The following is a 137006-nucleotide window of genomic DNA, read 5'->3' on the forward strand; positions in this document are numbered from 1 at the left end:
CCCCCAAATCCCTAACTTACACTTACTGTAACTTAATTAAGGCAGTTGATAAAATTATGTTTTTACCCTCTCAGTTGATTCCATATATAAGTATATTAAATTTTTACTTTTAAAAATCAGATAAGATATAAAATCTCGTATTCCTTTTAATTAATTATCATTTGAATTATCTCCCTGATACATCTACTTTTGTGTTGTGTTTCAGCTACTGATCTTCTACTTAACCTGTGTGGAAATGGCATATCTATATCTGTATCTGTATCTATTTCTACATATCTATCTCGTTCTAGAATTCCAGAACCCTGGAGTACCTCATTCCTTTAAAGGACAAGATGAGCTTAGTTAGGACTCTTCAGTCACTATTAAGAGCAAAGAAATACACATGTGCCCTACTGATTCTTTGGTTTCCTTACTGTTTTCATTTCTGGCTGCTTGCTCATCTTACCCTAACCCTAGCCCTGAGCCCCACCTTTTCCCACCATATTTGCTTATCCTGTCTACTCCCATATCTCTGGTGTCTCATCTCTTCTGCCCCTGGATTCTTAAATTATAGACTCTGCTTTTCCTACAGCTTGCTGCTTTGGAATTCCTTTCTTCTTTGAAATCTTGATTCAGGAGGGTAGGATGACAACCCATCCCAGGTATCAGGATGCTTTGGTTAAGTGTTAGTCCTTTATCTCCTAACTAGCGCAGTGCCTTCAGAATTGGTGGGTTCTACAATAGCTATGCCCTCTGTTTTCTTCAGGTAAATTTGTTGAATGCTCTCTTCTGCAATTTATCAACTCCGGTCTCTCATCTTTCAGGCAGCACCTTGAATCATGGAATCACACACTCTCTGTTCCAGCCAAACCTGCCTATTTACTATTTCCTAGCACTCCGCATTCCATGTCCTGCTTTTTCATGTCCTGGCCACAGTTTTCCCTCTTGCTAGTGATTTTCCACCTCTTTTCAGCCTCTGAGAATCCCTCGCTTCCTCCACATCCTACATCCTATGACAAGCCTTTATTCCCCATAATTGTTAATGCTCTCTCCTTTCTCGAATTATGATGTAGAGGCTTATCTGAATCTCCCCGCCCTGCCCCGCCCCCAGTAGAATATAAAGAAACTGTTTTTCATTTTGTCTTTGAATCTTAATTTGCCTAGTGCAATGTCTGGCACATAATATGTGTGTGTTGGATTGGATTAGAATCACGGGCTTATATCATACCCATCCTGTAGAATCATAGACTATAAGAAATGAAAAGTACTTTAAAGAAGAGATCATCTAGTCCAGCCCCTTTGTTTACAAATGAGAAAACTGAGTCCAGAGAAGTTAAGTGACTTGCCTAAGGTCACACAGTAAGAGTTTCAAGTTTAGAATTCAGGTCCCCATGACTCTTGATGCAGTCCCAATTCACTAAGTCCTCTTACTTCAACCTGTTCTTTGTTCAATCTAGGCATAAATAATTGAGAGGAATGACTTTTGTTGTGATTATATCAGATGGTATATTAATTTTTGTTATTAGGGTGCCATTTAATTCTCTAGTGCTAATGACTGGTCCCCAAAGGTCCATTTATCCCCAGAATCACAGATTTTTAGAGTTGGAAGGAACCTCAGAAGCCACTTAATCATAACCACATGTGAAAAGGAATCACCGCTATAATGTAGGTGTAGTCCTAATTCATGTTAGCTTTTCTGAGATATCATATCATACTACTAATTCATATTGAGCTTGAAGTCCACTAAAACCCCCAGATCTTTTTCAGAACTACTACTGCTGAACTTGGTCTCCCCATCCTGTACTTGTGATATTCTTAAGTGTAAAACATTACATTTGCCCCTATTAAATTTCATCTTATGAAATGTTCTGGCATGCAATAATTTTGGAAGGGTTTATCCAGTGTGTTAGCTATCCTTCACAAATAAAAACAGTTTATTTCCCGCTTCTTGATCAGATGGGGCCTAATTCATATGATAATTTATTTTCTTTTTAAGGACTGAAAAACTCAGGACATACTTGTAGGCATGGTAACTACAACATGATGGCTCTTTATAACCCACTTTGTCTCATGTGAGATCTCATTATTAAATTTATGTACTTTTCAATATTGGAGAGAATTGGACAAATTAACGTGAACCATATGATTTGTTGTTCATAAACTTGCTAAGTTTTTTAAAAGCAGCTATTCTATATCAGTGAATATTTTAAAACATCTTTAAATGTCTTTCTGCATCCCTCCCCTCTCCAAGCAAAACTATTTTAAACGACTATTAACTGATGATAACTACAACCTCCCCTTTGCTATCTAATGTATGTACAATGTTAGAGGTGGAAAGGACTTTAGCAATTATATAGTTGGACTATATAATTTTACAGATGAGAAGAGTTTGGCATGACTAACCCAAGATCATGTAACAGGTGGATCTTTGACAAGAAGCCAAGTCCCTAGGCTTTCAGGCAAGTGACAGAAACACTTCACTTGGAGTCTGATGGCCTTGGTTAAAAATCCAGCTCCCCTGATTCACTAGCTGTGTGACATTGGTCAAGGTCTCTGAACCTCATTTTACTCATTCATAAAATGAGTGCTAGAATAGTACCTACGTCCAAATGTTTTTGGGAGGAAAGTAGGCCAGAAACTCAGGCCTTTTCTGACTCCAACCCCACCACTACCCCTCAGTCTCATTACAGTGTACTACTACTAACTAATGTTTTAAAGATAGTATAATAATGGAAGGCTTAGTCTTTTAGAGGGAAGGAGAAGAGAAAGGGAGAGGAGGGAAGAGGTCTTTATAATATAAAGACAAAAAGCATCAATATGAAAGTATTTTAAAAATAGACTTAGGTGGCAATCCTATTTCTAGTACTAGGATGACTATAATAGTTAGGAGGTAAAAGAAGGCCTTATTTCTTTATAAAATGCCAAAAATCAATCAAAAAGAAATATAATTATATTCTACAAAGCATGTGTTTGTGGATAAATGTAAGGTGATGTCCAACAAATTTCCCATCAAAGTGTTGATCATCTGTTACAGCTATAAAAACTGTAGCAGTGTTTCTAAAACTGATTATGTTTTTCCATGGCTAGGTAGGATAGATCTGAAGAGGAGTTCTGGGTCTAGTTTGGATTAAAAAGCCATCCTTGTAATTTAATTCATTCTTTTAAATCATGGAAAGCCTCCTCAATATCTGAAAGAAAAAAAAAGTTAAAAGAAAATAAATATAGAAGAAAGAGTTCAAGGCTTTTAATTTATTTGGCATGCCAATAAATAGCTGAATGGATAGGTTTCACATACACAGATAAATGAAAGAATTTGTGAACGGAAAGGATCTCACCTTTTAGAAAATGATGCTGATTCTAAACAATAGGAATAGACCAAGGCTTAAAGGTCTTTGCATCATCTGTTGGTATCTAAGAAAGAGAACATGTAGCATCATTTATTAATACTGTAGTGATATTACATGGACAGTAACTCACCATGAAAAGAATGTCCATATATCTTTAAGTTTAAAAAAGATTTACCTTAGACCTTGGGAGAAGGGGCAGCTTAATTAAGAGAGCAATTCTTTTTATGCTTATCACAAAAGGCCAGTTGCTTGGCTCTGGTTGAGCGCTTCTTCCAGCCATCACATTTGGCTTTTATGCAGGTGGTATGATACTCCAAGGAGGTTGACTTTGCCCATCTGGGAGGTACATAGGTTGTAATAGAAACTTTGTAGTAGAAAATGTGACTCTACAATTCTGATGGTGAGCTACCAGAGTGGTACCATGAGTGTTTGATAAGAGTGGAGGTACTGGGGCAAAGTGTGGAGATAGTTTTCATGGCAGCTATTAGAGTTGGCTTTGTTGAGAACTGTTCATTTTTATGGTAGCACCAGGTATTATCTTCCCCAGGATAGTGGTGGGTACCATAGAGGGAGGCATCATAGTGTAGTGAATTGAGTTCTGGACTTAGAGACCATTTAAAATCCTGTCTCTGCACTTACTACTTATGAGACCATGGGCAAGTCACCATTACCCTATAAGCCTTGATTTTCTTCTCTGGAAAATGAAGATAGTAAAGATTGTAGTACTTGCCTCACAAGGGTTGTTGGGAGGTTCAAATGAGATAATTTATGTAAAGTGCCTTCAGTCTCTAAAACACCATGTAAATGTCAGTTCTCTTTATTTAAAATTTCAGTGAGTTAGGCATTGGATGGAACATTTATCCATATTATCCTAAGATCCTTTTTGCTGTCACTCTCCCTTCTTTCCCAAGAAGTGGAGAACCTGGCCCACAGTCTTCTTCTCTGCTTTGTCTCCTCTTCTCATCCTTGGTACTGCAATATGAACATTGCTATTCCTTCAAACATCTCCCATCACCTACACTGTATTCTACTTCAGCCACCCAAAACTTTAACCTAACCCATGAATTCAAGGGGTTGTTCACACCTGTCTGCACAGTCCTTCCTACATATTCGAAGACTTGTCTGGACAATGGCCTCAGCCGTTTAACCTCATCAAGTTGAACAGGTCTGTAGGATCAATCCTCTGCACCGTGTTGTTGTTTGGTACTGTCCAACTCTTTGGGAGTCTTTTTGGGCTTTTCTTGGCAAAGATACGGGAGTGGTTTGCCATTTCCTTCTCCAGTTCATTTTACAGATGAAGAAACTGAGGCAAAGAGAGTTAAGTGGCTTGTCCAGGGTCACGCAGCTGCTAATTTGTCTGAGGCTGGGTTTGAACTCAGGAAGAAGAGTCTTCCTGACCCCAGGCCCAGCACTTTATGCACTATGGCGCCACCTAGCTGCGCCTTTCTACACTAGTGGTATCAAACTCAAATGGAAAGTGGTGGGGGGTGGGGGGAGGTGAGAGGGGGTGGGGGGGAAGGTGAAGGGGGATTGGGGAGGAAAAGATGGTGGCATTAAACCTTATATATAAGGATCCCTGCTGGTGCATATTGACATAGAACACTACATATTAATATTACCTATCATATTAGTTTCTGTTTTTAAAAAATTAGTTTCTGTTTTTGAAAAATATTGCTCAATTACATTTTAATCTAGTTCAGCTGCACTAGGGAGTGTTATATTGTTTTACACATCTGCTTTATGCATTCTAATCTCTCAACTGGGCTCTCACTGTCTCACGGCAATCCTTTTATTCATCACTATTTGACCCTACATCTTATTCCCTGTCACTTTTGTGGCGAGAGGAGATGTAGATGGGGAAAGAGAAAAAAGCACCTACTATGTGCCAAGCACTGTGCTAAGCTCTTTACAAATACTAGTGCATGCCATTCCAACATGTCTCCTTGGGAAGAGGAGGAAAGCCATTCCAGTCTCCTGCCTTTGAAGTAAGGGGAGAAGACAGAAGATGCCACTCCATCCCACCAATCTCCCACCTTTGTAGTGAGGGATGAGGGTGCTGTTTCATCATACCACATCTCCTGTGTGGTTTTCAGTCTCTTTCAGAAAGAGGAGAAGCACCTTTCCATCAAGAACCAGACTCCTTCCAGAGAAGAGGAGAAAGGCCATTCCACCAAGTCTCCAGACTGGTTTTTGGCCTTGGGGGAAGGAGACTAGCACTTCAAATACTCGTCCCCTAGCCTGAATTGCCTAAATCCCAGATACGACTCTTTGTTGTTGTTCAGTCATGTCCAACTCTTCAGTGACCCCATTTGGAGTTTTCTTGGCAAAGAAACCACTGGAGTGGTTTGCCATTTGCTTCTCCAGCCCATTTTACAGATGAGGAAACTGAGGGAAACAGGGTTAAATGACATTCTCAGAGTCACACAGCTAGTGTCTGAAACTAGATTTGAACTTAGGAAGATGAGTCTTCCTGACTTCAAGCCTAGTGCTCTATCTATTATGTCACCTAGTTGCCCTGAGAGGACTCTACCCTGAGGCTGAAGCCCTGACAATGAAAATCTATCCAAACTTAATGATGACCAAACTCCTCTCTAGTCATACTCTCCTCATCCAGTAATTCTGAACCCCATTCCTGAGTCCCACTACCTGACCTTTATTCCCATTCTCCTCAACACTAGTCCCACCACTCCCCTCATCCCACTCTACAGCTACCCACCTCTTCCCTTGTGTTCTCTGGCATATCTGCTCCATAGGCAACAAACTTGCTTTCCTCTTAAATCTTTTCCTTTCCCACTTCTTCCATCTACTGGCTCTCACTGAGACCTGGTCCTCTCTTGATCACACATCCTCCCAGGCTGCCTTTTCCAGAGATGGCTATAATATCACTCATTCCTCTGGTGAAGGTGGGGCAGTTGAATAAATACTCCTTGCTCTCTCATTGCCACTTCCAAGTTCTCCTTTGACCACTATCACTTGGTAAGTTTCCTTCTTTGAGATTCACTCAATACATATCTATCACCTAATCACAATTTTGGTAGCTATTTATTGTCTATTGCCCTCCAGGACACACCCCTGCTTTCCTCTAAGAGTTCAGTGCCTGGCTTGTCTTTCTCTTCTTCCCAACTCCTGCTGTCATACTAGGGGACTTCAGCACAGGTATTAATGCTCCCTCAAGCCCCCTGACCTCACCTTTTCAACTTACTAATTTCACATGACGTATTCCTCTACCACACACAAAGATATTCATACCTTGATCTTTCCATCACCCACAAATGCTCCATTTGCATGTTCATGAACTCTGAAATTTGCTTATCTGACAATTTATTGACATTCTACCTCTTCTGCCTTGCAACCCTAAACTCTATTCTTTGTCCACACCATGACTTCCAGTGCTTTGATCCCTCAGTTCTCTTCCAGGTCATCACCCCTGTACTAGCCACACTCTCCTCCATTCCCCATATTGACTGCATGGTGAACCAGTTCAGCTCAACACTGTCCTCTACTCTTGAGTCCTTTGCCCTCTTATCCTTACTGCCAATTTTACCTGCCAAGTGTTGAAGTTAGATCACTCCAACATGTGCTGCCTTCACTCCTAAACACATACTGATGAACATAGAGAAAATAATGAAACCATGCTTACTGAGTCTAATACAAATTTATGTCACATCACTTCGACTGGGCCCTCACTGCTGCTAGACTATCCTACCATATCTTCCTAATTAACTCACTATCTCCCTCACCACTGGCTCTTTCACGGAGACATTGATATAGAGAGAAAAGAACAAGAAGAATAATTTATACTAACATCAATATTATAAAAATGAACAATTTCGAAGACATATAAACTGATGAAGAATGGAATGGGTAGGACCAGGAGAACAATTTATACAATAACAACAATGCTGTAAAAACAAATGATTTTGCAAGCTCTAAAATCTCTGATCAATGAATGATCGTTCAAGCTTGCAGAGGACCTCTGATGAAGCCTTCTATCCGGCTCCTGACAGAGAGGCAATGGATTCGAGGCACAGAATGAAAAATATTTTTTGAATGCAGAAAATGAGGAAATTTGTTTTGCTTGACTATGCCTATTTGTTACAAAGGGTAGGGGGTGGGAGAGAGAGAAAACAGATTTCTGTTAATTAATAAAAACAAAATTTAATTTTAAAAAAGACAGCTCAATCCTATCTTCTACAGGAGGTCTTTCCTGATCCAGTCGCTAGTCCACTTGCCTGATACTGCTTCTGAGACTACCTTGTATATATTACGCATGTACATATAAGAACAAGGATCCTTCATAAATTTGACATGTAAATTAGTTGTATAAGACCCATTTCTGGGGAAAAGAGTTGTGAAAAGCTTAAGCTGAGTCTGGACCTCTGTGGTAGAGTTTACATATTAATGTAACATGTGTAACATAATATGTGTAACATAAAAAAATTGTCATTTTGGGGTGGTAAATTGGGGTTAGTATTTCTTGACTTGTTTTGATTAGAGTCCTCAAGGGCCATAATTTAATTTTTCATCCCCTTGGAATGTGAAGACTTAAAAAAAATAGTCCCGAGACCTAATAAGCCAAACACCCATATTTAATTATATATTCTGTTTCGAAATCCAGAGTGTGTCTAAACATGTCAATATATTATTCTTCATCTTCTCTAAGCACTCACAATGACTCATGTTATTTGAGGACCACAGAATTAGTGCATATCATATGATCCATATGTTCTGGGTTGGCTCATTGCATCACTATCCATAATCTGCTGTGGTCAGATTTCACCAGACTGTGGGAAGAAAAATGTGTGGCCCTAACATATGGTAGTTCCAGGACAGTCTGTAAGACATGAACTGATGTCTTTTAGGGCTGACAAAAGATTCCTCACAGCCAAGAAAAGTTCAAGACTGTGAACTGCTGACACCGCTGAATGAGCTCTGATTGTATAGTTATGGCCTTTGGTTTTGGAGCAGATGAGCAAGACTTGAGTATCATGGCAGACCAGGCCATGTGCCATATGTACTCAGTTTGGTTGACAGACCTGAAATGGGGTGTACTCAAGTTTCTCAATCACTTTTGCAGGACCTTTCCTTCAGATAACAGTAAAAAATACATAAGGGACGGTCACTGTTCATTCTGCTACCATTCTCCAATGTTTTTGGATCCACACATATAGAATCAAGGAGAGAAAATATAGGTTCTGGGCATTGACCTAAAGCTGTGAATGGCCACAATGAGATTAATGGTTGCATATATCCAGTGCCTGGCACATAGTAGTTACTTAATAAATCTTTGTTGATTGATATATACTCTGATAAGTTATTTTTTTTTACTCCAAGAACTTACTAAGAGTAAGTTAGAAAATCATGTTCTATTTAAATTTTTTGATGGAGATAGGCAGACAAGACCAGATTAGGAAGGACTGGAGGGAGCCAGAGGAGAAACAGTGCGAAGATCTGATCAGGTTGAAACTAACAGCTCCCATTCGTGAAGGGAACAAGCATTTATCAAGTGCCTACTATGTGCCAGGCACTATGAGAAGTTCATTACAAATACTATGTCAATAACAAAAGATAGAGAACAGAATGAGATGTAAAATGGATGATTTTGATTACTTAAATTAAAAAGGGTTGGTACAAATAAAACAGATGTAGCCAAGATCAGAAGGAAAGCAGAAAATTGAGAAAAAAATCTTATAGTTTCTCAGATAAAGGTTTCATATCTCAAACATATAAAGAACTTTGTCAAATCTATAAGAATATGAGTCATTCCTCAATTGATAAATGGTCAAAGAATATGAACAGAAAATTTTCCAAGGAAGAAATAAAAACAATTTATAGTCATATGAAAAATGCTCTAAATCACTACTGATTAGAGAAATTCAAATTAGAACAACTATTTGAGATATCATTTTACACCTATCAGATTGGTTAAAATGATTGAAGGAGAAAGGAACAAATGTTGGAGGGGATGTGGAAAAATCGAGATGCTGATTCACTGTTTGTGGAACTGTGAACTGATCTTGGTCATGGCAAAGAACTGGAAATTTTGGGGATGCCCATCAATTGGGTAATGGCTAAACAAATTATGGTATATGATCATGATGGAATACTACTGTGCTCTAAGAAATAATGAGCTCATCGATTTTAGAAAAACATGGATAGACTTGCATGAAATAATGAAGAATGAAACGAGCAGAACCAAGGGAACGTTGTATACAGTAACAGCAATATTGTTTTAAGAACAACTTTCAGTGATTCAGTTATTTTGACTAATAAATACTCAAATTAACTACAAAGGACATATGAAGGAAGATGCTATCTGCATGCAGAGAAAGAACTGATAAATAGAAGTATGTGTAGAATAATTATGTATATATATATATATGTATACATATATGTATATATACACATATTTTTGTCTAATGGTAGCTACCTCTAGGCTGGGGTGGGAAGGAGGGAAGAAAGAAAAAGAAATTTACATGATAACTTTATTATATTATTTTATATATTATTATTATATATATTATAATATATAATTATATTATATATTATATATAATATATAATATATTATATATAATAATTATAATATATTATATATTATATTATTTAAAAGGAATAGCAAATTGTACATAATAGATTTGCAATTTGAGGTGCAATCATCTTTTTTTATTCTACTGTGTTATGGAAATTTTGTTTTATTTCACAAGTTAAAAATTAATTAAATTAAAAAAACAAATATTATGTCATCTGATCCTTACAACAACGCTGGGAAGTAGGTGCTATTCTTATCCCTATTTTGCAGTGGAGGAAACTGAAGCAGACAGAAGTTAAGTGACTTTTCCAGGGACACAAAGCCAGAAAGCTTCTTAGGCCATATTTGAACTCGGGTCTCCCTGACTCCTAGCCAGGCACTCTATCATGCCACCTAACGCCTAGCACTTAAAATGCTTGCTCTCTTCCCCTCTCACCAGTGGGAGCTGTTAGTTTCACCCTGGTTTACCTTGCCTGGTGAGAGCAAGTAGAATTCCAGTCCATAGCTTCTTTCCTCCTCTGACTTCCTCAAAGAGCTTTCTTGTGGAAGGTCCTGCTAATTTTAAACTCTGAATAATTTTTTTCCCCTTCCATTTTCCTTAGATTAGCTGGGAAGGGTGGAAATCAACCTGCTGTTTGAAGCATTGTTTTTATTATCTGTGTTTCTTTTATACGGTCTGGTTGTGTTAATAAGTCATGGCCATTCATGTCATTCATAAGTCAATGAATAATTCAATGAATAATTTGGGAGGCTGCGATTGAGGAGGGTAAAGCTAACCCTTGGGAGGAAAATGGGGGTCAAGCTAGAAGTGGTCAGAATTACCGCTAAGTGAATCTCTTTAGCATCATGTCTGGCACCACTGACCATATATACCTTCTTAAGTTTATAAATTATGCATACAGGTCTTTATTTAATAAAATTCTACTTTTGTAGAGGAAGCAATTTAACGTCAAAGAATGTTAACTTTGCTCAGTTATTCACATCAGTGGGAAACAGTATAGTGCAGGAGGAAAATACTGTATTTGGAGTCAGGGGAACTGGGTTTGAATTCTGATCTATTACTTACTATCCCTATTACCTTGGGCAAAACCCTAATCGTCTCTGGATCTGTTTCCTAATCTATTAACCAAGACTAAATGACCTCTGAAGTCCTTTCCAGTTTAAATTCTATAACCTTTGATACTATAAAGCCTAATAGTTTGTACCTTAGACATTACCTAGGTACAACTTCCAACAGGTAGTAGCTACGTGAATTGGAGGCCTAGAGAGAAAGGAATATACAATCATGGCTCCTATCTTGCAACACCACTGACCCAGCTTCTGTGGTAGCTGCCGGATATTCCATTGTCTGGGATGCTTTCTTTAGCTGGTTATTGAATTTGGGATCAAAGGAATTTATAGGACAGCTAGAAGCTCAATGTGTACCACAGTAAGTGGATTTTTAACCTCTAGAAAATAAGGAGCTGCTAGGTTCTCTTTGTTGATATGTCTATTTTGGGTTTATACTCCCACCTACCCATAAAAGGGTTTGAGGAAACATATACAGTACTTGTTAAGAATAAAACCAGAACAAAGACCCAACAGAAGGAACAGAGGAATGGATCTTACCAGGAATCATGTGAGATGGGCTAATTACTATAGCTGGTCATTGAAGTTAGCTCTAAAATTCCTAGCAGCTAAGGCAAAGAGGGAAACAATTAGATTCCATGGCTCTCTCGTCTAACAAGAGAAAGTAAACAAATGTGTCTGTGAAGACTTTTTCGTAGAGCACTAAATCAGTTTTGACATTTACTAGTGGTGTGACACTGAAACGGTTACTTAATTCTCTGAAGCTTAGTTTTTTTCTGTACAATGAGATTTTCTTTATCTGTCTGTCTCTAAGGATCATCAGGAAGAAAGTACTTTGTAAAACTGAAAGCACTTCATAAGTGCGACATTATTGTTTATTATATGCATCCTTACATGAAGAATGTTAATTCATAGTGGGCAGTGTGAACTAATCACAGACCATTACAATTGGAAAGGACCTCAGAGCTCAGCTCCGTCTCAGACTTTATGAAGAGGCTTAGTAAAAGAACCCACGATCAGACTTTATGAAGAGGCTTAGTAAAAGAACCCACGATCTCCTGAGGCAACTCGTTCCACTTTTGAACAGTTCTAATAATTAGACAGTTTTTCCTTACATTGAGCCAAAATTATGTCTCTGTTACTTCCACCCATTGTTTCTAATCCTGCCCTCAGGGGCCAAGCAAAATAAATTTGCACCAAATTTAATCCTTTTTCTGAGTGGCAGCCCTTCAGATTCTAAAACACAGCTATCTATGATGTCTCCTCTAAGTCTATTCTTCTTCAGGCTAAACATCCCAATTTTCCTTAATGTATTCTCCTATGGTCCATCTCACACTTTTCACCTATTCTGGACATGATCTGCTCATCAATGTCCTTCCTGAAAGGTGATATCTAGAACTGAACACAATACTGAAAATGGGGTTTGGTTAGAGCAACATGCACCAAAACTATCACCTCCCTCTATCCTAGACATTGGGCCTCTCTTTGTGTAGTTTAAGATTGTCTGAGCTTTTATTTGCCAACCAAATGAAATTATTGATTCATATGGAGCTTGCAATCCACACAGATAAACTATTGACTAGTATTGCCTCCCCATCTTGTACTAATGAGGCTGATTTTTTTGAGCCCAAGTGAATGACTTTACATTTTATTATGTGATGTCATCAATTCAGGGAATGCTTGGTGTGGAAACTCCTTATGCCAATGCCGATTAGAAAAGTCTGTAACTTATAACCTTAGAGTTGGTTGGACCACCGAGGCGTTAAATGACTCACATAGCTAGCAGTTATCAGAGGCAATTTGAACCCAAGTCTTTCTGACTCTTTAGGCCTATACTCTGCTACTCTATGCTGCCTATTTATCCATATTAATGTCATCTTATTAGATTTAGCCCAATATTCTACCCTACAATCTTTTTGGATCCTGATTCTGCCACTCAGTGTATTTAGCTATCTCTCTCAGTTCTGTGTCATCTGAAAATTTGATAAACAAGCTATTTATGCTTTTATCTAAGTCATGGATAAAAATGTTGAACAACTCAGAGCCAAGTCAGATCCCTGGGGGCACTATACTGGATGTGTTCCATTGTTGAACCATTAATGTCTACTAATTGGGTCAAGTCATTCAACCAGTTGGAAATCTATCTATTTTGTCTGACCCACATCTTTGTCTTTTTCACAAGAATAAGAAGAGAGACTTTGCTAAATGGTTTGCTCAAATCTAGGCAAACCCTATAGTTTGCTCCATCCTTGAAGGAAATTAGGTTAGCCTGGCATGACCACGTTCTTCATGAAATATCCCAGTTCTTTGTGATCACCACTTTCTTTTCTAGATATTCACTAACTGCTCCTTTAGTAATGTATTGAATCTTGCCAGTAATTGAATCAACCTTCAAAGCCTATAATTTGCAGACTTCTTTCTTTTCCCTTCTCTCATCCTGCAACACCTTTCTCACAATCCATGATCATTCAAAGTTCTATAACAGTGGCTGATCACATCTGCCAGTATTTTTTTTTAGTACCCAAGGATGTAAATCACCTGGGTCTGGTGCCTTGAATGCATCAAGGGCAGCTACATATTCTCTTCCTATTTCCTTACTTGTTTTGAGTCTCAGATCCCTTATAAACATTTTTTTCTTGTCTTTTCCTTCCAAGACCACTCTTTGTGGCAGAGAAAACAGTACAAGTAGAGGTGGGTACAAGTCTCATCCTTTCCCCATGTTGAGTTTTCACCATCTCACCCATTCTGATCAATGAGTGGGTTCTATCATTCTTTTGGTATGCCTCTTTTTCATATAGCTAAATAACAACAACAAAAACCAGACCCTTTCGAGTAGTCTATTTAAGTCTTCAGTTAAAGTGTTGTAAAAGTTACAGAGCACATTTCTTGTATCAGTTCCTTATATGGGTGAGTGTATAACATGAAAACATAATTCAGTATTGCATCATATGAAATGACAAATATGAGGAATTCAGAGAACATGGTAAAGTTTGTAAAAACTGATGTGGGATGATGAAAGCAGAACCAGAAAAACAGCATGTATAATCCTGGTAGCTGTTGTCAACAGACCCCAGGTCACTCCCCTTACTTCCTCAGTGAGTTTGCTACATGACTCACAATCTTTCTCCCCTCCCCAACCCTTGCCCCTATATTACCAGATTTTAGCATACATACTGACTCTCCCTCAAACACCATGAGCACTCAGTTCCTCAAACCTTTTCAATCCTCCTGGCTTATACCTCTACCCCACCTTCACCACCACACACAAAGATGGTCAAATACTTGACCTTGTCATCACCCACAATTGTACCATCTCCTTTTCAAGAATTCCCAAATCCCCTTATGACTTTTCACCTTTTCTTCTACCTTCCCTTATCAAACACTACTCTTTATCTACATTGTGACCTCCAACTCCTTGATGCCTCAGTTCTCTCCCAGGGCACCTTCTCTGCACTAACTACTCTCTCCTTTTTTTTCCCATCTTGATCCCTTGGTAAGCCAATTCAATTCTACACTGTCTTTCTCTTAAATTCCCTAGCCCCCTTATCATTTCACCATTTGTGCCTTGCTAAGCCTTGGCCTTAGATCTCCCACCATTTGTTGCTTTTGCTCCTACACATGCGTTGCTGAACAAAAGTGGAGAAAATCATGTAACCATTTTGACAGGTCCACTACAAATTTATGTTACACAATCTCACCGGTAATAGACAATACTACTATACCTCCCTTATCAACATATTCTCCACAGTGGCTCTTCCAAATCTTTTTGTCCCTCTTTGAATCTTCCATGGCTCCCCTCCCCATCCTCTCTTAGCTAAGAAATTTGCCACGTATTTTGTAGGAAAATTGAGGCTATTTGCCATGAACTCCCTCTTCTACCCTCTTCCTTATCTCACATCACTCATATGCCTTTTACCACTATCTTCTTCACCTCTGTCTCACATGATGAAGTGACTTTACTCCTTACCAATGTTAACCCCTCTACCTGCTCACAAGCACTCCCATTTCATCCCTTCTCCTTCAACAAATTTATCTTTCTATCATCCCTGCACTTTTACTTATTTTCAATCTCTCCCATCTATTGGCTCCTTCCCTACTGCCTACAAACATGCCCATGTCTCCCCCATCCTGAAAATACCCTCACTGCATCCATCTTTCCCCACTATCATCCTATCTTCTCTTCTGCCCTTTGTGGCTAAACTCCTCAAAGAGACTTTTTAAAATAGGTGCCTTCATTCTCTCTTTTCTCTGTCTCTTCTTAACCCTTTATAATCTGGCTTCTAAATTTATCATTTCACTGAAACTGCTCTATCCAAAGTTATTAATAATCTCTTAGTTGACAACACCAATGGCCTTTTCTCAATCCTCATTCTCCTTGACTTCTCTGCAGCCTTTGACACTGTTGAGCACTCTCTCCTCTGATATTCTACTCTCTCTCTCTCTCTCTCTCTCTCTCTCTCTCTCTCTCTCTCTCTCTCTCTTTCTCTCTCTGTGTATGTGTGTGTGTGTGTGTTCTTCTTCTACCTCTCTGACTATTCCTTGTCTGTTGTCTGTTTCTTTTTCTGGAGCTTCATCCAAATCATGCCCTCTTCTCTTTTTACTCTATACTACTTCACTTGCTGATCTCATTAGCTCCCATGGATTTAATTACCATCTCTATGCTGATAATTCTCAAATTTACCTATCCTGTCCCACCTTCCTTGCAGACCTCTAATCTGGCATCTCCAACTGCCTTTCAGACATCTTGAACTGGATGACCAGTAGACATCTTAAACTCAACATCTCCAAAATGGGACTCATTATTTTTCCCTCTAAATCTTTCCTGTCCCATATTTTCCCTATTACTATTGAGGGCAACATCTTTCTGGTCCCTCAGGCTCATAACATAGGTGTTAACCTTGATTCTTCATTATCTACCCCTCTCCACTCCTCCATAGCCAATGTGTTTCAAAGACCTGTTGATTGCACCTTTGCAACATCTGTCAAATATTCCCCATTCTCTCCTCAGACATTGCCACCACTCTGGCGCAGATCTTCATCACCTCACACCTGTACTATTGCAATAGCCCATTGGTGGGTCTGCCTGCCTCAGATCTCCCCATTCTAATCTATTCTCCCTTCAGCCACCAAAGGGGTTTTCCTAAATTGTGGTCTGACAATGTCACTGTCCTCTCAAAAGATTTCAGTGGCTTCCTATAGCCTCCAGGATCAAGTATAAAATGCTCTGTTTGGGATTCAAAGCCCTTCAGAATCTAACCCCTCCTATCTTTCTAGTCTTCTTATACCTTACTCCCCAATACATACTCTTCAATCCAGTCACACTAGCCTCCTGACTGTTGCACTTAATAAGACATTCCATCTCTCAGTTCTGGACATTTTCTCTGGCTTTCCCCCATGCCTGGAACATCCTCCCTCTTCATCTCCTCTTACCAGATTCCTTTAAGTTCCAACTAAAATCCCACCTTTTACAGGAAGCCTTTCCCAACTACGGTTACCCCTTCCACATCTCAACTTTCCCAACAAGGTTTCGATACATCGTTGGTTGGCATAAAAATTAAATGGGGAATTTTGGGGGAGTTTGTGAGGGCTGCAAATGACACTTGAAGGCCAGTAGATGACACAGAAAAAGTTTAGAAATTCAGAAATGCATAAAATATATTACATAATATCAACCCAAATTTTACAATAAGGTTACTGTAAACATCCCATAAAAGAAAATGAAATAAATTCAGACTTCCTCACTGGCACAAAAGGAGGGCCAAAAAGTTTTATGCAGATTTTCCAGATTGCAGAGCACCACGCCCTTAACCCCTGTGATGTAGAAGGGATAACTGTACTCTTAATTCTAGTAACTTCCCTCGGTCGATTATTTCCAATGTATCCTGCATGTAGCTTGTTTGTACATATCTCTTTGCTTGTTGTCTTCCTCTTTAGATTATGAGGTCCTTGAAGGCAAGGGCTGTCTTTTGCCTCTTTTTGCGTTCCCAGTGCTTAGCACAGTGCCTGGCACATAGTAGGTGCTTAATAAAAATGTTTATTGACTGACGTAATGAAAACACTAAAAGGAAGATGAATTCAGATGAAATGTGATAATCACTTTTGGTTATAGAGAACAGATGATTAAACACTCTTCTTATGGGGTTGGGGAAAATATGAGTGCTGAATTCTGCACATGCTGTCCGGAGCAGTCATTTGTTGGTTGGTTTTACTTAATTGTTTTTCTTTGGTATAAGGGAGTTATCATTTTGGGGGAGGGAGTATATTAAGAAATTACTGTGGTCCAAAAAAAAATAAAATGAATCAATAAAACGCTTAAAAAATTTAATTCAGTCAAGACACTTCTTCAGGAGTCTAGGTCGAGGACTCTAGGTAACATCATTTATGTCCTTTGGTTCTTGATCTAACTTAATAGAAAGATAGAATCTGGACATTCTTGAACAACATGTTTTAATGCATATCTTCAGCTCTGCTAAACTCCAGATGTCTTGAGTGAGCCTTTGGCTGGTACTAACTTACATTTTACTCATGATTGGATTCACTAACGACCTGCAGTGCAGATTATCTGTATTGTTTGTAAAAGTGAAAACCACAGACTTTAAATGCCAGATGTGGAGGAGATAAAGCTATCATTCAACTGTGAAAGTGTAAGAGCCTGATTTGTTTACTCACCCACACAGATGGCTAACTGATTTCATCATGGAGGTGGGCAACAGGTTTATATGCAGGGGGAGGCCAATTTTTTCCTCAGAAAAAAGAACTCCAAATCTGCTTAAGCTTTTGTGTATATACTTGGAAAAGGCCTTGGAGTTCTATGCCATTTATTATGGGGGGAGAGTTGGCTGTAGCATGAAAGAATTTTAGGGAAGTTTCTACTATCAAATCCCCTCATCCATAAAAGAACCTGTAGACTATATGATTCTATGTGGCCTTAGGAAAGTGACTTCACCTCTCTAGTCCTCAAACAGATGACTTTCCTTATCCATAAAATGGAAGGGTTCTCCTCTGTATTGTAACATATTCACAGCAGTGCTTTTTATGGTAGCAGAGAACTGGAAATAAAATGGACACCCATTGTGTGTGGAGTGGTTGAACAAACTGTGGTAGATGAATGCAATGGAATACTAAGGTACAGCAAGAAATGATCATTATGAGAAATTGAGAAAAACATGAAAAGACTTGCATAAATGAAAGCAGAGTGAACTAAGCAAGATGAGAACATTATACACAATGACTACAATGCAAATGAAAAGAATACTCAAAGGAAGCTGAACCTTGATTAATTGTCATGCTCAATTTTGGTCCCAGGGAACAGACAACCAAACCTACTTCTTCCTGGTGGGGTGGAGAGTGTTGCACCTACTATCAGATGTGGTTTACAGAGTCCATGGTTAGTTGGTTGGTTTTGTTTAACTGTTTTAATTCGTTAAAAGGAAGAGTTCAATACAGGGGTAGAGGTGGGGATAGATTGTATCTGGGAATGATAGTAATATAAAAATAAACACTATCAATAAAACTACTTCTTTTTAAATAGAAGTGTTGGACTAGACTATTTCTAAGGGTCCTTTTAGTTCTAACATCCTAGAATCTAACTTCTGTACCTGCTAGGGTGAGTAAGATACATTGACTTTTTAAAGATGGGACTATTTAAGATTATACTCTTAAATGCTGGGAAATGCATATAAAATATGGTCATTTTAGTTTCAGTGAGATAGATGTTGAGCTGTTCCTTCTGACAGTAACTAACTAGCTAACAAGTCCAAGTGAGTCCTAAGACAGCTCCCAGGGATAATGTCAGAATCAAGAAAGTGAACTTTATTTACTTTTTTATGCACTTGTCACATTCTGATTTGTAATATATTTATTTATGTACGTGTTGTATTACTTGCTGCTACATTATAGGATCCTTGACAGTAGCAACCCATATTGAAAGTAGGTGCTCATTAAATACTTTTTGAGCAAACAAATAAGTTTTGTTTTCTCTATTAGGATGTGAACACATTTCACCTAGTAGAAGCACCAAGTTGGTTGAGATATAAATCAAGAAGATGGGCATAGTCCTGTGTGACAACATTAAAGATTGGGATTCCATGTGTCATGAGACCATTCCTCCCAACTCTTAGTTTCTTAACAGTCCAGTTTTGTGGTCTATATACTAGTTATACGGTTTGGTCTACAGATAATTCTTGTCTGTTTAGTCCAAATCTTATGACCGAGTGTTGGATCCTGCGGATAACACGTAATAATCTTAATTAAGTTCTCAGTTACTTAGTCAACATGTCTCACTCTCTCCTCCAGAGTCATCAAAGTCCAGTGGCAAGACAAAGTCAAGACAACATACAAGATACAGAATAGGTGGAAGATATTCTTAGAGGGAGAGGGACTAGAAACTGAGGTGACTGGAAAAGGCCTCTAATAGGAAGTGGCATTTGAGCTTAACCTCAGAAGCCAGGGATTTTAAGAGTCAGAGATGAGAAGGAAGAACATTCTAGGCGTAGAAGACAGACAAAGGCATGGATGTGGGAGATGAAGCATGATATGTGAAGAAGAACAACTAAGTAGGTGTGGCTGGAGAAAGTAAGCAGGTAATGCATGGAGAAGATTAATATGTTAAAGACTGAAAGAACAGTAAAGTTGTGAAGAGATTGAAATGCCAAACAAGAATTTATTTCTGATTTTGGAGGTAATAGGTAACTATTGGAGTTCATTGAATAAGGGGAGATAGGGTTGAGGAGGGGGAGAGATATTCTTAGATTTATGCTTTGGGAAAACCATTTTGTGGGCTTTGAGGAGGATGGATTGGAATGGGGAGAGATTTGAGGCAGAGAGAACAATTAGAAGGCTTTTGCAATAGTTCAGGCAAGATTAAGACTTGAAGGAGGATGGTGGCTGTGTGAGTAGAGAGAAGGAAAATGTTTAAGAGATGTTGCAGAGCTAAGGAAATCACAAGATTGGCCACTGATTGGGTATGTGGGGTGAGGAAGATTAAGGAATTGAGTGTAACTCTGAGGCAGTGAATGTAGGTGATCTGATGACTGTGCTTCAATCCTGCCTGCTCCTCGTACCATGTATTAGTTTAGAAAACTGAATCCTGCCATTTGTTGAAAAGATTGTAGACACAGAGTTTTGACAGAATGTTCAACATACTGATCAGTGCATAATATGGGGGGAGATAAAGGATTTTCCTTGTCAAACATGGGGTATACCACAATTTGGTCTCACTTTGAGGGAACTCTAACTGTGGAGGTAATTAGGATTAAATGGTTTGGCAAGAGTTGAGGCATATAAACTAAACAATTCTGATAACAAGAGATCTCCCTGGGAACTTTAAAAATTTTAAGTATTTGATCATAAACGTTTAGATAGGGCTACTGGATTCTGGCAGGGAAACTGAACTGTAGTCTACAAAATATGGAAAGACTATCCCAAGAAATCATTCAAGAAAACTTTTCAGAATGAACAAAAAGAGATAATGTCTAAAAAGAAGGAGCTTACAGGACCCTAACATGGAAACATGAAAAATTCAAGTCTTCTAGATACCTCCCCTTGTGATATCATTGGTCCTCTTTGAGAAAGAAGGCTGAATAGCAACAAGAAGTCCCAACAACTCTACAAGGAATAAATCTAGGAAACTTTATAAAAACAGTCATGATATATATACACCAAGGGACATTAATGAGGACTACAGTAGATTTCTTGAGGAAGATTAGGAATGATTGGAGAAAAAAGAATATAACAGATATAATATTAATAAGCATTAGCACCAAATCTATACTTATCTCTCCAGCAAAATTTAGCTTGCCACATGAAAACAAGAGGAGGTCATTTATGAAACATTTAGACTTCAAAAAACTCATAGAGAGGCATTTGCATTTCAAAGGAATTTTGAACACAGGGCTTCTAGCCCCCAAGATAAGAACTTAAAATGATTCACACTTTTCAAATCAAGATTAAGCAATAACTAATTAAATACAGAAACCTTCAGGATATTATATTGCCTAAATCACTAAAAATTTCAAATACATTTAAAATAAAGCTATTTTTTTGATAAAGAGGATGGCAACAATTAAAGAAATCTATGTAGTATAATGCATGGGAATTTAGTTTCAGTTTGTTAATAGTAATAATATTATAATGATAAATATAATAGTGCAGAATGGGAGAAGAAAATATTACTAAATAATAGCAATGCTACTTGGTCTAACATCTTAAATGAAAGAAAAACCTTACAGAATGGATTAAAAGGCAAAACCCAACTTGTTATTTAGATGAAAACATTTACTGAAGACTTACTTACAGAAAATATTTAACCCTTTGAATTTAGATAACTTTAAAACTAAGTCAGTTTAACCTAGTGGCAGAAGGTCAGCTTTGATGTTAGGAAGAGCTGAGTTTAACTCCCGACTCTGACATATGCTGTCTGCCTGACTCTGGACAAGTCATCTAAACTCTCAATGCCCCTGCATCACAAAGAAGATCCAGGTAAATTTAAAAAAGCAGAACTTCTGTATACTACATTTATGAGTCATAATGAAATAAAGTTAGTCATAGTCACTCAACCTATCTTAGCTTCAGTATTCTTATTAGTAAAATGGAGATATAATAATAGCCCCTACCTCACAGAGTTGTTGAGAACATCAGATGAAATGAAGGTATGTAAAATGTTTTGTAAATCTTAAAGCAAGTTATTATTATTGTGGTAAGCAACAATACAGTGAATAAAAGGTGAGTAAATTCACATGGAAAGCAAAAAGTGATCTACTAAGTAATGCATGAAGGAGAAAGGAAATTATAAAACTAATAGAATATCAAAGACAATGATTCTACATTTTAAAATCTATGGGATGCAGCCAAAACCATACTTAGAGGCAAATTCATGGTGCTAAATGCTTGTATTAATAAGAAAGAGGAACTTAGCAAAAGAAATTTGCACTGGAATTAAAAGATGCTAAAAACAGATTGGAGAAATAATGATTCATAGTGTTGAATGCCTATATTAATAAGAAAGAAAACTTAGCAAGATAAGTGTGCGCTAGAATGAAACAATGCTAAAAATAAATTGTGGAAGTAAAGGTAGAAAAGGAACAGAGCCTTACGCCAATGGAAGGCAGAGATAAATAACCAAAATGCTGAAATTAACATAATGGAAGATGAGAGAAACAATTGAAATGACATAAGATCTGTTCTTTGAAAAGACCTACAGAATTGATAAACAATTAGCAAATGTAATCTTTAAAAAGAGAGCCCACATTAAGTTTTGAAATGAGAATGGGAAGGTCATGATGAAGACAAAAGAAGGGATGATTATTTACAAAAAAGATTAAACACCAATTTTACATTTTGAGGCAGCGAGGTAGAGGGCTGGGTCCAGAGTTAGGAAGACCTACATTTAAATCCAGCCTCAGACACTTACTAGCCGTGTGACCTTGGGCAAGTCAGTTAACCCTGATTGCCTCAAAAAAAAAACAACAACAAAAAAAAAAACAAAGCCAAAACACTAGGATATAGGAATAGAAAGATTTTTCCTTAATATGACAAAAATCTATTTGAAATCATGAGCTAATATCATATATAATGAAGAGACGTTAGAAACATTCCTACTAAAAAGAGGTATGAGGCATGATTGTCTACCTTATATTTTGACGTTTCTATTTGATGCCTTCAAGTGTTAGTAATAAGGCATAAAAAATAATAAATTATAGGACTAAACATTGATATTGAAAAAGTTTAAAATTTGGAGGTTAGGAAAGCAAATGGTATACCATTAGGGAACCTGATAGATAGGTAGTAAACATCAGAGATGATATTTGAACCCCGATTGTCTTAAGCTGGATTTAAAGCTCTATTGACTTTACCATGTTGTTCATGTATACAGCAGGTAATTTAGAAGCCAATCTTCTGATGTTGGCTGAAATTAGAATGACCAGTCCACTCTTACTGTTTCTTGAGTTACTTCACTGGGTGGCTGGACGAAAAAGGTTTTGAAATCTTGAACACTGAATGATGAATTTTCCAGTTGGGCTTTACTTTGAATCTTGCCTCAGATACCTTAACCCTGCGTAAGTCCTTTGTCTTCTCTCAGTCTCAGTGACCTCTTCTATGAAATAGGTGTGATGGTAATAATAGCGTGTACAGTAAATGGTTGTTGTGTGGATCAAATGAGACAATGTACGGAAAGCACTTGATAGTCCTTAAAGTGCAGGAAAAATGCTAGCTATTATCATTATGTTGTTGTAACCAGACCTCTTATAAATAGATGCTATTAAAACAATACAGGGAAGGTGGAAGTTCTGGATCTTTCCATCTGTAATCCCATCCTACTACATTACAGCAGAGATTATTTAGTCATTATGAAATTTAATCAAGAATATCTTCATTATGCATCCATTTGTTTTAGGAAATGCTATGTAGATCAGAAAAAAGTTTCTTGTTTATGATAGGAAATAGTAAAATAAAACACCAGTGTTATAGGAAGGGAAAGATAATTCCATACCATTTCTGTAAATTTGTCTGCACAGGCCATTCGAATTCGTTCTGGAGTTGCCGGGCTGTTCAGCATAAAGTCTTCCATTAAGCCTCTTTCTTTGCGAGCTGCTGTCACCGCATCACTTATAGCAAAGAACACAGAGCATCCCAGGAACATACCTGACTCACCTAGGCCCTGTATGAAAGTAGAAATACAGAAATTTCTCTATAATTAAATTTTTATAAATTTTTATTTTTATAATTAAATTTCTTTCATAAAAATTTATTTATAGTTTATTTATTTTTAATTTTCAACATTCACTTCCCGAAGTTTTAAATTTTCTCCACCTTCCTCTCCTTCCTCCTCCCCGAGATAGTGGGCAATCTGATATAGGCTCTACATATACATTCTTATTAAACGCATTTTAACATTAGTCAAATTGTAGAGAAGAATTAGAATGAATGGGAGGAACTATGAGAAAGAAAAAACAAAACAAAACAAAAAAGAGAACAAATAGTATGCTCCGATCTGCATTCAGATTCTATATTTCTTTCTCTGGATGTGGATGGCATTTTCCTTCATGAGTCTTTTGGAGTTGTTTTGGGTTCTTGCTTTGCTGAGAAGAGCTAAGTCTATCAAAGTTAGTCATCGCACAATGTGACTGTTTCTGTGTATGATGTTCTCCTGCTTCTGCTCATTTCATTCAGCATCAGTTCATTATAATTAAATTTCTTTAGAAATTTCTCTTAAGGAATTCATATACCTTTAAGAATTCTCAATACTTTGGTTCACTTCTCTCATGTTAGAATGATCATGATTCTGTTCTTGGTGAAATACTGGTAAGCTAGGGAATGGGTGCTATGTAAATAAGGGTTGAAGGGAGAGGTAGGGTCCGTTCTTTCATGAATGGAAAGAAAGAAAATCTATTATAGTGCATGATATAGATTCCAAATGTATACAACCCCAGGGGCCATATAACAGTATGAGGAATGACAACCTATTACTTTCTTGATGGGTCTATACCATAGGTAATTATTGGCAAGTTAAGGAGAGATTTACACATAATAGAATAACATGGTTTCCCTCTCTTCCTTGGGTACCTTATGTACACGTGAAAATCGATATGCTAAAAACAAGATGAAATGTACTGTATGGTATAATGGAAAAGGGAAACCTAGGTGTCAGAAAACTTGTGCTCTGGTCCCCTACTTATTAGCAGGGTGACCAACTTTACCTCTTTAAGCTTTGGCTTCCTCAAATACAAAACAGGGATCATAAGACTTTTTGCTACCTACCTACAGGGTTATTGTGAGGAAAGCACTTTGTAAATCTTAAAATAATAGATAAATATAACTAGTTCTATTATGTGGCATGATGGGAAAAATACTCTCTTTGGAATCAAAGGACCTGGGCTCAAATCCCTTCTCTGACACTTACTGACTTTGGACAAAGTTACCTAGCCTATTGACCTCAGTTTCCTCACCTATAAAAAGAGGGGTTGTCTTAAATCACCTCTAGAGGTCCCTGGCAGCTCTAGGTCTATGATGCTAGATCATAAAATATGCACATAATGACTAATATGGAAATATGTTTTACATGATTGCATATATATAACCTATATCAACTGGGTTTCAGTTGACCATATGGTTATATGACAAATATTTATTTCATGCTTTCTACCTTGCAAAGACTTCTAATATATCAGGTTACTTAAGAATTTAAAGGCATAATCTTTCTTCCTTCCTTTCAGAACCTCTATTATCTTAGTACCTCATGTATAGGGAAAACTGATAAATGGAAAGTGAGAAGATACCTAGAAAAGACTAGATCCCTGTGGTCTCATGCGTTGCTAAATACCTTAAGATTTGCAAAGTAAGGGGAATTGGGAGGCTTCGTTTATATCCTATTCTGGAGTCCTGTTACAGAGAAGTCTTTTCCCACCCTCAAAACCTAAGTTTAGCTTCTGCTCCGAATGAGGGTTCATTGTAACCTAATTTGCCATCTGTACATTGCAGATCTTAAACGTTTAGTTTTCCTTTCTTAGGGATCATCATGAGTTTTTACATTTTGAAGAAAAACCTGAATAACCCTCTATACTCAATTCCCTATGAGAAGCAAGGGCCTCTTTTTATGGAATTTGGAGACCTTGGAGAATCCTAGGATCATGGTTATAGCAATGATCAGGTTCATGTCATTTAACCAATTTAGGCCTGAGTTTGATTGTCTATAAAAAGAGGATGTTGGGACAGATGTTTTTTAAGGACCTAGCCCCAATATTCTATGGATCTATGAACCCGATTGCAACTGATTTTTATATTCTATTTTGGCCTCCAGCTGTCATCCCTACACTAATTTAGCTACAGGGGGCTATTTCCATTGCATCTTAGAACATGTCATAGGTGCTTACTTTAACCAGGAGAACATTGTATACGGTAACAACACATTGTGCGATGATTAACTGTGATTGACTTAGCTCTTTTCAGCAATACAATGATCTAAGACAATTCTAAAAGATTCATGGTGGAAAATGCTATCCACAACTAGAAAAAGAACTGATGGAATCCGAATGCAGATTAAAGCATACTGTTTTCACTTTTTCTGTTCTGTTCCTTCTTTCAAAACATGACTAATATGGAAATATGTTTTACATGATTGCATATATATATATAACCTATATCAAATTACTTTGGGAGGAGGAGAGGAAGGAAGGAAAAAACTTAGAATTCAAAATTTTATATAAAATGAATGCTAAAAATTGTCCTTACATGTAATTGGAAAAAATAAAATACTATTTAAAAGAAAAAAGCAAGAACATGTCATAGATGCTTACTTTAGATGAATAGATTGCCATTGGGTTCTCTGATGATGTCAGTAAGGAAACATTCAATTCCTCCGGGATGTCTGTGACTGTAGGAATTTTGTACTCATCGGGGCCCTGAGAATGCAATACTCCTTCAGGAGAATATTTCAGTTCTTCTATTGTATAGAGTCCCAAGCCCTGAATGAATGAGCCTTCAATCTGCAAAGGGACAATTTCAAGATTTTTGAAATAATATTTTGAGAGCACAGTCAAAACAACAGTGACTTGTAAGATAACTTACAGATCTAAGTACTATGGTATTTACCTGTCCTATATCTATGGCGGGATTTATGCTGCAACTTGCATCCATGACTATGTCAGTTCTTATGTTCTAGAAAAAAATCAAAAGCTATATGTAAAAAATATTGCATTTTAAAAGACACTTTTCTTTGAAAGGGCCCCCTTCCTCCCAGAGCCATGCCTCAAAGACATTTCACTTTACTGTTTTCTTGTTTTTGTGTCCCTAGCACTTAGCATAGTGCCTGGCACACAATAAATGCTTGATAAGTGGGTGAAAAGAACTGAAAAGCCCCACTCTGACCGACGTTAAACCTAAAGTCAAAGCCAACTTTGGAAATGTTCTAGCGTCCTATAAGGAGATTCCTGGACTGAGCTTTAAAAGCTGGGACTTAATAATAATACACTCAGGTTTGCACCATTACTAGATCATAAGCTTCCTGGAAGATTCTAAGGTCCATAAATGGAGGGACCATACCTTATTTGCCTCCATATCTCCTTCAGGTGTTATCACAGTGCTTTGTACAGAACAAATATTTAATACAATTTTGTTGAATTGAATGGGAGTGGTTAGTAGATTGGAGAAATAAGCAATAACAACTAGCAATAGTTTTAAGCAGAAAAATAATAGTATGATTCTTTGGGTAAACTTAATTTGAAAGTGATTTTTGTCAATTTAATGAATCTGATTACAAGAATGTGGAAGTCGACAAGAGTGTATGACCAAATGCCTGGGTTTAGAGTAAATTACTGAAGTTGGTTGGAAAAAAAATCTTATGAGAGACTGTGTAGGTCTCTGAGAATGCTGGAAGTTACCAAAATTGGCCAAGGATGTCAGAATGTCAGCTCCCAGAGAGCAGAGATTATTCCATTTTTTCTTGTCTTTCTATCACCAGTGACTAGCGTTGCCACCAGCCTGACACCACACATAGTAGGTGCTGAATAAATGACTGTTGTTGGATTGATTCAAGATTGTAATTACAAAATAATAATCAAAAGTCCAGTAGGTCACTGATCTCATCAACTACCACACGTACATGTCTGGCCAACCTGGACAACGCCTATCCATGTCCTATTAGTTCACAACAGAGGGATCCAATCAGTGTTTGGGGCCCTTATTGCATTCTCTCAACACATGGATGCCAGTGGAGTATATAAGCTGTCCACCAGTTATCCTTTACTTTTCCAGTTAGACATTTCTGTGATGACATCTTTTATGCTGATACTCTTGTATAATTCCTTAATTTTTAGTGTTTTGCGATCTGCTAACACTCTCTTCATATATCAAAATATCGGGGCGATGTATAATGTAGGCCTAATTATCCTGGCATAACAATAAGAAATCAGACAATATTAATTATAAAATGACCATGTATTTGTGCCTCCTTGAACGTTCTAGCAAAGCAGCCACATCTAAGAGATTGATCTTGCAGGAGGCCTCAAAGAGTCATTCTGCTGAAACTTAAGACCAAACCTATGGGTACAGATTGACCTCCTTCATCAGGGTCTGGCCACCTTGAAAACCTTAGTAACTATGAATATGCATGCACATAAATAAATTATGATTACTGACACTGTCACTAAGTCAAATCAATTCAATTAAAATTAAATGCTAGTGTATGTGAAAATACAAAATGAGAAAACAACACAGTCTCAGGCCTCAGAGAGTTTGCAGTTTAATAGAGGGAATAAGATTCATAAATAAACATGATACAAGGTAGAATGTGATAAGTGATATAAATGAGAGGTTGAGACAAAGTACTATGGGAGGTCTGAGAGAGGTGAAATCACCTTTAGCTAGGGGGTTCAGGATAGGCTGGAACCTAAATTGTGAGATGAATTTGTATAATCAGACCACCAACTTTTTGGAGCAATGAATAGCAAAGTTGAAGAAATGATAAAAATGAGATGGAGCATACAATCAAAACAACTCTAACCTGACCAATTAAAATAAGCCATCGATGTTGCAAATACATTAATCCATTGGGTAAAAGCACAGATGTTGACAGATTTATTATGATTTTCTAAAAAAAAATTGAACTGATGTAATCCAATCACCTAGTGAAGAGAATGAAAGAGCTCCTTAATTTATCTCAGCCAGCAATTTGATCACTTTGCCAAGGAGAGGGAGGGAGGGAGGGAGGGAGGGAGAGAGAGAGAGAGAGAGAGAGAGAGAGAGAGAGAGAGAGAGAGAGAGAGATGGCTGCCAAGAATAACACTGGCTAAAAATATGAACTAATTTGTAAAATCTTATGGAGATATGTGATGGAAAATTGTGAGTAGTACTGCCTCATAAAACAGTAGGAAACAGTAGGAAGAAAAGCAACTTTACAAAAAAGCTTAGCAAAGTCTCCACAAAGCCAGAATATCCCCAGGGCATTTAAGGATAAACTTGGAAGGAAGATGACCAAGGGATGAAAAATAGAAAAAGTATGTAAAGATTATCTTAAAGTTTTCTACATCAATGAAAGTGGAACCATCACATTGAGACTCTATTATAGTCCCTGATATGTTGCCAGAGAAAGTTGGAAAAGTGTTAAGGAAAAGAAGGATAATGATAAGAGTGGGTAGGTGTTCACAGAGTAGGCTTATGCTACTACAGGCACTGTGGTTTTGAAGGCAATGAGGGATTGATTCACAAGATATTTGGAAGAGGAAGAGCACCAATTGTTGGGGGTGGGGAGGAAAGTACCAACCCCCCCACATTATTATAAAGTCTTTGAGAATAATCTGCACATGCATTGAGGTCATCCTTAATAAAGATACAAGGAAGGAGTAGGCAGCCTTTCACAGATAAAATTCTGCAGCAAATCACATTTTCTCAATCTTGCAATTGATCAAAAAGCGCCAAGAATATAAGGTCCCACCCAGTTTATTGTTAGTTGTCTATGAAAAAGTACTTGTCTATGATTCAGTAGAAAAAAATACTGCCTTAAAGGATCTTCTCCAACAAGGCATTTCCAATTCAAATAACAAAATCATATAAGAGGTGTGATAATAAAAATAACCTATGATAAAGTGAGGTATAAAACAGCTTGCCAAGAGTGCTTACTGGTCTCAAAGAAGATGCATATATAGCACAAAGTCCAAATGGAAGAAGGATTCCCAATAGATAATGAGGTCCTCCAAATGTTCTTTGCAGATGATCTAATGATTGAACGAATTCCTGGAACACTGCAGATGTTCCAGGAGATTGAAAATAACTTAAAAGAGTTCAGCCTATGTTCCAGGGGAAAACTAAGTGGATGAAGAATGCCTATTGTAAAGATTATGATATGATATTGCTTGCACAAGCCATACTACTGCTCTATTCTTGGACGAGTACCATGAATGAACAACGAATTGAGTCTAGAGTTGACCAGCCAGAAAGAGGGTTGGATTGCCTTTAGGAAACTTTTTAAATGACCCAAAGTTTTTCTTTGAAACAAATGCCTCTATTTTTAATGAAGATATTCTTCTGGTAATCTTGTATGCCTGTAAATCACAGAATACCACAGTTTCAAAATAATTAAAGTTGTAGTTCATTAAAAGGGCAACGGAGAGATGTATGGTGGGTGTGAATAGGCTACAACATGTCATACTATACAAAGGATGTTGTCAGAAAAAGAGATAACTGGAAAAGGTCCATCGTCTGATAAGAGAAAGGAGCAGCTAATGTACCATGATTGAAAAGCACAGCATCTAGATTCTAGAGGAAGTTTCACAGCTCATTGGGTAGACTTTCTGGATGATTTATGGGAAGACACAGACAATAGTTACACACGATGAAAAGGTGTGGGTAAGTTGTAATCTGTACAGTTAGTAAGTAGTTCCCCCCTGCCCCATTGATGAAATTACAGATCCACCAAATACAAAAATACTTAAAAGATGCTTTAATATCTTCAATATGACCTTTTTTTTCTTTTTTTTCAAAAAGAAGTTTTTTGGGACACTTTTCATTTTTATATAATTTTCACTTCCGGATATACCACCTTTTTCTTTGACTATACCCCTCTTGGTTGAACTTTCCTCTCACCTTATGATAAAGAAAAACAGTTAAGCAAAAACAAGCAAATACAGGGACCACACCTGATGATGCATGCAACATTCTGCCATTCTAGTCCCTTGCTTCTCTGCCAAGAGGAAGAGCAAGATATGTTTCATTCAGATCACTTCTTTTTGAGGGAAGTTGGCTGAAGATGACCTTGGCATGAGTTCTAATTTGGTTTTCTGTAATTTTCCATAGCACACTGTAATATGCTATGCAAGAATAAATAAGATCATCTGATGGACCACCATGAATCCCTGAGCTCATTAACATGGGTGCTGCCTTCTGCAGTGCTGGTCACACCTCATTCATGCCTGCCTAGCCTGTGTAGCTCTTATTTATACTCTTCTGTAAATCTGCCACAATTCCATAATTGCCTTCCATAAATCTGTCTGCCAGTGTCCTAGGGGTCTTCTTGTTCTCTGGACATTACGTGGATACCAGTGGAGCCTGTGTGATTTCCATAGCATATTTTATTCCAAAATCTCATCTAGTATAGGTCTAAAGTTTCTGAGTATTCATTTGTGAAATCTGAATTTTTTTTTGCTAAACACTGATAATTCCCATTCAAGTCCAACTCTGATGCTTCATGGTGACATGGAGATAAAGTTGGGTTTTTCAAGCCTGCGCTAGTGGGGTATGAGCTCTGGTAGTCTCTAACAGTAAGGAAAAGTTTCCAATATAGACCTGGTAATGGATTGTATATCTCTTGTCCAAGGACCAATCTCCCTAGATTTGGAGAGGCTCATTACTGGCTTGGCCACAGGGTGATGAATGTTTTTGGTTATAGCAACTCTCAAAGTTATGAAAGAATTGTGATCTGCATCAGTGGAGGGACTTCTACACTGAAGAAATCACAGAATCCTAAAGTACCTCACTTATGGCTGCTAACAACCAGCTTTGTTTTGTAAAAGTGTTGTTAATGGCCCATAGCTAAACGCCATGGTAAAGTTAGAAAACCCCACTGAAATCTTGGCTAGCTGATTTCCTATTTAAAACATTGTTCGTGTGAGAAAATTTCTTGTAAATTTTTTTCACCTAATATTTTTTTTCTGAGGCATAACTAATGATATTTGAAGAAGGGGCATGCCTATGTGTATATAACCAAAAATATTTGCCAGTAAGTTTTTTTTTTACCAAAAATTCCCCACAGGGGTCTTTGGAAAGGATCTTTGCAGAAATATCATTTCAGAATGGTTTCTTAAGATCATTTACTAAGTTACCTACCTATTCTTTAACACTAAATATATACAATATTTGATACTCATAGTACCTGACCTTTGGAAAACCTTTTCTCAACTCCTCCCCAGAGTCAAGCTTCTTGACCACTGTTATTTTTATTTACATCATCATAATCAAATATGTGCTGGTAAATGTTTAACAACCCAGCTCTCCAAAAAAAAAAATGTACACACACTTTAACAACAACAACAGAAGTCTCTGAGACATCCAGAAATTTAGAAAATTAGAAATTTTCAGTAGGCTATTAGTGAGGGGAGATACCACTTTTGAAAGTGTTTCTTGTTTCTCCTTTCTCTAGAACGGAGTAGTTTTGAAGGAATTTGTTTTTAGTTTCCTGGAGTAAATATGCATATAGTTGATGTTTAATTTTTTTCCCCAGGCAGTGAAGACTACAGTATGCACTAAAATTTGAATTTTGGGGGCATATGTGGAAATTTAGGGAAGAATTGGACATCAAGACATTTCTGTGTAACTGAAAGGATCTTGGTCTTATCTTTTCAATAGCTCATAAACTATAAATTACCTCAGTAAAAGGCAGAGAGTCTTTTAATACAACCAAAGGAAACAAAATTTTATCATTTGTGGAAGTTATAGTAACCTTATGAGCTCCTGTCAGGCAGTCAATTTCAACTTCAGAACAGGCTGCTCCTTCAACGTAGTAGGGAAATGGGTCTCCTTCCCCTTTCTCCCAGTCCATATTCGCCTTATAGCCTCTGGTGAAAGCAATAAAACCTGTGACATTAACTTTAGTGTGAGCATAGCATGATGTCATTTTTATTTCTTAAGCCTTTTATTGATACACTTTTTGGTATAACTTTTATTTACATCTGAGAGCTATAATTCCTCCATTCTCACCACCTACTGAGTCATCCCTGATAATAAAGAATCAAAAAAGAAAGAGAAAAAAGTTTAGTAAAATGAACACATCAATTGAATCTGACAGTATATACAGTTTTCAATACCCATAGTCCCTTGACCTTTGCAAAGAAGGGAGAGGGGTATGCTTTCTCAGCTCTTCCCCAGGGCCAAGTTCTTGGTCATTAAAATTATACCTCTTTTTTGTTATTTACATTTCCATCATTGTCAGAGGTGTGCTGGTAAATGTTTAACAACCATCTCTACAAAAAAAAAAAGCACAAACACTTTTAAATCTAATCTGCATTATTAACATTTTCTCCACCAATTCCTTAAATCTAGGCAACCAACAAAACAATAAATCAAGCCCTAATTCGTTGCATTTGTTCACTTCTGAAATGTAAATGATCATTTAGCAATTGGCTCTTTGTAGCCATTGTGTATCATTTCCCTCATGTTGACTTCATTCTGCATCAGTTCATGTCTTATGCTTCTCAGAATTCTTCATAACCATTATTTCTTGTGACAGTAATATTCTATTATATTTATGAACTACAACTTGTTTAGCTACTTTACTTTAACGAACATCTACTTTGTTTCCAGTTTTTTTAACTAACAAAAAATGTTGCTATGAGTATTTCTATATATATGAGACTTTTCTTTATGTCTTTGTCCTTTTTGTGGATTGTGTCTAATGGTGGCATCTCTGAATCAAAGGATAAGGATATTTTTATAACTTGAAAAAATATAATTACAAACTGCCTTCTAGAATGGTCGGACCAATTCATAGCTTCAGCAACAACTATTGGGATGCCAGTTTTTCTGTAGCCCCTCTGAAACTGACTTTCCATCTTTTGTCATCTTTGCCATAGATTTATAGTTGGAAGGGACCTTAAAGATCATTTACTTCAATTGCATCATTTTACAGATGAGGAGACTGAGGACCAAAGTTCAAGGCCAGATTGATTAAGTACTAAGGGGCATTTGGAGGAGATTTGAAGCCAGGTCCTCTGACTCCGAATCCAGTGCTGTGCTGCTATATCATGATATCTCCCTTCACTAATGGCCTATTGAACATTTCAAACTGGGTGCCTCAGAGATATCTCAAATTCAATGGAATTAAAACATGACACATCTTTCCCCCCAAATATACCCCTCTACCAAACTTTCCTAATTCTATAGTTGTTGATGTTGCTTAGTAATTTTCTAGTTGTGTCTGATTCTTTTGGCTCCTTTTGGGGTTTTCTTGTCAAAGATACTGAAGTGGTTTGTCATTTCCTTCTCCAGTTCATTTTACAGATGAGGAAACTGAGGCAGAGTTAAATGACTTACTCGGGGCCATAGTTCTATAGAGGATACCGCTATTCTTCTACTCTCCCAGTTCCATAACCTCAACATTATGTAAGATAACCCTAACCCCATTCTCCCTCACCTTAAAATCTAATTGCAATAAAAATTTCTACCTCCACAACAAATTGAATTTTTTTCCCTATTTGTCACACATGGCACTCTATTTCCTGTCTTGGTGCCTGTTTCACTGGATGCCCCTACTTTCCTCCCCACCTGGGTGTTTATTCCCTCCTCACCTCTGCTTCATGAAAACCCTCACCTCCTTCAAATCCTTCAGGCTCAAGTGCCCCCTTCTATAGGATGCTTTTCCTGATCTCCCCTCCCTAAGTCCTTTATATCTATTTTGTATTTATTTATTCTGTATAAATGTGTTGTTTGTATGCTATCTCCTTTGATAGAATGCAAGTTCCTTACTATCAAGGACTGTTTCATTTTTGTCTTTGTATTCCAGAGCCAAGCTTAATGCCTGGTACATAGAAGGCACAATAAATGCTTATTGGTGTTTCCATTGATATTATAATGCTTAAGAAAGACCGAAGGGATCATGCATCATGTGAGTGATGGTCTTATTTCAGATATCCTTTAGCCTGGTGTTGGACCTGTTTAGGCTTTAACTGTATTCACCCTAGACACCTAAACTTTCCCTTTTGTTTTCCCCGATTTACACATCACTTTAGGATTCACGAAGCATTTTCTTCATAATAATGCTGTGAGGATAGGAAGTGTAAGTATTATTATTCCCGTATTGTGAATGAGGAAACTGAGTCTCAGAATGCCTGGTGGAAATAACTCTAGACTTAAAGTCCAAAGACATGGCTTCAAGTTCCTGCTAAATAACTGTGTGACACGTGACTAATATGGAAATATGTTTTGCATAACTGCCCATTTATAACCTTGATCAAATTGGTGATCAGCAATTCTCAAAATGTGGTTCTTGGACTCTTGGGGGTCTTTGAGAAACTTTCAGGGAGTCTTTGAGGTCAAGGTTTTTTTCATAATATTAAGACATTATTTGCCTATGAAAATACTCCTCCCTTTTCTAGTTACCTATTTGTGTGAGGTCATATTTTCTTCATATACTTTAGCCGGAAGAAAGTATCACAGCATATTGAATACAAAAGCAGATATGAGAATCCAGCTGTCTTCTATTAAGCCAGATATTAAAGAGATTTGCAAAAAACATGTAAAGCAATGCTGTTTTTATAACTTTTTCATTTGGGAAAATATGAAAAATTATTTTTCATAAAATGTTATTTAGCATGTAATGGGTTTACAATGAATTAATGCTAAACATTTTAAAAATTATCAGTTTTAATTTCCAATATGGTGAATATTAATAGATATGACCCAAGTGAACAAAAGCTTTCCTGGGCCCTAAATAATTTCTAAAAGTGCAAAGGGATCTTGAGACCACCAAAAAGTTTGAGAACTGTTGATCTAGGCTAATTCTCCACATTTTACAGATAAAGAAATGGACCCAGAAGTCAAGTACCATCTCCAGATAGGCACAGTCCTGAAATGTACAAAAAAGAGAAGACTTTTTTTTTACCTGAAGTATCCTGTAGCTGAAAGGCTGATTCTGTTTTCAAATGCTTCTTCAACCTGCACAATGGGCACATTTATTCAAGACAAACTTCTATTGGAGGAGACATAAAAACTTGCAAGGTTCAATACCCAGGGTGTGAGTGACTCTGTGCACTTGGGAATATGGGAGGTTATTGAACCCCGGAGGTCCTGACACTTCATCCTCTAGAGCAGAGGCTAGGCTGGTGGGTACTTAACTCTTTCCACTCTGGAGCTCCTGCTCTGGGGCCTGTACAGTTCTGATTGGGTGAGTGCCTCCCATGGACCACGATAGCTACTGTCCCCAGCCATGCTTCATGCTTCATGGCTGGTCACCTTCTTGCATGCCTTCTCTCTGGTCTCCCCACCCATTATCCAGTTCTGGAATCATTCTCAAATCAATACTGCCATTGCTCCTGGAAAGGGTGTCAACCTACTCCTCTGTGGTTCCACTTACCAACCCTGTGGCTTTCTCTTCCTTCCTTCCTTCCTTGGTTCCTCCCTCCCTCCCTCTCTCTCTCTCCTTCTTGGTATTGGTAAATTTTATTTTTTTATTGTGAATTTAATTGTTCACAGAGGTTTGTATCAGAAACAGTGAACTTTTGTTACATATAGTTTGCTTTTTAGGATACATAATTGGACATATATGTCTAAGAAAACCCCAAACAGAAATTTATATCTCTGATATTTTAAACCAAAATAACCCTCCTTGGCTACTGCACATCTCTAGGTACTGTTTCATCATTAGAAGGTAAACTCCTTGAGGTTAAAGACTCTCTCTTTTGTGTTTATATCACCGGAGCTTAATACTGTGCTTGGCTCAAAGTCAGTACTTTTCATTCATAGTCAGTGGTTTTCATTTATTCGTTCATTTATTCATAGAATTGAAATCAGATGTCCAGGTTAGGCTATGCACCCTGATGTTCTTTTTTTTGTTAGTTTGGGGTTTTTTTTGTTTTTGGAGGGGGGAAGGCAGGGCAATTGGGGTTAAGTGACCTGCCCAAGGTCACACAGCTAGTAGTCAAGTGTCTGAGGTCGGATTTGAACACAGATCCTCCTGACTCCAGGGCCGGTGCTCTACTCACTGTGACACCTAGCTGCCCCACACCCTGATGTACTAAGTCCACCCAGGCCATGAGGTAGCTTTTGTCATAAAATAACTGTGTTCAGCTTCTTGTCCTGTCTAGAAAAGCAGCCCATGTACTATTTGGGGTAAAGCAGGAGAATCCCCTTCTTGCCGGCTGGCTAGTGGCTTTTTTGAAGTTGGGGAAAGACAGAGAAGTTTTCCTAATGTCTAAGATCCTATCTCAGAGTATATTTTCCCAGAGAAGCAATTTTGGAAATTGTACTTAGGTTCCGGGCTAGTCCATAGAAGTATGAGGGAGCACACTGGCAGAGACCTCATGAGTGAGTGACCTCAGGCATCCTTTGACCCACCCCCACCCCCACCCCTACTTCCTCAAGGGTTGCAATCCTCAATAAATAGATACATGTAATATATGTTATAAACATATATGTTTATATATGCGTGTGTACATATGTATAGACACAGAGATATATGTGTATATTTATTATCTCATTTATCTATCTATCTATCTATGTATATATTATATTCCTGTTGGGTCTTTGCTATAGTAAGAGAGGACCCGCTCTAAAGTTTTCCTTTCAACTTTGACTTACATAATTTCGGAACTCTGAGTTCTAGAGGTCGAAGTAGGGTAGAGTCACATCAGTTAGGCTTAGCATACACGATATAATTCATGAGCCGATTATGGCTTGATTTTCTAGAAATTTTTGGGTGGGGAATTCTTGGGAGGAGAATATATTCTGATGAAAGTAGATCTATTATGAGTAAGACTAAGATATCAGAGTTATTTTCCCCGACGCATAATCAATATTAAATTAATCAATATTAATTAAAATCTTTTGTCTCTCTCCTGAAACAGAGAGGGGTTGTTTAGTCTGAAGGAGACAATACTTAGAAGTGACATGATGACGGCATTGATATTGTTGAAGGGTCATCACAAGGAGGAGGGTTTAAAACTTGTCCTTAGCCCCAAAGGACAGAATTAAAAGCAATAAGTATAAACTGCCAAGAGGTAGTTTGAGAGTGTCAAACACCCAACTTCTATTTTGGTTTCAGCCGTCCTTTTTATTAAGGCATGTCAGGTAAGTGACTTTGTAATGGTATATATTTTGCTCGTGTCTTCTTCTGAGCTGTGTTCTTCCCTTCCCCAGATGTGTACAGATGAATGCTTTATTCAAGCATATGTGCATTTAGGGACAGTCTCTTCAATCCTTCCACTTATAGAGCCCAGCTGGGGAAAAAGAATAGGGCATCCAGTGTTTCTGATATTAGAACGGCTGTCTTCACCCTGTCTTAGACCCGCCTCTCTAAGTAAACAGCAATTTGTACCAGTCTTCCTGGATTTATTTCTTATTCTCAGAAGTAAATGGGGATAGTGCACTTACCCAGTTTTCCCATGTGCCATCAGGATTTTTCTTAATGATGGGCTCAAGGCGTTTCAGGAGAATCTGACAGGCATTCTTGTGGGGTTAAAGATGGGGAAAAATCATATTGGAAAAAACGTTAAGTCATTTAACATTGAATGAAAAACTAGTTAAAGTTAATTCATATTTGCTTGATAAAATTAGTTACATTAGGGATAATTATGGTATAATTAGTTACATTAGGGACTTTAAAAATAGGAAAATAGATTTAGATGAGACCCTCAAGGTCATTTAATTCAACCCTCTCATTTTACAGATGAGGAAACTAAGACTCAGAGAATGACTTGTCCAAGATCACACAGCTAGAAAGTTTCTGAGGTGAAATTGGGACCCGGGTTTTCCTGATTTCAAGTCTAGAGTTCTATCCACTACACCAGACTATCATTCTTTTCCTCCTTGCTTAATCCCTCTATGAATGTACCTTCACTTATATCCTTGCTTTCAGGTTCTACTTTGAGAACTCTCAGGCTTTTCCCATCTCTTCCTCCATTTTTTGTGCCTGTCCTTTCTTTTACCTCCTTCCATTCCACTAACCCTGCTTCTCATGGATCAAGCCTTCCTATATTTAATCACATTTCCCTTGCCCTTTTTAGTAATACTAACTACCTTACTGTCAATATCTGCCATCCTTCAGATACAGAATGGTAACAATGTCTTACTCTTTATGGCTTTAGTCACTTGCTCTAGATATGAGGTGAAGATTGAAGAGTATGCTCAGTTTTCTGTTGGACTGTATGTGGTAATACCAAATGTGGTAGATACTACCAGTTCTAATAAGAATCCCCAAATGGGCTCTGATCATTGACTTCTTTCTGTATTCACTATGAGCTCTGAACTCCGTAGAATGAGTTAGATCTTTGTCTGTTCCCATAATTTCCATATACTTTGAGTTGGTTCTCTACTGGGCCCAGTCTTGGCCAAAGGCAGATCTCATAGGTTTTTGGTTCCCTCCAGCTTTTATTCTGAAGAACACCTTAAGACACTGAATCTCAGAGCCATTTAATTGAAGCCATCCCTGAGCAAAAATCCACTCTCTAAAACAATCGATGAATGATCATCCAGCTCTTGTTTGAAGACCTTTAGTAAGGGGGACCAGGCTGCCATCTATGTTAGTCGATTCCAATTTTGCATAGCTTTAATTGTTAGGAAGTTTTTCCTGACATAGGCGTGCCGTCCCGTGGAGCATGCATGGATTGGGTCCGTGCTCTGTCCCCTTCAGGTGGGCCATCTGTGTTCTAGTCTGTTGCTAATGGACATGTACAGCCAGCAGCTCCTGACTGGTCCCTTCATCCCCATGACAGGGAGTTGTGTTAAACATGATTGGTGACTGAGCCAGGAAGAGCAACATACTCAGTAGCTCATGAGAGAAAATGAGCACTTTTGAAAATGTTGCTCCTGATTCTACCTGCTTTCCCTTGGTCCCTAGGGGACCAGCCTGGTCGCACATATCTTTTGGCAGGTGGGCCAGAGTCCATGTGCTTCATCAGAAGGGACCATGCATGGTATGGACCCCACTACATTGACATCAAGTGTCAAATGACTTCTTTGCAATTTATATCTATTGCTTTAAATTCTGTCCTTTGGGGCTAAGGACAAGTCTTAAGCCCTCTTCCTTATGATAACCCTTTAACTACGTTGACACTGTTATCTTCTACATCTTGTCTTCTTTTGACTAAACACTCCCTATCCCTTCTCATTTTCATCCATTAAAGCTATGTTTCCAGCATGGCTTGAAAGCAGTTCCTCCTAGATATCAACTCTAGGACTGGTACTTACCACATTTTACATGGTTTTACGTGGTTGGCAACAAATCTTCTAGACTTTAAGCACCCTAAACACCCATATTTAGTTAAAGGGAAGCCACAGACAAAGAAAAATTACACAAGGAAAAAATGGTAGTAGCTGTAACCTGCACGGCTTTTCCATTGACGTCAGCACCAATGGATGCAGCAGTAGCAATAGTGTTAGGCACGGTGGCTGTATTTGTTTCACAGAAGTGCATATATGACATTGGTATCTTTAATTCACGGCTGGCAATCTATCAGGAAAATAAACATTTTCAAGGAGTAAGATTTGTGATGAATAGTAAATATAAAGAAGAACAATTTTATTAAGTTATTTATACAATGCTATCACTCCAATAAATCGACAAGCATTCGTTAAGGACCTACTGTGTGTCAGACACTGTACTAGGTGGTGGGGATATAAAGAGAAATGCATAACAGTCTGTAACCTCAAGAAAATTAGTCAAAACTATGTACATGTATAGGTCTATCCAAATTTTTTGTTGTTCAGTTGTTCAGTCAAGTCTAACTCTTCATAATCTTGCGGACCATGCTGTCCATGAGGTTTTCTTGGCAAAGATATTGGATTGGTTTGCCACTTCCTCTTCTAGTTGATTAAGGCAAACAGAGATTAAGTATATAAAGTAGATATAAAGTGTTTTTGGAGGGGAAAATATTAGTAGTGGGAGGACCAGGGAAGACTTCTTGCAGATTTAATTTATTTATACATCATTTATAATTATGTTATGTATTTACATTTATTTGTATGTGATTTAATTAATTTGTTTAAGCTTAGTCTTGAAGGAAACTGAGGCAGAGGTGAAAGAGCATTATGGGTATAGGGGATAGCTAGTGCAGAGGTATGAAGTTGGGAGATGTAAGTAGCCAGTGTGAGAAATAGCCAGTAGATCAATATGGATGGATGATAGAACGTATGGGGAAGAATAATGTAAAAGAAGGCTGGAAAGGTAGAAAAAAGCCAGGTTGGGAAGACCTTTAAATGCCAGAAGGAGTTTATATTTGATGCTAGGAAGACACTAGAATTTATCAAGTAAGGATGTGAAGTTGTTAGACATGTACTTTAGGAAATCCACTTTGACAACTGGATGGATTGGATTGGAAAGGGATTTGAGGTGTGGAGATTAGAAGCCTTTTTCAATAGTCCAAGAAAGAGGCGATAAGGACCTGATGTAAGATAGAGGCTGTGTGAGAGGAGAGAAGGGATATCATTATCTGTCTCTGTCTATTGGTCTCCTTCTGTGTCCCCCCACCTCCCTTCTCATTATATGCTCCATCAGGGAAATGCCAGGTTCTTACTTAATTGATCCATCACCAAATCCCATGTGTATAGCAAAGGGAATGTTTGATAAATATTCTCACTTGGATTAATGCCTTCACCTGCATTTCATATTTGATTATACCTGAACATCACATCCACCTACCCAGCCGCTGAAGCTACTCTATCTGATATCAGAGAAGCCATTTGTAGTAACATTCAAGAACCCAGATACTAAAAGCAGAAAGTCCTATTTAATCAAAAGTTAACAAACACGAAAGAAAAAAGATGAAGCTAAAGACTAAAGGCACAAATAACTGACATTTGTAGCATAAGATTTCTAGTTGTTATTTTTTTTACCTGTAACATTTTGGTGTGAATACCTTGCCCCAGCTCACTTCCTCCATGAGTTACCAGTACAGACCCATCTGTGTATATATGAACCAGTGCAGCTGCCTAGAAAAACAAATATTCCGAAAGCTGGTTATTTAATCAAAGTTTGATATTAAACATGGAAGAAGTCAAAGTTTTCAACCATGGGCAAGGAGAGGAAACACAGGAAGAGAGGATAGGCAGTGGAAAAGATGACTGGATCTAGAATCAGAGGCCCTGGGCTCATATGTCACCTCTGTTATCACCTGTGGGACGCTGGGAAAGCCACTTAACATTTCCAAGCCTTAGTGGCCTCATCCATAAATTAAGGGTAGTCTCTAAACTTCTGATCTGCTAATAACAAAAAAAGGGGAAGTTGAAGCTTTGGCATCTTTCAGGCAGATACCATCCTCATGTATCACTCCACTTTTAGCTTCATTCACACCTTTGGTACTCTAATGATTGTGAATATTGGCTTCAACCAGTTAAAAAATGTTGCATTTTGCCATTTGATAGGGGAGTGGGGAGAGGGGGAAGGAAGAAACATCTGGGCTTTCTTTAAGTCAGGATTTAGAGAGGCAAGGAGGCAGCACTGCCTAGATTCTGACATGTTAGTACTTGTACAGACTAATAATAGTCTTGATTTACTGCCAAGAGCCTCCAAGAATGGTGCTTCCCAACCTGAGATTGCAGAGTCAGCATTCTAGCGTGATTGATGAGTCATTGTCATTCTCTGGACTGAAATAGCACAAGTTGCAATCCTAACCTTATTATTCTGAGGTACATAAAATTTGGAATTATGTAGGGACTCTAGAAACTTCTCATATGGAGACTTGAAATCCTTGCTTATTTTGTATGGGCTTGTCTAATAGGAAGAAAAGTTAACTCCTATAACCTTGGATAGATTACCAAGATTTGAATCAGAAAAGATGACGTGACTCCATGGATAGGGCAGGACAAATGGCCTTGGTAACCAGGACATACAACTTCTCACACCAGCTCAGTCATTGACTCACTGTGTCTCATGTGAGGTACTAAAACTTCCTATGCCTCAGTTTCCCTTTTTATAAAATAGATATGCTGTCCAGGAGTGTGTTGTCCAGTTGTTTCTGACTCTTCATGAACTCATTTGGGGTTTTCTTTGCGAAGATTCTGTAGTGGTTTGCTGTTTTCTTTTGCAGCTCATTTTACAGATGAGGAACCAAGGCAAACAGAATTGTAAATCTGACCTATAGACATAATAAAGCCAATTCTATCCCCCAGCAAAGAGGGGATTCCATCTGTAAAAATCTAGGCTAGATGGTCAACAGAGGTTTATGTGGACAGTGGTAACTCTATACCTTCTCTAGGCAAAGGCAGAGTAGCTTTATATATTTGGAAATGGGTATAGGGGTAGCCAGGATAAATAGCCAGTCTATTTGTACATGGTTCAGTTTAACAGTCCTGAAACATAGGAAGTAGCTAGAGTATCCTGGGGAACGTGGTCTGCAATTGCATATAAATAATTTCCCTGCCCATTACAGGACCTGGAAGAGATCTCAGAGGTCAGTTAGTCCAATGTCCTTATTTTACTAGAGAGGAGCTGAGTTCCAGAAATGTTCAGTGGTTTGCTCAAGATCATACAGGTAGCAGTCAGCAGAGCTAGGATCTGAACCTTGGTCCTCTGAACCAAGTCCGTGTGTAGTACTTGTTCCACTTTTTCCACCGGGCTGCTGATTTTTATTTACTTATTTTAGCATGACTACAATGCATCCCATCCTTTCATACAGCCTTCTTGTCTTTTTTCTCTCATTGCCTACATCAATAGTAATTGCCTACCTGATGGTAACTTGTTGCACCGAAACCAACTGAGAACTTCATGGGGACAATGGCTATGCCTTTCTTTTTCCAGTAATTCTTTGAATTGAATTTTTCCACTTTTGCTTTCCTGGTATGGTAGGAAGATTTGTCCAGACACTCATTCCAACATCTTATCAGTTTGTCAGGACTGTATGCTTGCTTGTAGATTGTTTTGTCAACTCGTTTGTACATATTTTTCTCTCGAATCTGAAATGTAGTGAAACTGGATTAACATATACCATTGAGATAGAAACTGACCACATCAGATCAAACAATAACATTTGTTAAGCCAGGTACTGTGTTAAATACTTGGAATAGAAAGAAAAAGTAAAAACAGAGAAAAACAGATTGGGACAATTTCCCAACGAGATCATTAACTTTTTGAAGGCTATGCTATTCCTTATCATGCAACTCCAAATTGTAACTAAAGTGGTATGATTGGGGTTTTATCCCAGGGTGCTAAATTTAGAAGATGCCAGTGATATTTATGTCTTTTAACAGCATAGAAAAAGCAGAGCTTAGCATCTAGTTAGCAATCTAGTTGACTAAAATAGGAAGCTACTAGATGGTGGCCTGGGATGAACTTCCTTTCCCTGATCCCACCTCGTGCTTTCTCAGCAGTGGCCTGATGAGGCCTTTATCTTCACACACAGAGCGGTATCTTGTCTCCTCACTCAACTGAGGGTACTTTTGTGCCAAGTGCCCCCAGGTATGGTACTTGTCGCAGGTTAAAAAATTCCAGATTATGGCTTGCTTAGTTGTCCCTTCTCCCCAACCTCCATAGTACCTCTACTCAATAAAAGTCAAAGTGACCTTCAATACTTGAAGACTGTGTCAGTCCAGTGCCAGCCCTGGTTGGTCATACCAAACTGGAAAGGCTTTAAATGTGATGGACTTCATGTTTTTCATACTAGGACTAGACCATTTAAGTATAGAGAGACAGCTCTCAGAAAGCCGGCCATAAGGTGATTTCTTTTTTTTTGATTCGATTCAATTCAATAAACATTTATTAAGCATATACCGGGCACTGTGCTAAGTGCTGGGGATACACATAAGAAAAAGACAGCCCTGCCCTCAAGGAGTTTACAATCTAATGGAGGAAGACAACACACAAAAGGAAGCTGGACCCAGTGTAGAAATATTTTACTCCATGGAATTGAAACCAGGCAGAGCTGCAGATGCAAAATGGAGTGACCTGGAATTCTAAGTTCTGCTCTCTACAAAGGAAGGATACGGAGGGGTTGCGATCTGTCAGTGAAAGGAGTGCCCACATTGATCGAAGTCATGGATCTTTTACAGTAGTCAAGTAAAAATCCACACCATACTTTGTGAGTGTTTACAAAATACTCTGGATGAATACATGAGTGAATGACTGCAAGTGTATGCATATAGGATCCAAAAAGTAAATTTCTCTTATCATGTTAATGTAGTTTTCTGACTCCCTTTTCACTGGAAGTGGAGAGTAGTGAGGAAAGGCATAGAGCTCTGGGAAGAAGGGTTAAAAGACTCGGTGACTTCTTTGCTCTCTTTCTATAGGTATGGCATTGAATTTGAAATTATAATAATTATGCTCCGTCATGGTTTAAGGGCCCTTTGAATCTTCCTGACAAAATAGGAACTCTTTGATAAAAGGAACTTGCCTTTTGTTCTGGCAATGATAACATGAAAAAGGATGATGTTCTCTGCTGTGGAGTTATTGGAGCAATGTGGACCAAGGACTTGGAGTTCATCACCTAAGCTATACCCTAGGCTTTCCTTTTAAAAAAAGAAAGGTCCTCCTGAGGGAGAGGGAACAGAGAGATGCAGAGAAGAAAAACAAGCTGCATAGCATATCTGTCATTGGAAAGCCTTCGAGAATGAATCTGGGTCCATGTTAGTGCAGAGCTAGTGATGTGCCACAAATCACACTGATGATAATAACTGACCTTTGGAGAGGTCAGAGGCATGTCTTTCACTGGCATTCACCAGGAACGGATACGCCCCCTCCTTTTTGTATAGATCCATATATGCATCCGGAGTCTTACATTTGTTGTCACTGAGTTATTTGTTCTACTAAAGATGAGTAGTGACATAGATAATTCTTAGTACCAGATAATACATTTTAACAATTTCCATCTAAATATGTCTGTGTCATGCTCTGTGAGCTTCTAGCCTTTTAAGCAGAATACTGAAGTCCCACTGAGATCTAAGAAAAGATGGGAAACTCTACCACCATCAGACATCATTTTAACACCTTGCTTAACTCCCAGCTCCTCCCCCCTGGGAAATTACAGCATGACTTCTCAATGAGGATCGTATTTCTCTGCATCCTTCAGTCAATTGTGTGACCTTGAAGTCATGGTCTGCTTTGTAAAAGCCTGTCACTTATGTTTTCTTATTTTCATAAAAATACACCCAATTCATATATATATATATATATTATACACATATACACACGCACACACACACACACACACACACATATATATGCATATATATATATATATATATATATATATATATATATATATAATTCTCATCAAGATTTCATAGAGATGAAAAAGTAGGTACATGGATTGGTAGTTAATGATATCTACTAGATTGTCTTTTTATTAGCAATAATAATATAACAATATCTAGCATTTATATGGGGCAGCTAGGCGGCACAGAGGATAGAGTACCAGGCCTGGAGTTAGGAAGGCTCCACTTTCTGAGCTCAAATCTGGCCTCAGACACTTACTAGCTATGTGACCCTGGACAAGTCACTCAACCCTATTTGCCTCAGTTTCCTTATCTTTTAAATGAGCTGGTGAAGGAAATGGCAAACCACTCCAGTATCTTTGCCAAGAAAACCCCAAATGGGGTCACAAAGAGTCTGTCATGACTAAAAAAGGACTAAACAGCAGAACATTTATATAGCACTTTAAAAGTTTGCAAAGCACTTTGTAAATATTATCATATTTGATACTCATAACAACCCTGGGAGGTATTTGCTATTATTATATCTCTGTTCTATAGAAAAGTAAATTGAGGCAAACAGAGATTTGGTAACTTCCTCAGTGTCACCTAATTACTAACTGAAGCAGGATTTAACTTCAGGCCCCCTGACTCCAAATCCATCACTCTGTCAAGTGAAGTACTCTTGCTACTATGCCAAGGTTACATTTTAGAATTTTTTTTAGCCAAATAACATTGAATTAGTGCTCTTGAGGTATGCAAATGCCCTTTACATGCACTATTTCATTTAAGCCTCATAATAACCCGGGGAGATGGGTACTCGAGAGATTTCATCACATTTTACAGATGAGGAAACTGAGGCACAGCTGTGTTAAATGACCTGCCCATATCACCTAATAAGTGGTAGAGGTGGGATTTTAGCCTACATCTTCCTGATTCCAAGTACAATATTTTTACCATGCCGTGCTTCCTCTTTGGAGTTCCCCCCCCTGCCAATTGTTCAATATTTTCTCTTCTTTCAGGTGCCTTGAGAATCAATCCATCAATCTTTTCAAAATTACATTGCCTGTAACACAAATTTCTTCTTTATATACTTGTTCTTTGTCTATAGCACCTTTTCATACTGGGGAATGGGATGATAAGAGTTCGAAAACTGTGATTCCTCTGGTCTTTACTTCACTAAAATTATTTCTAAAAATTATAAAATACAAAGTTTATAAAAGTTTTTTTTTTACATAAAACAGGCAATGTGGTATTGGGGAATGTAATAGTTATAATTCTTAGTCCATGCTGTCAGGCTGTTCCAGAAGGTGCCAATAGGATAATTCGCAAATGTAAGTGAAAGATTTATTTCTGCCTATGGAAGACTGAAGTCTATTTCTAATTCAAAGAAGAAAAGAAAGACACATGGAAGAAAAAGGGAGTATCTTGTAGTCGTCAGACAATCCACGCTTTTGAAATCAATATTTGAAGGTAGAGATTTAAAAATGATGAGAGCTCTGTACTGGCCTGGTTTACAAAGCAAATGGCACCCTTTGGACCTGAGTCTCTAAAGAAACTTTCAAATGTTGCAGGATGTTGGAGGCTGTTGTTTGGAGGCTGTTCTCAGAATGTGGCCCAGGGATTCTGGGAAATATTTTCTTTTTGCTCCATGGCTGATTGTTCTTAGTATACTACAGTCTCTCTGATTCCTTGTGCTTATCTCCTGCCGTGCTCAGCATGTATGGGAAATTGGTCTTTGAAAAAAATAAAAAAAAAAACCCTGACCCAAATCAAGAAATAAATTAAAATGTAAAAAGTAAAGAAACTTATCTTGATTCAGGAAAATTTTCAGCTTTTAGAAGTCTGTGGATGATGGTACCAAAAAAACCAGAACATTTGATCACTTAGAAAATGAAACTTGCCAGACGAAATTCCATGTAGCAAAAGTTATATTTCTCTCCCTTACTCTCCTTAGATCTCTTTCTAACACTATCACTTAATCAGCAAGCATTTATTAAACACCTACTGAATGACAGGCAACTGAGCAAGGCCCTAGGTATACAAAGACAAAAAACCCACCATGAACTTATATTCTAGGTTCAGAAACTTTAACTTTCTTGGTTTTATTATATTGTTGATAGCTTCTTTTGTTTTCAAATCTTTTCCTGCTTCCTATAAACCAATAAAAACTAAGTTATAAGGGATTAATTCTTTAAGATCTCAGACCAGGATAACAGACCAGGATAAGGAACATACATTCTAAAAGAAAAGGATGTAATGAGAATTAAAACAAATTAGTAAAGAAATAGGGAAACAATCTCAAATGTAATACTTAAGAGATTAGAATATCATCCCTAAGCAAATAGAGGAAGAAGAAATGCCTGGAAATTTAAGCTTGGACTTAAAGGGGGCATTGTAAAGTCTCTCCTATATGTCCAGACCAAAGATCAGGAAGATACTTTCCAACAGTTTCTGTTGCTTTTTACCATCTCAATCTCAGCAGAAGTTAATCTCTCTCTCTCTCTCTCTCTCTCTCTCTCTCTCTCTCTCTCTCTGCTTGCCTCTCTTTGGTCTTGGCAGGGAACTGGAAATCTGTGCTTTGGGCACATTCACTCTGGCACTCTGTACTGCTTACACCTTCCATGTGGAGTTGGGCTTCCGAGTTCCATTCCTTTCCTGTTTCTGGAACTAGCATATGTTGTATGTTATAGGTATCCTTACTTAGCAGACTGAGGATGGACCAGGTCAGCTCTCTGCCCTAACAAACTTAGGCACTGGCCAGCACTCCCAGTTGCTGTGCCCAGTCATTTTTTGATGAGACTGGGCTTTCTCTGACTCCTTTTCTACCTCTGTTGGCCCCATAATAAAATCTTTTCAAACATGGAACTATATCACATGAGATTTCAGTCCTGGGAACTTCAATCAGTTACCTCCTTAAATGAGGACTGATTCCTTATGGGAAATGCAATTGTTTCAATCAAATGGACCTCAGTTACATTATTATATCTCACTCAAAGTCCTCCCCCAAAGCATGACTTCAGATTTCACAAAAATGTTACAAATGAGTGAGAGATGTATTTGGTGATGGAAGGGGGTAGTATTCCATGATTGGAGGAGTGAGGGGAAGGGAGAGAGGGGGAAACAGAGACTCACAGAGAGAGAGAGAGAGACAGAGAGAGAGAGAGAGAGACAGAGACAGAGACAGAGATAGAGAGACAGAGACAGACAGAGAGGAAAAAGAAGGTAGGAAATTATTAAATTCATTATGAAGATCTCATGAATGTTTAGTGCAACTTTATCACTTGTTTCAAAAGATGTTTTGGCCTATAAGATTGTTTTGCTAATGCATATTTTCAGTAGTTCTTCTCCCCATTACCAATAACATAGTAGAGAAGTATTAGGTGTTGTCAAACTTCAGTGAGTTTGAAAAATCCTATTTATGTCTCATCTCTGCCTACTGAGAATTTTCTCTTCCTTCTAGGTCACGTGCTGCTTCCTCCATGGAACCTTTCCTGATTTCCACCCTGTTCCCCGCTCCCCAATAGCTGGAACTGATCTTTCCTTTCTTAAATCCCTCATGGCACTGCAACCGACCTCTCCTAGGCACTTCATCATTTTCTAACCTGTACTATAGTTATATAGATAGAGGAGTAGTTGATAGATGGAGAGCTGGCCTTGGACCTTAGAACAAGATGAGTTCAAGTCCTCTCCCAAACAGATGCTAGATGACTAATGATCTTGTGACCCTTGGCAAGTCACTTAATCTTTTCATGCCCCAGGCAACCCTGTAAGACTATAAGCTACCGAAAAGTTACTGACCTGCCTTGGTAGAAGGGGTTTCTTCACTTGGAGTTCCCTACACAGATGAAATGAAAGGTCTGTATTAATAAAACTAGGAAGACTCAGACATGTGGAGACTCCATCCAAGAACCTACTTCATAAGGGTCTTGTGAGGAAACCATTTTGTGAACCATAAAATGCTACAAGAAGACAGGCAGAGACAGAGAGAGAGAAAGAGAGAGAGAGAGAGAGAGATTGAGAGTGTGTGTGTGTGTGTGTGTGTGTGTGTGTGTGTGTGTGTGTGTGTACTGATGCCATTCCTCTGTAAGTTTCTTTTTGGTTACCTTTTCCGGTGGTAAACCAGATTTGGCTGCCACGGCTGTGATGCAAGACTCCATTAACAATCCACCCTGTGGGAAACCAAATCCACGGAAGGCTGTATTGGAAGGCAGGTTGGTTTTGCAGGCCCGGCCCCAGAATCGGAGGTTATTAATTTTATAAGCATTTTCCAGTTTCAGTAGAAGATATTCTATCACCTAAAGTATAAGTGATGTTAAAGATTATTAGTCATGTGCTTTTTCTTTAAGGTTAATCACAGACTTGAATTTTGTGAAGGGAATTATGATTTTTCATATTAGTCAGTATGATATATGTAATGAATATACTAATAGATTAGATTTTCAGAATTGCCTGTTCTAGCTTGTGAGTTAGACTTAGAATGCAGCTTGAAATGATCAGTCAAATCCTTGACAATGCTGCCACAATTGCTGGCATTCTTGTGTCCGTGGACCTTAAGTGAAGCAAATCAAAAACTGTATAACCTGTTCCCATCACAGAACTCTGGTTCTGTGTCTTGGGGGGTGGTCATGACTCTCTGAATTTTAAATAATCAAAGAATTGTTGTATTGTGGGATATATGGGTTTGTCCTGGGAAACCACTCAGAGGCTGGGAAATGATTGTAATCCACCTTCTCCCCTCCTTCCCCACCTATGATGTATGTATATAAGGTGTGCTTTTAATTCAGCTTAGAGAGTATTGCTCACTCTGAAATTGATTAATTAAATTAATACTTGATTACTGGCACTCCTGTCTCTAGACCTGTTTTGTGAGGCTCCGAGCATTCTCAGGTTAGAGACTGGCTCAGTAGAAATCCTGTTAACAATGTCTTAGCCATTTGAACTCTGCTTAGTGGTTTAATTTGCTGAACTGAAGGGTCTGCTTAAGGATTAATTTCCCTAACTACAACCAGTCTAGAATTTTTACATTCCACTTTGTAGTTAATGGAGTTACTTTTTTTTTTTATTGTGCTTACCAGTTCAGAGTCATCCAGGGTACACCCTCCATTGATATAACATTCAACATCCATAGCCTTGATCCTCCCATTGTTCATGAATCCTACCTATGATAAAAGGATAGGCATTTATCACATCCATTCTGCATTTTACATTAAGGACACCAGCTCCAACACAGCCTTACTTTGAGGGGTATTAACCAAAGACAAAATATACTTCTCGGCATGTGGGTATCTGCATAATAAGGAGTTATTAGCTTGTGCTAATAGCCCGTTTCTTGGTTGTTAACAGACAGGGACTCCTGGATACACAGAACTGTATTATTATATGTCAGAGTTGGAGGGGATTATCTAATCCAACTCCCTTATTATACAGATGAGGAAACATAGGAAGGAAAATGACTTGGCCAAGGTATTTTAGAGTTTCCTGACTTTGAGACTTGTGTTTTTCTCCCTCTCTACATTTACTTTGGCTGATTCTTTTTCTTTTAATATGTCTTTCTCCTTACCTTATAGTCGATGCTACATCTATACCCTTCCCAGTATGCGGAAACCCTGACTTTTCTCCCCGAAAATGATAGCTAGTCTCTTCTGTGTCTCTTCACACTTTCTCCTGTATTCACATCACATTTACTGAAAAGTGCCAAAGCCATAGTTCTTTTCAAAAATTCCTTAAGTCAGAATTTGTAATAATGAGTTGGGAGAAAGGAATAAATCCTCTGACTTCTTTCGGATTGGTCAAAATGAAGGAAACAGCACTAATAAGTACTGAAGTATTAAAAATGACGATAGCAAAGTAGTCTATTTTACATTTATTAAGTTAATTGTAATACAATACAATTAAGTTAATTATCAAGCTGCCTTTTAACTTGGATTTGGAGTCTGGGAGTGGAGAAGGCAGGAATAAGACAAACAATCTCCTAGCTCCTCGCTCTTGACGTTGGAAGGTAAAGTTGCTGAGAATTTTTCTTCTTGTGTGTTTGAGGATAGAGATCAATGCATGAGCATAATTCTCTTCTCTGTAATTGCATGAACCATTATTGTCAGAGGACAATATAATATAACCTAAATATCCTGAGTTATTGACATAAAGTAATGATTAACCACAAATATCCAATCTAGGTATGTATAAATTCAGAGATATTTTTTCAAATAAAGCATATATTTAGAGGAGGGTGGGACAGTGGAGAGAGCACTTTACTGGGACCCCAAGGAACGTGGCTTTGATTCCTGGCTCTTGTCACTAATCAGCTCTGCCATTCTGGGTTTTGTTTCACCCCTGTGGGTTTCAATTTCCTTATCTGTAGAATGAGGGAGCTCTAATGATCTATGATTCTATTTTATTTATTTGTATGGCTCAGACAATGAGCATCATTTGACGTAGCACAAGCATGATTTCAGCAAAATGTCCTTGTAAGAGCATCCTCGTTTAATAGTTACATAAAGACAGATGCCACTAAGACGACCAAAAGTTCTTCCAGTGGTGTCCATCCAGCTTGTGGCTTTTCATATATCTTTCTGGGAGTTTTCTCAATGGGAAAAATATTTTGTGAGACTCTCAATGCTAGAAGGTAGAAATGCTAGGGGACATGATTTTGCCACTAGGCAAGCCCAACTGTTTTCATGACATTTATTCTGCCCCTCCAAAATCCTTGTAGTCAAACATAGTTTCCCCTTTGCAATCATTTAAAAAGTATTTTATTATTAAACAATTTAAAATCCTTCATGTAATGACATCAGGTTTCAAAAAGTGTATTAATTAAATAGCATAAAATTAGATTATCTTGGAGTTTGGAAGGGAACTTTGAGATCATTCATTTCAACCCCTTCAACCACATCTCTTTCTACAACATCCCTGGAAGAGTTTGCTGAAACTTTTCTGTATCTGGAATCCATCCCACTCCCCTCTGTCAACTGCTGAATATCTAGTCTTTCTTTGAAATTAAACTGAAATGCTGCTTCCTTCCCTGATATTTTGGCACCTCTTTCTTTTGCCCTCATCACTTTCTGCTGCCTATTCTCTATGTTCTTCTTCATTTACACCCAAGGCTCCAGGTTATTCATGAAATGGAGGAGGGTAGATAGGACAATAATAGTGATTATTATTGCATGTTCTAGATACAGATCTAGACACACTACACCTGTAATATGGCGTATTATAGTCATCTACATTTGTGTCCCATCCCTTCGAAGGATATATACTCTGTGAGAGTAGGAACTGTGTCTTACCTAAACTTTGTCTCTCATTGGGTGTCTAGCACAGTGTTCTGGACAAAGCAGGCATTAAATAAATTTTTGTTAAATGCAGTAGCTGTCCAGCCCTTACTTGAAGACTTTCACTGACAGGGAACTCACTACTTTAGGGGAATTATGAGGAAATTGTAAGCCACACAAAGTGCTATAAATATGGGCTATTATTATCTTATTTTTTATAAGCTCATGTATTAGAAAATTTTTTCTTACATGAACCTAAAATCTACCTTCCATTAACTTCTAATTATCATAGTCCTGCCCTGTGGCAAAGCAGAAAACCCTTGAAATAGGCTATGGTGAATATTCATTATACATTTTTAGAAAGTCCATGGCTTTTTGGACTCTTTCATGGCCCAAGATTGTGATTCATGTCCATGATGGTGAACCTTAATATTTGGAAAAGGTTGTTGAATACTGCCATGTATTTAGGGTATAGACCTACTTATTAGCACTCATTTCTCATCAAGAAGTAATTGGTGAAAATTTGGAATGATGGATAACATAGTTTTTCTTTTGCCCTGTATCTTATTTTATAGCAACAGCTGGTTTCCTCTATCTTCATATATATATGTGCATGTCTTATTTTTCAACTAGTTTCTATATTTCATTATATCTGGCTTATATATAGATATCCTACATATAGTTTCCAGCTTTTTACATATGCATATCCTATTATTCATATAGTATGCATATGCATATATTCATTCGCATATATATTGCATATATACATATTCTATTATTCCTATTAATCTATATATGTGCCTAGTTGGTTCACCAGAACAGAGAGGGGAAGATATCTACCCCTCCTATAATCCTATGGATTATTATTGCATGTTCTAGACACAGATGTAACATACTGATACATTAATTATCACAGGGCATATATTGGGAGGCCAGGATTGGGGGTGGGGCCCTTGGAGACTAAGCAATCACCACTGTAATGAATGCTTTGGACAAATTCATGCTGCCCTCACGAAGACTTCATTTTCTACCAAGACTATAATGGTGGTGGGCAATAAAGGGAGAGTGGGCACTCAATCCTAGCCTTTTGGCTTAATAGGCAGATTATAACCCTGGTTGGATGACCTTGCTGTGTACTACAGAGCCAAGAAACCTAGAGCCCCATGGTGGCTATGAGGTTGAAATGTCTTCAAACCCTGTGCATCCTTTCTTCATTATTACTAATCACATGACATCTGTTGCAAGTTTCTTAGAAACAGCTTTCTCTTCCGTGCAATGAAAAAACTTTGCCAACTGAATCAACGCAATGCCAAAATAGTGGGAAATTGTAACTCCAAATGTACGTAGAAAATGAGATATGTTAATATCAGGGTCTCCAATACTTACTTTGTATTTTGCAAAAAGTGGATGCCTTCCCCCTTTCATTAACATATCCTCTCTTCTATCTAAGACAAGCCGAATAGGACGACCAGTTCTAAAAGAAACAAGTATTTATGAGTCAGATTTTTTAATGCCCTAGATCATGATGGACTCTTTTTTAGCTTAATTGATTAGAGTATCCTCCAAAGGAGGCTAAGGTCTCACATTATTGGGTTTTGCTCTATTCAGATGGTTTCTCTCTCTCTCTCTCTTTTTACAGATGGTTTCTCTCTTACTTATATCATCTCCCTTTATGCTCTTGGCTCTTTCTAAGAGTTTAATTATCACTTCTGTGCAGATCACTCCCCAGTTTAGATTCCAGCCCCAAGTTCTCCCAAATTTCTGCCTTTCTTCTGAACATCCCTGCGGATGTCTTATTGCAATGTAAAACTCAATACCTCCCTCCTGACTTAGCACCCTAAACCAGCCTCTTCTCCTAATTTCTGTCGTTGCTACCACCTACTCTCTCAGGACTAAGGCTCAGAATTTCAGAGTCATCTTTGCTTCAAATGATCATAGATTTAGGGTTGGGTGGGGTCTTAGAGATTACCTGGTCCCATTGCTTTATTTTGTAGATGGTATAACTTTGGCACAGGGGGGTAAGTGACCTAGAATCACAGGGTTGTACATCATTTTTGCTATCAGTCATTTTAGTCATTTCCGTCTCTTCATGACCCCATTTGAGATTTTCTTGGCAAAGATACTTCAGTGGTTTGCCATTTCCTTCTCCAACTCATTTGATAGATGAGGAAACTGAGGCAAACAGGGTTAAGTGACTTGGCCAGGGTCACACAGCTAGTAAGTGTCTGAGGCTAGATTTGAATTCAGAAAGATGAGTCTTCTTAACTCCAGGCCTGGCTTTCTATCCACTGCACCACCTAGCTGGCCTTGTACATCAGAGGATCATAGATTTAGAGCTAAAAGGGATTTCAGAGGCCAGCTAGTCCAACCCCTTTATTAAGGAGACAGAGGACCAAAGAGTAAGTAATTTGCTTAAGGTCACACAAGTAGTGTCAAAGGTAGGATTTGAATCCAATTCCTCTGACTCAGCCCAATGCCTTTTCTGCACCTGTATAAGCCTTTGTTTTCCTCATCTGAAAAATGAAGAGCTTGAATGAAATGATGGTTGCTTCCAGTTCTCACATTATATGACTCAATGCATTTCCTCCTCCTCTCCCCCATCCTAGTGCCCACCATAGACAAACCCCAGGAGTGACTATCCTATGAGTGTCAGTGTGTGGGCTGATTGGTGGCAAACATTCATGAAACACCTAAGCAATTTAAACACAACCCACTGTAAAGTATCCATAAATGTGGAAGCATTCATAGCAAGGGAGTGACCTTGGCAAATAATCTGGGAAGACTTCTTAGTCTTAAAGTGACATCTGTCTCCAGGGAAGAAAAAAGGGCCTTTCTCTTTTCCTCCCTCGCCCTTCCCTCACTCGAGTGTATGAGATGAGGAAGGAAAGAGCAGAAAAAATAGCTTCCCTCTTTCTACTCTAAGGCTGTATAAAGCCAGGGTGTGTTCCTCCCATCTTCCCTCCTCCCCCCAGTTCAGTGGGGAGTTGTACTCTAGAATTGCTAGCTTCTTGACATTTGTATAGTGTCACTTAAGCCTTCTACGATGCCTTTTTCCTTCTGGTCCAAACTACAGATTTGAGAAGTAGGTTATTATGATTGTCAGTGGACCGAAGGACAGCTAACATGATTTCCTCAAGGTCATACGGTCAGCTCGTCACCACGTCCAAAGGCATTTCTCAGACACCAACTTGTTTATCCTTTGCCCCACTTACTTGTTAGCAGCCACGGCAGTAATTGCACCATACACAGCTGGTTTGGAGACCTTTCCCCCAAAGCCTCCACCCACTCGTTTTACACGGCACGTGATCCTGTTGATGGGGATGTTTAAAGTAGAGGACACTGTTTTCTGTAAAAGTGATAGGTGACTTTGTAACAGGGGAGGCTTTAACTGTATTTTCTGAAACACAGCATGGACTCAATGAATTCCCTGCCAGCAATCAGTAAAACAGAAACAAAACTATGCATTTACTGCATCGATATCCTCGAGGCTATTTCTGGTCCAGCCACTCAGTTGTTGGTGCCTCCCCCAAAAATCATTTTGTATTTTCATCGTGTATGTTCCATTGGTACTTTTTTGTGTACATTAAACAGTATGCCTAGCACAGTATTTTTCATGTGGTCACTTAAATGCATGTTAAATTGAATCATGGGGTTCATTTATGGACATTCCATTCATCTTCCTTGAGCATACTTTTGGGTGGGAAGCTGACATTTTTCAGGGAGGGGAAATTGACTTAGGTGTTTAGAGCCAAGGTCTTCTCCTACCCAGGCAGGTGCTTTCAAAAGACTTTTTTTTTTTGAGGGGGGAAGGCAGGGCAATTGGGGTTAAGTGACTTGCCCAGGGTCACACAGCTAGTAAGTGTGTCAAGTGTCTGAGGCCAGATTTGAACTTAGGTCCTTCTGACTCCAGGGCCAGTGCTCTACTCACTGTGCCACCCAGCTGCCCCTCAAAGGACTTTTTAAGACATACAGGAAGGAGGGAAGAATAAGTCCCCAAATATTGACGGTCTACAAAAGAAGCCACCTCTTCAGTTAAATGTATACAATATGATACCTGCTTACGGTATATATTAAAGCTTTAAAATAACATGAGTAGTAGTATTTTAAAAGAGGAACCAGTATGATTAACAATTTAACATTAACATCAGATTGAGTTTGTGTAGCAGTATTGCAAGTGAATACATCTTAAAAAAAAAGTGGAGTTCCACTTTGGAAAATTGAGGTACCATGCCATCTTGGGGAGGGAGTAGGGGAGAGGTGGAAGAAAATCTGGAACTCAAAATTATGTGGAACTGAGCGTTGTAAACTAAAAATAAAAAATCTTAATTATAAAAAAATTGAGATAAAGTTCTCTAATCTTTGCTACACTGGTGATATCCAGTAGTCTGAAATGGGGTTCCTATAGATAGAATTAACATCATTTAAAAGGCTTATAGCAACTTGGCAAAATAAGGGAAGGGTGAAGGGAGACTGGGAAGATACTGGATCCCTTACCTGTACGTGGGATGGATCCTGGGTCGATACATAAATCTCCATCTCTTTGTCCTCGGCTTTTGGTATGACAAGAACCCTTTGTGTCTCCATGTAAAAATGTTCCTGTCCTCCAACATGCATCTCACCTGTTCAATCCCCAAACATAAGAAATCCTTGGTGGGCAGCTACAATATAGGGTATGGCCAAGCAGGGGGCTACCACTGCCTTGTAAAGGACCTGGGACATTTGTTACTGACTTATTTTTTATCAACTTCTTTTTAATATTATCAATTATTATTTTTTTCCACACATAATTCACATCCTATTTATCTGTAAGTTCTCAGAACAGATGTAGCAGAAGTCGATAATGAATGTCCCTTGTAAAGTGAAGCTGGAAATGAATTGCAAGGATTCTGAGATGTGCTTTGGGCTTGGTGCTTCACTGACTTTACTCTGATATAGCTACTATCTAATGCCTGAAGGAGGGAAGTCCGGCTCAAGTACTTCCAATCCTAAACTCTGGGTGTTACCACTGGGCTTTGCTTCCAACTAAAAAAAGGTCTGCATAAATTTTCTTTGTTTCTCCCAAGAAATAAGTCCAATAACATCACTCCTACAAAGAAGTTGAAAGTAAGGTGAACAAGATAAATTTGGTAAGATGCCTTAAGTTTAGAAGCAGACAGATTAGCTTGGTCTTTCATCCTGATTTTAGCATATGTGCCAATGGAGTAAAGCAAACACAATAGGACTAGAAAATATTGCTCTCCTCCCCCAGTCTTGCACTAGTCAGGCCTGCATCCCAGGACTGACTTTAGAGTTCTTAAAACTCAGAAGTGAAGAGATTCGATCAAGGTTATATAGCTAACAAATAGTAGAGTCTGAATCAAATCTGATAATTTTGCCCTATCTGTTCCACTGTCTGTTGTTGAGGGGGGCAGGGGGCACTAGGGTACTGCCATCTTTCTAGTCACCCAGGTGACTAGTCACCTTGGTATCATCCTTGACTCTTCACTCAATCCAGAGATCCGAGTCTCGTCTTCCTTCAGAACATCTCTTGTATATACCCCCCATATCTTCTGACATGGTGCACCCCTTAGCTTCCTTGGCCTCCTTCAAGATTCAACTCAAATTTCACCTTCTGCAAGAAGTCTTTTCTAGTTCCCTCCTCCCCCACTACTAGTGTCTTCTCTCAGAGATTACCTCTTTTTTTACACTGTACACATACGTACACATATGTATACACACATATACATACACACATACACATATAAATGCAACTAGGTTGCGCAGCAGATGGAGTGCTGGGCCTGGAGTCTGGAAGACTCTTTTTCCTGAGTTCAAATCTAGCCTCAAGACTTAGTAGCTGTGTGACCCTGGGCAAGTCACTTAACCCTGTTTGCCTCAGCTTCCTCATTTGTAAAATGAGCTGGAGAAGGAAATGGCAAACCATTCCAGTATCTTTACCAAGAAAACTCCAAATGGGGTCACAACTGAAAAAAATAAATATAGGATATAGATATAGCTATATAGCTATGCATCTATATAGCTATATTTATATATACATATACACACACACATATATATAGACATATGTGTGTGTGTGTGTGTGTGTGTGTGTGTGTGTGTGTGTGTAGTAGTTGTTTGTGTGTTGTCTCCCCTAGTAGAATGTGAATTCTTAGAGCAGAGGCAGTGTTTTTGCCTTTCTTTGTATCCCTGGTATATTCCTTTTCTTAATAAATCCCCTTTTTAAAGCATATTAAATGCTTAATAAATTCTTCTTATTGGTAATGATGATTTAGGGTGTGAAGAAACCTTAGAGGTCATCTCCTCCAATTCTCTCATTTTAGGAAAGGAGAAAACCGAGCCTCGGAAAAAGTGAACGACTTCCTAAGGTTACATGTGACTGTAACTGGCACAGACAGGGCTTTCTTTGAGCCTAGGTCTTTTGTTTTCAAACCCAGTTGTCTTTCCAGTTCCACTTCCAGGTCAGAGACTCTCATTTTTTGTTTGTTTGTTTCTGACAACAGTGAGACCAAGGGTCCAGCAGTTCTTAGATGGATGTATCATTGCATCGGAGTATTCTCTGCCTTTATGCCATATAAGTTTTAAAGTGACTAAATTAGATATATTCTTATTACACGGAGCAGCTTACCCTCAATAATTTGATCGACATTTTCAAATGCCTCCTCCACATTTCCTTGCTCTAGTTTTTTTTCAGAGGTCAGGTATGAGTTGTGCCTTATTGCATCCTGAACGAAGGAAAAAGCAAACAGTGCAATATATTTTTACTTTGTCTTCTATTAGCATTTTCTTCTTAAGCAAATCACCAGTAACTTCCTGAAATGCTTGTTTTAGAAAAGGACTAAAAGGAGCAAGAATGAATTAGATTCACTGGAAAAACAAGCAGATGAAAGAATATTTTTGTTTTAATGAAATATGTAAAATATGATGGGACAGAAGTATCAACTGGAAGGTACCAAGTTTGTCTCTACTCTCTGGAGAGAGAGGGTAGCCTACCACTTCCCCATCACTCTCAAATCCTCACTCCCTCTACAAACATTGACATCCCCAACTTGGCCCTTTGTTCTCAGAGTATATCTGAGTGACACAGAATATTCAAAGAGGTCACCGTGGAGGGATTCATTAAGGTATAACTACAGGCAGATTAAAAGTGGAAACACATGAGCTTTTGCCCAACTGATCTGGTATGAAAACTGGTGTCAGGGTGAGGGTCCCCTCATGATCCTTGTCAATAATAATGCCAACCTATCAATTTGGGCTTCCTTCCAAAATTATTTTTTAAATTTTCTTTGTGTCTATTCTATATTTACTTACGTGCGTAAGTTATTTTTCTAGTTAAGTTTTCATAATCTAACTAGAGTTGCCTAAGGTAACAGGAGTAGGGATGGGGGTTCCTGGAGATGAAAGGTAGAGGTCAGATAGCTTTCCTAATCCCCAAAAGGAACCAGACTTCATCAAGTGAAAACACTACTGAAGTAAGCAGGGCAACACCCCGGAAACAGTCTGGAAGAAGGGTGTAGAGGGGACCTAACATCAGGACACTAGACTGTTTCCTTAAGACTATACTAGAGAGTCTTGGTCACAACAGATAGCAAGTAAGTAGGGCATAGAAGTGGGAGTAACAGTAGCAATGGCTGTAGTAACTGGGAATCTCCAGAGAATGGGAATTTTCGCCACCTCCTCCAGATGCCAGGAAGCGTCAAAGAGAGGGCTGCTTCCTATTAGGGTTGTTAGACTCATTCCTCTTATTCTTCAAACCCTTCATCTGGAAAGTTGGAAAATATTCCTCATAGAGACTAAAGGCTGAAGGCCTCTCAGGTACTAATAAATTACTCCCATAAGGACTTATCCTAGGGAAGGCCTCTTTTCATTTGCAATCCTAAGTACACTGTTAGTGACCCACATCAGTAGCTCATAGAGAATTGGGTGGTTTTTACAAAGAAAAAGGGTAGAAAGGATATCTTTTTCCCTCTTAGAGATGTTCAACCACACCCAAGACTACCTTTCATCATGGTACTTCCTTTAACACCAGCATCAAGCTTACATTTTGATGCTCTTAAATAAGGTTGGGTCTATCTTTATCAGCTGCTGGCATTTGTGTGCCTTTGTGACCTCCTAGGCACAGCTGCTCCCCCCTTGATATTATCAGTTTTAAGGGCTGTCATGTTATTATGTCAATGGGGATTATATTTTTATACCAGTCCAGAGGGAAGAAATAAAGCATATGAGAGTTTTAGGAAGACAGATTTCAGCTTGATATAAGGGCAAAATTCCTCCCAATTAACAACTGTCCCAAAATGGAGTGGGTTGCCTTGGGAGAGAGGGAATTCCTAGTGACTGGAGGTTTTCAGCCAGAGATCAGATTTAGGAATTGTTGGGGAATGGTGTAGTGGGATTCTGTAACTAAATTAGATGACATAAAATTCAAGATCCATCTTAACTGTGTTATCTTGTGAGTTCTATGAATCTTCTGGAGATATCCCATTCCTTCAGGGCGCTAGCTTGGAAATAATTGTACCTTTCAATAAAAACTGTGTCTTTATCAAAAAGAAAAGAAAACTGTTCATCAGTGAAGTTGACTCGGAAAGAACACTCTACAAGGATCCTTGGAAAGATAAAACAATTCCACAGCTTTGTGGGCAAGAGGCTTGAAAATCTTGGTTACCTCAATGGTGAAAATCACAGGTTCCTGGTCCTGGTAAATGATCTTCACCTTCTCAACTGCCCGTTTTGCATAAACATCTGACTCAGCAACCACAGCACAGATAATATGACCCACACAAAGCACCTGCAGGAAAACCCAACATAATGACCAGGTGGAAAGCACTGGCTTATTTTAATTGCTGAACTCAACCTTTCTGGTTCCTTAGATGTGATTGTTTAAGTAATAACAATAATCTAAAATAATTAGAGACTTATCGGATTATAGATCAAGAACTAGAAGTTACCTTAAAGGTCATCTAGTCCAACCTATCATTTTACAGAGGAGGATGCTGCCTCACAGAGCTAGGGGACCTGCTCAAGGACACATAGGTAGTAATCAGTAGCTCCTGATTACTCTTGCTTACTTACTGTAGGGAAAGGCCTTTTTTTCATTTGAAATCCTAGATGCATTATTGGTGACCCACATCTGTAGCTCATAGAGCGTCAAGTGTTGCTTACACAGCAATTGATAATAAATTGTTAAGCAATGTTTGTAAAAATCAACCTGCCATGCTTATGTATGTAGAACAGAGGTGTCAAATGTGCCAAGGATAGTACAGAACCAAATAAAAACGTAATTGAGAAATATTTAACAAAATAAATGAAAATATAATAGAACATATAGAAAATATAATAGAACAAATAATAATAGAAAATATAATAGAACAAAAATAATGTTAGTATGTAGTTTTCTAAGTCCGTATGTGGGATCCTTATGTATGGTTTGGTGGGTATATCTCTTTTTGAGTTAGATATCTCTGATGTAGACACTCTTCGGCACAGACACATATGGCAAGAACATGTTGTAAGTGCTTTTTATCCTTCCAGTATGCCCTATGGATGTAAAATCATATTCTTTTTTTGGGGGGGGTAATTGGGGTTAAGTGACTTACCCAGGGTCATACAACTAAGTGTCTGAGACCAGATTGAACTCAAGTCCTCCTGACTCCAAAGTTGGTGCTTTACCCACCATGCCACCCAGCTGCCCCAAAATCATATTTTTCAAAAGACATTTTTTGGAAAAGTTTAGAGAATCCTGTGTAGTCCTAGAAATCACTTTAGTGCCTAACATAAGACATAGGACACAGAGAGGGCATAGATTTCTGTGCATAGGGCATCCTGGCAGAAACAATCTATCTTCTTTCTGGCATTGTCCCATGGAAAAAATTGTAGATCGGTTCTGTGATGAGGAAAACATTCTTTGCACTTGTCAGGCAAGTTTTTTAAAATTAAATTTTTATTTTTTCAATGAACAAAAATCCGTTTTCTCTCTCCCATCTCCCTCTTCCATAAAAAAAGAAAAACAAAACCCTCACAACAAACAAACAGAACAAATTCTTACAATGGTCATGTCCAAAAAATATGCCTCATTCTGTACCCTGGTCCATCACCTCTCTGTCAGTAGGGGGTTGGCGTGATTCATCACTGATGAATGGTACATTTAAAAAGTTTTGTTGAAAGAAGACATCAGCTTGAAAAGATCAGCAAGGGACAACTTTCACATGAAATAGTTTTGAGAGGATGTGGGGAGTTTAAGTAAGAGGGAAGTCTCAAACTTTTCCTGTTTTCTGCTGTCTGCTCTTCTCACTTATATATTGTCTCCACTCACCTTTCGTTTGCATCGTCCTGTGTATATGGAAGCAGGTTGGAAAGTACACAGGAATATATTATTTCCGTTTTACAGATGAGGAAACTGAAACTGACAGATGTTAAGTGACTTGCCCAGGGGATACAGACAATAAATGTCTGAGATAGGATCCAGACTCTAAGTCTTCTTGACTCCAAGTATAGCCCTCTATCCACTTTGCTACCTAATTGCCTAAACGGGAAATATGAAACAAAATCACGGAATCATAAGGTCAAAGGCTGCAAGGGACCTCTGAGGTCATCTAATCCAACCTTTCATTTAGCATATGAGGAAACTGAGGCTCAATGAAGTTAAGAGACTTGCCCAAAGTCTCACAGGAGACAAGTAATGGAGACAGGATTTGAATACAGATCATCTGACTTCAGATTCAGTGTCCTCCCTGCACCACTATGGTTAGGTGCCCCACAGTTAGTGAAGGAATTAAGGCTAGAATCTTCTACTTCTGGGCTGCCAAACAGTTTATTCAGTGCCTAGTGTGCCTAGGCTCTGAGGGAGATACATAATTTAGATGAGACTTGATCCCTGCCCACAGTTTAGGAGAGGGATAAGATAAACATAGGTAAGGAGAAAATGTAAAATTATGTGACTGGAAGATGAGAAAATTGTAAAGCAAAGGGCCAAGCTTTGCTCCTTGATTCTAAGAGAGGAACTTTGAGCAGAGAAATGGAGGAGAAAAGAGGGGGCTAGAAAGGTCTAAGACTCTAACTCTTTCCAACCCAGAACTGGAATTTTCCAATATAGGAGTGCACAGGTATTTGAAGGAATTCAGCAGGAGGCAGACTATTGCTACCCAAGATATTGCCCAAAGATACCCATGAAGATGTACAGTACCTCATCTACAGCAAGCAGTTTGTCATCATCAGTGCCATTGGTACCTGGAATGTCCTCAGCAGTTATCACATCAACCACACCTGGTAGTTCAAGGGCCTCAGATGCATCAATGGATCTTGGAAAGAAAATATTGGAAATGTTGCAGTCTTAGTGGCCACTGAGGTCCACAGTGGTTCTTTCAGTCATGACTCTAGTCCATGGCTATCCCAGGTAGATGGGGATTTGAATTTGATGAAGATGGAGAAAGGAAAGGAAAACAGATCGACAAAAGACTGACTGCTTTGGTGATCTCTCCTAATGCATTACTCTCATTCTTGGAAGCCTTCTTTTCACCACTTGTGTGGTTCTTGTAGTTTAGAGGCTAATAGAGGTTTGTCTTCCACCTTGAGTCTTTAGGTTCCTCACATCTATCTCCTGGATTGTCCCAATCTTAGTTTCTAGTTTCTATTCAATTGAGGGACCATAGGGATAATGTATATTTTCTTGGGGGGGAGCAGTATATATGTGTGTGTGAACTCATGGTATCTGGGTGTGCTTTTTAATTGGCTTATAGAAACATTTAAGTTCACTTACATGATTTTTGCATGAGCCCTGGTGCTGGTTACCAAAGCTAGGAAAAGTTCTTTATCCACAACAGGCAGGTCATCACAAAATATAGCTTCCCCAGTGGCATGTTTGATACCAGACTGGTGCAGAATTGGGCGTCCAACTGGATCATGGGGAGGTTGTTTAGGGTTTACTCCCTGCAAAGGGAAGATAAGAATGTTATGACTCAGCAATAGTATGGCAGAAACTAGGCATAGACCAACATCTCACACCATATACCAAGATAAGGTCAAAATGGGTACATGATTTAGATATAAAGAGTGATACCATTAGCAATTAGAAGAGCAAGGAATAGTTTAAATGTCAGATCTATGGAGAAGGGAAGAAGTTATGACCAAACAAGAGATAGAGAACATTATGAAACACAAAATGGATAATTTTGATTACATTAAATTAAAAAGCTTTTGTACAAACAAAGATTAGAAGGAAATCAGAAAACTGGGAAACAATTTTTACAGCCATTATTTCTGATAAAGGTCTCATTTCTCAAATATATAGAGAACTAAGTCGAATTCATAAGAATACAAATCATTCCCCCCTTGATAAATGGTCAAAAGGATATGAACAGGCAGTTTTCAGATGAAGAAATTAAAGCTATCTATAGTCATAGGAAAAAATGCTCTGTCACTATTGACTAGAGAGATACAAATTAAAACAATTCTGAGATACCACCTTGGCTAATATGATGGAAAAGGAAAATGATAAATATTGGAGAAGATGGGGGAAAAGAAAAACACTAGTGCATTGCTGGTGGAGCTCTGAACTGATTTTACCATTCTGGGGAACAATTTGGAACTATTCCATAAAACTGTGCATACCCTTTGATCTAGCAATACCACTAGTAAGTCTGTATCCCAAAGAGATCATAGAAAAGGGAAAAGGACACACATGTTCAAAAATATCTATAGTAGCTCTTTTTGTGGTGGCAAAGAATTGGAAACTGAGGTGATTCCCATCGATTGGGGAATGGCTGAGCATTGGTATATACATTTGTGCTATAAGAAATGATGAGCAGGCAGATTTCAGAAAAACCTGGAAAGGCTTACATGAATTGATGCTGAGTGAAGTGAGCAGAACCAGGAGAACATTGTACACAGTAACAACAACATTGTGTGATGATTAACTATGATAGACTTAGCTCTTCTCAGCAATATAAGGATCTAAGACAACTCCAAAAGACTAGTGATGGAAAATGCTATCCATATCCAGAAAAAGAACTATGGAGTCTGAATTGAAGCATACTATTTTCACTTCTTTTGTTTTTTCTTTCTTGGGATTTCCCCCTTTTGTTCTGATTCTTCTTTCACAACATGACTAATATGGAAATATGTTCAATATGATTGTACCTGTATAACCTATATCAGATTGCTGTGCCATCTTGGGCAAGGGGAGGGAGGCGAAGAAGGGAAGGAGAAAAAGAATTGGAACTCAAAATCTTATAAAAGTGAATGTTGAAAAACTATCTTTGCATGTACTTGGAAAAAATAAAATACTATTACGTGGGGGTGGGGTGGGGGGGAGAAGTTCTTTTAGGTACTACCAAGCTACAAAGCTTTTAAGGAAAACAAAAAATAAAAAAAGTAAATAGTGTGGAGTCTGTGGGAACATACACTGTTGGTGGAGCTGTAAATTCATCCATTTGTTCTGAAAACAATTTAGATTTATACTAGAAAAGTCACTAAAATGGACATATCCTCTGACCCAATCATACTAACAACTGGCATGTAAACCAATCAAGGAAGTCAAAGACAGAGGGAAAGGTTGTATATAATACCCAAATATTTTTAGTAGCATTGAGTGTAATAAAGAAATGAAAGAAAAAAAGAATATTATGATTCAGCAAAAGAAGCCAACCAATGGATTGAACAAGCATTTATTTGGCACTTACCATGTGCTGGGCATTGTGCTAAGCACTAGGCACACAATGAGGGACAAAAACAGTTCCCTCAGGAAGCTTATATTCTAATTGGGGAGACAACATGTGAACAAATAGGTAAATACAAGATACATACAGAGTAGAAAGAAGGTAATCCTTCAGAGTAGAAATAAGGTAGAAGGGAAGGCTCAAGTGTTGGGGGGACCAGAAAAGGCCTCTTGCACAAGGCAGGGGTGGGTTGGGTTGAATTAATTCTTAATGGAAGCCAATGATGTCAAGAGGAGGAGGTGACATATTTGCCCTATATCAGGTTAACTATCAGAAATAGGATGCTGTAATATAAATACAGATGAAACACTAATAAGGAATTCTCATGACCCTGTGGTTTGAGACTTGGAGCATATACTACAATGTCTTAATGTAATTATAACCAACACAATGAAAATTTAAGTCCAGAGTTTCAGTGCCCTTTTGCTATTTCACAGATAGCTTAGATAAGACCAGTAAGATGAAATAGAGGAAGCTGGTCTTTGGTGCCCCAACCTTCCCCTTTCTGTGCCTTTTCCCCTTTCAGTCTTATCTACTTGCTTCCTCCCCACCTCATATGTTCTTCCCCATATCTGACCCCTATCAAAATCTGTTGAAGGAAAGAATCAGATAAATACATTCATACTAAGGTATAAATGACTAAGTATTACTATTTCCTATTTTGCAGAGGAGGAAAGAGGCTCTGAGGGGTTAAGCTAAGAAAATTGATGTCTCATTCACATTTCATAGAGCTGAGTACAGAGGGTGTTTTTTGAGAGGACAGGATGACCTCAGGAGATCCTGATATCAAATTGTTTAGACATGGGGTAGTATATTCTGGCCAGTCTTGATCTTAAACTTTTGCATTTTAGTTTAAAAAATTTTGACCCCTTCAAAAGGCCATATACCAATAGGAGCTAGAGAGTTAAAATTTTAAAATGAAAAGCAAGTGGCTTTCCAAGGAATAAATAATAAATAAATTGAGAAATGGTCAAAGGATATGAACAGGCAGTTTTCCAAGGAAGAAATCAAAACAATTTATAGTCATGTGAAAAAATGTTCTAAATCGTTACTGATTAGAGAAATGCAAATTAAAACAACCTTGAGGTATCATTTTATACCTATCAGATTGGCTAAAATGATTGAAGGGGAAAGGAACAAATGTTGGAGGGGATGTGGACAAATTGAGACACTGATTCACTGTTGGTGGAACTGTGAACTGATCTAACCATTTTGGAGAGCAATCTGGAGTTATACCCAAAAGGTTACTAAACTGCCTATCTCCTTTGACCCAGCTATACGACTACTAGGTCTGTTTCCAAAGATGATTAAGAGCACAGGAAAAGAACCCATGTGATCTAAAATATTTATAGCAACTCTCTTTGTGGTGGCAAAGAATTGGAAATTGCTGAGATGCTCATCAATTGGGGAATGGCTGAACAAGTTGTGGTATGTGATCATGATGGAATATTACTGTGCTATAAGAAATGGTAAGCCCATTGATTTTAGAAAAACATGGATAGACTTGCAGGAAATAATGAAGAGCAAAATCAGCAGAACCAAGAGAATGTTCCATACAGTAACAGTGATACTGTTTTAAGAACAACTTTGAGCAACAAAGTCATTTTGACTATTATAAATACCCAAATTAACTACAAAGGACCTATGGAGGAAGATGCTATCTGCATCTAAAGAACTGATAAATAGATGTATGTATAGAATGTATATACACACACACATATTTTTGTGGTAGCTATCTCTATGGTGGGGGGGGAAGAAAAAATTTTTAAAAAGAAAGTTGTATGTTAACTTTATTATATATTTAAAAGGAATAGCAAGTTGTACATAATAGATGTGTAGTTTCATGTACAATCATCTTTTTTTCTTCCAAGTGTAAGAAATGGGAGGAGGAGTTTTGTTTCCACAGAACTAAAGGTGTACTTCCCCCCCCCCACCCCAGCTTTAGCAGAAACCAGGCCTCAAGGTCCGTCAGGTGAGAGGTCAGAGGCTTGTACACATGCGCATGTTTTTTGAGAAGGCAGTCTAGGGAATTAGAGAGGCCAAACTGCTTGAACCAGTTCAAGCTTATCTAGGGTCTGGTCTTGGTCAAGAATCCAGGCCTACTGATTTGCATGATTTGCATATGTTAAAAAGGGAAAGTAGGGGAAGTAAAAAAATGTAGTTTAATCCTAAACTAAGACAAGGGAAATCCAATTAACTTCACTTTTGCTTCTGTATCCCTATTATCCTACCTATATAAACTGTATAACCTAGGAAAACTATGTAAAAAATAAAGATTGTAAACTAACCATAACTCTAGCATGAGTGGAGGGAATGGTTACCCCTGCTCCTGCAGCTGTATCAGTGTGAGTGTTCCAGTGAGCACTACACCCGCTCTCTTGGGGAGCGTAATAAAATGCTTTTTCCTGCCCACTCTGGTCCTGAGTTCTTTGGGTGAGAATGGGAAAATCACATGGATCTTTCTAAGGTCAAGTGAAGGGAAGCAATGAGCAGCAGAAGCTCATCTCGGGCTTACTCCCGGATCTTGCCTTGGGGTGTCCTGTGATCCCCACTGCAGTATTAAGAGGGCTACCACTCCGGATTCCCTTGGGGAACCCTGTGGTCTGCACAGCCTTCTTAAGGGGACATCACTTGGATCTTCCAGCCCTGTCTTGGGAGCCTTGTGATCTTACTGCTGTTCTAAGGGGCCATCACTTGGGTTCTCCTAGGGTCTGACCCTAGGAAGTCCTGTAATCCCCACAGATCAAGAGGGAGGCGGCTACCACTTGGCTTTCCCCTGGGAGTGCTGTGGTCTGCGCAGCCTTCCTTAGGGATTATCACAGGGTTCTTCCTCAGAACTTTGGCCCTGCCTAGGAAGTCCAGTGATCCCCAAAACCGCATTTTCTCACAATCTCAGGGAGTCCAGTGATCCCCAAAACCACATTTCTCACACTATTATACTATGTTATGGAAAGGCTTTTTTTATTTCTTAACAAAAGAAAATAATTAATAAAAGAAAATTAATAATTATTAATAAAATAATTTTTAAAAGAAATAAATACAATTTTCTCTAGCCTTCAGTACTGTTGATCACCCTCTTTTTCTTCATATTCTCTTCTCTCTAGGTTTTTGTGACACTATTCTTCTCCTGGCTCTCTTCCTACCTGTCTGATCACTCCTCATTTTTTTGTTTTTTCTGGATCATCATCATCTACCACACTCACTAACTGTGGGCATTCCAAAAGGCTCTGTCCTGGGTTCTCTTCTTTTCTTCCTCTATTCTATTTTTCTTGGTGAGCTCATCAATCCTATGGATTCAATTATTATCTGTTCAGATGATTCTCAGATCCACTTATCTAGTCCTAACCTCCTTCTTAAACTTCAGGCTCTCATTTCTAACTGCCTATTGGACTTCTCAAACTAGATGTCTTATAGGCATCTTAAACTTGACATGTCCTAAATTGAACACATCTTTCTCCAGAAGCCCTTCCCCAGTTTTCCTATCAAGGGTACCACCAACCTCCCAGTCACTCAGTCTTGAAAGCTAGGTGTCATCCCTGACCACTTACTCTCACCCTGCCCCCATTTTCCAATCTGTTTCCAAGTCTGGTCAATTCTACCTTCTTAGCATATGCCCCTTTCTCTCCTCTGACACTGCTACGACCCTAGACTATCCCCTTGTCACCTCACTCCTGGATAGCGTTCCGACTGGTTTCCTTAACTCAAGTCTCTTCCTAATTCAATCCATCCTTCACTTAGCTGCCAAGTGGCTCCCTATCACCTCCAGGATAAAATAGAAAATCCTCTGTTTAGAGTTCAAAGTCTTTCACAACCTGGTACCCTCCTACCTTTCCAGTCTTCTTATACTTTACTCCCCTTCTCCCTCTACATATACTCTGTGATCCAGTGACACTGGCCACCTTGCTGTTCCTTGAACCAGATACTTCATCTCCTGACTCTAGGTATTTTCATTGGCTGTCTCCCATGCTAGGAATTCTCTGACTGCTCATCTTTGTCTCCTGATCTCCCTAACTTTTTTTTAAGTCCCAGCTAAAATCCCATCTTCTTTAAAAAGCCTTTCTTGGTTTCCCTTAATGTTAGTGCCTTTCCTCTTGTTGATTAGCTCTAATTTATCTTGTATATGTCTTATTTGTACATAGTTATTTGGATGTTGTTTTCCCTATTAGATCAAGTGGCCTTGAGAACAAGGGTTGTCTTTTGCCTTTCTTTGTATTTCAGACGCCTAGCACAATGCCTGGTATGGAAAAGGTGCTTAATAAGTGCTTGTTAACCAACCACTTGATTGACTAAATCACTGACTTGGAATTCTTGGACTCCTCTGGATATTGTGACAGGAAACTCTTCCAGAGCACTTAGGAACTTCTCTGAGAAGTCAGGATATCGATGGTTATTCTGAAAGATGATTAAAAAAATAAAGATATTAATTATGCGCAAGTCAAGCTGTGTACCATATTATGTCTCTGTTACTTTAACAATGTATCAAGGGCCTAGGAAGGGCTAAATATCTGTGAGAGAAAAAAAAGGAAGGAAGCCATGCAATACCTAACACAGGCAACTTTCATTCTGCCCTGATATTCTCAAACACCTGGAATAACAACCTAATGGATCTGACCTCTATACCTCTTCTCCCTTCCCTCTTCCCCACTGGGAGTTCATCCACTCAGCCTTGGGACTCCTCCTTGGGTCTAAGCCATCCTGAATGGGATAGGTGAGCCCACTCAACCCACTATATTTGGCTGGCTTCAGAATGTGGTTTGGTTCCCATTAAATTACCTTCCAGGACAGCACAACATCTTGCCATCTGTTTCAATGCTGTACATGTGTGTACACCTTCCTTGCCCTTATACTTCTTGTTCTGGCAACAATATCCACATCAATATTAACTTTTCTGTTGGACAGGCCATGACAGTCTAATGCCATATGGCTCCACCCCACGCTAAATGAATACAAAAGGCATTTGGTAAAATTGCAGAGAAACTCAGCTGCCTTCTCCTATTCACTCAGAGCCTAGGCTGACTCATCACACACATCTCATTCTGAATAGGTATACTAACCCAGAGATGCAGAGGGCTCAGGGGCCAGGAAGCCCCAGTGTAGGAAGCTAATTCCAAATTCAGCAATCTTTCCACTATGCTATGCTGCCTCCCAACATACAAGACTCCTTTCTGCAGTGCTTATTCCTTTTATCTCTCTGTCTTTTCTGTCTTTATTACATTTTCCCAGGGTCAAGCTCTCCTGGCCTTCCAAGGTGAAAATTAGCCAATCTTATAGATTCATTGTATTGAGGTGTTAGTGGGAGAAGGATAACTTTCTCCATTTGCTAGGAAGGAAGGAAAAAAAGAAAGAGAAAGGAAGGAAGGAAGGAGGGAAGGAAAGAAGGAAGGAAGGAAGAAAGGAAGGAAGAAGACATTAATATTTTGAAATCCAGCCAGTATTGTGGACAGTATTTCTAAAGGAAGACTGCCTGGCTACTGACAAGAAGTAACAGCTCAACTCACACTTAATAAATCTTGGAAGGTAATGGTAGGAAAGCCTGTAAGTATATGTCAGCAAAGTATGATAATAAGCCAATGCACTCACTGTGAGAGGGATCATCTTTATGATTTTCTTTAGTTCTAGTAATACTTCCAGGTAGAACTTGAAGAAGAAACTGATAATGAGGGTTCTTTTAAATTCCACCATTCCCCCTGGAGCTGAGCCTGGGGGAGAAATTTCATCCAGGATCAGCCTGTAAGCTTCATCCAGTATCAATGTATTCCAGCCCCTGGTACCGGGAAAAACAAAGAGCAAACTAAGTTGTATTTCCAAATGAAACATGTGCTATAGAATGCCAGGTAGCAAAAGTGTAATTTTTTTAGATACATTTTATTTATTTAAAATTTTTTTATAATTTAGAATCACAATTTTGTTAGAACTTTTCAAAAAGGGAACATTTATTTACTCCACCAGCCCTCTTCTACTGCTCTGACCAATTAAGAGATATGTGAATATATGATTAACGTTGATGATATTGAGGAGAGACAGGGTCTATAGAGATTGGGTCTATGACTTCATTAGCATAGGAAATTCCTTAATGAGGAAACTCCATCTAATATAGGTCAGTACCTTTTCTCCAACTTATACTCTTAGAAAGTTACCTAAACGGTTAAGTGATTTTCCCAGGTTAACACAGATAGTATGTGTCAGAGCCAGTATTTAATACAAGGTTGCCTTTTTCTATATACCTTGAAATAATACAGAATTGGATACTGTGTTTACCTAGAGGGAACTCAGTCTAAATTCAAGATGGGAGTTGATTTTTGGTTACAAGATGCATTGAAGGAGTCCGATATAATGTGCATGTTATGGGGAGAGGAGGGGATAGGGACCCACAATTTTGATGTTGATTTAGCTTATCCCACCTTGCCCTTTCCCCAAAGGTCGGACTGGAAATTTGTTGATTTGCCCAATAAATCATCATTAAACCACATTTAGTCTACTGTTGGTATAAAAGGTGGTAACTCAACTAGGTATAATTAACATTATATAAAATTTAATCATAGAATAATGATATAATTCCTTCATCAGAACTGCAGTAAGTACAGTTGATTCTTGTCATCTGAAGTAGTTACTTTCTATAAAGTTGCTATAAACACTGAATTAGCAAATATGGACCCATTGCTCCTAGGGGAATACAGGGTTAGGTTCTCTAAGCTTTTGGTCATCACATTTACTTTAGCACTTTCCAGAGTGGTTTCACATACAGATAGGCAAATCTCCTCTGCTTTTTTTTCTGGTTGAACCTTATTATGGGGCAGTGAGATGGCTCAGTGGATAAAGTGCTGGGCCTGGAATCAGGAAGACCTTGGTTCAAATCTGGCCTCAGACAATTACCAGCTGTGTGACCCTGTTTGCCTTAATCCTCTGGAGAAAGAAATGGCAAACCACTCCAGTGTTTTTGCCAAGAAAACCCCATGGATAGTATGGTCTATGGGGTCATGAAGAATCAGACACAGCTGAATAACCACAACCCTATTGTTGATTCATGACCATTCAACTCATGACCAGCAGCACTATAACTCAGCCAGAATGAAGCTTCTCTAACACATATACTATCTTTGTAAGATACATCGCCGCCTCCTTGCACTTAGGAATACCAGATAGCACTTCAGCACTATCCTTGGGGGCCATTTTTAAACAGCAAAATCACCAACAAATACCATAAAAATGCAAAAAACCCCATGGCATAAAATAGACCCTTAAAAAGTCACTTGTTTTCAGTAAGGGAGCTGAAGCAAGCAGCAGAACATTGCCTTATTTAACCTCAGCTGGGAACGTGGGGCTGGCAATTTAAATTTTTTGTAGCTTTGCACATGTTCATGAATGACCCTGAAAGTAACACAAATTCTGATTTTGAAGTTACAAATAGATTTTAGTGAGTAGGTGAATTCACAAATATGGAATCCTCAAATAATGAAGATCTACTGGATGTATACCCATTTTACATATTTTTCTTTGAAATTTTCTAGTACTTTACTAATAGCCCTAGGTCTTTAGCTTAGCATTCAAGACCTGTGGTCTGGCCGTGGGGTAGCCTTTGTTCTAGCCAAATTAGACTTTTTTCTTCTTCAAACACATCCCACACTTTCTCACCTACCTACAATGTTTCTTTTACCTATGATATCCTTCCTCTCATCTCAGTCTGTTGAAGTAGCCATCAAAGTCTAGCTCAAATGTCACCTCTTCCTGCAAGGCTTCCTTTATACCCCTAAATTAATTGATTGTGTGTGTGTGTGTGTGTGTGTGTGTGTGTGCCTGAGTGACAAGGAATGGGGAGGGGAAGAGAATATTTCTTTCCTCCTTTTCCCCATAGCACTTTGTGTCTTTCTAATGACTTAAATTCTCCTTATATCATGGTTATGTATGCATGTTTTGTCCTTTATTGGTTCCTTGAGGACAGGGACTGTCTTGCTTATCTTTAATAATAATAATTGACAAACAAAACTTTAATATTTGCAAGATACTTTCTTGTACAGTTGGGGAAACCAAGGCCTAGAGAGATGCAATAGAGTAAGAATTTGAACCCCAAACTTTAAATCCAATACCCTTTCCTCCGTATTAGGAAGTCTCCTTGCCTACCTACCAGGTAAGTAGTTTGGGTATTATGTCCATTTTACAGATGGTGAAACTCAGACTCAGAAAGGGTTAAATTACTTGCCCTTGACTGGGTCAAACAGCTAGTAAGCATTGGAGGCTGATTTGAACCTTGACTCTGAGTTTAGAACCTTCCCTACGACACTGTTACCCACCTTTCTTTGTCTTTGTATCCCCTGAAGTGCTAGTACATTTAGTTGCATATTTTGTTGTTCAGTCGTGTCTGACTCTTCATGACCCCATTTGGGGTTTTCTCGGCAAAGATACTGGGGTGGTCGGCCATTTCCTTCTACAGCTCATTTTACAGATGAGGAAACTGAGGCAAACAGTATGAAGTGACTTGTCCAGGTCTGAGTCCCAATAAGTGTCGGAGAATAGATTCAGATTCAGGTCTTCTGGACTCTGGCCTGGCACTCTATTCACTACACCATGTAGCTGCCCCTCCTGATATGTAGTTGGTGCTAAATAAAACTGTCAAATTGAATCAAAACATCCACTCTCTATTAGTAGAGAACTTTTATGGATACTATTTTTTTAATAAATTGTTGAAATGTAATAGGTATATGTGCACCAAATAGAAGGGTTAAGTTCATCCTCACGTTGTAGTCACAAAATGACAACTCGTTGATGGAAAGAACAAGGCACGATGAAAAGAGGGGGTCTGGGTCTGGAGTCAGAGGCACTGGTTCAAATCTCAGACCTGCTACTTGTTACCTATGTGACCTTAGGCAAGTCACTTAACTTTCTGGGTCTTATTTGAAAAAAAAGAAGTGGGGGTTGGTCTAAATGAATTCTAAGGTCTCTTCTAGCTCTGTATCTATTAACCTGTGACTGTTTACATCATTTGTTGTTACTGAAGCTGGTCTATTTCACTTTGAGGACACAGACAGACATACAGAGAGACACACAGACAGACACAGACACACAGACACACAGACACACAGAAATGCCGACAGACAGACAGACAGACACACACACACACACACGGTACCTTCCTAGCAGCTGCTGGCAGGATTTTTGTGCACTGACAGTGGTGGATCCTATGCCTCCATAGAAGAGTCTGAGGCCTGCGACGGTGTCTGTGCCTTCTTTGAAAAGGACTCTCATTCCACAGTTAACATCAGGCAAGGCGTTTTGCTGACACTGGGCCTGTCTGAATGCTGCCACAAATTCCCACTGTGGAAACAAAATCAGTTGGGATTTTTAGATGTGTCAAAGCAAAGAAGTGCAGTTTAGACTTCTTAGTCCTAAGAGTCGCTTAACATTTACAAAGCGCTTCACTTATGTTAATTTGCCTGATCTTCACAACAGCCCTCAGATGTCGATGGCACACAGTAGGTGCTTAATAATTGTTTGTTGATTGATTGATGCCGGTGCTATTATTATTTCCATTTTGCAGATGAAGAAAATAGGCTGGGAGGGGTTAAGCCACTTGCCCAGCGTTATACAGCTAAATGTCTAAGGCATGATTTGAACTCAGGCCCATCTGACTCTAGAGAGGCTCTATTGCCTTCTCTTATTTACTCACTTATTTAAGTGGTCACCAGCCCCTCACAAGGATACCCAGACAGTTGTACTGTACGTTACAATGTCACAGTCTATGTTTTCCCAGTGATCAACATTCTCTCGCACAGAAAATTATTAAAATAAACTCTAGGAAACAGTTTCAATTATGTTATTACTCCCAAATATCGTAGACAGTATAGACACGGTTGACAGAGAGCTGGAATCGGAGCCAGGAGGTCTTGGGTTCAAGTCCTGTCTCTGACAAATCCTGGCTGTGTGACTCTAGGCAAGTCACTTGACTTCTCAGTGCTCTAGGCAACTTTAAGACTGTAAATTTCAGAGACGAGTGTACCTGCACTGGTGGAAGGAGTTTCCTCATTTGGGAATTCCCTATACTAAGGACATTACAGGTCCAGTTCCTTTCCCTATCATTTCTTCTAGTCCTTCCTTCCATAAGGATAGCCAAAACCCTGGCAAGATTGGTAATTTTTTAGGCAGCTTGCTTTGAGTACAGTGAAATCTGTCAAATTCTTTTGTGGGTAAAAAATAATTTTTTTCTTCCCAATTATCTTAAATGGGAAGGGGAATGATCATATATAGTACCTACTATGTGCCAGGCACTGTGCTAAGTGCTTTACAAATATTATCTCATTCGATCCTCATAACAACCCTGGGAGGTAGGTGCTGTTATTCTCTCATTTTACAGATGAGGAAACTGAGGCAAAAAAGAGATTAAATAATTTGTCCAGGATCACACAGCTATGAAGTGTCTGAGACCAGATTTGAACTCCTGGCTCCAGACCCACACTCTTATCCACTGTGCTACCTTCTTTAAAAAGGAGCCTATAGAAATTTGTAGCTGGTGGCTAACTAAAGGAATCTCTCAGTGCAAGATTCTCTCGAGCTGCTGCAGCTGTCTTGGTTCTGCCCATTCCTGACCATCCTCTGCTGATGAGAGAAGCCCCAGAACACCTAACTGGGAAACAGGGAGGACTCAGAAGATCAGAGAATGTTAGAGGATGTAAGCTATGTACACAGACAGACGTTTGACTAGGAAAGAATTTGAAAAGTTTCCATCCATTGGATCATCGATTTAGAGCTGGAAGGAAACTTCGAGGTCGTTGAGGTTAACACTCTCATTTATAGAAGAAGAAACAGAAGTTAAGAGAGGTCAAGGAACTTGTCCAGGGTCATATAGTAACCTAGTAAGTTTGAAAGGCAGGATCTGAATCCAGAGCTTCCTGATTTCATATCTGTCACTCTACTCACTAATTCAAAAGGAAATCATCTTGTTCAAAGTTCTCAATGTGTGAAAAACATGAAAGGCCTTCTCTGAGTCTTTCCTCATCTGTAAAATGAGGGGGTTGGACTAGATGACCTCTAAAGTCAACCAATTATAAGTCTATGATTCTAATAAAGTCCTGGCTTAAGATCCTAGAAAACATAGTGAGCTCTTGTGTGCATAGCTATCTGGGCCGTTTACCTTGGTTGGTCAGAGCATGCCATTGATAAGGCTAAAACGGTGTATTTGTTCACCATATGGACCAGTTTTCACTGGGAAACCTCATTTTATAACCAGATATTATCCTTTTAATCACCATCTCAGTAATGTAGCCCTTGATCATAAGAGTAATGAGGCAAGAGAGTACAGATGGGTTTTTCCAGACCTATTGCTCCCAAAGCAAGCCTCGTTGTTTGCTCTCACAACTATGGACATTTTGCATCGGGGCAATGACTGATATGATATGCACATGATATTGTATGATTTTATTACAAAGTTGTTCTTCCTTCTGTCTAATTTGTTTTTCAAAAAAAGTTGAGATTAAAGTTTGTTAGGAAAACTCCATCAAAATGACCTCCTATCTCTTACCTTTTCAGAATGAGGTATATACACAGACTCCAAAATTTCCTCAGGCTTCAGGTTTGCATTTGCCAGACCAGCAAGAAAATGTTCATTTAAGGGAATCTGACGTCTTCCTTCTGGGGAAAGAAAGCAACATTTATTTTTTCAAGAGTAGCAACAAGTTAAAAGAACATGTACATGTCAACTGTAAAAGGGAACCATAACAAGGAAGGCTTCCTTGACCCCACTAATCAGTGATGATTATTTCCCATGAATTTTATTCATAGGGTACTTAATTTAAATCTCTCTGAAGCACTTAGCATATACTATATTATTTTATATTATAGTTTCCTGTGTATTTACACTACAATCTTAAATGAATCAAAATTGTATGTGATTCAAAGGACAAGAAAAGATCTGTGTGTATGTGGCTTATCCACTATCTAGACTGTAAGCTTTGTGTTGTTCAGTAATTATCTATCTGTCTATCTGTCTATCTATCTATCTATCTATCTATCTATCTATCTATCTATCTATCTGTTCCCCTGGTGTGTAGGAAGACTAAGACATGGGAGAAGTGCATACTCTCTTATTTCTCCTTCACCCCACCCTTTGCTAACTACCCTTGGGCTCAACTCACTAGGGAGTACAGTCTAAGTGCATCCTGAGCATGCTGGAGAAAGCTATTCTTTCAATCCCACAAAGGACTTAAAGCTTGCTGTTGCATGCTACTCTTGCCTTGTATGGAGGAGATAATTAGAACTGGACTTTGCAGCTTATAGCACTTGTTCTTCTTCCTCCTCCTCCTCCGCTCTATCTTAAGCTGGGTCTACTGCTTTACTCAGTTTTGTTGTATCTTACCTTTGGAGACCAGATTGAGGGTGGCATTCCCTGCAGCCAGAATTGGATTCAGATCAGAATAGCCATGTCGGCTTATGACGTGACCACCTAAGGACTAATACAAAGGAAATTATTTTCTCAGTCTCCATCACTTTGCCCGATCATATTTTTACGTTTACACCCACACAAACATGTATGCATGCAGACAACGGCTTAATCATTGTTTATTGAAGTTGTAGCTTAAGGGTTGGTTCTCTTTTGTTTACAAAAAGCTCAAGGAGAGTCCGATGTGGTGAAAACAGAACTGGATCTAAGAGTCTTAAGACTAAGATCCCGTCTTTGGTCCCATTTCCTCATCCGTAAAATGGAATGGACCACAGGTAAGGAACCTGTGGCCTCAAGGCCACATGTGGCCTTCTAGATCCTTGGATATGGCCTTTTGACTGACTCCAGGTTTTACATGACAAATCCTTTTATTAAGGGGATTTGTTCTGTGAAGTTTAGATTCATTCAAAGAGCCACACTTGAGGACCTAGAGGCCCACATGTGGCCTCAAGGCCTCAGGTTCCCCACTCCTGGTGGACTAGATACTTTCTATCTCTGAAACGCTATGATTCTTGGAGCAGCTGAGTCCTTTGCTTACTTACCATAGGAGGTAAGCAGTGGCAGTGTGAGTACCACTCTGACTGCCTGGTTTGAATTTAGAGGGACCCCTTTAAGGGGGTGAAAATATAGCATAGTCTCTGTACATACTATCATTGGCCTCAGTGCACAAAGGTTGGGGACTGAGCAGCACAGATGCCTTGCCCAATTAGCTTTGTACACACAAAGATCTATTACATTATTTCACATTGCCTATCAAGAATGACCAGCCCTTTTGTTTTGCTTGACTATGTTTATTTGTTACAAGGATTTTTCTTCCTTGCTTTTACCTGGGGGGTGTGGGGGTGTGGGAGAGGAGGTTAACAATAGTGATGGGGGAAAAGATGGTTATTGTCTAAAGATGCACAGAAGGGAACAGAAGAAAGTTCAGGAGGAAGCATAGACAAGCAAGATACTTTTGAAAATGATGTATGGAATTATTATGTACTTTAAAAAAATTAAGCAAGTAGCATGAAATGAATTTCACAGTTTTATATACAACCCTCTTATTGTGTGGAACTTACAGCCATGTTCCTGATCTGTTGTCCAGCCAAACTTTTCAAGTGCTTCAAGAGAGCCCGATATGTCCGTGTTTTTTCCTCTGGAAGCTTGGAGACTTCATTGGTCAGGATCTGCTTCACCTGGTCCAGGCTGCAGCCAGCCCCTATTGTCAGCCCTGAAAGCAAATAATTTTCATCAGCAAAATGTAAGCATTGATTAAAAAAGAATTAGACCTTAGAAGTCATCTTATTCAAACCCCCCGGCTGTTGTTTGCCCTTTATTCTGAAAGACGACCATGACATCAGGGAGGTGATACCATGACTTGTAATTGAATTGGATTTAAGTGAGGGAGAGCTGTGTGAAGTTACCAGCCTCACTCTCTCCTCTGGAGCCATCTGGGTCTAGTAGTGAGATACAGGTCAAACCCCCTAGTTTCAAATGAGGACACCAAGGCCTAGATAGGTTGTGACTTGCCCCAGGTCACAGAGCAAGTTAATTGCACAGTAGAGACTAGAACTCAGCTCTCCTGACTCACAGCCCAGTTCTCTTTCAACTTTCCCGTGCTGCGCCATGCACAGCTGTCACCTTGTAAATATAGGGCATGAAATCAGATAGTGTTTAAATGGGTGGTAAATAAAGATCACACAGAGTGAACTTTGTGGTAACTTGTTCTAGACACAAAATGCTATGAAGCATGTTTTATAATATACACCTAAATGGGTGTAGTTTTATTTGCTGATTTTGGAGCCTTCTGTGCATTTTTAATATAATAAGTTTTATTTTAATTTCCACTAACAAGTTCAAGTATTCAAATACATAATCAAGAAAAATGTTTAAAGGAAAAATGATTTTGAATGATTGTAATGTCTCTAAAGGACTTTTTTTTTTTAAAAAAAGTCTGTTTAAAAAGAAAAAAAACTTACATTAACTTTAATAAAACAGTATCAAAATTATCCTATGTCGAAGACATATAACTTCTGAACTTCTTTCTATATATTTATCCGGGTTTTGTTACTTTTATCATTGGGCTTATTTACATTGTTGTAGTTGGGGTATAGATCATCCTTTCCTTCACTCCGTCACTTCATGTAAGTCTTAACCCTATTCGTTTATATTTTTTGGATAATACTAACCCAACTTAATATAGACTTTGTCCCTGGAACACTGGGCTCTCACAGGTGAGTTTTTTTCCTCCTTATCTTGCCTGGAACTAGGCAATTGTATCAAGTCCCAACCACTTCCAAACCATGTTGCCCATATGCTCCCTGCCTCCTCCTTCCTTATCCCTCCTCAAATACCCCCCTTCCCCACCCTCCACTTCTCAGCTCTAGCTGCCTTTTATGGACTAGGTGGTTCCTGAGGTCTATTTGTAGACATTCTGTGATTTTTCCCCCTACACTGTAACTATATTCTATGGAATCTACTTTGGTATTGGATATTTCAATAGAGAATCAAATAATTGGAACACTTGCTGGGTAAAATACAGAAGAGAATAATTGGAGAAGAAAAAAAAAAAGATTGCCTAGTAATAGTAAGGACCCAGTTGATAATGGCTAACAAAAAACTGTAGTGAGCCTATCCATTCAGAAATTAAAAAGAATTCAGTAAAGTTTTCCTTAAAAGCTTTCATCATTCTTATACATGTATAACCTATATCTGATTGCTTGCCATCTCAGGGAGGAGGGAGGGATAGAATTTGGAATTAAAAACTTAAAAACGTATATTAAAAATTGTTTTAATGTGTAATTGGGGAAAAATAAAATATAAAAAAACTTTCATTGTTTTATGTGAACTTTTAGGTTCGTGTAAGAGAAGTATCATTTGGCAATCTTTTGGCTAATCTGATAAACATGGGTGACCAAATTCAGCTATTCAAATGAAATAATCCATTCTGGGTCCTGAATTATATCACTTGGTTACCTCCACTTCCTTTTGACCTATGTAGATACTCCACCTTACAGGTAAAATTCTCTTTGTGTACATTCACATTTCATTCTTTCCTAATTACTAGAATCCTTCTGATTGTGTTCTACTGAAACTGAGGTATGTTTCTTGCTGGTGTGACAAAAAGTAGTTTTTCTCTTAGTTATATGATGGAAACCACTAGAGATCATCCATACTTTGATTTTGGTTACTATATACCAAAAATAGTTCCATAAAGATGACTTTCATAAAGGTATAAGAATAATAGCTCACAATAATATAGCCCTTTAATGGTTTTCAATCTTGGTGGAGTCTTCCAATTTAGTTTAACTTGGACCTATGTGGACATAATCTAAGAAATTTATTATTATCAATAAAATCCTAGATAGACCAATATTCAGCATTAGAGTGACTATTAATCTTTTTCATTACATTATTGGTTCCTTAAGGTCAGGGACTGCAAGCTTTTACTTAATTTGCTCTTTCTCATGGTGTCTAATACAGTGACCTGCTGATGGGTGTCATGATGGATCGATAGTGTTTGCTCATTCTTGGTTTTTTGCCATGACCCTAATTTTACAAATGATAGAATGTTAGGTGATATTTCTTTTCTCAGCTCACAGCAGCCCCCAACACCCTGGGCACTTAGAGTTGGGCATTGGGATGAGAATCATTGATCTTTAAACTTTAAAGCCAGGAATGATCTCAGTACCTGGGCAGGGGGTGGAGTATAGGGAAAGTTTTGGGCTACCTCAGCAGCAAGCATTGGGCTTGAGTAGGGCCTTTGCTGTTAGTCACTCTTGTTTTTAGGAAAGAACTTTTAATAGTGTGGGTTTCTGGAGTGCCTTTACCAAAAGCTAACCCAGAGTTAGAGCCAAGATGACAAAATAGCAAGAAGAAGTATAGTTAAGCCCTCCCTTCACAAGACCTTTAAATATACCTAAAAATGCACCAGACGAAGTCATCATCAGGAAATCCAAGAAAAAAAAGTGAGTCACGGTGAGTCACATCTACAGCCCAGGTCTTCAAAGGGAGAGAGGCAAAGAGGTCTGTGGACAGTGAAGATGGGGGTCTAGCCAGGAATAACAGGGTGGTGCATTCTAGTGCAGGGATAGGCCGTGCATGAGGGCAAAAAGCAGTGCCAGATTAAACACAGAGGGGCATGACCTTGTCTAGAGTATAGGAATAGCTTCCAAATGGAAGCTCTGTTACTCAATACTCAGTTCTGAGTCACAGGTTCTGGGCGACTGAGTGGGAGATTTTCACCTAGAGGTGGCATTCCAGGGAGAGGAGTGCTATGGACCCTAGGCTGTGTACTAAGCAGGAAGCAAGTTCAGAAGCAAGTAGCAGCTAGGTTGACTAAGTGTTACCCCAGGAGCAGGGTAGGTAGGATTTCAGTTCCAGCCTCCAGACCAGTCTGATGCCAGTGAAGGGATAGCCAGGGCAGGAATACCAGACCAGAGAGGGGTTTACATTTCTGTCACCCTGAATCTGCAGAGCTTTCCAGTTGTCTGATTGTGGCAGAGTCCAGCAGCACTTTACTGGTAGTCTATCTGGGTCAAGTCTACAGATATGTTCCTCAGACCTAAACCCAGATCAGGAACTTGCAGAGCTCAGACCAGGAGGGCAGTGATCAGACTTTGCCCTGAATCAAACTATTTTGGGAGCCCTGGAAGCTCTCAGGTCCCCACCCTCAGCTGTCTCTGAGATTCTTACTTGCTAGATGACACAGTTGATAAAGTGTTAGACCTGGAGTCAGGAAGAATTGAGTTTAAATCTAGACTCAAACACTAGCTATGTGACCCTGGGGAAGTCACTTACCATTTTCCTCATCTGTAAAATGGGGATAATAATAGCATTTACTTCTTAGGGTTGTTGTTAGGATAAAATGCAATAATATTGTAAAGTGATTTGCAAGTGTTAAAGTGCTATATAAATACTCATTATCATGGAATAACACAACACCTAATATTCTAAAAAAGCAGCAGTGAGACCTTAGAGGATTCAAGCTCAGCCCAGACATTCCTTCCAAAGGTTCACAGTGTACAATATAAAGTCCAGAGTCAGAAAGTAGGTTAGAAGAATGAGCAAACAAAAAGAGAATCCCACTATAAAAAACTATTATGATGATAGGGACACTCAAGAAACAGATTCTAAAACATTTACAAACAAAGCCTCAAAGAAGAAGATAGCTTGGGCACAAGTTCACCTAGAATTCCTAGAAAAGATAAAGCAAGAGTTTAAAAAAGTTTTTTAAAATTTATAAATGAAGTGAGAATAGTAGAGGAATAAATTGAAAAGAAATAAAAGTTATGGAAGTAAGATTTGGAAAGGGGATTAATAACTTGGTAGAATAATACTCAAGGTACAAAACATTGCTCAAGCAACAAATTCCCTGAAAATTAGAATGAACCAAATAGAAACTATTGACTCCATGAGAAAATGAGAACTTTTAAAAGAGTCAAAAGATTGAAAAAATAGAAGAAAATATAAGGCATCTTATTAAAAAAAATTGGTTTGGAAAACAGGTTGAGCAGAGAAAATAAGAATCTGTGGACTACCCAAAATATATGACCAAAAAAAGAAAGAAAGGAAGGAAGGAAGAAAGAAAGAAGGAAGGAAACTAGACAAAATATATCAAGAAATCACAAAAAGAAAACTGCTGATATCTCTCAGAACCAGAGGGAAAAATAAAAATAGAAAGAATTCACTGGTCACCTCCTGAAAGAAACTCTAAGATAAAAACTTTGAGAAACAGTATAGCCAAAATCCAGAGTTTCCTGCTCAAGGAAAAAATATGGCAAGCAGTCGCAAAGAACTCAAATACAGAGGAGTCAGAGTCAAATTTAGTATGCAAGATTTAGTAGCAAACCATAATAATAAAGGAGGGGAGAGTCTGGAATATGATATTCAAGAAGGCAAAGTATATAGGCTTAAAACCAAGAATAACTTACTCAGTAAATCTGAATGTAATTCTACAGGGAAAAATTAGATCTTCAATGAAATAGAGGACCTCCACACATTTCTGATGAAAAACCAGAGCTGAAGAACTAAACAAGGTGAACTTTTTAATGGGGAGATGATGTATGTGTCCCCTCAGAATGCTATGATCATCAGTGGTCATGGAGGGACTCTTATTAGATAGAGAGTCTGGGAATGGTTTGGTTCTGTTTTGATTTTCTTAAAAGAAGAAAAAAAAGAGGGGAAGAGGAATATAATAGGAGGGGGAAAGGATGGGGAAAAATGTCTCACATAGTTGAAGTATGCAGGTATAAGTCTATACAAACAAAAAGGAAGGGGTAGGGAAAGCAAGGAACACTTGACCTTGCTCTTATCTGAAATGATAAAAAGAGCAAAGAATACACAAACACACATATTTCACTCAATGTATATTTCACTCAACAAGAAAACAGAAGGGAAAGGGAAGAAGGAAGAGGGGGAAATGAGAGGGAGGGTAGATTAAGGTGGGGGATTAGTCTTAAGCAAAACAAACTCTAAGGATGTACAAAATATTTGTAGCAGGGATTTTTGCAGAATTGGGAATCGCAAGGGTATCTGTCAATCGGGCAACAGCTGAGTGAGTTGTCATATAGAAATAGGACTGAAAACTAGTGTGCTATAAGAAATGATGAAGGGCATGGTTTCAGAGAAGCCTGGGAAGATTTTTATGAACTGATGTGGAATGAAGTGAGCAGAACCAGAACAATTTATATAAAGACAACCATATTGTAAAAACATCTTTGAAAGACTTAGAACCTTTGATCAACCATGATTCCAGAGGACTTGTGATGACACATGCGACCTGACTCCTGCTAGAGAGGTAATGGACTCAGAGTATAGACAGACTTCTTTTGGACATAGTTGATGGAATAATTTGTTTTCTTTGACTATATGTGTTTATAGCAAGAGATTTTCTTCTTTCTTTCTCATTGGATGGAAAAGGGGAGATGGGAGGGAGAGAATTTTTATGAAAAAAAAAAACCTATTTAATTAAAAAAACCCACAGAGTTAACCCTCCTCCTGATTCATGGGGATCCTGGCCCTTTGTCCCTGCCTATCATCCCTGAAGAATGGGATGAAAGATCTGATGTCTAGGATACCAAAAGAGGCAGATGAGGATCTGTGCCCCTGTCTTCCAACTACATATGATCCCACAATGAGAGCTGGTTCCTCTTGCTACTCCCTTTTCCCACTCCCACTCGTGAAGTGGGGACAAATCTGCTTAGTCACAGTTGGGTTGGTTAAGCTCCTGCCCTCACTGACCTTTCCTCCTTGGCATAAGTTCTCATGCAGGGATTGGGATTAATGTCCCCCATCAGTAGACCAAGGCAAGAGGTATCCAGGATTTTTCCTTTTTGATGAAAATAATGACAAGAGTAAAGGTAGCTGGGTACAGAAAGATGGTGAATTTCATTCACCATCAATGTTTAACATCTGGGGGCCTCCTGGACCAGCCAAACCTGAGTTGTACCTAGTTAGCAAGAACAAATAGTTAAAATAGTAACCTACCATCCCCAAGGATGATTCTGTACCCCTACCCTTACATTGGTATCCCAGTCTGCCTACTTTCCTCCCATTATCCTCCCTGAGTGTGTCATTGATACCTGTTGTCTCAAGCAAAAATTCTTATTTATGAGTAGAAGGAACCATTTGGTTGTGGTCTCAAATGAAAGAAAAGAGAATTTATTATCTATTCCCTGCTAAAGTTATGCTATAAAGTTCAGTTCACAATTAATCGCTTACTATGCTTAGTACTTGTAGATGACCCAAGGGACAATGGACAGATTCATGGTGATTGTAAGTAGGTTCTGGCATATTACCAACGATAGAGAAGCGGTGTACAAGACACCGTTCTGGAAATGCATGATCACAAAAAGGAAATGAGACAGTCCAGTATAAATAAAAAGAGGATAGATTAGCAATCTGAGTATCCTTAGAATGTTCAACTGGTTCTCGTGAGATATTAATAGAGGAAGGCCTTCAGTACATTTTCAGACCTGTGTTTAAGGAATATCACTTTGGCAGCTGTGTGGGTATGGCTCAAAGAAGGAAGAGATTTGAGGAAAAAAGAGCAATTAGGAAGATAATGCAATAGTCCAGGCAAAAGGTGATAAAGGCCTAGGCTCAACTGATGGCCATGTAAGTAGAGAGAAGTGGACAAATAATGTTATGGAGGGAAAATCTACAAACCTTGGCAACTGACTAGATAAGGTGGGTGGGAGAGTGAAGAGTCGATGATCATTCCAAGGTTGTTAAATGGAAGGAGGGTGGTACTACTGACTGAAATAGAGAAACTAGGCATAAGGGTGGGTTTGGGGGGAAAGGTAATGAGTTCTGTTTTCGATATGTTCAATTTGAGATGTCTATAGAGCATTCGCTTGTAAATGTCCAATAGGCGTTTGGTGATGTTGGATTTGTAGATCTGTGAGTCGTCTCCATAGGGATGATAATTGAACCCATAGGGGTTGATGAGGTTGCCAAGAGAAATAGTATAGAAATGAAAAGGGGGCCTAAGGACAGAGCCTTGGGGAACAGCCACAGTCAAGGGTGGAGTATGGATGAAGAATCAGCAAAGGAGATGGAGGAGAAGGAGTCTTTACAGAAAGAGTGGCACTTCAACTAGGTCTTGAAAGAAGATGATTTTTTGAATGGAGAAGGGAGATTGCTATAGTTATTTTTTTGTTGTTTTTGGGCAGGGCAATTGGGGTTAAATGACTTGCCCAAGGTCACACAGCTAGTACATGTGTCAAGTATCTGAGGAACTCAGGTCCTCTTGACTCCAGGGCTGGTGCTCTACTCACTGCACCATCTAGCTGCCCTTATGGTTATTTTTTTTAAAGGAAAGGATGCATGATGCTACAAACACATTTGACTCATAGTTATTGCCAACAAGAGAGAATGTAAAAGATCAACAGTGATATTACAAATATGACTAAACCTGTAAAGAGAGAAGCAGAGTGCACTAGAGTAGACATCCAAATGTTCTTCAGATTCCCCAAAGCCACCTGGGATTTTTTTAAGCCTTATACTCTGTTGAATTTCTTCTACAACTGTTACTTCTTTCCTAGGGTTGCCATTAAAGTTTCATTGAATTCAGTGTAATGAGTCAATGTCTTGGCTCTTTAGGCAGAGAAGGAAATAGTAAGTGTTGGGTCTGGTGGGTTTGGTGAGAACAGGACAGCTCTGTAGGTAAATAATAATACCTTTGATCCAAAGAATAAGTGAGATAAGAAATTATGAATCATCACAGCAAAACTGATTTCCAGAAGTTACCATATAGTGTGGTCATCTTCAGTAATATTCTAGGAACTCACCATCATTTGTATCAGTCACCATACTTAGCTCAGGAATTCTGGCTGGGGAGAGGAGAACTGGGTGAAAATGTCCTTGGAATTTCATAGCTGGTCCTAAAGGAGCAACACATTTCAGAGAGGTTAAGGGGAAAAAAATTCTTTTCTTAAGTTAAGATTTTGGCATAAGATGTAGTAGGAGACAAAATGAGCTTTTAGTTCTTTTTCATTTTTTTCTTGGTTAGCAGCAGTTCATTGTCACAGACTGAGCAATTATCAGGGATCTCAACTGCCCTTGGAATTAGGACTCCTGAGGTTACAGTTGTCCCTTCTACATCATGACTTTCCTTATTGCAATTTCAACATATAGTGGGTTAGCATAAGAAATTAAATGGGAATTTGGGGAGAGTTTTGTGGAAGCTGTAGATGACACGTGAAAACCAGCAGACAACACACAAAAAGTTTAGAAACTCAGGAATGCATAATATATATGTATAGTATTATATAATATCAATGCATTTTATCTTTTTGGGGGGGGGGAGGAGGGAAGGCAGGGCAATTGGGGTTAAGTGACTTGCCCAAGGTCACACAGCTAGTAAGTGTGTAAAGTGTCAGAGGCCAAATTTGAACTCAGGTCCTCCTGACTCCAGGGCTGGTGCTCTACTCACTGTGCCTCCTAGCTGCCCCCATTTTATCTTTTAATACCATAAAAGTTCAGACTTCTCTAGTATGATTGGAGGGCCAAAAAAATTTATGCAGATTTTCCAGATCCCCGGGCAGAGATGGAGCCATGGGACCTGGACCCTGAACTCTCCCACACAACCCAGCCCCTGAACCCAGTCCCTGGCATGCTCCTGAGGCATCTGTGCCATCCTGGTCTACCTAGATACTCAACAATCCTTTCAATAGTTCTTTCACTGTAGCGCCCTCCTACCCAACCCAGACCACACAACTCCTTTCATTGTCTGCACTTGGACCACCTCAGGCAATTTATCACTCCTTAATCCCATCCAGATCTTCTCACTGTCTTTTCTTGTATATAAGGACCAATCTTACACCCATTAAATTGGGCAGATTCTTAGAATCTTGCCAGCTCCTATTGGCAACACAATAGCAGATTTACTAAGAATCTTGCCGCCTAACCAGTGTTATAATAAAACCTCCCTACTCTGACTGAAAGAAGGCTTGAGTGGTTGAATTCTCTCAGACCCCTTGTACCCTTGCACTTCAGGGTTCCCAGCACTGCAAACCACAACAACATGGCGCTGTGGAAAGGATAACTGTAAAGTCATCCTTTAGTACTTGGTACTTGACCATGAACCAATCATCTAGTGAGCTCAGCTCACATGGGTATAATCACACCTCTGTTGCCCACCTTACTAGGTTGCTGCAAGGAAAGTGCCCTGTACATTGGAACGGCTACATGAACATGGAGCTCTTTTGTTATTATTATTATTGTTGTTGTTGTTGGACTCAGTCTACTTACCCACTGAAGTGTTTCCCACAACAAGAGGAGATTCAGGGTACTTTACTTTCAGCTCCAAGAGTTCCTTTAGGGTTACAGGAGAAATCCAAGTAACCCTCTCACCGTAGAAAGTCAGAGTTTCTTTATTGGGATCTTCTGCCATTCTCTGTGGGAAAACAACATGCAGGGTATAGTGCCTTTCAATTAGACTGCATACTCAGTGATCCTCTATAGAGAACAATTTTGGAAACTCTCCAGTCCTGCAGCCTCCATGATGGCTGTTCTCTGAAATTCGACCTTCAGAATTTCATCCTTTGAGCTTTGAATCTCCCACCATTTTCAGAGGGCAAGATTTAAGGGGGCTGGAGTGGAAGCTACAGAGGGGACAGCCAGCTGATTGATTAAGGAGGAGATAAGGCATCAGACTGAGAGCCCCAGAAACAAGTATTCAAGGACTTCACAGTGTTGCTTGGGGCTGTGCAGCTCAGCAAGGGTCCAGTGAGAGAATCTCTATGAATGAATGCTAAAAGATGATGCTGCTGTCAGTCAACAAACATTTAATTAAGTTCTTACTATAAGCCAGGCACCATAGTAAGTGCTAGAGATACAGGGAAAGGCAAAAATTGCACTCCCCCACCCCAAAGAGCTCACATTCTAATTGGGGAGACAATGTGCAATTTTTTATGTATGGTTTATACAGAGGGCAAATTGGAGGTAATCTCTCTTTTAAAATGCTTTTTTAAAAACTGAAATAAATTTTAATAGAAAAAAATGAAGACAGCAATTTATAGCTCCAAAGAGGCATTTTCATTTGGGGAAAATCAAAGTGTTACATTTTAAGAGAAATGAAATGTTACAGCTTGTACACCAAAATTAAAAAATTAAATTAAAATTTAAAAATAAAATGGTTACCTAGGTAATGCAGATCAAGAGCTCAATGGTAGAGGGTCATACATTATTAGAAAGAAATCCTCATCTGCATTATGCTCTCTCCTTAGTGTCCAACAGTGCCTCTTTTTTGGTAAGCTTGAACATTTTGGTAAACATTCAAGTAGCTTTTTGGTAAAAAGATTTTTGTATGATTGCCACTGCTGTTCCCATGATCACCTTTCTGCTTGTTTTTGTCAGTCTTTCCCCCTCTAAGCATCTCCTCCTCCTCCTCTTCCTCCTTTCACTCTTCTTCCTCCTCCTCCTTTTCTCTACCTCCTCCTTTTTCTCTTCCTTTTCTTCCTCCTCCTTTTCCTCTTCCTCCTTTTTCTCCTTCTCCTCCTCTTCCTTCTTTTTTCTCCTCCTCCTTTCCCTTCTCCTCCCTTCCCCTCTTCCCCTCCTCCTCTCCTACAGGTAATCTCTAAGGGAAGGCTCTAACATTGAGGTGCACAGGAAGAGCCCTCTTATAGAAGATGGAATTTGAGCTGAGACTTGAAGAAAGTCAAAGAAACCAAAAATAGGAAATGAGGAGGAAAAACAGTGCAGGAATTCCAGGGAGACAGGCAGTGAAAAGGCAGGGAGCCAGGAGATGGACTGATATATGTAAGGAACAGCAAGGAGGCCAGTGTCCATCACTGGACTGTATGTTGTGTAGTGTGTAGAGGGAAGTGAAGTATAAGTAGATTGGAACAATAGTGATGGGGTGATGGGACCTGGATCCCTAAAAGGAGAAGACCATGTCTTTGAAAGCAGCCCAGTACCTGAATTTTCCCATACAGCCCAGTCCCTGGTGTTTTGCCTGAGGCCTCTGGCTCAGCCCATTCCAGCCCACATAGATACTCAATAATCCTTTTAACAGCCCTTTTACTGTGACTCTCTGACCACTTAACCCCTTTCATTGTCTGCCCCTGGTCCACCCCAGGCTACTTACCACTCCTTAATCCCATCAAGATCTTTTCACTGACTCTTTTTTTCCCTTTTTTTGGGTATATAAGCATCAGTCTCATCCTCCTCAAATCTGCAGATTTACTAGGAATCTGCCCACCATACTGGTGTTACAATAAATCTTGTTACTTTGACTGAAAGAAGGTTTGAGTGATTGAATTTTTTCCAGGCAGACCTCCCTTACACTTCAGGGTTCCTAATACTCCAAACCACAGCAATGGGAAAAGGCCAGTTTGTAAAGGACTTTTAAAGTCAAATAGAGGATTTTATATTTGATCCTGGAAGTAATAGGGAGCTATTGGAGTTTATTGAGTGGGGGAGTGAAATGGTCAGATTGGGGGTTTGGAAAGATCACTTTGGCAAATATGCCAAATTCCCTTAAAACCACAGAGGTTCTTAACCTGGGGATCATCCTATTCTCTCTCTTTCCCTATATATTTTTATATATGTAAATATATAATTGCATTTCAAAATAATTTATTTTATTTGTATTTTATTTTATGCATTTAAAAACATTATTTGGAGAAGGGTTCCCCAGCCTTTGCTAGGCAGCTGAAGAAAGTTAAGGTTCTCTGTCTTAAGGCTTCTGCATAGGTGCCAAATGGAATAGCCTGCCCTTGGTGAGCTGCAAAGCATGGTTATTTATAAATTTATGATATTATCAATTGCACAGGAAGATAAATGAGGATGGTTGCATTTAACTAAATTTGCCACAGTGATAGGTAAGCAGAAGAGAGAAAAGTAACATATCTCACCAAGAGTTCTGGGGGGAAAATGAGCTCTTGGGTTGGGTCCAAGGGCTGGAACTCCTCTTTTGCGTATAGTTGGGTGCAGATCTTTAAAAAGAAAGTAAAGTTGAGGCATTTATATCTAGGTCTATGGGAAGGAAGTTCTTACCCTAAATAGGCAAAATGAGCATTACAAAGAAATCTCCAATTTCTCTGTGCTCTAGAAGAGAAAGTTCAAAGTCTCAGTGGGACATTACAAAAAAAATGCATTTTAAATGAGAAACTTGATAGTAATAATAGCGTTTATATAGTGTTTTAAGATTTGCAAAGCACTTTACACATCTCTTGAGATCCTCACAATAGTCCTGGGGGGTAGATGCTATTATCATTCATATTTTACACGTGAGAAAACTGATGCAGATTGGTTAAGAGACTTGTCCAGGGTCATACAGCTAGGAAATATCTGAAGCCTGATTTAAACTCAGGTCTTCCAGACTCCAGATCCAGTGCTCTATCCATTTTTACCTCCATATTGCAAGAAACTTCCTGAATGTAAAAGGGATGAGGATCAGAATATGAATTTGTAACAATTAATAGAAAAACCAAAACTAACAGTTCCACATTTCAGCTCCTCTGTCACCAACTTGTAAGCAATAACTATAAACAAATGGGGCTGCTAGGTGGCACCACAGTGCACAGAGCCTGGGGACTGGAGTCAGGAACACTCGTCTTGCTGAGTTCAAATCTGACCTCAGACACTTACTAGCTGTGTCATCCTGAGCAAGTCATTTAACCCTGTTTGCCTCAGTTTCCTCATCTGTCAAATGATCTGGAGAAGGAAATGGCAAACCACTCCAGCATCTGAGTCAAGAAAATCCCAAATAGGGTCATAAAGTGTCCAACACTATAGAACAACAATAAAATAAACAAATGTGGGGGGGGGAGGGAAGCAAATCACATCATTTTTACGATGAGATGATGAAGTTTGATTTTCTTCTTCATCCAAACAACATGTCCCTGTTCCCTTCATTTGACAGCAGTTTGACTCCTAAAAAAGAGTGAAATCTTGAGATAAAATCATTTATGCATCTAAATGGGAATTCATCTTTAAGAAAATTGAGCAATTTATAATACAGGAATAAATTTCTTTAGCTACTTCTTAGGTAGAAGAACCCATAATAAAAATGACAACCATGAGGGAGGACCTTGTACTGAAAAATGTAGGGAACTAGCTTTTTATATTTCATAGAACTTATCTTTCTTTTTCTCTTCCTCTCTTCTTTTTTCTCTCTTTCCTCCCTCTTTCCCTCCCTCCCTTCCTTTCTTTTTTCTTTATTTTCCTTTCTTTCTTTTTCCTCCTTCCCTCCATCCCTTCTTTCCTCCCCTTCTTCCCTCCTTCTCCCCCTCCCTCTCTTCCTTCCTCCCTCCCTTTCTTCCTTCCTCCTTTCCTTTTTCTTTCTTTCAAAAAGAAAGATTTTTACAGATGTTTATCTTTATAAACATTTGAGGAAAACTAGTTATAGATGAGTGATTGGGGACAGATTAAACGTTGACAGCTAATGAGTTTGAACATGTTGGTCATTCCCTTATTCTTTTTCCTGTCCTGTAACTCCTCACTTTACATACATTTAGGCAAAATGTTCTCCCCTGAGCACCTTCTGCCTCTGCCCATAGCTGACCACTATGTTCAAATGTTATCACCACCCCCTTCTGAATTCTTTTCATGGTATGACTTCCCCCAAAACCAGGACAAATAAGACCTAATGTCTTATGTAAAGTTAGTCTTTTTTTTTTTCCTTATTTTTTATTTATTTATGTATTCTTTAAAAATTATTATTTATTTAATATTTTTAGTTTTCAGCATTGATTTTCACAAGAGTTTGAATTACACATTTTCTCCCTATTTCTATCCTCCCCCCACTCCAAGATGGCATATATTCTGATTGCCCCGTTCTCCAGTTAGCCCTCCCTTCTGTCATCCCGCTCCCCCTCATCTCCTTTTCCCTTACTTTCTTGTAGGTCAAGATTTCTATGCCCCATTGCCTGTATATCTTATTTCCTAGTTGCATGCAAAAACTTTTTTTTTTTGAACATCTGCTTTTAAAACTTTGAGTTCCAAATTCTCTCCCCTCTTCCCTCCCCACCCCCCCTCTCTAAGAAGGCAAGCAATTCAACATAGGCCACATGTGTATCATTATGCAAAACCCTTCCACAATACTCATGTTGTGAAAGACTAGCTATATTTTGCTCCTTCCTATCCTATCCCCCTTTATTCAATTTTCTCCCTTCACCCTGTCCCTTTTCAAAAGTGTTTTCTTTTGATTACCTCTTCCCCTTATCTGCCCTCCCTTCTATCATCCCCCCTTTTTTATCTCCTTTCTCCTTCTTTCCTGTGGAGTAAGATACCCAACTAGTGTGGATGTTATTCTCTCCTCAGGTCAAATCCATGAGAGCAAGATTCTTTCATTCCCCCTCACCTGCCCCCTCCTCCCTCCCAACAGAATTGCTTTTTCTTGCTGTTTTTATGCAAGATAATTTACTCCACTCTATCTTTCCCTTTCTCCCTCTCTCAACATATTCCTCTCTCATCCCTTAATTTGATTTTATTTTTTTAGATATCATCCCTTCATATTCAACTCACCCTATGCCCTCTGTCTATATATACATATATGTATATATGTATATATATGTATATACATATATATACACATATACATATATATGTGCATATTCCCTTCAGCTACCCTAATACTGAGGTTTCACGAATCATACACATCATCTTTCCATGTAGGAATGTAAACAAAACAGTTCAACTTTAGTAAGTCCCTTATGATTTCTCTTTCTTGTTTACCCTTTCATGCTCCTCTTGATTCTTGTGTTTGAAAGTCCAATTTTCTATTCAGCTTTGGTCTTTTCACTGAGAAAGCTTGAAAGTCCTCTATTTTGTTGAAAATCCATATTTTGCCTTGTTGCATGATACTCAGTTTTGCTGGGTAGGTGATTCAGGTTTTAATCCTAGCTCCATTGACCTCTGGAATATCATATTCCAAGCCCTTTGATCCCTTAAAGTAGAAGCTGCTACATCTTGTGTTATCCTGATTGCATTTCCACAATTGCGTTGGCAAGCAAAATGGCCTTTGTTTTCTTTGAGTGACTCGGTGTATTTCATTGAGCCTTTCTGGGTGCTGGGCCCCAAGCCCAGAGCCCTATTAGGTGTGGAACCTATGTGGGTGCGGATTGGTGACTGAGGTGGGGCCCAAGGTAGGGCTAACTCCAGAGAGGGCCTAGTTTACATTTCTAGGACAGCAGAGGCTTTTAGACCACATGGGTTTAAGTCCACCTCTTTGTGACGATTCATGGGGCTGGCTAAGGGGAGCTGTTAACTCCAGAGTCATGCCCTATTGAGTGTTAACCTAATCTATGTGGATGTGAACCTCCCAGGGTCCTAAGGGGAGGGGCCAACTCAAGAACCAATCACCCTGGGCTCTGGTCATTCAGGCGACGCTTGATGATGTCAAAAGCTCTATAAGAGGAGAGAAGACAGCTTGAAGATCCCTTTTCGGTTGGAGCAGCAGCGGTGGCGAGTGTGACTCTGGGCCAGCCCTTGTTCTGAGCTCCCGGGCTGAACCTAGATGTTGGTAACTATGAATTGTATTGGGTCTGTCTGTTGATGTTTGTAATTTGTTTGTATTTTGTTCTGAAGTTCAGGGTGCTGGATTTTCCCCCTGAACATAATGAATGTTCTGAAGTTCAGGGTGCTGGTCTCTTCCCCTGAAGTAAGTGAATGAATCTGTATTTGTTCTGTCTGTTGATGCTTGTAATTTGTTTGTATTTGTTCTGAAGTTCAGGGTGCTGGATTTTTCCCCTGAACTAACTGAATGCTGTCTGTATGCTGGACTAAAGTAAGCTTGTCAAACCCTTCACCTTGCTTTCCTTGGTTAAGCAGATCAAAAGAACCTGTGCTTTCCTGGCGTGCCAGCAGCTTCCTGGGTGCTGGCTGTGGGTGGATCTTACACCCCCACAGAAGCTGCTAGCCGGATTGTTAAAACAACAATGCTAAAATTATTTTTTTCTGGCTGCTTGCAGTATTTTCTCCTTGATCTGGGAGCTCTGGAATTTGGCAAAAATTTTCAGGAGTTTTCTTTTTGGGATCTTTTTCAGGAGGTGATCGGTGGAGTCTTTCAATTTCTATTTTACCCTCTGGCTCTAGAATATCATGGCAGTTCTCCTTGATAATTTCTTGAAAGATGATGTCTAGGCTCTTGTTTTGATCATGGCTTTCAAGTAGTCCAATAATTTTTAAATTCTCTCTCCTGGATCTATTCTCCAGGTCAGTGGTTTTTCCAATGAGATATTTCACATTGTCTTCCATTTTTTCATTCCTTTGGTTCTGTTTTATAATATCTTGACTTCTCGTAAAATCACTAGCTTCCACTTGCTCCAATCTAATTTTTAAGGTAGTATTTTTTCAGTGGTCTTTTGGACCTCCTTTTCCATTTGGCTAATTCTGCCTTTCAAGGCATTCTTCTCCTCATTGGCTTTTTGGAGCTCTTTTGCTGTTTGAGTTAGTCTAATTTTTAAGGTGTTATTTTCTTCAGTATTCTTTTGGGTCTCCTTTAGCAAGTCATTGACTTGTTTTTTATGGTTTTCTCACATCACTCTCATTTCTGTTCCCAATTTTTCCTCTACTTCTCTTACTTGCTTTTCCAAATCCTTTTTGAGCTCTTCCATGGCCTGAGGCCAGTTCATGTTTTTCTTGGAGGCTTTTGATGTAGGCTCTTTGACTTTGTTGACTTCTTCTGGCTGTATGTTTTGGTCTTCTTTGTCACCAAAGAAAGATTCCAAAGTCTGAGTCTGAATCTGAGACTGTTTTTGCTGCCTGTTCATGTTCCCAGCCAACTACTTGACCCTTGAGTTTTTTGTCAGGATATGACTGCTTGTAGAGTAGAGAGTGTTTTGTCCCATGCTTGAGGGGCTGTGCTGCTATTTTCACAGCTACTTCTACAAAGCAAGCTCTGCCACAGCAGCACTCCTCCTCCCCCGAGAACCACCAACCCAGACCGGACTCAGATCTAAGCAGGCTCTGTACTCCTGCTCTGATAGGCCACTTAATTCCTCCCACCAGGTGGGCCTGGGGCCAGAAGCAACTGCAACTGTAGCTCTGTAGCTGCACCTCCTCTGCTGACTCTGGAGTGGTGGCCAAACTGTGAACTCCTTTCACTCTGTCCCCTGCAGTTTTTCCCACTAACCTTCTCTGTTATCTTTGGTGTTTGTGGGTTGAGAAGTCTGGTAACTGCCACAGCTCACTGATTCAGGGTGCTATGACCTGTTCTGCCCAGCTCCCGGTCTGGCTGGTCGGGTCGCAGCCCCTGATGGGCTCTGCTTTGCTCCACTCACAGCTCTAGGCAATAGACCCTACCCAGCGACCATCCAGGCTGTCCTGTGCTGGAACCCTGCTTCCCTCTGCTATTTTGTGGGTTCTGCAGTTCTAGAATTTCCTCAGAGCCATTTTTTATCAGTGTTTGGAGGGTCCTGGGGGAGAGCTTTAGGCAAGTCCCTGCTTTCCAGCTGCCATCTTGGCTCTGCCCCCCTAAAGTTAGTCTTTTGCAAGAGATAGTGGAATGGTCACAATTAGTGTGAATTATTCTTATAGAGAATTATTATAGAATTATTATTATAGAAGTATTTTTATGGATTTGGATTGACTCAAAAAGTATTTTCTTTGTGGGTGTCCTTCCCTCTGTGGGAGAATTATTTTCTGCCATTGAAACATCTTTGGGGCTTGTTAGCTGTATGATAAGCAGTAGAATGTAAGCTCCTGATGGGAGGGACTGGTCCCTAGTCCCTTGTACAGAGTAGGTACTTAATATGTTTGTTTAATTGAATTAATTGGTAGGGATCTCTAGCCATACTTCTGATAGTTTCTGTGCTGCTATCATCTCTAAGTCTGTCCCTGGAAAGGCTATAAATATACATGCACAGATTTTTCTCCATAACAAGAATCTTTATTTCTATTCCTCAGCAAGTACTCTATTTCCATTATGGTTCAACACACTGTTTAATGAGCCTCACAAGCTGTAAATATAATTGCCCCATTTAGTGACGTTGGCCCACTCTAAGAAAACTTGACAGGGCTATTTGGAGTTCCCAAGGACCCTAGGCTTCCGCTTTCATGCCAACCACCAGCCCCAGGCACCTGTAGAGACAGCTCTGCCCTGTCTCTAAGGAGCAGCACCCACTTCCTGCCACATTTGTCCCCTTCCACTAACAAAGGAACTTAATACCAGAACAGAGAACATTGGGCCCCCTTCTTAGAATCACATGTCAATGTGCTGTTGCATGGACCTACTGAGTTTTTCTGGATCTTGAAATCTAGTTTCTGGTCCCCTTTTCAGGATTACATTTCCCACCCATTTCCTTTGTGTCTTTGAAGTGATCCCTGGACACTTCTTTCCTCTGTGCTCAGAAAGGTTTCTTTTTCCTCTTGTCTACCTATTCTGGGTCTCTGGCCACACGTCCTATGTGGGTTCCACTCATTTCTGGTTCCTAGCCCAGGCCCTTGGATAACAATGGTGAACAATCTCCCTAGACTTCACATCCTCCTTCTCCTTCTTAATTGGTCTGGTATTCAGAACCTGTCTGCTTTCCATGTCCCATCTTCTGGGAGCACAAATTCTCCTCCTGGATCTGCCCTTAACTTGTTATAGGACATTGAGTAATTCACAGTTTCTTCTGCACTTAACTCTCTGGACAATGAAAGAGTAGGAAGAGATTATCTTCCGGGTCCCTTTCAGTTCCAACATTTTGTGCTCCTGGGAATCTGTACTTACCCTTAGCTGTGATCTTTTACTTACAGAATGTCTTATTCAGTATAGTTGGGGGGCCTGACCTGGTTCAGTCTGGGCTTCCCTAGCACTGTCCCACTAACCAAGCACTAACAGAGCCCCATCACTGGTTATAATATCAGTTCATATTCCTTTGGACCTTTGGATAGTTCCAACATTTCCCTCTGATACACCATGCTACCTGCCCTCAGCAAACCCATAAAGTGCCAATGAATCAGCATAACAAACTGATTTGGCCATTTTAGTATCTAAACAACCCTAGGTTTTTCCATCCTTTCCACGTGCATCATCTTTTCTAGACTTTGAGCAGCTGAATATTATTTGTGCCCAGTCTTCAGACTATTCTCCCTCCCTGTCAGCCTCCTGCTTACCGCACAGAAAGTTTTGCTGCTTTCTAGAATTGAACGATATCCAGTGCAGCGGCATAGGTTACCTGAAAATAGAGGAAATACAATTTGTAAATGGATTTTATTTTTAGAGGCTTATTTAGAAACTTAGAGCTGATGGGACTATTTACTAGGGATTTTTAGTCAGAAAATAAGGCTTTAATTATGATTTTTATCCAATTAATGATTTTTCTCTAATTAGAACAGAAAAGTATTCTCTCTCTGCCCAGGATCGCAGATTTAGAGTTGGAAAAGACCTTAGAGGTCATGTAGTCTAGCCTGATATCATCTATTCAAATCAGTGGATCAATGATGAGTAAGTGCCTACTATATGCAAAGCTCTGCCTGTGGTGCTGGGGGTACAGAGACAAAATAATAATAATAATAATAATCATAATAATAATAAAACTAGCATTTCTTTGGTCCTTTAGGGTTTGCAGAACACTTTACTCATGGTATCATTTGGACCTTACAACACCTTTGTAATGTAGAGGCTATTATTATACCCATTTTAAAATGAGGAAACTGGATCTGGGAGGGATTAAGTGAGTTACTTGGCTGGTAAGTGTGAGAGGAAAGATTTGTACTTAGATTTCCCTGAGTCTAAGACCAGCGTTCTATCTGCTATGCCACAAATAGTCCTTGCCCTCAAGGAGCTTACTTTCCAATTGAGAAAACAACAATTACACGCATATACATAAAGTAGGGTGCAGGGCTCTTCTAAGACACTGGACTCACACTAGTCCAGTCTTGGGTCTTGACTCCAAAAGAGTCAATTTATCTTCTTTTGGCTTATTTTCCCAATTTGGATTAGTCCAGGAAAGTTTCCAAATTAAAACAAGTATAGCTAATGTCCAAGACGCCTCAAATGTGGGTAGCGGAAGGATCTGCCATTTAAAATTATTTTTTTTATTTAGCATTTTACTTTCTCCCAATTACATGTAAAAACAATTTTTAACATTTTTTTTTAAATTTTGAGTTCCAAATTCTCTCCCTCCCTTTCTCCTTCTTTGAGAAGGCAAGCAATTTGATATGTGTTATGCATGTGGAGTCATGCGAAACATATTTCCATATTAGTCATGTTGTAAAAGAAAACACAACCTCCTCTCCCCCCCCTCAAAAAAAAAACAACTCTAGAAAAATAAAGTAAAAAATAGTATGCTTCAATCTGCATTCAGATTCAATCAATTCTTTCTCTGGAGGTGGATAGCATTTTTCATAATAAGTCCTTTAGAATTGTCTTGGATCATTGTATTACTGAGAATAGCTAAATCATTCACAGTTGATTATCATACAGTATAAGCACCTGCCATCTTGCCAAACTTCAGACAATACACTAGAGATACTTTAGGTTAAAAAAAGGCTTTAAAAAAATCTGACAAAGTTCAGACAAAAGATGATGTCAACACATAAAACGATTAAGTAAAGGTATGTAGAGCCTTGCATTCTGACTTTCTGTTTCTTCCACACTGCTGGTACTGCTCAGATGACAGAATGTTTGTAAAACACTTAGCATAGGGCCTGGCACATAGTAGGCACTATATAAATGTGTATTCCCTTCCCTCTTTCCAAGATCAACAATGATTTCTCAATTCCCGAAATTCAGAGGTATTTTCTCAATCCTCGTGCTTCTTAACCACTCTCTCCTTCTTAATAGTCTTTCATTTCTGGCTGGTTCTCAGTCATTATCCTCCTTGATCTTTTTTGTTTTTGTTTTTTCGGAGGGGGGAAGGTGGGGCAATTGGGGTTAAGTGACTTGCCCAAGGTCACACAGCTAGTAAGTGTGTCAAGTGTCTGAGGCTGGATTTGAACTCAGGTCCTCCTGACTCTAGGGCTGGTGCCCTACTCACTGTGCCACCTAGCTGCCCCCTCTCCTTGATCTTTCAACAGTATTTGACATTGTTGATGGCTTCCTCCTTGATGTTCCCTCCTTCCTTAGCTTCCATAACATTACTCTCTTGGTTCTCCTTGTTTTTTGGGGTTTTTTTGGGCCTTTTCTTTCTCCTCCTATCCCTTTGGTGTGAGTCTCCCATGCCTCAGTCTTAGACCCTTTTCCTGTCTCTCTATGCTCTCATTCATAGTGACCTCATTTTATCTCATTAATTTAATTATTATCTCTTTACAGATGATTGCCAAATCTACATATCTATTCCCAAATTTTCACCTTCATTCGAATTCCACATTCCCAACTGCTTGCAAGACATCCACTTGGATGACCTACCAGCATTTTGTTCAGGTAACTGCAGTATAAAGAATGCTAGACTTAAGAGTTAGGAAGAACTAAGTTCAAATCCCACCTCTGACAGTTAATAGTTTCTATAATCCTAGGCAAGTCATTTAACCTCTTCCAGCCTCAGTTGTTTACCACATCTGTAAAGTGGGGGAATAATGGCATCTACATCACAGAGTTATTGTGAAATTAACATATATAAAGCACTTTGCAAACTATAAAGCCCAAGATATAAAGGCTAACGATTACCACTAAAACTGTCTTTCCTTCCAACTAATTGATGGCACCACTATCTTCCCACATATCTAAGTTTGAAACCTTTAGATCATCGTGGACTCTTCTTTGCTCTTCTTTCATTTTTCCCCTACCCCCATAAAAACAGCTGTTGGGTTTCACCAATTTGACATCTATAGCATCTCTCGAAGTTCTGCTCTTCTCTGCGGTCACACACCCTTATCTAGCCTGCATTAACCCTCACCTGGACTTGGTCTTGGTCTCCTAACTAGTATCCTGGCCTTTAGTCTCTCTTATTTAACATCTATCCTTTGCACAAGTACCAATAAAATCATTCTAATACACAGGACTGACCATGTCTCTCCTGCTCATGAACTTCCAAATGCTCCCTAGAGCCTGTAGCATAAAATACAAATGCCTTAGCCTGGCTTTTATAGACCTCTATGATCAGGCTCCAACCCTTTCCAGACTTATTTCCTATTTCTCCACTTTGTGTACAACTAGCTAGTCCTTTATATAGTCCTGCCCTCTCCTCACATATGCCATGCTTGGAAGGTGCTCCCTTTGTATCTTCACCTGTGGAAAATCTTTTCTTCTTTCAAAGTTCAGGTTAGGTGCTATCTCCTCCACAAAGCATTCCCTGACCTCAGCCAGATGGGGGAATCTCTCTCCTCAAATTTTCTTTGACTAATTTCTCATTTACCCTTATTACAATCTATCTTTGTTCATACTAATTTGTTTATTTGTCAGATATCTCCAATTAGAATGTAAACTTTGTAAAGGCAGAGATTATTTTGATTTGCTTTTCAATGTAGTATTCTGTGGCCTTAGCTTAGTGACTGGTGCATAGTAATTACTCAATACATATTTTTTTGAATTGAGGAACTTTGATTACAATATCTGAATTTAAGTTTTTTTTTCCTTTTTAATTCCTGTGTTGCTCTTTTCCCACTTCCCGCCCCCAAACTCTTTAGGATCTATCCTTGTCTCATCTCCCCTGTTCTTGTATAGGGTTTGACAATTTCGTTCTTTCTCTTCTGATTCCCCATAGGTAAAACACTAGGTTACTACTAATAATTAATCTCTTTGTCATATCATGAGCATGCTGAGGAGCTCAACAAATTTCCCCAGATTTTCCAGTCCAGTGACAGGCAAACATAGGCTAACAGCTGGTGAATTCACAGACTTAGAAAGTTTGTTCCTCATGGGGTTAAATGTAATAGACTTTTTACCTGCCCTCCCCATGCCCCACCCCCATTCCTCCTTTATCTAAACCTACCTCCCAGGGCTTCAGTCAGCTGCTGTGGAGAGGGCTCTGGGTGGTTCCTCAGGAGAGCATACAAGGACATCACCATCCCTGGGGTGCAGAATCCGCACTGAGTGCCGTGGCCTTTGGCAATCCTCTCCTGGGTTGGTGCACATGTGGGAACAGGATTATAAGATGTAGAGCTAGAAGGGTGCTTAGAGATCATCTAGTCTAGGGCTTCCTAACCTTTTCTGTGCCATGGACTCCTTTGACCATCTCGTGTTGATCCCTCTTCCCCCAATGACATTTGATGCCTACATTCATAATTGAAGGAAATGCTAAATTTCAGTTAGAGTTTAGTGAAAATAAAGATGTAATTCCCCGCCCCCCCCATCCAAATTCTTAGATTCCCCAAAAGTTCCTCCTGGACCCCTTGGGGGTTTGGGGACCCTAGGTTAAGAACCCCTAAACTAGCCCAGTTCCCTCATTTCATAGATGAGGAAGCCAATGCCTAAAGAAATGACTTTCTCAAAGTCACCCAGGGACTAAATTGAAGCAGCTAAGTGTTGCAGTGGATATGGGCCTGGAGTCAGGAAGACCTGAGTTCAAATCCAGCCTGACATTTACTAGCTGTGTATATGGTCCTGGGCAAGTCATTTAGCTTTTGTTTGACTCAGTTTTTTAAATTGTAAAAAGGGGATAATAATAGCACTTTTCTTACAGGGATGGTGTGAGTATTAAATGAGATAAGATTTATAAAGAGCTTAACACAGTGCCTGGCACATAGTTGGTGCCATACAAATGCTTATTCCCTTCCCTTAGTAAGTTGGCCAGCCAGATTTGGTCTAGTTGGTCTAGACAAGTTTTGAATTTGAACCAAGGCCCTCTGATCCCAATGCCATGCAGGCCTTATCATTAATTTTTATTCAGAAAAAAACCCCACAAAAACCTCACTCTATGTATGGGCTGAGCTCCTGGTATTGCCAATCCTATTTGGTTGCCACTAACACTCTCATAAGATAGTGTTAAAGGTTAAATAAATTATTGAACGTGTCAACAGACCACTTTAAAATTAATTGTCTCATTCCTATATGTATCTAGATTTTTATAAAGTGAGCCAAATGCTGGGAAAATGACTTTTCTTCAGTCTCTGATGTTTTGTTGAAGTTAGGAACATAATCCACTCTTAAAATACAAAGATAAGTGAAATTAAACATGGATTTTTACTCTAGAATTTGAGAAAGGATTAAGCTGTTTGCTATTTGTATACTAGATGTAAATAGAAATGGCATACATCTGTAGTGTTTAATGATTTTAATTTTTTTAGAATATTCATAAAGATTGTACATCCTCTAGACCATAGATTTTTTTTCTACAGGGATTTCACACTGAATTCACATTACCATGCATATTTATTAGATTAATTTGTGCATGTGCATCTCCTTCCCCCCCCCCCCCCCCAACTAGACTGTAAGCTCCAGAAAGAGCAGGGTCTTGGTCTTAGCAAACTTTGTATCTCCCATGATTGCCTGCTTAGAACATAGGACTCTGCCAATTGTAAATGCTCAGTAAATGACAGGTTGAGTTGAACTGCCCCAATCCAGTATTCCACCATTGGAGAAGAAGCCTGAATTTTATCATATCAAATTGGGAACTTACTCAGCACAGTGCCTAACTACAGTTCCAGAAAAGTATAACAAGGACAAGAAAGAAGAATATCATAATTTCAGAGAAATTTGTCACCTCCTTTTCCCTGTCTTCAGCTGATTCCTTCTAAGACATAGTGAGGCAGTCGATGGAAATTAACATTTCCACTTACATAATTAGAACTTGAAGGCTCAGAAAGCATGGTGAATACACAATATATGATGGGGGAAAGTTCTTAAAAATGACAGAGGCAGTGTGGTGGATTGAAAAGCACACTACATGAGAAGGCAGAAGACCTGGGTGGTAGTTTGGACTATGTTCTGGGACCTGTCATGTGACCGTAGGCAGGCTGCTTCCCCTTGCTGCTGTTCAGCATTGGTAAAATGAGAGGGTTGAAATAGATCACCAATAAGGCCGACAATTTCTGATTTCATGAGAAATAGGTAACGTGCTCTTACCTGAATGGGATGAATCCTGGTTCTGGTGCTACCAATACCTTCCACCGTGGTGACTGCAGCTCCATGCAGAGAGCAGATGGGAAGCAGGCAAGCAGTAACTGCATAATGTCTTCATATTTGATACACAAGCATAATCAAGGTCAGTAGTACAATCACATTTGGTGGGACTATTGGAAAAGAGGGGTGAATAGTGGAAAATCATCACTGCTCATGAGTCCCAAGAGGTGTGTACCTTTGAAGGGTCTGGGGTCTCTTAATATTCTTTGAGGAAAATAGAAGCTTCAAATCCTCTCTGCCGACTTTGTAGTAGTTGTAAAGATACATAACCCCCAGGGTGAAGCTGGAATGGTACTCGCCCCTTAGGAGTTTGGTTATGAAGCAGTATTGGTTATCACTATAGCTAGCAACGATGGTACCTGGACCTCATAGGTTATCCGTAATGGAGAGATGGAATCAGGAGACACATCAGAGGCAGTTGCTGGGGAAGCTTCTTCTCAGGATGGAGACGGATGAGGCTGGGCCAGGGAAGAGATCATCTGGTAGCTTCTGATTTTAGCTAATTATTTATTAACAGGGTACTAAGTTCAGTTGTTTCTGCCTCTTGAAAGAGTTCAAGTGCTGTTAATGCCCTTTAAGTTCTACCTCTTGAAAGAGTTCAAGTGTTGTCAATACCCTTTAAGTTTTGACACCCATAGGTGAAGCCTTGATTGCTTTACTTATGGCACTCATGTGATATAGTTGAAAGAATGGACTTCTGAATCAGGATACTTATCTCTGTATTTTCATACTGGCTCTGAAATTTATTAGATATGAGAAATTGGGGAAGTCACTGAACATGTTTGAACCTCAGTTTCTCTATCTGTAAAATGTGATTAATACTACTTGTACTATCTCACAGAGCTGTTGTGTGGAAAATGCCTTGTAAACTGAAAAAAAATGATTTTAGATAGACAATGACAGACTCAGAATCTGGATGTAAGGGTAATTAGTGGCAAGCAGTAAGCACTTGTGAAAGTGTGGATCTATGTCAGATGTCTGCCAAGTAAGACCTCTAGGAATACTTTGGTGGAGAGTTTGAAGATAACATGGGATACTATGAGAGCACCAGGGCAGCTAATTGAGGAAGGAGGGCACTTACGTGGGAAGTAGGTAAGTTGGGAGCTTCTTAAGATGACCTTTGCATTCCTACCTACGATTTTGATTGGACTTAGCCCTGGTGGTGGAGGAAGCAAGGGACAGAGAGATCTCATTGCCTTCCCTGTCTAAGCCATGCCTGGGGAGCCTTTGGTAAGGTACCCAGAGGTAGGAGACAGTCATAATCAGTAATCACAATCAGATGTTGGATTCTGGTGTTTTAGGACCCATGGGTAGTATTAGGAATTGAATTAATATCTCCCCTGAGAATGTGAGAGCGTAAACCTAGTAAAGGAGTGTTTCACATTAAACTTTGTGCTGGATGTTTTTCAGATCTTCAGAAAGGATACCTTATTTTCTTGGAAATGGGGTCATACTTGGATACCATCACTGTGCAGGCCCCACAACCTCCTCCTCCACAGGCATATTTGGTTCCTGTGAGACGGACTAGACAGGCAACAGTCAAGGAAAAGATTTGATTTCTCATGTTTTGTCCCTGTTATAGGTAGCATGGTGTAATGGATAGAGAGCCAGCCTTGGGTGCGATTTCTGCTGCTGGATATATACAGTATGGTCACTTGAGGGAATTATCATCAGTCTGGCCTTGAAGGATGGCTCCCAGAGCCAATGCTGTGTCATTTTCTGGACCAACCTTTCCTCTACCTCTGTCCCCTTCCCGAAGACCTTTCAGTCTCACCCCACCCCACCTTCCCATACACATATACTTCCCCCCTCCCTGCATATGGTGGATGGGCCAGAGCTAAGCTCAGCAAACCGGGCCTGGAATCCAGATCATTTGTGAAAGTACCTGGGACTTTTTATGCCTCCTATCATTTAACCTTTCTCCACTAATCCTGATCTCTTCCATCGGTCTGTCAGTCAGTCAGTCAGTCAGTCAGTCAATAAGTATTTATTAAGCACTTACTATATACAAACCCTGGGATATAAAGAAAAGCAAAAACACTGTTCCTGCCCTCAAGTAGCTCATACTCTAATTGGGGAGACAACACTTAAATAACCACACACATGTAGTCACACAATGTAACATATAAGCATAGACAGATACCTGTGTGTATGTATATATCCTGCATACACACATACGTACGTACTTGGAGGAAATTTAAAAAATTTTAAAAACCTGTGTGCTTTGAGTTTGGAGGAAATATCTCTCCTGAAATAGTAATCTTAGGAGTCAAAGAAATATAGCCTGAAGGGGCATGTAAAATAAACACACTCTCAGTCTGATTCCACCTCAAAGGGAGGTTTCCACTACCTTAGACTTTCAGTACACATAGATATTCTGACGATCTGATGACATTAACTACAAGAAAACACCCCTATCCTGAACAGACCTAATTTTGGGCACAATAGAGAGGCTCCCTTTGCCATCTGTCCCATAGCTGAGTAAAATCCTATGTATGTGTTTATTTCCCAGGCTGAGTTGCCAGCCACTGACAAATGACCATCAGCTGATGCTAATTAGGCTTTTATCTTCTAGCCCAGCGGTGGGGAACCTGAGGCCTTTGTCCTTGAGGCCACATGTGGTCCTCAAGGTCCTCAAGTGCAGGTCTTTGACTAACTCCAAACTTCACAGAACAAATCCTGTTTTTAGAAGTTTGAATTTAGTCAAAGAGCCACACTTGAGGGCCTAGAGGGCCACATGTGGCCTCGAGGCCCGAGGCCTCAGGTTCCTTACCCCTGTTCTAGCCTTTCCTTTTGATTTATTGACCTTCAGTCAAATGGACTTAGGTGGGAGGAATTATTCTCTGGGAGGCTCATAGGATATCTGGGCTGGGGAATTCCCCAACACATACATCACACACATTTCTATGTGTGTATAGCAATATACACAATGTTATATATGTATACACATATGCATATACACATAAACAATGCACTACACACATATGTGCACATGCATATATACATAGGTATGTGCACACATCTATACATGTATTTATACACACATAAATGCTTTTCTGTATACTCTAGATCATGGAAATCATGGAAGGGAATTAAATATAAGATGACTGCAAAAGGAGGAGGAAGCCATGTTGTGGAGGGCTTTAAAAGCCAAACTTAGGAGTTTAGAGTTGATCACAGGGCTAATGGGGAGTTAGTAGAGTTTATTGAGGAATGGGGCAGAGTGTTATGTAGCCTGACCCAAAGCACTTTGGAAGCTAAGTGGAGGATGGATTAGAGGGGGAAGAGACTAGAGCTTTAATCGTCTGTGCCTTGAAGACTTTCACTGGGTGAAAGGAATGCCCACGGGGCACTGGCCAACCAAGTTTTCCTCTTGGAGAGGGAACTGGTCTGTTGTTTCCCTCCTTGGGTCAGGGGACTCCTGCTTGTTTTCAATGTCCACATTGGAAAGGAAATATCCTCCATCAGTTAACTCTTTGCTCAATGTAATAGCAATTTAGATTCGAAGATCTTTCCCACCCATTAATAGGCCATGTGACCTACTTATATCACAGGAAGCCTAGGTTACATGTGGTGGGAGGAGCTTCCTGACAGGAAAAGGAAGTTATGTCACAGGAAATGCTGAGAGAGAGAGAGAGAGAGAGAGCGAGCAGTTATGGCTGCTAATGGCTGCTAATGACCACCCTTGTGATTGTTAGAACTGAACAGGCTGACTTAGCTGTACTATGAGCTTGTTTTGGGCAAGACCCTAGCAGGCGGTTGAAGAGGTTTTGCGATGGCCAGGCTCCAGGTTGTGATATTGTGTGTGGAATGTTTTACTGCTGTGATAGACTGGATATATGGTTCTCTGGTGTCTAAATAAATGGTTTACTTCTTCTGCCTTCTATGTGGAGAGTCTCATATACTTTGCAATACAGAACTACGTAGGCATTTTGACAATTATCATCTACATTGTTATTATTGTCTTACTGTTACACTCAGCTCTTTATCCTCTCCCATGTAGCCATTGGGTTATGGGGAAGGAATTGTGCTCCAAGTTAGATTATATATGAAAAAGAAACTACAGTTATCCCTTCCATATTGTGGTTTTGATATATCATGGGCTGGCATAAGAAATTAAATGGAAATTTGGGGGGAGTTTTGCAGAAGCTGTAGACAACACATGAAGGCCAGCAGAGGACACAGAAAAAGTTTAGAAACTTTAAAATATATGTATAGTATTGTATAATATCAACATATTTTATCTTTTAATACCATAATAATAATAATTCGGACTTCTTCTCTGATACAAAGGGAGGGCCAAAAAATTTTATGTGGATTTTCTAGATTGCAGGAGTGCCCCTAACCCCTGTAATGTGGAAGGAATAAGTATAGTGGCATATCTAGATAAGTAAAAGTGGTGAAGGCATTAGTGGATACTGAAAATATGTTAAAATTATGGCTGTAAGACACGCATTGCACATGTGTTCATTTCAAAGGCAATATGTTAGGATAAAAGGCCTTTAGCATCTACACAGTTCTGAATTCTTGCCAAAGATGTATAGGCTTTCGATGAGAAGGATCAACTCCAAGACAGCTGATTTAAAGGATGTTCAAGGATAGTTTTGACTATGCATGATTTTTGCTTATGTGCTGAGAGGTTAGAACCCATGTAAGATGAGAACACTGTGCCAGCTACGTGACCCTAAATGAGTCATCTGTCCTTTCAACATTGCCAGGAAATCCTCTGAGATGATGAGTTGCCTATCTGACTTGGTGGAAGAAGCTTCCACACCAGAAATTCTCTATATCAATGAAATCATAGATCAAGAAGAATAAACAAATGAATGAATGAAGAGATAAACAAGTGAATGAAAGCTATCCAGAAGGGAAAGGTCCTATCTGGGGATTTGGTTTAACCCAACTCAATGTATTTAGACCTGTGGACCAAGACACTTGATGCCTGGATAGGCAGAGACATAGGCATAGGGAATTGTCTGAAGAAATTGATATGGATGCCCAGAGAACATGGCAGCCAAATTAGATTTTAAATAGCTACCTATAGATGGAGATGAAGGAAGTGACTGAGGGTGCCAACGCAAGGCACGATCCTGGAAGAATCAGTGAGAAAGCTCAGGACAAGCTGAGGCTGGAACACAACAAAGTGTTGGATCTTTCTGTCTTTTACAAAGAAGAGTTTCCAGGCAAAGATAGGGCAGAACTTTGGGCTGACTAGGATGAAGATGACTACTTAGGAGAAGGAAAGTATACCTAATTCTCATTCTGGTTCTGCTTTGTTTGCCAAATATGGCTGTTGTCAGACTGGAAAGGACAGAACAAACGTGGCTGATAGGAAATCAATACTCAAGACAAGTAAGAAGATAATAATAGGGCACTTAAGTGTTCTTTGATATTGTTTGGTACCCTGACTCAGATGACAACATCCTCATGCCATTGAAAGTACTGGCAAATGGGACTGCTGGACCAATGGCAGTAATATTTTAAAGATTATGGAGAACAGGAGGAGGGCAAATGTCATCTTGGTTTTTTTTTTTCTAATGGAAGAGAGTGGAATTGATAGACCGATGAACTTGACATTTATTCCTAGAAAAATTCTAGGATGTAATATTTAAAATATGACTGATGAACATCTGGAAAAGGAAGTGGTGATCCCAAAGAGCCAATGTGGCAATATCAAGGACAAGTCATGCAAAAGTAATCTGATTTCTTTCTTTCCTTCCTTTCTTTTTCTTTTCTCTCTTTCTTCTCCTCCTCCTCTTCCTCCTCTTCCTTTTCCTCCTTCTCCTCCTCCTCCTTCTCTTCTTCCTCCTTCTCCTCCTCCTCCTCCTCCTCTTCCTCCTCCTCCTTCTCTTTCTCCTTCTCCATCTTCTTTTCCTCCTTCTTCTCCTCCTCCTCCTCCTCCTTGTTCTTCTTGTTCTTGTTCTTCTTCTTCTTTTTCTTGTTCTACTTCTTTTTCCTTCTTCTCCTTCTCCAGTTTCTTAACTGGTAGAGTAGGGAAATGGGGTAGATATAGTTCACCTGGATTTTAAAAAAGCACTTGAGAGTGTTCTGGAAAGTCCAGAGAAGCCATTCTTTTGGAAAAGATGGAGTGATATGGATGACAGTATAAATAGAAGGATTCAGAACTTCTTGAATGGCTAGACTCAAAGAGTAGTCATTAATGGTTCCATTTTATCTTGGGAGGAGGTCTCCAGTGCATTTCCCTAAGGATCTGTGTTTAGCCCTGCGCTAGTAACATTTTTATTAATGATTAGGATAAAGGCATAGATGGAATCTTTTTCAAATTTGTAGATGACATAAAGCTAGGAGGTATAGCTAACACACTGGATGGCAGAGCTAGGATCCAAAGAGATCTTGACAACTCCCATAATTGATCAATTGCCAAGACATTGTCATCTCTACATCTTTTACATTTCTCCCCTTCTCTCTACTTACACAACCTCCACCGTACTTAAGGCTCTCATCACCTTTCATCTGGATTATTGCATAGCCTCTATGTTGGTTTCCCTGCCTCCCCTTTCCAATCCATCTTCCACATAGATGTCATATTGATATTCCTAAAACACAAATCTGACTCATGTCTCACCCTCTTCCTTCCTCTTCAAAAATCTTTAATGATTCTCTATTGCTTCTAGAATACATTTCTAAGTCCTCAGCGTGAACTTTAAGGCCCTGCTCATGGCTAGAATACTATCCCTTCTAATTGCAACTCTTGGTTTCCCTGGTTTCCTTCAAGACTCAGTTAGAATTCCACCTTTTGCAGGAGACCTTTTCAGGTCCTTCCCTTTCTAGTGCCTTCTCTGTGAGATTACTTTCCATCCACTTTGCATATGTCTTGTATGTATATATTTGTTTGCGTGTTGGTTCCCCCATTAGAACACAAAGTTCTTGTGGCCTGGGACAGTATGTTTGCTTTTCTTTGTATCTTCAGGCTTAGCTCAGTGCTTGGCACATAATAAACGCTTAATAAATGCTTATTGACTGTTTGAGTTCACTGTTTGTTTTCTGCCTGTCTTCCAGGTTTATTTCATGTCTCCTCCTCTCCATCATACACTCTCTGTTTCAGTCAGATCAGCCTCCTAGATGTTCCCCATTCATGATGTTCCATTTCCCACCTCCGTGACTTTGTAGACATGCTCCTCCATGTCTGGAAAGCACTCTCTCCTTACCTCTGTCTCGTAGAATCCCTAGGCTTCCTTCCAAGCATAGTTCCAATATCACCTCCTGCATTTTTCCTGATTACCCCAGATTTTATTAGTTTTTCCCTCTTGAAATTACTTGGTGTTAATTTCTACACATGCTGCTTTTTCTTACTTTGGTACATGTTATATCATTCCAGTAGAACGCAAGCCTACTGTGTATCATTCAATTGTTCATATTATCTTTATTATTATTAAACCCTTAACTGCATATAGAGCTCTAAAGTTTACCAATTACATACATTTGAGTCTAACCTCACAATCTTATGAGGAAAATAGTACAATTTTTATTATGCACATAATACACATGAGGAAACTGAAGCTCAGAAAGGCTAAGTAAACAAGTGCTGGGCCTGGAATCACTAGGACCTGAGTTCTAATCCGACCTCAGACACTTGCAAATTGTGTGACCCTGGGCAAGCCCCTTACCCTCTGCCTCAGTTTCTCAACCATAAAATGAGAGTAATAACAGCACATACCTTGCATACTTTGATCTTTTGTAGAAATCAAATGAGATCACATTTGTAAAGCACTTAGCCCAGCGCTTGGCCAATGGTAGGCACTGTATAAATCCCTTCCAACCCAAGTGATTTGCTGAAGGTCATATTACTAGTTAAGTGACTTATCCCAGATCATAATTGCGAGACTCTCACCCATCTTTTCTGACTCCAATGCCAGTGCTGTCTCTCTACTGTGTAGTTAACTGAATTGACTGTTATGATGTCTGCACCACTGAATGGTACAATAGGCTAATGTTGGGTTTTTCGCCAAGACTTGACTAAGGTTGCTCTAAAAATTTCTGGTTCTTTCGAGGACAGTTTCTTACATTTACATGTTATTGAATGCATATTTTGAAGAGCTACATGATTCAACATGAAAAGTGAAGGGGGTGGGGTGGGGTGGAGAGAATCTGGCCAGGAAAAACCTGGATGAAATGGAAGGAAACACGTGTTTTCCCAGAAGCTAATTGCAAGTTAGACAATCCATTTAGCAGTCATGTGCAAGCTAAATACAATAAGAGCTCTTTATTAGGCAATAATACTAGCAGGGCTTTGTGAAGCCCTTTAGAGAATTATTCAAGCTGAGCTAAAGTGCTTAGTTTTAATTTCATGACTATTAACTGGAGACTAGAGAACAAAGCTCTTTTGTAAGGCACTTAGCCCAGTGCCTGGCACATAGTAAGTGCTACATAAATATTAGCCATTATTATTATTATTATTTTGTGAAATCAGCACGTTTTCAAGGTAAGTCAAATAATCAGTATTGATTGCTGGTGGGTTTTCTTTTTTTCCAGTTGCATCTGACTCTTCATGACCCTGCTTGGGGTTTTCTTGGCAAAGAAACTGTAGTGGTTTGCCATTTCCTTCTCCAGCTCATTTTACAGATGAGGAAACTGAGGCAAACAGGGTTAAGTGACTTGCCCAGGGTCATACAGCTAATAAGTGTCTAAGGCTAGATTTGAACTCAGGAAAATGAGTCTTCCTGACTGTAGGCCTGGCACTCTATAGTGGCACTGTGGCTCTCAGCTGCCCAAAACTATTGACTAAGCATCAGGTGCCAGGTATTATGCTAATTACCAGACTTCACTGGACTTTCAGCCAGATTGGAATGAGAACTGAGTTGTGAAGCAGCCTGGAGACTTTGCTGAGGGTTAATTTGCAGAGTAGGTGTTTGTAGAAACTATAAACAGCAACTAAGTTGATGACCTTGTGATTCTACTCCGCTACTCAAAGCACCGCTGGCTGCCTATTGCCCCTTGGGTAGAATACACACTCTTGTCATTTAAACTTCTTTAAACCTGGCCTCCAGCCTACTTTCCACACTTATTACATATCGCTTATGCAACTAGGAGACCCAGTGGGTAGAGCACTGGACCTACAGTCAAGAAGAACCGAATTCAAATGTTATCTCAGATACTTCCTACCAGGGTGACTCTGGGCAAGACATTTAACCTCTTTGCCTCAGTTTCCTCAACTGTAAAGTAGAGATAATAATAGCGCCTCCCTGGAAGGGTTGTTGTGATGATCAAATGAGATAATATTTATAAACAGCTTAGCAAAGTGCCTGGCATGTAGCAGGCACTACATAAAGGCTTATTCCCTTTCTAATGTGTATTTATTAAGATCTTACTAAGTGCCAAGTAAATGTGCTAAGGGCATATAATGAAAAGTTAAGTTGTGTCATCCACATCCTCAAGGAGCCTATATTCTAATGAATGAGCTACTTCATTAGTATGTAAATGAAAAATAAAGAGAGGAAGGACATTCCAGGCTTGGTGGGGGGGTGGGGTGCGGTGAGGCAGGTTCAGCCAGTGAAAGGAAAGATGGGAGAGGTTGTGTTGTGTTGGAAGAAATGCAAGGTGGCAGGTGTTGCCAGATTGTGGGGTATAGGAAAGTGAGTGAAAGCTGGGAAAACTGGGAAGGTAGGAAGGGGTCAGGTTCCCTTCCTTCAAACACTAACTGGTCTGACCAGTGGTTCTTCACATGTTCCATCTTCTTTTTCTAGTCTTTGCCCTGGCAGTCCCCCATTCCTAGAATGTTGTTCTTCTTACCTCTACTTTTCAGAATCTCTCTATACTTTCAAGGCTCAGACCAAGTGCCACTTCCTACGTGAACTGTTTCTTGATCCCTTCCCTGCTCAGGCACTCCTAGTACCCTCCTTCCCAATTTCTTTGTATCTTTCTATAGGTTTGCATTTACTTATATGTGTACATGCTTTGTCACAATAGTACGATGTGCTATGAGAGCAGGGACAGGTTAATTTGCCTTTGTACCTGAAGAGCTGGGCACAGAGCCTGGCTTGGCCCCATTTCCACCAGCAGGATCATGCATGAGGGAGGGCCTCTGCCTGGAGAGCCACATTTGATAAAGAAGCTGATATCAGCTCTTGACTGGGCATGAGAAGAATGTTCTCTTACTAACAAATACTAATAAATGCTTGTTGATTGATTGCACCTGAAAATAAATCCACCTCTCCAAGCCCATTTTCTCATTTTTAAAATAGGAATAATAATAAAATGTACTGTTTACTGCAAAGGGTTGTGAACAAAATGTTTTGTAGACTTTGAAGTGATACAGAAATGGGGTTCAGTATTGTGATGGGGAAAGGATACGGTTCTTTCTCAGGTAGGACAGCAGATTTACTTCGGGATCTGCATTCTTCTCTGTGACCTGGAGGAGGGAAAGGAGGTGAAGATTACTAATGGGTACAATCCAATAATCCAGGGGCACAGCTCATTTTGACAAGTTTGTCTCGGGTATGTATGGATAACATTAAGTTAGATTTGGTTTGGCCCCACTTAGCATTGTTAGACCATGAAGACACCTGGAACTAATGTGTTTTGTCACATTTACACCAATAGACTCAAGAGAACTTCTCCCTGGAGAGACACCCATGATAAAGAGGCTGATATCAGTTGTACTGACTGGGGATGAGAAGAACATTCTAGAATCCTAAAAAAAGGAATATTTCCCCTTTTCTCAGAGTGAATGAAGGGATAAGGCTTTCATTGTTTAAAATTAAAAACATCGATTCTGACATTAACAAACACCAACTAAAATGAGCACCTCCATATACACCGTAGAACAGAAAAAAAGATCATTGTACAAGAAACTGCCCATCTCTATTATATCTAGCTTGTTTTCTTTTTAAAAGTCTATACTAGATTTAACATGTAATTTTTAAAGCCGTCTTGATTCTCTGTGATCTTCTAACCTTCCTTCTGTTCTCTTCTGTGCACTAAAACAACAACAAAAAAGGACTTTTACTTCTTGGTCAAATCAGGTGAGGGAATATGTAAAGTGCTTCGCAAACCCTAACGCGCTATATAAATGTTAACCCTTATTATTGGTGCCATTTGACTTGAGAATGTCCAAGAGACAGGTTTAAATTTCTTGGTTCATGGAGTCAAAGGGAACTTCAAAGGCAACTGATACAATTTCTTTCTTTTACGGGTAAGAGATCTGAGGCTCAGAAAAGGAAAGTGATTAGCCCTGGGTCACACAGATAATGAGTGTTGGAGGTGGGATTTGTACCTAGGGCCACGAACACTAAACCTAGCACTCTTTCACTTGCACCACACTGCCCCCTAGTGGTCTGTGCTAAGGACCAGGCATCCAATATGAGATCCAGAGGCAAAAACAGTACAAATCGTTTGCCTTGATAGGGTGGGGTATCTCATCTGAGATTTCAGCAAAAGTATTTTTCCTAATTAACATGTCTAATTAGCTAGTAGTTAACTAATTAATTAGGAAGTCTTGTTCCTTTGTTCAGGGAGCCGTAGCTTCCCTCAAAGAGAAACCTTGAAATGCAAAAGACTAGAGATTTCTTGGAATTTGTGGAGGATTTTGTTCAGGTTTCTAAAAATCTTGTTCGTATATACTAAATATATCCTCTATCCTCTATCCAAAGCAGTTAAAAAGCTTATAGAGATTACATAACATGAAAGTGTATTGATGTATTGATAGAATATGAAAGTCTATTTGATGAGGCTTTCTTCCATTTAGGGAGTTCAGATGTTATTATGCTTTACAATTAGACTTGTCTTCAGACCTGAAGTAAAATTTTAGACAGGTGTATTCTTGTAATTCACATCTTAAGACTTTGTCCCTAATTCTTACTCTCTATCCACGAGAAAAGGAAAGGGACATGTTAAATAATAATAATAATAGGACCTATTTAAAGCAAGTGCAATGATTTGCAAAAAACTAGCAATTCATTTATTTTCATGATTCTTGGCAGCGAGGTAGGGGTAGCACCCTGGACTTGGAGTCAGGAAGATGTGAGTTCAAAACCAGCCTTACACACTTACTACCTATGTCACCTTCAACAGGTGGTTTAGCCTTTGCCAGCCTCAGCTTTCTCATCTGTAAAATGCAGATAATAATAACACCTACCTCCCATGGTTATTGTGAGGATTAAACGAGATCTTATTTGTAAAGTATTTACTGAATCTTAAAGTACTACATAAATACTAGCTATTTACTCATCTTAACTAATTCTCTTAATACCTCCTTTTCCAAGAAAAAACAAAAACAAAATGCTTACATTACCCCTAGAACCCGAAAGAGTTTCAGTACTTATGTTTTGTTAAGAATGTGAAAATAAAGGTTCTCACTTGTTCAGCTCAGAAGGGAAAGTGGTTAACTAAGAGGATTAGGAATGGGGCAACAGGGCAGGGACAAAGGGAATATTAATTCATGTTTTTACAATTTTTTATCGATATCTTTTTTTTATATGATCTTCATTTCTGAATATATCCCTCCTCCCCCAGCCCCAGTGATGTAATAAATAATTTTTAAAAAATCAGTGTCACAAAACTAAGTAAACCAGAAACTTGAGTCTGACAATGTCTACAACAGTCTCCCATTTCTACAAAGAGGAGATAAGCCCGCTCAGCATTTCTCTGGGACCAAGCTTGGTCACTATCGTGAAAAGTGTTCAGTTTTCTTATTTTATTCTTTCCACTTTCATTGATGTAATTGGTTGTTAAAGAGGTGGTGGAGCCAGGGAGGATGAGGTAACAAAGTGCCCTCCTCCCATCAGTTAATTGTGAGGAGCTCTCCTAAGATTCCAATACCAGACTACAAGAAGTCAAGGAACCAGATTAGTTACAGCTACACTTTATTTTTTCAAGTTTGGGTGAATAGCTTAATGTGTCTGAGCTTCAATTTCTCACCCACAAAGGAGGCTGTGATGCTTGCTCTCATTCTACTTGCTTCTTAGGAATGTTCTAAGGATGAATGAACGAAATGCTTTTTTTAAAAAACTATTTAGACTTTTAAAAATGTCACATTCAAGATAGTGGCCTTATTTTGAGATTCTTATTAGTTTTAAACTACATTTTCCCCCACATGCAAGGTGGTTGTTGTTTATTCATTCATTTCAGTTGTATCTGACTCTTTGTGACCCCATTTTGGGTTTTCTTTTGGCAAAGATACCAGACTAGTTGGCCATTTCCTTCTCCAGCTCATTTTACAGATGAGGAAACTGAGGCAAACAAAGGGCAATGACTTGCCCAGGGTCACATGGCTAGTAAGCATCTGAGACCAGAATTGAACTCAGGAAGATGAGTCTTCCCGACTCCAGGCCCAGCACTCTATCTAATGCACCATCTAGTTGCTCATAGGCAAGGTAGCCTTTTATTATTTTTTGCTGTTATTATCATAATTTCTACTCTCCTCCCTTTGTTGACCACTTCTTGCTAAAGGAAGATGAAAACAAGGCCTGGCTGAGCTGCAAACCAGAAGAATGATGACAATCACAAATCATCATGACATTCAGTGCCATTACTTGGGGAAATGGACAGTGACCAGGAACATCTCCATGCTATTGACAGATGACAGTCTATTTAGTGGTGACCTTGCTCTGCAGACATTCCTTTAACCAGAGGGAGTTGATGTTGATGAAGGCAGGGCCCTCACAGGGCCCATAATCTCCCTGCATATTCATGCCCGTGAGCTTTTCATTGTGCAGTGACTGAGGAGACTCTTAGCCCAGGTTGTAGACCTGGCCCTTGAAGACCCACACCTAGACCTTGCCCTCAGCCTCTTCCTGGGATTTGGCAACAGAGTGGCAGGTGAACTCACACACACACATGAGAAAAGGAAAGGGAAATGTTAAGTAATAATAATATGGCCTATTTAAAGCAAGCTCCATGATTTGTAAAAAATAGTAATTCACCTGTTTTAATGATTTTTGGCAGCTAGGTAGGGGTGGGGCTCCCAATCTGCAGTCAGGAAGGTAGTTACTTCAAAATCAGCCTCAGACATTTACTAGCTGTGTCATCCTTGACAGATGGCTTAGCCTTTGCCAGCCTCGACTTCCCATTCCACAGTTGTTATGAGGGCAGCTAGATGGTATAGTGGCTACAGTCCTGGGCCTGGAGTCAAGAACACTCATCTCCACGAGTTCAAATCTGGCCTCAGACTCTTACTAGCTGTGTGATGCTGGGCAAGTCACTTAACCCTATTTGCCTCATTTTCCCCATCTGTAAAATGAACTGGAGAAGGAAATGGCAAAACCATTCCAGTATCTTTGCCAAGAAAACCCCAAGAGGAATCACAAAAAGTTGAACACAACTGAACAACAAAATCTCAGCTTTCTCACCCCATAGCTGCTGTGAGGGTTAAATGAGGCACTATTTTTTAAGGCACTTACCAAACATTAAAGTGCTATATAAATACTAGCTATCATTATTATTTTTTACTCATCTAAACTGATTCTCTTAATACCTCCCCTGTGCCAGAAACCACTGTACACCAATTCAGAAAATTTCAATCTCAGACTCCGCTTGGTTTTGTGTACTTCTCAATCCATGGTGAAAGCCTCAATGTTTAAACGAGCCTGATAGAGGATTGGACTTCATCCCAAAGAAACTGTTCTCTGTGGTGTCAATTCAGCTCACTGTATGTTTGCCCACATTTCATTTATATTGAGGTAGAGCTCTGAGGAGAAGAAGAGCTGTGAGGACATGTGATGGATGGGATGGGCCATCTTGGACAATTGGTCACTTGCTTGTGGACACCTTTCTTGAATTGAGTCTTTGAGATACCAGGGCTGTCGGGAGCCTTTGTAGGGTCCTGGGTCTTTGTGTAGATGTCAGTGCTTGGTTCTTGGGGTTCTCCAGAATTCTGGCTTCTTAGTTGATGTAAGTGGGGTTCTTGCCTATGCTTCAGGGGCTCTTTGAGGGGTAATTCTTAGGGTACTATGTTTCTTTGCATACTCCATTAGGTTATTGCATCTTTTGAACCTGTTGTATAAATCAGTCATTCTTTAGGAAGTGATGACTTTTATCTAAGTGGCCAAGGATATCAGGTTAGCTAGAAATGGATCTGGTCATGCCCCTTTCCTGTAAGCACCGTGGGACACATACTTGGTCCCATTCTAGCAGGCAAATTTCACCCATTTGTGGGTAATTAAGGGTCTGCCAAGGGAGGCAATCAGGAGGTAGGGATCCTCATACGGGAGACTGAACAAAATGGCCAGGCCAACTCCTCCACAAATTCCTTGCTGACATCATTGATGAAAACCTTTTTGGCCCTAAGCTTCAATGCCCAAGTTTCTTCCTGGTCTCTTCAAAGTCCTCCTGCTGTCCAGTATTGGCCAAGTTGGTGAAAACCTTCTAGCACTGCTCTTTTAGCCACACTAAGATAAAAGATACATCTGGCCTCTACTGTAGGCAAGAACCACAGTGCCCTTGCCTGACATCTTTTTTTTTTTTTTTTGGGAGGGGGGAAGGCAGGGCAATTGGGGTTAAGTGACTTGCCCAAGGTCACACGGCTAATAAGTGTGTCAAGTGTCTGTGGCCAGATTTGAACTCAGGTCCTCCTGACTATGAGGCCAATGTTCTACTCACTGTGCCACCTAGCTGCCCACCGACTGCCCCCCCCCCCCAACTGACATCTTATCTGCATTTGGTAGAGCTAAAGGTATCAGGCTGGCTACAGAGCTGAGGAGACTACATTTTTAACCAGAGTATAAAATATAAAACATGGAAAGAAAACGAGATCCTTATAGACATTGATTGGCTAAATTCTGAAAGCAACAGTAGAAAACATGCTGGACTTGGAGCAAGAGGACCCAAGTTCTGGCTCTGCCTCTTACTACCCTTAGCTGTGACCTTTGAATTGAACTTGATCTTCCTTTCCTAATCTGTAAATTGAAGTGGTTGGACTAGATTACCTCTGAGGCTATTTTCAACTCAATACCCATAGTACTTTGTCCTTCCCCTGTCCAGAGCCTGGAGCATAGAAATCTGAGATCCTCCTCCCTAGGAGCTGAGTCCCCTTCAGAGGAGAAACCTAATGAGAGAACTTGCTCTCCCATGGAGCCACAGGAAAGGTAAATGACCAACATTCTAAATTCTGCTCTGCAAGTCTTTGCTGGGTTTGGTCTTTTTGAGGGAGTACAAAAGAGCAACCTACCTCCTGTTGTACCAACTCACTGCTAATAGTAGCAGTGAAGTGGAGAGAGTGGACCTGGTATCCTGGAGTACTGAATCCATCTGAATACTGGAACTTGAGTTACAAAGACCTGAGTTCAAAGCACAGCCTCAGGTGTTTACTATCTATGTGACCCTGGAAAAGTCACTTCCCCTCTGCCTCAGTTTCCTCATCTGTAAAACGGGATAACAATTACGGTAGCACCTACCTCCTAGGGTTATTGTGAGACTCAAAAGATAGCCCTTTGCAGACCCTAAAGTGATATATAAATTCTAGCAGTTATTGTTGTTATCATCTAGAGGACAGAAAGATATCATCTTCCTCTAGTTAACACAAAGGGAAATACAAATTTGGCAAGTGTTTCATTGATATGATCAATGTCAGATAACTGAACTATTTAAAGAAAGAATCAGTTTAGGGAACTGAATTATCCTTGCTGGGATGTCTGGCTGTCTAGGCGACATGGCAAAGTGGAAAGATGGACTAAGTGGACTAAGGCCAGAAGACCCTGAATCCGAAGGTCTGGGTTTGAATCCTGACTCTGCCACTTGTTGACTATGGGACTTTGAGCAAGTGACTGACCTTTAGAGCCCACTTTCCTTGTATAATGGAGTTGGTTTTTCACTGACAGAAATGCAGAATAAAGGTTAGATAATTAAGTGTTAAGCTAACAACACTTATATTTGATCACACTGGAGCTCCTCTCAGAAGGTGTGAATTATGTTGAGGAAGATGTGGGAAAATTGGAACACTAATGCATTGTTGGTGGAATTGTAAACTGATCCAACCATTCTGGAGAGTAGTTTGGAACTATGCCCAAAGGGCTACAAAGCTGCATACCCTTCGATCCAACAATACCACTACTAGGTCTATATCCCAAAGAGATTATAAATAATAGAAAAGGACCCACATGTACAAAAATATTTTTAGCAGCTCTTTTTGTGGTGGAAAAGAATTGTAAATTGAGGGGATGGCCAACAATTGGGGAACAGCTGAACAAGTTGTGATATATGAATGTAATGGAATACTATTGTGTTATAATAAATGATGAGCAGGTAGATTTCTGAAAAACCTGGAAAGATTTATATGAACTGATGCTGAATGAAGTGAGCAGAACCAGGAGAACATTGTACACAGTAACGTCAACATTGTGCAACAAACAACTATGATATTCTTAGATCTTCTCAACAATACAATGATCTAAGACAATTTCAAAAGACTCATGATGAAAAGTGCTATCCACATCAAGAGAAAAAACTATGGAGTTTGAATGTGGACCGAAGCAAGCTATTTTCACCTTTTTTTGTTTTTTCCTTCTCAGGGTTTTTCCCTTTTGTTCAGATTCTTCTTCCACAACATGATTAATGTTGAAATATGTTTAATATGATTCTACCTGTATAACCTATATCATATTGCTTGCCATCTCGGGGAGGAAGGGAGGGAGAAAAAATATAGAATTCAAAATCTTATAAAAGTGAACGTTGAAAACTATCTTCACGTGTAGTTGGAAAAAATAAAATACTGTTAAGTAGAGGAAAAAAAAGGAGTGAATTACCCTTTTACCTCTAGTGAATCGAAAACGGGCTGTTAAGATAGGATGAAAAAGGGTAAGCTGAGCCTTTAAAAGTTCATCCACTGAGTCCAGGAGACAGACTGGAAGAGAAATCCAGTTTCTATCAGGAAGCAGCAGAAGTACCATGAGCAGGAGAAAGAGAAGCCATGTAACTCTGAGAAAGCATCTACATTTGGGATAACCACTATAGAGAAAGGGCTACATAGGCCTAGGGTATGCAATATGTCCAGACAGAAGTTGTGTTATCTCAGGGAGATAATCCTTTATCTTCCTTTCCTCCTTAAGCTCTTTTATGGGAAGATGTCCTAGAGATCTTAAACTCAACACATCCAAATTGAATTTGTTACCTTCTTCCTCCCCCTGCCCCCAAAGAAAAAAATCCATTCCCCTCTTCCATACTTTTCTATTTCTGTTGAAGGCACCACCATCCTTCCAGCCTCCCAGGATCGTGAGTTTCTCATCTCAACGTTATCCTTGACTGTTCATTCGTCTTGACTCTTTGATCTCTATACCCTCATTTCACTCCTCACCTCAAATATCCAATCACTTGCCAAATCTTGCCATTTCTATCTCCACAGTATATCTCAAATCTGATGCCTTCTCTCTACTCACATATTTAATTATTATGTCTGGATATTATAGAGAAAGGAGCCTTACTTCAGACCCTCATCAACTCTTGCCTGATTATTGCAGCAGCTTCCTAATTCATCCTCTTGCTATAAATTTCTCCTCATTCCAGTTCATTCTACACACCATTGCCAAAATAATTTTCTCTAGGTGCAGATCTTATCGTGTCACTTTTCTCCTCCATCAAGTCCATTCCCACTGGACGATTGCATCTGTTTAGCTTTTAAAACCCTTTATAACCTGTCCCAATCCATCTTTCCAACATCATTGGAAATTATTCTCCTGAAGACTGTACTCTAGCCAAGTGGCCTTTTCCTCCATTATGCACATACAAATACACAATCTGTCTCCCTTCCTAGTGGCCAATTGTGCCATCATTGTACTCGCATTGGATGCAATGGATTACTCAAAAACGTGAGGGTTCAGATAAACAATTCCTTTAATAATAATAATAACAACAATAAAACAACCATATTCAGTGGTCTTTAGGTTAAAAAGCACTTCACTGGAAGGTAAAAGAAGATAAAAGCTAAAGGTAAGGAAATAAATAAGCATTTCAGCAAGTCTTCAGCTAAGAAGTTCAGTTGGGCTTTCAGAGCTTCCAGACAAAGTCCTGAATTTGTCACTATACACTTCATCAAAAGATCTATGGATGGGCCCTAGGTTAATCCATCTAAGGGCAAAGCCAACTCAAACAATCCCAATTCAGCTTAGCCAAGTCTTGGCTGAACAGCTCTGTTGGTGGTGTGGAAATGTGGGGGTAAATGCAACCATCTTCAATTCTGCAAAAGTCTTGACCCACTACAACCACTCATGACATTCTAGCTGGCTATGGAAACCTTTAGGGCAGCAGCAGCACCATCAAAATCACACAGCTGAAGGGAAATTTTAGGATGTTGAAGACCAACAGAATGCATTGGGGAAGTATAATTGTGAATTTTCAAGATACTTGCCCAGATCAAATGCATAGGGTTTCTGGTGACTTAAATGAGTTTGGACTATTGCGACTTCCACCACAATTTGAAAAATTTAATGAGCATTCGCATTTGGCTATTGGAATCTAAGGCTGTTCTCTTGCCTCTTGACAAGGCCCATTTGATTGAAAAGGCTCCTTTGACTGGAAATGGGCTAAGGCACCCCCTAACCTCCCAGATATTAAAAAAGAGCTATGTCATTTGGATCAGAACTGGCCTCTAACTTGTGGGTGGCTGGAGCCAAACAAATGGAGCAGGCTAGAGACAGGAGAGTCAGAACATGAACAGAAATTTAATTAATTTCAGAGTGAGGAAAATGAGGTATGCATATGGAAGCCCCCCTCCTAAGAAGGAGGGCTTAAGGCTCCTAAGGCCAGGGCCACTTATTTACATGAAAGAGGTTGGCCCACAACATAATCATTCTTAGATCTTGAGATAATTCTTGTGGTTGGCATTTCTTGGGACAATACGGGTATTCTTGGGTCCCATGGGTACAGTCATTGCCTTGGGGGTTGTGGCCACCCTGCCAGGTACAGAACCAGAGCTCTGTGACAGGAACAGGAGTACAGTGCCTGTCAGTGATTGTGAACATGTGACGGATGGCCTTGGGAAATAGGGGAAGCTAAATCCTTCAGTAAACACCTGGTGCTTGTCCAAGCAATACACTTTGCTGGAAGGTAATATCATTCTGAGCGCAAAGGATTATTGTTGTGCCAAGCTCAGGGCACAGCCTGCTTGTTAAACCCTTAGCTCTGGAAAACAGAGTGTCTCCAAAATATTTTGACATTTTCCCCCTTTGGCCAAAGGGAGGGGATCTGAAAGAACCTCTACCCTTAAGGCCAATAAAGAAGAGACAGGGATATACTACCGGGATATTGCCCCAGCGGTTAGTTCTTTGAGGGGACCTAGCAGGGAAATGTGTATTGCTCTGGTTCTGTACCTGGCAGGGTGGCCACAACCCCCAAGACAATGACTGTACCCACGGGACCCAAGAATGCCCGTATTGTCCCAAGAAATGCCAACCACAAGAACCATCTCAAGATCTAAGAATGATTGTGTTTTAGGCCAACCTCTTTCTTGCATATAAGTGGCCCCGACCTTAGCAGCCTTAAGCTCTCCTTCTTAGAATGGGGCTTCCGTATGCATACCTCATTTTCCTCACTCTGAAATTAATTAAACTTCTCTTTGTGTCCTGACTCTCCTGTCTCTAGCCTGCTCCATTTGTGTTTGAGTGAGGGGAGGAGGCCAAGAATATCGGAGTAAGAAAATGCCAAGTTTGAATCAGGGCCTTGTTGGTTGGGTACATAACAAAAGGGGAGAGATCAAAAATTAAGACAGTGGGCTCCCGAATCTTGGGAAAGGGGTCCCATCTGGATGTTGGTTGCTTCTGAGTCTGTCTGCTCAGGAGCAGGGGCTTGCTTCAGAGGATTAAACAATGCAATAAAGTTTTTCTCACAATTCTCGTAATTGCATAATTACATTAAGTCAGGTACAGATCAAATTACTTCAGAGGGCTCACAATGGACTAGTTCTGAGAAGGGAGATTTAGATGTCACCAAAGTAACCAAGAAAACTTAAACATTAACATCTTTATTCTCAGGATGACTCTAAAAGGAGCTTCTCTGATTCCAAATCTAGATGCTCTTAGATAAATCTGACTTAATTTGGTTTAGTACAATCACTTAAATTTGGTTCTCCAATTTTGAAACTTCAGAGAATTTCAGTTTATAAAATCCTTTTCCAGGGGTATCTAGGTGGAGCAGTGAATAGAGCATGGGCCCTGGAGTTAGGAGGACCTGAGTTCAAATCTGACCTCAGACATTTGACACTTATTAGCTGTGTGACCTTGGGCAAGTCACTCAACCCTGATTGTCTTGCCTCCCCCCTCCAAAAAAAGAAACTAAAATCCTTTACCTGATATAAGTCTTTTAAAAATTTATGAGAATCTAACTGAAAACGAACTCTTCTGTCCTTTAAGATTATCAGACAGATAAAAAATGGAAAAATAATTTAACTTTCTGTACCATTATCAATACTTTTTTTGTGTAAAATCCAATTAATCCTTAATTAATAAGTTCTTAAGCCAATTTTGAGAACTTATTGCCAAAACATTTTACTACACTTAAAACTAAAACTCAAAGTCTGAATTTCCATGATAGATAACTTCAGATATTGTGATGTAAAAGAAACCCACTGGTTTAAGTGGCCACAGACTGAGCAGTGCCTAGAACAGAAAGACAGCTGACCTATGATTTTTCTTCCCTGCCCCTGCCCAGGTGAAAGTTTAGCTCTAGGGGGTCCTGTTTGCTTCTCTCAAGCTGATAGTTTTCTTTTTCTGCCGAAGTCCATAATAATTAATAATAATGCCCAGACCTACCTTTTTTCCATTCACAAAGATGATCAGCTCATCAGATAGCAAATGGGAAGGCATTGCTTCTGAAACAGATTTTTTTCTTTTTTTCTTTTTTTCTTTTTAGCTCAAAGAAGGAATATCATTAAGAACTTAAAATATAAATCAGGGAAACTGTTTGACTCAAAGTCAGAGGGCAAACAGTAAGACAAGAGCTTTAAAGTATGAAAGAAAGAGGTGGAGAATTCCTTCCTCAGTTCTTTAAGTAGTACACCAATCAGATCCTCTCTCTGACCTTGTCATGCCATGCCCCCCTCAGCTAGCTCCTTATACAATCTCTACCTTTCTCAATTTTCTCTGGAGTCTACTAAAAAAAACAAAAACAAACCAGAAACAAAACCTGACTCAGCACAAGGATCTCTGAACTGACTACTTCATAACATTCTGAAAGATGTAGGGCAAATGTTCTTCTCCCCTAATTTTTAGATGTGGAAACTGAGATTCAGAATGGGACCCAGAGTCCCCAAAATCATAAGTGACCACTCCCAGGTTAGAACCCTGGTCTTCAGAGTTCAAGTCCAATGATCTTATCTCTGCCTCTTGAACTACCTGCTAGTAGAAAGACTAGAGCCTTGCTGAAAGGGAATATTAATGGAACTTTACCTTAATCCCTAACCAGAGGCCTGTAGTTAGAGGGACACTTGGGACGGGGACCGTTTAACAGCATGTGTAAGCTTGGGTAAGTCATTTAACCTCACTCCAGTTTCCTGAGATAAGCCTATGTCTTAACATTAATTATCAGAGGGCCTTTCCATAAATTAATTTCTATCATTATATCTTTTAAGGAATTGTACATGATACTGACATAAGCATGGGAGATACATTTGTTGAATGAGACAAGATTTAAGGCAAGATTTTGCTCTGTCCCATTAATTTTTTTTAATAGTCAATAAACAGTAAATACAGGAAGATTTTGCATTCTCTGAACTGTTCAGTCAACTGTGTGATTGTGAAGATGTAGTCTGCCGACTGTTTGCAAAAGCCTACTTATTTCCTCTTCATACCTTCCTTCATCAAGCAATCCCCACATGCATATATAAATGGAATCTCATAACAATTTTGTAGAGATAGGAAGGTGATCACATCGGTCAGGAGGTATTAATATTCTCAGTCATTTATTTTGGTAACATTAGTTAATTAATTCTGAGATTTATTCTAAGACTTTGGGATCATCCCCTCTTATATGTAGCTTGAGTTTGGTGAATCAGTCAATATACAATTTGAATTTTTTCCAATAAGGAATATATTTACTGAATTTTTACAATTAAGGCATCTCAAATTGGGGTAATATTTTCATTAAATGCCCTTATCTTAAAATAAACGATAGGTTAGCTACCAAAGTGATTACTAGACCAGCCTGGATATTATAACTGGTAGGAGTTCATCTGCTCACAAACTTACTGACACTGAAGCTATATTTCTGTGACAGTGAGGCAATTTGGTGGAAAAAATGAATCAGTCGAACCAGTTGTCTCTTTTTTAGAAAGTTGTTCAGTTGGTTTTCTCTTCCTCCTTCCTACCTTTTGAGCTATTTGTTTTGTGGAGTTTGTTTTGGATTCAATAGAAAACTGGAGCAGGTGTTTGTTTCAAAGGTCTTATGACATAACCCCAATCTTTTGTTTCCTAATGTTCGCATTAGTATCCAAGCTAACCTGCACTGCCAGTCAATCCAGTTTTGTTTTTGTTTTTCCCTGAGAAGGTGATCTTACAATTCAGTGTCAAAATGTCAGACCATGAAATTAGTGGAAATGCAATCATCCCTGGTCTGGTTTCACTAACATATTGTTTTTGGTGTAAAGACTCTCTAAAATGACTGGTGCATTATGCAGGACTATTTCAGGACCTTTGACTGCTTGAATTTGTCAAAGTATTTCCATGCCCAAATGAGGTATTACATTTATTAAAAATTTTTTTCTTATTTTGAATTTAACAATCATCAAAAAAACACAAACACCCCAATATACAAAGGACAACAAGAAAGATGATTGTGTATAAAGCCATATAATTTTGTTTTGTCTTCTTTTAAAAAAAAGCCATTTCTAGGGAGGGAACAAAAATAAAAGGAAAAAATTTATGTAACTTTGTTGTATATTTGGAGGGAGTAGAAGTCGTACATGGTAGATTTGCAGCTTCATGTGCAATCATCTTTTTTCTTTAAATTGTACTATTATGGGAATGCTTGTTTTGTTCCCTGAATTGAAAGTAATATAAGTTTTTTTTTAAGTACATACATACTGAATTTGACAAAACAATAGCAAATTGTTATTTTTGTTCCTTTGTGAAATATAAGAAGCAGGTAAGAGGGAAGAGTCAATTATAAATATCCATTTAATAAAGATTTATTAAATCATCGAGGTTTTGAAGGTGAGTACCTTCGTGTTTCCTGTGACAGATGATGAAACTAGAAGTAGAAGCAGGTTTCGGGGGAAAGATTACAAGCAATATTTTAGACATTTGGAATTGGGAGAACATTCAAGTAGAGATAAATTTTGGAGAAGATGGTCTGGAGCTCAGGAGAGAGATCAGGACTGGAGATTTAGGATCATAGGATCATAGATTTAGTTCAACTCTCTCATTTTATTTTAATTTTAATTTTTTTCTTCTTTTACATTTTTGAACTATACAAACATCAACAAACATTGATATTTCCCTATGCAAAGAAGAGCAGAACAAGAGGACTGTGAATGAAACCAGTTGTCTCTTTTTTGGAAAGTTTGTTGACTTGCTAGTTATGGTGGATCTGTTGTCGGCAAAATATTGGATCATGCAATAGATTATGGAGATAGAAGGGATCTTAGAATTCATCTGGTCCAACCCTCCCATTTTAGAGATGAGGAAACTGAGACCCAGAGAAATTAAGTGATTTACCTAAGCTCCCTAGATGTTAGGCATCGGAGGTGGGATTTGAATTTGCGTCTTCTGACCCTTTCCACTGTGACATGCTCTCTCGCTGATGATCCTGATGGTGAGCATTGATCTAAGTTTTTCTGTGTGCTCAGCACTTTGGAAAGTGTTTGATTGAACACTCGAATGGTGTGACATTTTAAACAGGTTTGCTCACCTGAGCTTCACTATTGTCCAAAGAACACATCCCAGGTCAGAAATGTTGGTTTGATATTTTCATTTGTTACTAATGTCAATCAAATCCATCTAAATAAACCGGAGAGCTTGGTGCTCCTTCAAAAATACCCTAGGCAAGCCTTAAGGGATTTCACTTTAGTTTAAAAAACAAAACAAAACATGAAACTGGCCCTGTCCCAGTTGGAAGAAACAACATAGATCTCAACTCTCTCTCTGTTTCCCAGTCACTAACAGACAGGATCTGAGATCTTGTGGCAGCTGCATGTACTCATAGACACCCTGAATGTAAGAACTGCAAAGGACTTGAGAGTTCATTGTATACATCACATTCATTGTGCAGATGAAAATTGAGGCTAAAAGAGGTTAGGTGATAAGCCCAAGGTCACACAACTGCTAAGTTGTGGAATTTGCTAACTTTGGAACCAGTAGAGATTCAAGCTTTTAGATCATACTAAAGTCCAATCTATATAATAAGAAATATTATGATCCACAATATATTTATATAACTTTAAAGTATTAAACACACTTGACAAATATCATATTTCATCCTCACAACCCTAGGAGGTAGGTACTGTTGTTATCCTCATTTGCAAGGGGGGAAAATGAAGCACACAGAGGCTTAAGTGATTTGCCCAGGGTCAAATAGCTAATAAATATCTGAGGTCAAATTTGAACTCAGTTCTTTGTGAGTTCACATCCAGCCTCAGATACTACTGTGTGCAAATGCCAAATGGCATGGATAATTAAAACTCTTGGAATCTGTGGTCTGTGCGTTTCTTTTATAGTATGTGCAGACCTGACCTGAGGTAAAAACATGTAAAATCTTTCTTTAATCAAAATTGCAAAAGACTTCTGCAAATGGCAATGATGTGAATTTTCGTTGTAAAACAGACTATAGTCAGAATGCTAAGCATAGGTTGAGTCTTGGTTTCCAAATAGGTTGTGTACTTTGGTGGAAACTCTGCATCCTTCACCCCAAGGAAGAGAAAAATTATAATATAATAAACACCCATCTTGAAGTTTAGAAGTAATATGGGTACATTTTGGTTTGGTTTGAGACTTATAAAATCAAGCATTTCCCATTCTTTTTCATTTTAGGAAATGTGGATGGACCAAGGATCATTTCTAGGATTCTAAAAGAAAGAGCAAAAGATAAAAATGAGAACAAAATTGTTAATGGGTTGTGTAATCTGTGACCTCATTGATTTGAATATTCCCTTCAATGTTGCAAATCCCAACCAAACCATGTCTGCCCATCCTATGAGATCCCCTCTTGCTCAGGTCTTCCCGTAAGTTTGCAATAGTGGGATCCACCTAGTGTCCTTGGCAACATCCTCATATTCTCCTGATACCAAGAGGATATCAGTGGAACACTTGGGTATATCCACCAATTACCACTTCCTCTTGTCATATGACCAGTCCACTTTTTCTTCTTGTCTTACCTTTCCCAGATGACTTCTTTTACACCTGATCTTCAAATTTTTTCAGTGGCTATAGTTTGTACCCTGCTCACATCTACCATGGGTATTTCCATTGTCCTATTCATTATAAATCCTTTGGAAACTGTTTCTTTCCATACCCCATAGTGATAAAACAGCAACAGGAGAACAATGGCATTTTTAGACATTTGTTTATAGGAGAAACTTGCTATCTTTAAAAGGACTTTGCAAGTTCCTGAAGGTCATCCAACTTGCCCTCCTTCTGCTATTTCTTTTCCACTGCTTTGCTATCAGCTTTTGCCCATGTATAGGTACCCTTCCCTGCCCACTCCTCCTCTTTATATATTATCTTTTCTTACTGTCTTGTTTGCCTATATTTGTATACCCTGCACAATGCCTAGCACATAGTGAGTGCTTAATACATGCTATCATCTGTTTCTATTTGTCTATCTATCTATTTATCTATCTATCTCTTTAAATCTAAATAAAAAAGGAAGAAGACCCAGAGCCTGAAAGACCATGGACATAGAATAACAATCTCTTCTCTCTTTCCGATCCTCTAAACCTGACCAGCAAATTGATCCATGCCTGTCATTCTAATCAGCTCCAATGTCACTGCATTCCCCTCTCCCTATGTGCTACAGCCATGACATACACTGCATCAAAGAACCCAAACACTCCTGTGAATGTTCTAACCTCCTCCAGTCCCTGACAGCAGAGAAGGAAGGAATCAGAAAGGCCCTTTCTTTGGGACTGACATACTGACACATTCTGACCCGGCACCGTCTGCTGTGGATCCTTTGAAGGAGGCAGATGTTCACTTTCCTTACAATAGCCCCTTACATCCTCCATAACCCAGGTAATTATATAAAGAGTTGGGTAAATGCCAGGCCAGAAGGCCAGGCCACTAGCCAGGATGGCTGATCAATTCTGTTCCCTCTTTTATGTTTAAAAGTGTAAAAGGTATGGATAGATTATCCTTCCTCAAAACCACAAGCCAAACTACTCACAATGGGAAACACAATCTTTACAGCAGGATTTTAAAGACATAATTTTATACCAGTTACAGAATAATAAAAGCAGAGAATATTTGAGGTGGAAAGGACCTTAGAGGCCATCTAATCCACTCTTTATTTTAAAGATTGAGATACTGAAATGAAAAGACTTATGCAAAGTCTCATAGCTTGTTAATGGGATCAAAACCCAGGGTCTCCCTCCACCCATTTTCTTTCTTGGTGGAGAAGAAGCATTCTAATGCAGAAGAGAAGAGAATAACAGACTGGGCATCTTCACCATAGATGAGTAGGTGGCTATCAGCTTTTAGGAATCCATTGAAGTGACAATTTGGGGATTTCCAGCGACTGTAGGGATTTTATAATTATCTGGGGTCCAAGAGGAAAGAATGCCTTTTGTAGAGTATTTCAGTTCTTCTGTTATATAATCCCATCTCTTCAATAAAAGCACCTTCGATTTGCATTCAAAAAAGTACATCGTTTATGAAAATTTAAATATGCTGAATTTTCATGTTTTGGTATAAAAGGAAATGAGCCCTTAACTAATTTTGGGTTAAAAGTAATTATTTGGAAGGATGTAAAATATCCTAGGCACTAGAGATAAAATACCAAGCTTCTCAAGTAGACTTGTGATCAATTTGTATATTCTTTCTAAAATGATGTAGATCTTTACTCACTGGATGCCTGTGCAATTCATCTATGTCTTCCCATATGTGTATTACAAGGGGATCCCCCGAGGTGCTGGTGTTCTTCTTCACTTCCCCCTGAAATCTCAAGGATACCAGTGCAGCTTTCAGACTTTCTTCCTAATATCCCTCATTTTGGCCACATGACCAACTATCTTCTTTTCCATTCATGTTTCCCTGGTGACATCTTTTATCTCAGATCTTCCTAGTTCTTTATGTTACAACCTGGTCACAGTTACCACTGTGCTTCTCTACTGGTCTCTGCTCTCTTTCTTTTTATTTACAGAATCACAGATATTTTCCCCAGAATCATAGAATCTTAGAATTGGAAGGAACCTAATCCAACTCATATTTGAAAAGGAATCTTTATTATGACATTCCTACTCATTTAGTTTCTCTACGAGGACTTCTAATGAGAGGGACCCACCAAAGGACCTTCCACTTATGGATAAGTCTTACTGCTAGGAAGTTTTTCCTGATATGAAATCTAAATTTGCCTCTTTGTTATTTTCATCTATTGCTTCTCTGCCCTCTGGGAACAAAAAAAAATAAGATTAATTTCTCTTCCATATAACAGCCCTTCAAATACTTGAAGATAGCTGTCATGTCCCTTTGGAATCTTCTCTTCATCTTATAAAACATCCCAGTTTCTTTAATCAAGCTTTGTAAGACTAGAACTCAATGTCCTTTATCGTCAAGGTTGCCTTCTACTGGATGCTCTTCAAGTTATCAATGGCCTTCTTAAACTGTAGTGTCCAGAACTAAACCCAATACTCCAGATGTGGTCTTATTGGGACAGAGTATAGGGGGACTTATCAATCACTTCCTTAATGTAGCCCCAAATCATGTTAGCTTTTTTTCTCTGCCATATTACACTGACTCACACTCAGCTTGCAGTAAAACCCCTAGATCTTTTACAGAAAAACTGCTATCTAACCATGCCTCCCTGTCCTGTACTTGTGAAGTTTATTTTTGGAACTCAAGTGTAATGTTTTAAATTTATTTGTATCTATTTAATTCCTATCTATGACTCCTGGTCCTGCTCTTTGGAACCAAAAAGAATATCTAATCTCCCTTCTATATGATATCTCTTCGAATGCTTGAAGACATCTATCATATCACATTCTTATTATGCAAACTCTATCCCTGTTAGCTTTTCAGCACTCAGTCCTGTGGAGAACCTCTTAGGTTTTGGTTATTCAGGCTCTCACTTCTGTATTGATCCTGTTTTTAAATTGAGTTTTCAATAGATGGAATTTTGCTTTTTTGTCTACCTCGAATCAGAAATTGCTTGGTCTTAATTTTCTTTTGGATTCAGGCTAGTAATTTCATTCACATAGGGAAATTCTGGTAAGGAAATTCCCTGTATCACTGCGGATTAGCAACGTGTTCTCTAATTTATAATCTTAGAGTTGCCTGGGTTAAAACACACGTAAAAATACAAGAATGACAGGCTGCTACAGAATGGGGTCTGCTGTATTCCAGATGAATTTTTGGAAAGTGATGATTATATTTTAACCACCAGGAAGACTCCTTTCTTTGAAAAACTCACTGACAAATGTTGACTCCCTCCCTTACCCTTAATTTTTTTTCTTTAAGGTTCTTAGAAATGAAGCCTTTGCAGTATAGTGATTAAACTTTTAAAAAATGAACATTAATTTGTTGTTGAAGAAGAAAATGGGAACACATTTAGATTTGTATTTTTTTTTTTGTTAACTAAAGGCCCCAGGGAGCCAGGAACATCTCTATCAAATGCTAGTTTTGTTGGTATTTTTTAAATGAAATTGCATTCAGTCTAGTTTTGAACTTGATTCCATCCTATTTATTGCTCGTACTTGGTAAAAGATTTTGATTGCAAGCACCCCACCCTCTGCTAAAATTTAATTTGCTACGTAAGCACATGTATATTTTAAACTGCCACTAGGTGGGGCTATAGCTCCTTAGCTCTAAATCTATGGTAGTGGAATCTGCCAAGCTCTTAAAAGGAAGAGTTTTCCTCTGTGCTTTCTAAGAAGTGTACCAGAGTAGAAGTATTTTCCTGGTGGAACTTAACAGTAATTGGGGTTAATAACAAGCTGAACCATTTTTATAGATGAGGAAATTGAGGCCCTGAGAGCAAAGAGATTTGTTCAAGAGCACACATCTGGGATCAATCCAGACTACAGTTATGCCTTCCACATCCTGACTTTCCCCATTGTGGTTTTGATATATTACGGGTTGGCATAAGAAATTCAATGGGAATGTTTGGGAGTTTTGCAGAAGCCGCAAGCAAAAGAAAAAGTTTAGAAACTCAGAAATGCATTACACACACACACACACACACACACACATGTGTATATATAATTGTGTAATGTTAAACATTTTATCTTTTAATGCCATAATAATTCAGACTTCTTCTCTGATACAAAGGGAGGGCCAAAAAATTTTACCTGGATTTTCCAGATTGAGGGGGAGCTATACCCATAACCCATCGCAATGTGGAAGGGATAACTATATAACACCTTCTGGTTTGGAAAAATCCTCAACTTTTAGTTTTTTTTAAAGGGAATTTTTATAGTAAGTGGGTTTAGGCAGGCATTCTTAACCTGGAGTCCATGAGCTTTTTTTTTTTAAATTGTTTTTGTAACTATTTCAATGTAATTATTTTCCTTTGTACATGCATTTAAAAACAGCCTGAGAAGCGATCCATAGGCATTGCCCAACTACCAAAGAGGTCCATGATACAAAAAAACCTTACAAACCCCTGGCTTAGGGGCAAGAAGAAATCTGCATAATGCTATGAGCCTGCAATACCACTACAACTCATCTGCTTGTTGTATTGGTTTTATATCAAATAATTATTTTCTTGATTTTGATTCAAATCATCATTAATTTGAGCTTTTAAATACTTTCATTCCCAAAAAATCTGGCATATACAAAACCTGAATAGAGCCTTATAACTGATATTATGTGTACATAAATTTTCAAAAGAGATCTCATTTTGTGGATACGGTCTTTATTAAGGGCAACCTATATTTGAATTAGTAAGTTGCCATGCTATGTAGGAACAGGAGTTTTCCTGAGGAGATCAGGGGAAGTGAGTGAAAGGAAGAACAGGTAATTAATTTCGGAGCGTGAGGCATTTCCAGAGAAGGCAAACCAGGGTTGACATAGCCAGAGAACAAACAGCAAAAGAGTATTGGGTGTCTGGGGAGGAGGGTCATGTAGGAAAGAGGAGTATAGAGAGAAAAGCAAGATAGAAAACCTTACTTTCTCTGCAGTTCTATTTTAAGGCCATGTAGGTAATGATCTGCCAAAGAGTCTTAACTCTAAAGCTTCCCAACCAGCAAAATCCCCTTTTGTAGCCTGCTGCCAGTGCATGGAAACCTACAAATACATAATACACTGATCATATAATACAAAATGTACTTGTGTTTATCGGGGGAGAGTCCTAGGAGTTCCACCAGTTGGGGCTCAAGATGATAAATGGGGTGAAATGACTCTCCAAAACCCCATATCCTTC

The 137006-nt window shown here is 39.1% G+C and overlaps 1 protein-coding gene and 1 pseudogene across 1 annotated transcript; both read right to left on the minus strand.

Annotated features, from left to right (window-relative positions):
* Positions 1–2794: 2794 nt before the first annotated feature.
* LOC118847145 (aldehyde oxidase 2-like) lies at positions 2795–105614 on the minus strand (the record flags this gene model as incomplete). The annotated part of the gene is made up of 33 exons (XM_036755733.1): positions 2795–3167; positions 3315–3390; positions 23416–23583; positions 26219–26407; positions 26514–26579; positions 32353–32467; positions 35509–35561; positions 37995–38069; positions 39943–40071; positions 41454–41549; positions 43284–43511; positions 49847–50038; positions 50816–50902; positions 54395–54482; positions 56221–56354; positions 57503–57627; positions 59634–59730; positions 61668–61790; positions 64185–64299; positions 64758–64927; positions 71014–71106; positions 72295–72478; positions 75839–76023; positions 78224–78333; positions 79058–79151; positions 80203–80354; positions 88417–88509; positions 89879–90023; positions 92485–92565; positions 93416–93505; positions 99674–99735; positions 103432–103558; positions 105504–105614. Coding segments are annotated over 32 exons (3831 nt in total), but the record flags the coding sequence as incomplete, so codon positions are not given.
* Positions 105615–119104: 13490 nt separating this feature from the next.
* LOC118845403 lies at positions 119105–120967 on the minus strand (annotated as a pseudogene).
* Positions 120968–137006: the final 16039 nt, after the last annotated feature.

Source organism: Trichosurus vulpecula, chromosome 4 (assembly GCF_011100635.1).
Source record: "Trichosurus vulpecula isolate mTriVul1 chromosome 4, mTriVul1.pri, whole genome shotgun sequence".
Classification (NCBI taxonomy): domain Eukaryota; kingdom Metazoa; phylum Chordata; class Mammalia; order Diprotodontia; family Phalangeridae; genus Trichosurus; species Trichosurus vulpecula.